Source organism: Artemia franciscana, chromosome 3, assembly GCF_032884065.1.
Source record: "Artemia franciscana chromosome 3, ASM3288406v1, whole genome shotgun sequence".
Taxonomy (NCBI): domain Eukaryota; kingdom Metazoa; phylum Arthropoda; class Branchiopoda; order Anostraca; family Artemiidae; genus Artemia; species Artemia franciscana.
Genome location: NC_088865.1, coordinates 37,108,962 through 37,253,140, shown reverse-complemented (window position 1 = coordinate 37,253,140; position 144,179 = coordinate 37,108,962). Strand labels below are relative to the sequence as shown.

At 35.5% G+C, this 144,179-nt stretch overlaps 3 protein-coding genes across 4 annotated transcripts in view; 2 read left to right on the top strand and 1 right to left on the bottom strand.

Annotated features, from left to right (window-relative positions):
* The window catches only part of LOC136024640 (uncharacterized), a 35,716-nt gene extending 32,169 nt beyond the window's left edge, over nt 1-3,547 (bottom strand). The window contains exon 1 of the mRNA XM_065700066.1: nt 3,404-3,547. Within this exon, the coding sequence (XP_065556138.1) occupies nt 3,404-3,512 (109 nt within the window). The 5' untranslated portion in view covers nt 3,513-3,547. The remainder of the gene's footprint in view (nt 1-3,403) is intronic.
* A 33,961-nt stretch (nt 3,548-37,508) lies between these two features.
* On the top strand, nt 37,509-78,223 carry LOC136025246 (short/branched chain specific acyl-CoA dehydrogenase, mitochondrial-like). Its single transcript, XM_065701081.1, has 8 exons — nt 37,509-37,641; nt 50,351-50,614; nt 51,946-52,152; nt 62,850-63,020; nt 65,547-65,672; nt 71,475-71,657; nt 75,217-75,352; nt 77,866-78,223. The coding sequence occupies exons 1-8, from the start codon at nt 37,603-37,605 to the stop codon at nt 78,039-78,041; spliced, it is 1,302 nt and encodes a 433-aa protein (XP_065557153.1). The 5' UTR covers nt 37,509-37,602; the 3' UTR covers nt 78,042-78,223.
* Nucleotides 78,224-82,346: 4,123 nt separating this feature from the next.
* Nucleotides 82,347-115,720, top strand: LOC136025245 (vesicle transport protein GOT1B-like). 2 transcript variants are annotated; one of them, XM_065701079.1, is made up of 5 exons: nt 82,347-82,432; nt 91,473-91,564; nt 98,154-98,332; nt 101,638-101,714; nt 115,636-115,720. In XM_065701079.1, exons 1-5 carry the CDS (start codon nt 82,408-82,410, stop codon nt 115,665-115,667), a joined length of 405 nt encoding a protein of 134 aa, XP_065557151.1. In that variant the 5' UTR covers nt 82,347-82,407; the 3' UTR covers nt 115,668-115,720. The 2 variants fall into 2 exon arrangements, with proteins under 2 accessions (XP_065557151.1, XP_065557150.1); XM_065701078.1 differs by having other exon boundaries at nt 101,638-101,719.
* The last annotated feature ends 28,459 nt before the right edge of the window (nt 115,721-144,179 follow it).

The following is a 144,179-nucleotide window of genomic DNA, read 5'->3' as shown; positions in this document are numbered from 1 at the left end:
CTATCCTGGTAGTGCCAAAATAGAAAGGAGCTTGTGATGTACTCGGAGTGGTGCCTAGATAAGTTTCAACGTGGCTCTTGCCTTTACTGTTAGAGGTGTCTTTAACCGGCCTAAAAAAACAATGGTTATCCAATGAACTTGGTCCGAAACAGGTGGTGAACACTCCTACCCATCAAATTGACAGTGTGATTTTGATACCAATGTTAGTGACCTTTAATATCATCCCTCTCAATGGGCTCAGTGCATACCAGTCATCATTTTGTAATCCTTTTGCAAGTAAAGAAAAAAATGGCGAAACTAAAAAAAAGGGAAACAATCCGTCAACTGATTTTAGACTCTGTATGTGTATGTAGGCAGAGGTTCGGTAATTAATCATTCGATAAGACATGTTCAGTCATTGACTTGATCCCTGAGGTTGAAGCATTCAATTTTCTGCTGCTCGAGTAGTTTCATGGATTATACCCGACCAGCCGCGGACCACAAAAGACCTGAAGCAACTAATTGAGAACTAAAATGCTTGCAACATAATTTAGGGTGTGCTTAAGGTGCAAAAAGCTACAGAACATCATAACTAGTGTCGGTATAAAAAATTAAAAATAGGTATGTTATTCAAACGTTGCATTCCTGCTTGACAGAGTTTCACGCAAGCGGCATTCGACTGTCAAAAAGAAGATCAGAAAATTTGTTAATAGTGAACTAGTGATGCCAAAACAGATTGGAAGCTCATATAAGCACAAAAAGTTAGCTGTATCTTCAAAGAAAAAGTTGTGCAGTTGATGTAAATACTCTGACTGGAAAGCTGATGAAATCAAACAAATTAGTCAGTACGACGTTTACAGGGAGATAGGTAAACTAAGAAATAACTGTGCTCCCTGTCCTGCCGATTTACCAGTAAAATTTCTTCGGGTATACGCAATATTTCTTGAAAACGTATAATTTTAGCTATTAATTAGTGTTTCAGTGATCAGTCATTCACCAGCCTTGAAGACAAGCTAATTTGCACATCATTTCAAATGAAAAGTATCTCAAAAACTGCTGTCAATTAAGACCCACTTAAACGTGGGTCAATCAAATTTTTGGATTTTTTGGTTTGATGGATTGATGATAGGAGATATCGAATGGTTTTTATTTGAATTTTGTCAGTTCTTTTATTGTTTTTGGGGTTTAATTGTCGTCACCAAAATTAAAAATCCATAAATGGATTTAAATTTAGGCCTAGTGTTGTGTTTATTTACCTAAGAAAGCTTTGCTTGAGGTTTTGTTATGTTTGTTGTTGATAAATACCTTCATTGATGTACAATTTGTTGACAACAGAAAAGCGTTTGATTTGCTTAAGCATCTTGTAGCCACTAAAAGTCTTAAAAAAAATGGGCGTACGTAGGCATCTATTGCTACTTGTTATTGATTTCCTATCTCAGGATCCAGCCAATCCATGCCATAATTTCCAGTGATCTCGACCCTGACTGGGCCAAAGGAAATTGTGGAGCTGTTCACTGCATCCTAATTAGCCACTCTAAATTTCCCAGCCATAATTACCTAAGTTATGGGCAGGATCAATAATCGAGTTAAATGCGTTAATCATCCATCTGCACTTCACAAGCTCACAGTAAACAAAACCAAAGCTTTGCTTCAATTTAACCTTGATTTTCCACTTCAAAGAAGAATTTGGTTCAAAAGGCTTGCAGATCGATGAATACAGAAATAAAACCGTCGATTTAATCGTGTAAAACAAGATGTTTGTCTATCCCCCTGATTTTTAATTGTTTCGTCCATAGTCCTAAGTCCAGTCGTAGTACTAAGTCCACATCCAGCTCTTTGGTTCCATCTCCGATTGCTCCTTTGACGTTCATGTTCAAGGGTAGTTTAGAAAGGTGATTGTGTACTTTATTCTTTGCTTTCAACGATCTGCTCGGGTTTCCCAGTAAATCAGCTGCAAACCACATATCTAGCATATATACTTACTTTATTAGAACATGCATTCCCTGTATTAGGGCTTCAGATCCATAATATTGACTATGCATGCGATGATGAGTAAGGAGTTCATTTGCTCACTATAAATCTGCTTTTGAGTCTTTAATGATCAAAATCCTTGTAGATAGCTACTTCCTGTTGATGATACGTTTTGATCAATTCTCCTTGATAGTCTCAAGCACCAACATCTTGTACCCCCCCCCCCATGTTTCTAATTCAGTAGTTTACGCCAGGAAAAAAAAATAAATGGTATCGGTAATTTGCAGGACTAATCGATTTAACAATTCATTTGTTTCGTCTTTTACTGGTGCCTTTAATAAAATACCCCAGGACTTTCAAAGACAGTAACATTTAGTTTACATTTTTTTTTTTATTAAAGACTATGAAAGGTGATCTGAAATAAGTGATTCTGATGATTCTTGTTCTGACTTATTTCAATGACTCTTTTTTACTTGTCTTAGGTGTTAGTATTACTCTTTACTTTTTTTGAAACTTTTTTTTTTACTTTTTTTTAATACTTGCACCCCCCCCCCCTTCCCCTGCTTCTAGTTCAGTAGTTGAAACCAGAAAAAAACATTTGGTATCAGTAATTTGCAGAACTAATCGGTTTTAAAATTCATTCTTTTTGTTTTTTGCTGGCACCTTTAATAAAATGTCCTAGGTCTAGGACTTTCAAAGACGGTATCATTTAGTTTACAATTTATCTTTTTAATAAAGACTATGAAAGCTAATTTGAAATAAGTTATTCTGATGATTCTTGTTCTGACTTATTAAATGACTTTATTTTTACTCGTCTTTGGTGTTAATATTACTCTTTACTTTCTTTAGAAAGTTCTTCTTAGGATTTTTTTTAATAATAACTAAAATATGTAACACAGCTTGCGAGTGTCGGTACACTAGGAAAACGAACAAAATTAGTTAGATGGTATAATAATATTTCCTCTATATAGAGTAGAAAGGCAGTATTTCATGTTTTGGTGACTAAGTTAAAAAAAAAATGTGTTAACGATTTCAGATTTTCGGTTAGTAGGGGGAAGGGAGAAATTGATACTTGTAAGCAGTTGTAGATCGAGGTATGGAGAGACCGCTCCGGTTAGCATGTGTACAGTTTGCTTTTGTGTAGTTTTGACTTACATCTTACACTATCGTTTCAAGCTAAAACACTAGTATATGTCTTTAACGAGCAAAAAAAGTCTTTAAACTCTTGATTGATTTTAGTAGGCAAGCTGTTTTTCCCTTTTTGTCCACAAAGCAGGATAGGCTCAGTTTTTTTTTCTGTTCTAGGTCTTTTGTTCAACAGTTTCTTTGGCTATTTGCCATTATAATTTCGTGTATGTGTTATACATATATATACAAAAACAGTCATGTTTTACTCATTTTGGGAGTTAAAGAGCAAAAACTAAAAAATATAAAACAGTAAAGAGCAACTTACTCTTGATTTCCTTTGATACCTCCAATCCTTCTCTGTTGTTCGATATTTTATCAGTCTTGTATCCAAGTGGATTGGGTTGGGTCGGTGCTGGAGAATGAATATCCTTCATATCATCTGCTAATATTTTAATTAAAGGAAAGCTAGTATCTCTCTAGAATAAAACAATGTTTCTCCGATTATTTCATTGGATTAAAAGATACATTGAATTTTAGACTAAAAAGTTGAACATGAAAATTAATAAAAGTTGTTCTCTCTTTCTAGACTTTTTTCCTCTGCAGCGCGATTATTGAGAGCTTGAAAGTCAATGCTGTTACCAAAATGAAAATGATTGCACGAAATTTTCAAGTCTGTTTTTACCGTAATTTTGGGCCAAAAGTCGACATTCATTATTATGTGTTACATCATCAAAAACAATTATTGTAATTAGCGATTGGTGAGATTAATTATTGAACAATTATTGATTCAATGGCAATTGTAGAACTGTTAGGGCAACTTTGTTTCATGCAAATATTTCACTGTGAATAGGTGTTTTGGTTCCATTGCAATATTTTGTTATGAGAACAGTGTAATATAAAGTTTGAAAATTATAATAAGAAGTCCCATTAAAGCACTGAAAACTCAAAACCTACTTTTTCCTGAGATTGCTTTTAGTGTTGTTTCTACGCACGATACCCAGTTGGTGCCCAGTTGATATTTGATACCCAGTTTGAAAATTAAAATAAGAAGTCCCATTAAAACACTGAAAACTCAAAACCTACTTTTTCCTGAGATTGCTTTTAGTGTTGTTTCTACGCATGATACCCAGTTGGTGCCCAGTTGATACTTGATACCCAGTTTGAAAATTAAAATAAGAAGTCCCATTAAAACACTGAAAACTCAAAACCTACTTTTTCCTGGGATTGCTTTTAGTGTTGTTTCTACGCATGATACCCAGTTGGTGCCCAGTTGATACTTGATACCCAGTTTCTGAAGCCGATATTTGGTTCCCGTGACACCAAAATATTTTGTTGGTAAAATATAATTGCAAGTATTTGTTAAAGCTTATTTTTGATTAATCGAGAAACAAATAATAGCATAACGACATTTTTCTTTGTTTTTTTTTTTTTTTCACTTAAATTGTTACACTTGCGTTTCCTATAATGATAGCACTTACATTGGCATCAAAGAATTTAACAAATTAAAAAAAAAACGAATGACCATGGATTGTCAGTTTAATGAAAATATACTGATTTATTCCTTAAAGTTTTAATAATTTTCTATTTATTAAAGTAAAAAGGTGAAAACTTCTTAAATGTATTTTGGTTACAGTAAAGTGCAAACTATGTTTTATTCTCGAGAAGACATGGAGGCTTCTGGTCCAACTCGTATTAATTTTGCTTGTTTTGAGTTTGACCGAGTTATTTATTGCAATTTCTGTTCGCTTTGAGTTTCATTTATTTATTGATGGTGATTTGTGGGTGGTAGTTTTACGCTTGGAAGATTATTTGACTTTATTTCTGCTTATTTTTAGCTTAGTGGCAGGTCAGGATTTACCAATCAATCAATCAATCAACTTTATTTATATCAAATAATCAATACACGCATCTCTTTTAACACCCCCACAAAAGGCTCCATGGCCTGGGAAGAACATTACAATCATATCTATCAAGATTCATTACCCCAAAATATCCTAAAAGAAACGCTGGAAATTCTTTACTAGGTAGAGCTGAAACAATACCTTTCCACCTTTATTTGCTTCAAGTTTTAAGCTGAAGCAGAGTTTCTTGAATCGTATTCCAGTTGCATCAAAATTCACAGCCACATTGTCAGATAAACAAGGAATTACACTATCGTTTTGAATTCGACAAAACGCATATATTGGCTCCAGTTTGCCTTGAATAGGTGCACAACAATTTGAAGAACATTCAGCATTTGAAGAACAGTAATGACAGATGTCGTGTAAGCTCGAGTTGACCTAAAAAAAAATACAAAGTAAATGTATATATATACATATATATATATATATATATATATATATATATATATATATATATATATATATATATATATATATATATATATATATATATATATATATATATATATATATATATATATATATATATATATATATATATATATATATATATATATATATATATGCTATTGCTACTACCACTACTACTACTAACAAATCACCGCAGCACCCAGCCACCTGAGGCCAACACAGCTACGCATGCTCCTCCTCAATCCCAATCTAATCAAAGCCTCCCTCTTTGCACTCTCACAGGAACTCTCACAGGAAAGCGTTTTAGTACTTTTAGAAAATCTTACTGTTCTAATAAAACCACCGTTGTGTTTCAGAAGTCATTTTTAAAGAATTGGGACAAAATGCAAACTTTAGAGTAAGGAGCGAGGTTTTGAGGAGGGGCAGCCCCCTTATATGTGTAACAATCTATGTTCGTTTTAAGTTTTATTGATGCACCTAACTTTCAGTTGAAAAAACTTGTTTTTTTTACTTAATTTCTGATTGTTTTCTTTAATGCCAGGAATGGCCCCACCTCCACAGAGAAATCACCTCCCCACAGAAATATCATCCAGACAATTCAATTAAAAAATTTATATCGTAAAATTACCCTTAACAACCCCACACATAAAATTTAGACAGAAAAAAGAAAGCTAGACATATAAAAAAAAACTTTATAGCAATTCTGGCAATTCTCCCAGTGTATAATTTCCCCTGACAAGCTCACCCCCTGCAAGCTTCCCTCCCCAATAAAAAATCCCGTGGAGAAACCCCCAGAAGACGACTCGTCACCACCCCCCACCCCGAAAATATTTGCATACTTCCCAATAATAAATACTGTGTTAAAAATTGGCAATGTTTTTAACTTAAACACCTTGCCCCTGGGGCTGTGGTGGTGGTGGGGGGGGGGGGTTTATTTTATATCCAAATGCATGGTTATTGGGCCTTTAAACTATGATGAACAAAATGGTTATCTCAAAGTTTTGACCTGACGATTTGGGGAGAGGGGCGGGGAGGTAGTCCAGTTGTCCTCCAATCTATTTGGTCACTTAAAAAGGGCACTGAAATTTTAATTTCTGTTGGAAGTAGCCGTCTCACGATGTTTGTGGCTCAAAGAGGAAGGGCCAGATTAGGAATGTCCAATTTACGTCATCAATTTGATCCAAAAATGACATAGCGTTGGTTCTGCGTCGTCTGGAATAGCCGCAACGTTGCTGCTTGGTGAAAGAACTGCAAGTTTCTGTAGACTGTAGTCTACAAAAACTCCCACGTGCAACATTTCCAAATCATCTGGGATGGGTAAAGTATTGTAGCAATGCAAACCTACTGTTTGGGATGAGTGCACAATGGCACGCAAAAAATCGCTCGAGGCTCTTGACCGATCATTGCAAGATTTGCGAGGAAATTTCAAACCCTTTTTATCTTTTTATCTAAAATATGATGAAACTTGGTGGGAAGAATAAGCACAAGTCTGTCCAAGATACGTGACTGACATAACCGGACGGGATCCACTCTCTTTAGGGGGGTTAGGGGGGGGGGTAATTCGGAAAAATTAAAAAAAAAGTGGTATTTGTAACTTACGAACGGGTGATCAGATCCTAATGAAATTTGAAATTTAGAAGGATCTTGTGCTTCAAAGCTATTATTTCAAATCCCGACCAGATCCGGTGACATTGGGGGGAGTTGGAGGGGAAGCCGGAAATTTTGGTAACCGGAAATCTTGTAGAAGATCGGGATGACACTTGATGGGAAGAATAAGCACAAGTTCTAGATACGTGAATTACGTAATTGGAACGGATCCACTCTCTTTGGGGGAGTTGGGGGGGGGGGGGCTCCAGTGCTTTGGCAAGTTCGGTGCTTCTGGACGTGCTAGGACGATGAAAATTGGTAGGTGTGTCAGGGACCTGCACAAATTGACTTGATAACAGTCTTTTCCCCAATTCGACCATCTAGGGGGTTGGAGGGAGAGGAAATATTGAAAAAATGAGGCATTTTTAACTTACAAATGGGTGATCAGATCTTTATGAAATTTTATATTAGAAGAACCTCGTGTCTCAGAGCTTTTATTTCAAATCCTGACCGTACCCGGTGATATTGGGGTAATTCAAGGGGGAAACAGAAAATCTCGGAAAACGCTTAGAGTGGAGAGATCGGGAAGAAACTTGGTGGGAAGAATAATCACAAGTCCTAGATACTTGATTCACATAACCGGAATTAATCCGCTCTCTTTGGGGGAGTTGGTGGGGGGAGGGTGGTATTAATTCTGAAAAATTAAAAAAAATTAGGTATTTTTAACTTAAGAACGGGTAACCGGATCTAAATGAAATGTGATATTTAGACTGAATTCGTGTCTCAGAGCTTTTATTCTTAAATCCAGGCCAGATTTTGTGACATTGGGGGCAGTTGGAGGGTAGAATCGAAAATCTTTGAAAACGCTTAGAGTAGAGAGATCGGGATGAAACTTGGTGGGTAGAATAAGTAAATGTCGTAGATACGTGATTGACGTAACCGGACTGGATCTGCTGTTTTTGGGTGAGGTAGGGGCGTCCAGTGCTTTGGCCAGTTCGGTACTTCTGGAGGTACTTTGACGATGAAAGTTGGTAGGTGTGTCAGGGACCTGCACAAATTGACTTGATAAAGTCGTTTTCCCTGTTTCGACTATCTGGGGCCGAAAAGAGAGGAAAAATTAGAAAAAATAATTTTTAACTTACTAGTAAGTGATCGGATTTTAGTTAATTTTGATATTTAGAAAGACCTCGTGTCATGGAGCTCTTATTTTAAATCCCGACCGGCATTAAGCTTCTAATTTTCCTTCTAAATCAATCTATTGATTCTTATAATTTTGTTAGAGTTCATACCATATGACCTCTTGGCTCTTCCAACCTTGTCACAAGGGCCATATGAGCTCTTAGCTCTTGTTTTTCTGGTAGTTTTATTCTTTTTTGATAGTTCTTTGTGCTTAATAGTTAATTTGGTTTCAACGTTTTTTTTCTTATTTTGCTTTTCAGTAACCACTTTCAGGACCTTTCTACAAAATCATTCCTTTATTTTCATTTTGCTTTGGTTGCTGCTGCTAACATAAAGTTTATGCTGGATTGGTTTTTATTATTTTGATTTTTGTTATAAGCCTGAAAGTTTTTGGACTACAAACGGTTTATTTTCCTTTTTTGTTTCTTTTTGTCCTTAAGATCATAAACTCGCCATTTCTCCATCTTACATCACAATAGCTGTTAGTTTATAACAAATTGTCAAAAAACCATGGATCTATCCAAGGACCTTGGAATATTCCCAACTTTTTACAAAAACTTGAACGATACTATAAGAAATTCCGGCCCAGATCCCTTGTAAAAACACAAATAACATTTTTTTTTCTTTTATTCTAACCTGGAATATATTGATACGCAATAGGCCCCAAGGTAATTCCGAGTTATAATACCCTTCCTCCTGTGCCCACTTGCAAATTGGGCACATTATTTTTTCTTCTTTTCCTTTTTTACACCCTGTCATGGAAAAATAGGATTTCTGTAAGAAGATTGAAAAGTTTTCAGACTTATACCCTTTTTTCGTTATGATAGAACTACAAACTCAAACCTTATAAAAAAAATTAATTTAAAAAAAACACAAGTTTTTTCAACTGAAAGTAAGGAGCAACATTAAAACTTAAAACGAAGAGAAATTATTATGTATATGTGGGGGTTTGCCCCCCTAGTCAGCACCTCATTCTTTATGCTAAAGTTCGAATTTTGTTCCAATTCTTTAAGAAGGACCCCTGAATCACAAAGGCCGTTTAATTAGAATAAATAGCTCTTTTTAAAGTACTAAAAACTTTTGCGCAAAGAGCAAGGTATTGACGAGGGGACAAACCCCCTTACATACGTAATAATTCCTGTTCGTTTTGAGTTTTAATGTTGTTCCTTATTTTCAGTTGAAAAAAAACCTGTTTTTCTATTTAATTTCTGATCATTTTTAAATATTGCTGATAAATCCGGTACCCCCTTCAAAAAAAAATTCTCTTCCCTCATGAAGAATTCCTCCATGGAAAGATCCTCCCACATAGCATTCCTCCGACCCCCCACCAGAAGGAATCCCCCGCGGAAACATCTGTACATTTCCCAATAACCAATACTATGTGTAAACAACGGGAAAAGCTCATAATTTGTAGCCAATCCCCCGGGAACTGTGGGGGATTATTTCGTCCTGAAGGCCATAGCTATTGGATTTTTCGACCATTCTGAACAAAATGACTATCTCAAAATTTTAATATGGTGACTTCGGGAAAAACATGAGCAGTGGAGGGGGCCTAGTTGCCCTCCAATTTTATTATCACTTAAAAATAGCATTAGAACTTTTAATTTTGGTTTGAATAAGCCCCCTAACAGTATTCTGAAAAATTCCACATTTTTCAGATAAGAGCTTGAAACCTCTAGAATAGGTTTCTCTGATGCGCTGAATCTGATGTTGTAATTTTCATTAAGATTCAATGACTTTTAAGGGGTATTTCCCCCTTTTTCTAAAATTGGGCAAATTTTCTTTGTCTTGTAACTTTTGATGAGCATGACTAAACATAATGAAATTTATATATTTAAAATCAACATAAAAATCCGATTTTTTTGATGTATCTATTGATATCAAAATTTCGTTTTTAGAGTTTCAGTTACTATTAAGCCGGGTCGCTCCTTACTTGCAGTTTGTTGCCACGAACTGTTTGAAAAGATGCATCATCTCTGAAATATCTCGTACTTACCTTACTAAGGGCTTGCAATAAATCCTTCTTACTCAAATTTATAAAGCTAGTAACATCTCCACCAACAATTTTGCATATAGTTCCGAAAATAAATACCACTTGTATAAGTAAAATCATTGTTTACATTTGAATATCTTGTTGAAAAGTGAAAAGAAAACTGTTCATTGAGACCTTTTCCTGTAACTCGTCAGGATGCAGGATTTCCAACTCTTTGAACAAATTGAATTTTTCGCCCTAAATGGTTTCACACCGGTTTTAGTAATTATCCTGTAAAATACATGTCTCTCTTTACATGGAAACCAATGTTTGATTCAGACAACAGGTCATGACGCAGACCATGAAACATAATGAAGGTAAAACTGTTTAGGAACCGCATGACTGCATGGCAGACTGATGTCGCTAAATATCTTAGAGACATAAATATCACGCGCAAGATGGCCTGTGGAAGCATAGGAGGAATAACTCCCCTATCCAAGTCCCCTTTATGGGACCTTCATGGAACCCAGGATAACGTTTTTAAAGCAGCCATGTGAATGGCTATTTAGATATTTGGAGAAAGCACCAAAGAAAAAGGTCTTCAAAAATATCCTTACCTCAAACCTTTTTTCAACATATTTTCTTATGTTTTCCTATTGTTTTTGTATAATTAACTGCCTTTTTATAATGTGGTCGTTATCCCAGAAAGCCCATTTGAGGTCTCTGCAACACCTCTTTATTCCTCCCTAGAGATAAGAACTGTGCCCACCTATACTCAGAACTGTGGAAAAGAACTTTGGGCCTACAGAGACACTTTCACTAAGTCCTAGAGGAAGGGGAAAGTCAACCAAATTTTCCTTGATTTCCTGAGCCATGGGGACCACAATTCACAAAAAGAAAATATTTAAAAATATCTTTGTAAGCAAATATGATCTTGGCAAAGGATCAATTAACTTTTTGCTCAAACGGCTTGAAAACTAGCTACCCAAATATGGGGCTCAAAAATAGACAAAAACCTTATTTTCCGGTCACCTTGAGACTTACATTTGTGATTCCTCGTGCTAAGGGACCCGAATTCACAAACGAAAACTAAAGACATTCGCTCACTTGAAAAAAAGGGTTTAAAAAAGGGTCAAAAAACTTTTTTCAAAACCTTGTATCTTACATATGTAAATCCTTGGGTTAAGGGGGTCTCATTACACAAAACAACTTGAAAACAAACATAGTTTGTTCTTGAACTTGAAAATGTGGTTTTGTCGAATTATGTGCTGTATTAACTTAGGACACCCGAAAACGGGTCAACAAATTTGCTTTCTCCCATTGGCCTAGAATCTCAAAGCAAGTAGCCTAGACAAAGGAAAACTTAATGAAGACAAAAGTTTTGAGAAATATATTTGGTTGCATCAAATCATAACTCTGCAATATCAGAATTTCCTCTTTCTACTTGGTTGGCTTGAAACTTTCAGAGAATGTAGATGGAGGACAATGGGACCTCCAAAGGGGTTAAAATATTGGTGAAAATTTGACTTTTTGTGTGACGCCACAAATTAGGCTGAATTGCTTGAAGCAATTTTAATTTTATTCGAGGTAATTTCTTAATTATTTGACTTAATTATTCATTTTAATGTCTGTTTGATTGTTCATTTTTTCATTTGTAGGAATCTTTGTTATTTAGACATCGTGCTCTTTCTATGAATCTATTTTTCCTCATTTGAAGCCCCAATATCGCTCTTTACTTTTCTTGATTGTAAGCTTTTTGCTTTAAGCTTTAATGATTTAAGCTTTTTATGTTACTACTAAAACCTTAAACGATCTAGAAAACAGCCTAATAAGAAGTGAAACAAAATAAACAGAAATTACCATGACTGAATCAAGAAATCCTTAGAAAGTGAATCACCGAGTTAAATTTGAAACAAGCAGAAGCTACTAGTAATAAGTACTGTTACCTCCCCCCAAGACTACTAAAGCCTAGAGATACATTTGCAACGAACCGGAAACTATATTTTGTTTTAAAAGAACTATTGAATTTGTCTCACCAAGCATGATCTTGATTACATATTTTGTACGGAGTTTTTGCTTCTTTTTGCATAGCCCGATAAGTTCTCTTTGAAGTCTAAAGCACTGTTTTGAAACTCGGGGGAATTAAAGCATTTCCCCGATCTTTAGAGGCCAGAGAAGATCAGACCCATGCTCACATTTCGTTTCCACACTCCTGAGCAGTGCTGTCACTTACTTGAAGTACTTTTACTTGAAGTACTACTTAAGTAAAATTTTCCATCACTTGTACTTGTACTTAAGTAAAAACTCTAGTGTGTACTTATTATTTGATACTTAAGTAAGATTACGAAATACTTATTACTTAAGATACTGATAATGTACTTGTTTTTCAAATACTTTACCCTTGACACAAAATTTTTTTGTGCGTGTGCTTTGGCAATGTACAAGTAAACATCGCCTTTGGATTTAGAGTAAACTCAGATATAGCTCCATGTCCTATTTTGGTTGTGAAATAAGGTATTTGTTTATGACGAAAAAATTATAGTATGATTATCACTTTGTTTAATTTTGTTTCAAATTTACTTAATAAAAAAAATTTAATTATTTCACAGTTCACTGGTTGACAGTGAGCTAAAATCCCTTTGTTTTGTGCTAAATGTTGCATACTGTAGTCCATTTGGGCTTACGTTTCTGACATTAGTGTTAAGTTCTGTCATCTTGTCAACTTGTCCAGATTTCTACCATTTCATCATCTTCAGGACCATATTATTGGTAAGACTACTGAAGCTATGAATCTTTACCCATCTAATTGTTGTCTGCAATAAACAAGTCTGTGGAATCCTAGCTGGATCCAATGCAGGGGTAATTTGTCAAATTCATTCCAGCAAATTCAGGTATTCAGACAAATCTGACTTCAGATTTGTTACTCCATTCATAAGTTGTAGGCCTTACTAAATTAAAGGAAAACTCAAATTTGTTAAAACTTGAAACCCCCTTCCCCTCGCCCTATTTGAGATAGGGTTTGTGATACCAAAACCTAATATGAGCCTTGATCCTAGGCATCATTGGCCTAACTTTCATTCGGATCCGTTGCTCCATTCGCAAGTTATACTTAATTAAACAGAAAACATAAATTTATCAGCAATTAAAACCCACTATTCAAGTCGCAAGTTACTCTGAATTAAACGAAGAACTGTTCTTTAGCAGGTAACGGCCCCTCCCTCTTGTTCTATTTGAGCTAGGGTCTTCAAGTTATGTGTCTAATGGTCCTTGGCACCTATGGTTCAATTTTCATCCAAATCCGGCCGGCGGTTCTCCCGCTATACTCGATTGCACAGACGGACGGACAGGTTTGGTAACGTCTTAGGTAGCCATGTTGGCTCATTGGATCCCAAAAAAGGAAAGAATAGTATATTATTATCCAAGAATCATCAAGATAGGTTTTGGGGATCCGTCCATCCGTCTGTGCGATCAAGTATAGCGGGAGAACCACCGGTCGGATTTCGATTAAAATTGAACTATTTGGATTAAAATTAAGCTTAATTACGGCGATTGGGAGGGGGCTTTAAGTTTGAAAAAAATGAGTTTTTTGTTTACTTCATTGTAACTTGCGAATGGAGAGACGAATTTTGATGAAAATTGAATAAAGAAGCCTAAGAGTATGATACGTGTTGAGTTCTGGGACGGAGGCCCTAGCTTAATTAGGTCGAGGGGGAGGGGGTTTTGAGTGCTGAAAAGTTGACTTTTTCGCTTTGCTCAGTTTATCTTGCGAATGAAGCAATGGATGTCAATGAAAATTACGCCAAAGATGCCAAAAACCATAAGACACATGATGTTTGGAGATGAAGACTCTAGCTTAATTAGGGTGAGGGGAGAGGGCTTTAAGTGCTAAGAAAAAGTTGAGTTTTTCATTTAATTCAGTGTAACTTGCGAGTGGAGTGATGGATCTCAATGAAAATTGAACCAAAGACGCCGAAAGAGAACCAAAATAGAACGAAAGAGACTCAAATACAACGAGGGGGAGTGGGTTTTAAGTGCTGAAAGAAGTCGAGCATTTTGTTGAATTCAGTATGACTTGCGAATGGAGCAACAGATCCGCTAGATCAAAGATGCCTAGGATCAGGGCTCATATCGAGCTCTGATATCACAAGCCTTTTCTCAATTACAGCGAGGGGGAGAGGGTCTCATGTTTTAAGAAAGTTGAGTTTTTCTTCAATTTAGTAGGGCCTATAACTAATTCCACCCATGGCTTGGAAATAACCCTTTTCCAAAATGAGCCATACTGAAGCCAACCTTCAACCAAATATTCCATCCGAAGAGAAAAATTACTTTTTTTATTCCTTTTTTTCCGGGAGATTTCCGACTTAGTCTCATGGTTTTTGCCACTTCATGGTGTGTAAACTGCTGCTAGAAATAGGTAAGTTGTAAATTCTGCAGTTTAACCAACCGTATGGAACACGTCTGAATCAGCCGACTTGCTGCAGGCCCGTGATTTTATGATTTATGTGTGTAGGGAATTTTACCGACCAACTGAATTGACTACGCAGCATGCGGCTTGCTTGAGTAAAAACCAGCCAATGAATGTAGATGCCATACATTTTCATAGCGCGTCTGAAATTTCAAACAGTTCGTGGTAACGAACTGTAGTAAGGAGCGACCCGGCTCAATATTAACCAAAACTTTAAAAAACGGAGTTTTGATACCAATAGTTACATCAAAAGCATTGCATTTTAATGCTGATTTTAAGTATATAAGTTTGATCAAGTTTAGTCTTACCCATCAAAATTTACGAGCCTGAGAAAATTTGTCTTATTTTTGAAAATAGGGGTAAAAACCCCCTAAAAGTTTTATAATCTCAACGAAAATCACACCATCAGATTCAGCGTATCAGAGAATCCCAACATAGAAGTTTCAAGCTCCTATCAACAAAAACGTGGAATTTTGTATTTTTGCCAGAAGAGCAGTTAAGGGACATCCCTTAACTGCAGATTTATAAGAACCCCTCATGCGCACTCCTCCTCTAAACCCTCTTAGTAAGTTTCATAAATCGCCTACTCATCTTAAAATTATAAGATTAATGCGAAAACAAATTAACTAAAACTAAAAACTTTTCCACTAAAATTCTACCAAAAATAAATTAAGCTTGAATGATCAACAGTTTTGAATTAAATCTTCAAATTTCACTCTGCGATGAAGCCTGTTTACTAGTTCCAACGGCGGTAATTGGGGGGGGAAGATACGTCCTTTCCCCCTTATTTTTTGCCCGTACCTAGGTTTTGAAAAACACCTTGTTTTGGTCATTTTATTGGGAAAGCCACCTCATCATTTAAAAAAATTGAGTAAACAGCTGAAAGTGCTCCCATTTTGGGAATGTCCTATCAAGTCAAATTTATAAAAAGCGATTAGGTATAAAAAATAAGCTTTTGAATAAGCCCCTAGACAGCTCTCTTTTGTTACAGTAGCCTTCTAGCTTCTGCTAGTTAGTAGGCAACTTATAAAGCCCTGTCTTTATTAGGGCTTTTTCAGGCGAAGTCGGCCGATTAAAAACAGCCTTGTGTTCATCGAAAAACAAACATTCCAGAAAAATGTGTATTGTTTGTTAAAGTATGGATAATGAGCTTTATGTTATAAACTGAAAGTTTTTTTTTAGCTGTCAAGGTTGTCTGCAGTATTTTCTAGAGGTATCTTATCTCCCGTAGATCGGTGATGATTAGAAATTATATCAAAAAATAAGTTTTCAACTAAAATTAAGGAGTGACATTAAAATTAAAAGGAACAGAAATTATTCCATAAAAATAAAAATTATGGCGGCGTGTCTTCATTAAATTTTAATCAAAAACGAACAAAGATTAATTTTAAAAAACAAAGTTTTTGGAGGAAAGTAAAGATTGAAGTTGAAACTTAAAACGGACAAAAACTGGAATGTTATAGTGGTGGATATACCAGAGTAAAGCTTCAAGAGATGATACTGCTTAAATATGATGCAAGCCTAAAACTAATACTTAATGACGAGGGCCAACTTCTTGCTCACAGTGAGGATACCACGCTAAAGGTTGATAAATGATATCATCATCTTTTTAGTATTGCCATTCAAAGGAACCTCAAAGCAAGACAGGCGTACTCCAGCACCAGTGTCATACATTATATCTTGTCTATGAGCTGGAACTGGTACCTATGTGGAAATAATATAATAATACACAGTAAAATCGAGGGTAAAATGAAAAAGGCATTGACAGATAGCATCGCCAGGGAAATTACTGACAATTCAATGAAAAGTAAAACATTACTGAACACTAATAGTATCTGTGGTAGCTTATCATCAGAAAATATCCTTGAACAGATTAATAGCAATGATGATTTGTGTGATGAGCATATAGATAAAACAATGTTAAAAATCGTTTATGACCCCAAAAATAAATAAGTGCCATGTCAAAATAAAACGTGATGAATTATTTTTTTGGAATAGACTCAAAACATTCAAATTTTTTATGATAGTATTAATAACACTAATAATATTAATTAATAATTGATATTATTATAATACATAAATTTTAATAATAAATAATATTAATAATAACATTAATTAATAGCATTAATAACCTTAATAATATTAATAACATAACATAAATTAATTTGTTAGTATTCCATTATTTCTAATGAAAGAACCATGACCATCAAGAGAACTTTACTATCATTTACTGAACAGTGCTTGAATTTTCAACATGTATAGCAAAAAAAATTTTGATGAGGATTCTAATATACCAAAAAGTTCAACTTCTGTCCTGAGTTTTGCCAAAGAAGAGTAAAAAGTCGCACTTCTGTTCTGAATTTATCCGAAGAAGAGCAATAAGTTATGCTACGATTCCATATTTTCTAAAGAATGGAAAGAAGTTCAACTTTTGATTTAATATCCTCCAAACAGTTCTCTTCTGAATTTTTAAATAGAAGAAAAATTGAACTTCAATTCGGAATCTTCTCCAGAGAAGAGAAAAAGTTAAGCTTCGGTTCTTGACTTTTCCATTAAAGAGAAAAGAGTTGCACTTCAGCTCTGAACTATCCCAAAGAAGAGAAAAAAGTTCAACTTTAAAGCTGAATCATTCTATAAAAAAAAGAGAAAAGCTTCAAATTCGGTTTTGGATTTTCCAAAAGAAGAGAAAAAAGGTGCATATTTTGATTTGTCACCCAAAACAGTGAAAAAAAAGTTCGAGTTCTTTTCTGAATTTGTCTCTAGAAGAGAACAAAATTACACTTCAGTTCTTAATTTTTGTCAAAGAAGAGAAAAAAGTTACATTTCTGTTCCAGATTTTCCCATCTGCACTGCAAAAGTCCCCATCTGATCTTGTTGCTATGCCATTGTGATCTTTGTTTTAGGGGAAATTCTTGGCACCATTCTGACAACTATTTTTCCCGAGAATTTTATGTTTTTTTTTGTGAATTTCTTGGCCTGGTGCCACTGAGATTTTTTTGTTTTGCGACATCGAGTACGTCGCTCACGTCGTTTCTGCTATAATCTATTAATTTGGAGTTATAGATGGTGTCTTTCTCCACCAAACAACCATCTTTTTCACCAAAGTTATAAATGGCACAGCAACAGATTTCTCACTTAGGTTACATTATTTTAACTGATTTCGAATTAGGTTTGTTTTGTCCCAGTCAACGTGCAAGGACGCTTACAGAGCCCAAACGAACATAATTTAAAATCAGTTAACATTAGCTGTCATCAAAGATCAAACAGTACGTGGTAACGAACTGTAGTAAGGAGCGACCCGGCTCAATAGTAACTGAAACTCAAAAAGATGGAATTTTCATACCAAGAGTTCCATCAAAAGAATCAAATTTTAATGCTGATTTTAAATATATAAGTTTCATCAAGATTAGTCTTACCCATCAAAAGTTACGAGCCTGAGAAAATTTTCCTCATTTTTTAGAATAGGGGGAAACACCCCTTAAAAGTGATACGATCTTAACAAAAGTAACACCATCAGATTCAGCGTATCAGAGCACCTTATTGTAGAAGTTTCAAGCCCCTATCTACAAAACGTGGAATTTCGCATTTTTTTTTTTGCCAGAAGACGAATCACGGATGCGTGTTTATTTGTTTTTTTTGTTGTTTTTTTTCAGGGGTGATCGTATTAACTCAGTGGTCCTAGAATGTCGCAAAAGGGCTCATTCTAACGGGGACTAAAAGTTCTAGTGCCCTTTTTAAGTGACCAAAAAAATTGGAGGGCACCTAGGCCCCCTCCCCCGCTCATTTTCCCCAAAGTCACCGGATCAAAATTCTGAGATAGTCATTTTATTCAACATAGTCGAAAAACTCCCCCGCAGTCCACATGGGAGGGGCTGCAAGTTACAAACTTTGACCTGTGTTTACATATAGTAATGGTTACTGGGAAGTGTACAGAAGTTTTCAGGGGATTTTTTTGGTTTGGGGGGAGTTGAGGGGGGTTAAGTGGGAGGATCTTTCCATAGAGGAACTTGTCATGGGGGAAGAGACTTTCAATGGAGGGGGCGCAGGATTTTTAGCATCATTTAAAAAAACAATGAAAAAACGAATATGAAAAGTTTTTTCTACTGAAAGTGAGGAGCAGCATTAAAACTTAAAACGAACAGAAATTAATATGCATATGAGGGGTTTACCTCCTCGTAATACCTCGCTCTTTACGCTAAAGTGTTTTCAGTAATTTCAACTATTTATTCTATGGCCTTTGTGATTCAGGGGTCATTCTCAAGGAATTGGGACAAAATTTAAGCTTTAGTGTAAAGAGAGAGGTATCGAGGAGGGGTGAACCCCCTCATATACGCAATGAAAACATATGAATATAGAAGTTTGCTACTTAAGTTAATTCGTAAGTTACACATCACTGTAACACCAATCTTAAATGTTCGTTAGCCATCTTAAAAATATCTATTCATTTAAGTGTTACAGGATATTGTCTATTTAAACAGTTAAAATCTACTTTAAGAGAATCTGACCCCTCCCCCCATTGACCACCAAATCATCCAAATGTGGCATACTAGCATCATCTCTAAGGAGTTTATGAGTTGCGATAAAGAACGCATACTTAAAGCACCGAAGGCCTATGTCGAAACAAATTTGCTGTACACATCTACACCACTTTAAATCTGCATTATATTTCATCAATTCATTCCTCCCACCTCTTAAAATATAACGAAAGTAAAGCAGTTCAAAATAGGGATGAAATCTTTTAATTGACAGTGAACAGATATATAATTATTTAACTGTATATTTCGAACACATATACAGTGTTCATCATCAGCAGTAAAACTGTATAATCCTTTTTAAATTTAGCCAATTCTACATATAAACTTTCGATAAATAAAACAATTAAACCACTCCCGTTATCATTAAAACGGTCTACTTAACGTAAAATACTACGCACCCACTCCAAAAGTACACTGGTGTTAAATTGGTGCCCAACTCAGCCCTAAAGAAATAAAAATTCCACAAGGCAGAATTACACATATAAAATTTAGGCAATGTAGAGGTTGAACTACTACTACTTTGCTCTACTACTACTACTACTACTACTACTACTACTACTACTCTACTACTACTACTTTGCTCTACTCCATTCCCCATTGATCTTTTAGCAGCCCTTTGACCTCGTTGGCTGGAACTTCTTCTGGCACCTGATCTAAAAATTCGATGTCAAGGCCAAGACTAGCTACAAAAGCATTTAGATGAAAATTTGTTGTAGCTCCGCTATCTGGAATTATTCCCACACTAAATCAATGTATCCCTTCCCATTCTCTTTCCTTCGGGGCCATATTGTCACAGAGACTTTTGAAAAATGTCTATTCAAACACACTATTAACCTGAGTCACCCCTAATTTACATTTTGTTAACACGAGCTATTTGATTGCCCAAAAATAAATATCCTTTACAGCAGTTTAGCTATTTTTTGGTAAATAGCTGTAAAGGATATTCATTTTTGGGCAATCAAATAGCTCGTGTTAACAAAATGTAAATTAGGGGTGACTCGGGCTAATAGTAACCAAAACTCTTAAGAAGAAATTCGATAACAAGTCGAACATCAAAAGAACTTACTTTCTATGCTGATGCAAAACATATAGCACAAATTATATGTTGAAAATTTATATTTAGCATATCATAAAACGTTACTGTAGAAGCTCTAAGCTCTTATTTACAAAAATGCTGAATTTTGCTTTTTTTTCCAAAAGAACGACCATGGATGCATGTTTATTTGTTTATTTTTTTTGCCGTTGTTTTTTTTTTCTTAGGGATGATCGTATCGAACAGATGACCCTAAAAGATCAAGATGCGGCTCATTCTAAGGGAAATTAGAAGTTCTAATCCCTTTTAACTGACCAAAATTTCATGCCAAGGGAAAGCCACTTTTTCTGCCATTTTATGGCACTAACCTCCGGTTTTGTTCCAAGGTGGACCAGTTTTCTATAGATTGAAAATTCGGAGACAGTCATTCGATTTAAAAAAAAAAACAAACAACTAAAAACTATACGATCTAAAGACTACATAAAGAGCCACCCAGTTGAACAAATAGTAATGTCACATGGTGCCACATTCGTTCCTGAAAAGTCACACAGTCAATACAGGATAAAAGATTAATGTGGAGATGTATTTTAATGTTTGATTAACTAAGTAGATTAACTACGCATCAGTTATAATGAAGGTGGGGTATTTGTTCATTTTGCGAATGGGGGGCGTGGACAGATGACTAAAAGAGCACATTTAAATGTCCAAATTGTCTAACTTTCCATGAGTCTTCAGAAAATATAGAAAGGGGTATTGGCGGGGGGAGGGGTGGAACAACTCATTATCTCCTTTCATTTATGCTAAGAACAAAGAGCGGTGCTGCAGGGTGAAACTCGTGCCTCATTCTTCTTGAATCCCGGAAATTTTTCTTTAATCTACGCCTTTGTTATTGGTGCTAAAAGGGTGATAGTGTTCCTTTCACTGCGAAAGTTTTTTTTTCGTGTAAAATAAAACATTGCATTCATATGCCTAATGGTACAGAGGTTGGGAAGATGAGGCGGGGCATGATGAGCTTCGCAAGAAAATTTATAGGAAGGAATGTGGCAAGTGCTACCAGGAGCTTTGTTCTCAGCGGTAATAGTTCTATATTCTTATTATATATACATTATTTCAATATATTTAAACGTAATTATGCAATTTATTTAAGCATCAGATAACTCTGGGATGGTTTTAGTCGTGTAGAAGATCAAAAGTCACATGGAATTTCCATTCATACGAACACTAGTACTTAGCAATTACATACGTAACAACAATTTCTCGGATTAGACTTATTGCTTTATTTTAAGTGTTGAAAGCAGTTAGGAGAAGGAAAAGTACACGTCAACACAATTGGGCAATAAGAAACATGCTGAATTACACTGGGAAAAAGGAGTCACTGAATACAAAAACGTAACAACAACATACGTAACAAAATAGAGAAAGAGAGAGGGGGGATCGAGGAGGGTAACTGAGACTGGTTTAAGTAGAAGTCAAAGAATTATAATAGTAAAACTTCATGGAAGGGGGAGGGTCAAATAATAAAAATTTGATTATTTGAATAAAAAGTGACCACCATTTTAGGAAACCCGAACCTAGAGCGCTCCTGTGCTGGAGGTATTATATTATCATTGACGTGACAACCGTGTAGGGACATTCCTCTTCCACATTGACTGCAATAGAAAGGCAAATTTGTACCTTACATTATTAACCAAACTCCTTTTGACGTTACTGCTAAATCGCTTTGAAATTTGACTTTGTTTGGTTGGTTAGAATTGATCCTATTTATTATTATTATTATTATTTAAACAAAGGAGCACTTGCACCTGGCCCAGCCATTTTTCAAATATATGATCTGACGGCTATAATCATTTTGTAATGTTTGAAATGTTATTATTATTGAAATAAAGTAGAGGCCAGTTGGCAAACTTTTTTTAATAAATGAAATATTTTTTAAGTTGGCCTAGAAATTTCTGAGAGACAGAGGAGGGGGCACTAATAAATTTTGCCTCGGGCTCAAAAGACGCCAGAACCGCCACTGGCTATCTTATGGTATAGAACCGCCATCTTATGGTGGATGCTTTTTTTGGATGCTTCACTTGCTTTTTCGCCTAAAGTTAACAGACTATTTTCGATCAACAAATCGATTGTTGTAAAACAACGTCCGCCCAAATCCTGTAGTAAAAACACTATTAAGGACTTATTCAACAAAATAATTTTTATCGAAAGTTCTGACTAAATATTCAAATTTTGTCATGAACTCTAATTACAATTCAACGTTTTAAATCTTAAGTAGAAAAACTGAAAAAGTGGGATGTTAGCAATCAATTACGATTATTAACATTTACAACTAAACGCTAAGAAATCAAGGATTTATTGGGCTGGTACCCCACATTATAGCTTGGTTAGGCCTTAAAAACGATCAGAAATTAAGTAAAAAATCTAGCTTTTTTTGAACTGAAAGTTAAGAATAACACTAGAGTATGAAGGCAATAGAAATTAATTCGTATATAAGGTTGGCTGCCCTTTTTTCAATTCCTTGTTGATTAGGGGGCACTAATAAATTTTGCCTCGGGCTCAAAAGGCGCCAGAACCGCCACTGGCTATCTTATGGTATAGAACTGCCATCTTATGGTGGATGCTTTTTTTGGATGCTTCACTTGCTTGCAAACAACGTCCGCCCAAATCCTGTAGTAAAAACACTATTAAGGACTTATTCAACAAAAACTACTGTTCATCGAAAATACTGACTAAATATTCAAATTTTCTCATAGATTATAATTCAACGTTTTAAATCTTAAGCAGAAAAACTGAAAAAGTGGGATGTTAGCAATCAATTACGATTATTAACATTTACAACTAAACGCTAAGAAATCAAGGATTTATTGGGCTGGTACCCCACATTATAGCTTGGTTAGGCCTTAAAAACGATCAGAAATTAAGTAAAAAATCTAGCTTTTTTTGAACTGAAAGTTAAGAATAACACTAGAGTATGAAGGCAATAGAAATTAATTCGTATATAAGGTTGGCTGCCCTTTTTTCAATTCCTTGTTGATTAAGCTAAGGTTGGAAATTTGACTTTGTTTGGTTGGTTAGAATTAATCCTATTTTTTATTATTATTATTATTTAAACAAAGGAGCACTTGCACCTGGCCCAGCCATTTTTCAAATAAATGATCTGACGGCTATAATCATTTTGTAATGTTTGAAATGTTATTATTATTGAAATAAAGTAGAGGCGCAGTTGGCAAACTTTTGTTAATAAATGAAATATTTTTTAAGTTGGCCTAGAAATTTCTGAGAGACAGAGGAGGGGGCACTAATAAATTTTGCCTCGGGCTCAAAAGGCGCCAGAACCGCCACTGGCTATCTTATGGTATAGAACCGCCATCTTATGGTGGATGCTTTTTTTGGATGCTTCACTTGCTTTTTCGCCTAAAGTTAACAGACTATTTTCGATCAACAAATCGCTTGTTGTAAAACAACGTCCGCCCAAATCCTGTAGTAAAAACACTATTAAGGACTTATTCAACAAAATAATTTTTATCGAAAGTTCTGACTAAAAATTCAAATTTTGTCATGAACTCTAATTACAATTCAACGTTTTAAATCTTAAGTAGAAAAACTGAAAAAGTGGGATGTTAGCAATCAATTACGATTATTAACATTTACAACTAAACGCTAAGAAATCAAGGATTTATTGGGCTGGTACCCCACATTATAGCTTGGTTAGGCCTTAAAAACGATCAGAAATTAAGTAAAAAATCTAGCTTTTTTTGAACTGAAAGTTAAGAATAACATTAGAGTATGAAGGCAATAGAAATTAATTCGTATATAAGGTTGGCTGCCCTTTTTTCAATTCCTTGTTGATTAAGCTAAGGTTGGAATTTTTGTCTTATTTCTTCAAAGCGACTGCTGAAATACAAAGGCCATTGAATTGGAACAAGAAGGTTTTTTTTAAAGAACTAAGAAACTATGTGTCGAGCGAGGAGTTGAGGAGCGAGGAGTTGAGTTCAACTCGTATACACAATGATTCTGCTCCTTTCAAAATTATTTTCCAGAATCTTGATTATATAGCAACCCTGGGATCCTTAGCTCACCAATTAAAACAGGGCGTTAAAACAGGATTAAGCAACCATAATAACGGCAGTTTGGAAGCTTGCATCCAGCACTAAGGAGCTTTTAGCCCCTAGATAAAACAGATCAGACCAAATAGATCATCCCTGATTTCAGTTATTAAAGGTAAGGTAAAGAATAAGGCATTAGACTTTACAGTCCCTACTGGCGGTGCTGATCTCCTTTTCTTGGCCATTCAGCCAGTAAGTGCAATGGGGGGTTGGGGGACAACCATTCTGTCTTTTCGCACATCCTTCCTGTTTACCCTCCCCAGACCTCTCCAGGTATCCATTTAGAGCTGGGTCGACTCTGGCTGAGCTTATGGAGTCACGCCACTGACCCCCGTCCCAAACTAAATAATTGGGTACAGTAGGATTCGAACCCTCGACCTCTCAGACAAAGGATTCTGAATCCAGCGCACCAACCCAGTCGGCCAGGACGACAGGGAAATTTCATTTATTGGGTAGGGAAATCGCTAGAGTCTCCGTTAGGAGGAAGTCTAACCCATGTGGGGGGGATCTGAAGAATAGATCTAAGAGAATCGTTTATATTTAGTCTTTAATAGGTAACAAAAAAGAATTTAGATTTAGTATACTAGATATTTACAAGGAGTTTAGAGCACATCTGATTATGCTTCTTCTAAAGGGGCTACAGTGCTCATTCCAGAAGAACTAAATACTTTTTTCCGATAACCTTTATTAAACAGCAGAACAAGAATGCTCGTACTTGGCCCAAGAACTACATAAGTGGCATAAGATAAAAGCCAAAATGAAAATTTATAAGCAGTTATATCAATGTCAGAAGGTACAACGTATATAAAAACCACTCTGTAAAAAACACAAGCTATAAACAGTGTTACTTGAACTGCTAATGCTTTATGAAATTCAGGGAAATAGTCTGGTTGCGTGTTTTTAGACATTGTCATGCTTCTGCCATAAGCCCCTATAGCAATTATTGAAAATAATAAGTATGGAACCAAAAGTCCGATTGTCATCCAGTTCATTTCATTTTGTGCTTGTTTTCTTCTATCGAAAAAGGAGGGGAGTTCACCAGTGCAAAGGGACCACAGAAACTGGCCTCGGGAAACAAAAAGACCCCCTACAAAGGGGAGAGTTGTTATAAACCCTATAAGTATAGCATTCGTCATAAATTGTCTTGTTGTCCAAGAACTACTAATTCGCGGAATGTAGATTTTGAAGAGAACAGCTAACTCAAGTCCAAATAAGAATGTCTGAACTAGAATAAGCCCAATTTGTTCCGTAACCTTATAAAACACGCATATTAAATCTGGTAGTTCCAAAAACCACATCAGCAAGAATGAAGCACATATGTAAATGCTTACGAAATTTGACACATAAACAAGCGGTACATAAATATATAAAAGATTGCTAGTTCTTTCATAATTGTCTTTTAGTGTTTTAGCTTGAATAAATAATAGAAACAAGGATAGGCTTATTATTACGCATGCTAAGGTACATATGATAACTCCAAAATTATCCATCGCTACCCGTGGACTAGCAAAGATAAGAGCACACTATGTCTGAACCTGTCCTGGAACTTGGCAGGAAAATCTAGATATCACTAGCACTTATTAGTTATTCGCCAAAATAATCGTTATTAGCGTGAACTTAATACAGCGTATTAAAAATACGTTTCTGAAACTTCTAGTGTGTATATTTTTGTTACCATCGAATGAATTTCGAAAAAATGGGAAAAATAACGGCAAATGTTTATTTGCAAGAACAATAATCCTCGTTTTAAAATTCTGAAAATAGTTCAGTTACACTTAAGCTAGTGATAAAAATCACGTTCAAACTAGAATCCAAAAATTAAAATTGTATCGATACAAATCCTTGTACTAAACAAAATAAACGTTATCTTGGACCCTTCTTTTTTTCTGACGTGTACCAAGAAAGTTAGTACGAAAACCCTCGGTGGCTATCGAAATGTGTACAAGGTTGTATTGGTAATAGTGTCGAAGTTTACAAATTTCGTTAATTAATCAATCCGACTTGAACTGCTGATTCAATTTGGCTTATATTTAAGAGTCAATTAGCAGCTAGAAAACTTTTGTTCACCTTTTTCACTGGCATTGGGCCTTTTAAACGTTAATGGTAAACTAAACAAATATTCATATAAATTGTGATTATGCTAGCGTTGCCTGGTAACAATTAACGTTAATTTTCGTAATTAAGAGCTTTACCATTTTTGTTGAAGAACTCTTTGAACATGGAACAATGACGCAAGTAGCACATCTATTGCGACTGGGGGAGGCTAAAATCGGACTCATTATAAGAGAGAATGAGGAAATATGCAAAAGGGCAAAAATATCAAGGGAAGCAAGCCTTAAGCCAAGAATTTATAAGAAATTATATGCCCATATGTACATGCCGTATATAAATGACATCAAAGCCCAATAGTACAAAACCCTTGTTTTCTAAGATACTAAGCAAAGTAGCCTAGCAAGAACATCAAAATAAAAATATCTTTTAGACCCTGAACCAATTTCATTCATACCTGAAAACCACGATTTTCTAAGATTTGTCTCTAGATGTTTTAGAATTAAGACGTTCTAGGGCAGTATCACATTTTCGTCAGTTCTGTCACATTGAACAGGGGAAAAAAACTAAAATGCAAGATTCGACACTGCCTCGTCCGCAGAAATTCAAGCTTAAGCAATTGGTTGATTTTAAAAGACAACTACACCTCCAAAGAGAAACAACACTTCATAATCTGTTTGGTGCCATATAATTTTGGCTTTTTGCTGATTTCTCACTTTTTTTTTATAAGTCGCCACGGAGGTTTTTGTAAAGCATAAGTACGAAAATAACACTGCTGCGTGGCAGCTTGGTTTCATATTATTGCAACGTGGCAACTGGTTTCAACTTAAATCAGGAATTAAGCAGGGCTGTGTTCTGTCCCCCTTTTTAGGGATGATTATGATGGACTTTGTCTTAAGGAGCATAGGAAAGTCAATGAGAAACCATGGAATCAAACGGGGAGGAAAAATTCTCCTGAACTTAGATTTTGCTGCTGATTTAAGCATCCTAGATGAAAGTGTGAGTAAAATGAATTAACTTTTAGAGGTTTTGCGAGTTTAGGGTGTTAGAATAGTTTTGAAAAGGGAAGACTGAAAGATGACGTTGGCTACCGGAAAGATTGCTCAGGTAAGCAGCTTCACTTGCCCTGGTAGTATTATTAGTAATGAGGGCATTGTGGATTTAACAACTCATATAGGGGGTATAACTGAAGCTGCTAACCACTTAGGCGTTTCCGAAGACGCGAGTGTTATTGATTATTGATCAATTGTGCACAGGTGAGTGTTACGTAATAGTTTAAGATATATCGGTTACCTCTGCAAATTTACTAAGGATGACGAGGCAAATGCCTCCTGGACCCCAGTTCCCCCCTTCCCCAATTTTCCGTCAGACCCCAGTCCCCCCTTTAGCTGAGGCAGATATTCTTCAAAAATCATGTTAATACTAAGATAAACCTGCATAATTTAAGCATTCAAAGAAACAGGTCAAGTTTGCTTTAGTTCTTTGCCTTTATGGTACTATATGGCTCATTTTCAGTTTCATTTTCACTTGGTTTAAGAAAATTCGCTCCATCTTTGCCACCCTCCCGCCTCAGGATTTTGATTAAATTATGCCACGACATTATTAACATAACAACTCAATGTTCGCTGACGACATGAAAGAAGAGCGATTGGAGCTTGGGAAAATCCAAGCTATACAGTTTTAAATTAACGCTTAAGATTTTCGGATTTTTGAAGATACGGTTTGTAACTAAACTAATGGAGATTTTAGAACGATTTCAATGTATTTTACGAAATATAAAAACTATTTAAATATATTTTGTTTTCAGTAAAGTACAAACGTCACGCTAGCCTTAAGTGGGTTTGTTAGAGTAATGATTCAACTCATGTTTGTGGTATCTTCTGTTTTTTTAAGTTTGGTGTGATTATTCATTTTGACTTTGATTCGTTAGAGGATTTATTTATTCATTTTTAGTAACTCGTAATGTTTCTAAAATTGACTTATTATACAGGTTTATTTCTTCTCGCTTTAGATTTTTGCTATCGTCTTTTTTTTGTTGAAAACTTTCTTGGAAATCTTTTAGAACTTAATTTCTGTTAGTTTTTTAATTGACATGGTTTACTGAGCATTAATTGTAGGAACATTTGCCAAGTTTTTTATTCTTTTCTACTTAAGAACTAAAACTTGGATGCTCAATCAATTTTTTCGATCAGAGGTAGTCTTGTACAATAAATTTCCATATTTCTCCGCAAAAATTTTGAGTGAATGCAAAGAGAAATTTTCAATTAAAACTTGGTATACTTATAGCGTTTGGTTTCTATATGGATAACGCTCTTCTTCCAATTTCTAATTACTAATCTTCTAATTTCTGTTCGTTTCATTTATTAGTTTTATCAGATGCAACGGGTAGTTTACATAGAAATGGATGCATTGCCTCTGGGGCCGTGGATGTAATATCAACCTCAGAAGAGTACTTATTGAACCTCTTAACGGGTTCTAAAAAAATGCAGTCTCAAAGTTTTGATTTAATGTCGAAGATGCTATGGGGGGTATCAGAAAAGGGCATGAGATTGAGAATGGCTTTTCTCTAATGCTCCCTCAACAGAGCACTAGAAGTTTCAACATCAAATCAAATGAGCCCCCTACCAAGTCTCTATGGTCACCATTTCAATTTGAAGTGGCTTGGGGAAAAAATTCCGGGGTAAATTCTGGCCCGTTATTGGGTTGGTTTTGGGTTGTTTTATGTTCTATTATTTCTTCAACATTGAGGTCCCCAGAGCCCAAGAATTCTTGTGTCTTATTTTTGTTTGGGGGGGGGTGCCTGTAACTTATTTGGGCATTAAGTTTCTATTGGCCTAAGGACTTGTACTTTTAAGTTTCCATCTGGACAATTGCAAAAGGCTTGTTCGGACAATATCAGGACCTCTCATTTCCCCTCCCCCCTTCCACAATAAAATGTTTCATACTTTTGACCAACTGAACGATCCTTGAATGCCTCGATTCAAAATAACCAAAATGAAAACCACCCTATTTTTCCATTTAAAAACTTGTGTGTAATTTAATATATATTATATGTAATCCTTGACCGTTCACGAAGGAGTTGTGATTTTTCTTGTCATTTCTAGAGGTATGTTTATTAAACCTTTCGACTTTTTTTAAGCAAAGTTTCAAAATTCCATCGAATGTCTTGGGATGTTTAGATGTTCATGTGTCCAAAAGGGCACAAAGGGATGAGAGTTTGGTGCACTCCAATCACTTTCGACTCTTAAAGAGGTACCCTGGAATAATTAATCTACTGAGATCCCTCCGAAGCTTGTGCGATCGACCTTTCCAAGTAGTTGGGTAAATTGCAGGCTATTAACTTTATACTAATGCAGTGCTAGGGTATTACCTAAAATAATACCACTAAGAGACTAATGTGAAATTAGTTTTTTTCCGGTTAGATAAGATTTTTAGCTTTTATTCTAAAAAGAGTTTTTGGCAAAAGGACCAGAAATCCAATGAACGGCATTTCTATATTAAAATTAGTTTAGTTTCAGAACTGAGCGGTACTCACTTACAATGGTGTCAGTGTGAATCACTCCGCTCGAAAAGAGAAACGTGGTTCGAGGAAACAAAAGCTCATCCCCTATATAAAAAAATAGACGAAGTTCTTCGTACTATAATGGCATATTCATCAATCTGACGTGATGTTCACAGTTTCCAAAAAGGCCATAGATGTCAAATCCTTTTTACTTTCACACAATAGAAAAAAACTGTTAACATAGGGGACAGAGTGAAAAGTAACCAGCCATAATGGTGAATAAAAAAAAGGCCTATTCAGAGCACCATAGTCATTCCACAAATACTCAGAATAGAAATCACCAAAAACACCTTTACAATTTACGTGAATCTTTAAGAAGAATCATAATTTGTTGTACTCTAAGGTTTTAAATAAAATGAGGCTACCTATAATTCAATAATGTGACTGCTATTCTTCAGACTAAAGACTGTATTTCTGTCAATAACTGTTAGTTAAAGTAAAATCAAAAGTAGAAGCCTAGAATTGAGGCTGTTGAAAACATCACTTGTCAACAATTCTTACTGCATAATTTCCAGAAAAACTTTAATCAACACATTTTGAATGCACTTTCACTTTACTATACCCCCCTCCCTCTAATGCGAGTAAATATAACCCAAATCAGTGTTGCCACATTGTAGCGTAAAAAAACGCCCCGGGATTTTCAAAATAAGCCCGAACAAGCCCCAAAAAATTTTATCGAAATAATCCACTTTTGAGACTTAACTTTATAGTGAGCGTAACTGAAAGCTTGTTCCACGGGGAATGCTACATCTGGATGCAACATTAATGCTGAATTTTCAGTCTGAAAGCTATTCTCATCGTTTTTTCTTTAAACTTCAGGAAGAGTCGTAATTTTGTTTATCTCCCCGCAACATTCGCAGGGAAGAAGGATAAACCTACCCAGCAGACGGGAATACTTGACTTTTTTGCCGCTTCTAAGTTTGAAATATAAAAGAGTTACCTTAAGCTGTATGGCAGCTTAATATTTTGAACTCAGATTTTTTTTTTTTGAAGCTAAGCCTTTGAATTGAAAAACTTATGGTGCGAAAGTAGAACTGTCTACTTGGAAACAAATTCGTCCATGGAATTCACCAACTCGAGGCTTTTGAAATCAAAGAACATGTTTTCAGACGTAGGATCAAAGTTGGACGATTTAATTGTAACTGCTACTATTTTAGATGAAAGCAAAATAAAAAAGACAAAGGGGCCATTTCCCAGCCAAGCCCTCGAGGCAAATCTTAATATGTTAGTATTCCTTTCAGTTTTAGTTTTCCCTCCAAATCTACACCTTTCAACAGAGTTGCCGCCTCTCCATACCCTTGCGAAAGCTATAGCCCTATACCAGGGATCTACAAACTTGTCAATGTAAGGGCCATATTATATATTTCCCATATTCATGCGGGCTAAAGGGATAAAAAATGAGAAAAAAAATCAATGCCAATAATTTAATTTCCTCAAATATTAGAGTATAAGCATAAAAAAATTATAACATATCTTGTTGGAAAAAATCAGGGTAAACTAAATAGACTCCTGCCTTTAGTTTTATGCAATAAAATTAGTGTGACGAATGATACTGTCGTTTTGACTTTAAAATTTCATTAAAATCAGGTCATAGATTAGATGAGCCAATTGTAAGAATAGACTTCAAATGGTCATCAGACAAATTTGCTTGATAGTTAGATTCCACATACTTCATTTTGGAAAATGTTTGTTCACACAGGTATGTTGTACCAAAAATGGACACAAAACTACAAGCAAACTTTATCAAATTTGGAAACTGATCTGGCTGCAGACATTTATAAAACTCAATCAGATTTCCTTCTCTACACTAATCTTTCAGCCTGTCATCTGCTTGAAGATCAATTATTTCTTGGAAGATTTTCAGCATTGCAGTCAAATGGATAATGAAAGAGCCTGATTACAATTTTTTTGGCATCAAGGTCAGCAAATCACTCCTGAAACTGCTTTTTCAAATCTGAATTTATTTCATTTGCAAATGAAGAAAAAAATTCAACTTTACTTTCTGTATGAAATCTTTCACAACATGGAAAATGAGCTAAAATCTGAACTTTCACCTGGCTTTCAAGTAGCGCAAGTTTTGCTCTGAATGCCTTGACATGAACAAAGTAGTCACTGATTAAATTTGTTTTGCTTTGCAATTTCAGATTCAAGTGATTAATATGACCTGTCATATCAGTAAAAATACCAGTTTCCAAATCCATTCACAAACTGATAATAATGGCTGAAGTTTATTTTTCTCTGTGAGAAATAAATCGATTTTTGATCTGAGCTCCAAGAAATGCAGCAAAACCTTTCCACAACAAAGCCATCTAGCTGCTGTATCAACAAACTCCGAATTGCAAGGCAAGTCAACAAACTCCGAATCAAATTCTTTCAAGAAATCATGGAACTGGCGATGGTTGAGTGCATGAGATCTAATGAAATTAACCAGAGAAACAACAGGTTTAATGACACAAGAAACATCAACATATTTTAGGCACAATGCTTGTTGATGGATAAGGCAATGTAGAAAAATGGGTTTTGAGAATCCTCCAACCTCGCAAGCAGTTGTAATTTGCCCAACCAAACCCCGTTTTGTCCCAGACATATTCTTTCCTCCATCAATCGTCACACACTGCACTTGTTTCCATTCCAGGTTATATTCTGTTATAGTTTTACTTACTTCAATGAAAAAGTCTTTTCCAGTTGTTGTGCTGTGCGTGCTGTGAACTGATGCTGATTCTTGGGTCACATTAAATTCACAATCAACACCACGAATGAATACTAAGAGCTGAGAGGTATCACACACATCAGTTGATTCATCCAAAGCAAGAGAATACCAGCAAATGCTTTTTGTTTTTTCCTTTATTTGCCGAATTATGTCGCGTCCCAAATCTTCAATTCTACGAGCAACAGTATTTGACCCAAGACTTATCATTTTGAAGAGGTTTACTTTTTCTGGACATACCTGTCCTGCTGCTTCCACTATACACTCTTTTATGATACTACCATCAGTGAAAGGTTTTCCTTTTTTGCCAACACAAAAGCAACTTTGTAACTGGCTCTAGTTGAAGTTTCATTTTCAGATTTTTTCTTACTGAAAACAGCTTGTTGAGAATGCAGACTGTGCTGAAATGATTCAAACTTTTTAGTGCGTTCTGCTCATGTGATGTGAGAAAAACTTGAACCACGTTTAGATTCATAGTGCCGACAAATATTGTATTCCTTCAGAACAGCAACACTGTCTCTACATATGAGGCATAAAGAGCCTTTATCATTTGCTTTCACAAAAAAGTACTTTATTTTCCATTCGTCATTGAACTGACGACACTCACTGTCTACTTTTCTTTTCTTTGTATTTTCCCTATCTGAAAACATAAGGGTAAAACAATTGAAATAAATTCTACAGGAAAAACAGCTTGTATGTGGTGTTAAAAAGCACACGAATCCTCCATAGCGAATAGCTCGTTGTGAAGACCGCCACTCTGCTTACTTGTGAATGCCCAACCGTGCCGCTGAGCTCCATTCCGCTCGGCTCTGCTCGTAGTGCGAAAGCATCGATAATCACACACCACGCAGCCGATGACAACACTGTTCGCAACACGTCATCAGCGATCAAACCCTATCAACACCTCAGTTCACTCACCCCACGCTCTATCTCACATTACCGCACAGAATACAACGATGCCCCACTCGCCCTCCACCCCTTCAATATACAGTTATTCACAGCTGATTGGTTGTAATGCACAACACATACCTACCAGTTCTAGTATCTGTGATTCACACAATCGAGAGAGGGAATCTGACTCGGGCTGAGCCACCTGAGCGCTACCAGTCAACAGCCCCAGCTTTGAATAATTGTATGATGACAGTCGTACGACAATTTTTTTTTCAAGGCCACCACACGGGGATTTGTTTGGCGGGCCAGATGAAATTATTGGGCGGGCCGGATATGGCCCGCGGGCCATAGTTTGGAGACCCCTGCCCTATACAAATAAGGCCACTTTCCCATGCCCTATCTCCCTAATAAGGGATAAATCGTTTTAATTTGTCACTAAATATTATATTGTCTTTATTTATCTCTTTAGAAAACTATTTTGAAGCAAGATTATAATCTAAAAGTTACCTTAAGCTACGTGGCAGCTAAGTATTTTGAACTTTTATGGTTATTCAAGATAATACTTTTCACTGAAAACCTTTTTTTTTTTCTTGTCACCTACTTTTAATGAAGTGGCTTTCAGCTAATTCTTAGTGCATTGACATCGTAATACAACAACAAAAAATTCACGAGTAACAGAAAACTCAATGAGATCTCTTCAATAAGCAAAATAATTTTAGTGAGCAAAACAGAATCATGACCAAAATATCAAAACTAGAAATACACAGGCTTAATTACTTCTTTGGATAGAGCGGTAAAAGGTAAAAAAAGAAAATAATTGAAGCTTGAAATTCTGTATCACAAAGGAAAAAAACTTCAAGAGAATCAACGTAATGATTGAAAAGCTCTCAATACTTTTGGTACATTTTCTTAATACCTCAAGCAAGAAAAATTAAAAATAATTTCTAAGAAATGAAATGTAATGTACAGTTTTCGACAAAAAAAAATGCTACAACAATTAAAAGCTAATTGCAATTTTGAAATTCAGTGTCATTACCTTAGGAAAAATATGCATATTAAAAGGTGATTATTTTGTAATACAGCATTTTGGTTTTTAGATGCAGCTTATCAATCGGTTTCTTTTACCAATCAGGCTCTAGTCTGGAGACTCCTAGTTTTCACAAAGTCTGAAGAATTCGACATTTTTTTTTCTTTAAAAAAAAAACCGATGGTTTCTTATTCGATTCCTATTCGTACCTTGAGGTGCAAACTGAAAAAAAATTTCTATTAAAGAATAATGTCGTATGTTATCTTCAACATTATTTGCTAGAATAATCAGGAAAACGTAGAATATTAAGCTTTTTCGTTGGATTTTCAACTTTTTTTTGGAAAGTGCTTGGGGTTTATGAAGTCTATCTCCATCTGTTTCAAACACAATATCGTATTTGGCGTCTTACCTTTTGTAGATGATTAAATAAAAAAAAACTAGTTTGTTTAACTGAAAGTAAGGAGCGACATTGAAACTTAAAACGAACAGAAGTTCGTTTTAAATAGTAGAATTAATTGTTTTAAATAGTAGAATTGTGGCAAAAAGTCAAACTTTAGCGTAAAGACCGAGGGATTGCGGAGGGGACAACTCATTTCATATACGGAGTAATTTCTGTTCGTTTTAAGTTGTAATGTCGCTCCTTACTTTCAGTTAAAAAAAAACTAGTTTTTTTGTTTAATTTCTGAACGTTTTTGAATTAATACATGTTTGATTGTGGCTCTCCGCACATAAGTTATTAAAATGAAATTTGCATATTAATTCTTTTTTTGGCTAAATGGCTTTCTCTTAGTTTTGATCAGATGATTTTGAGAAATAAGAGGTGGGGAAGGAGGCCTAGTTGCCCTCCAATTTTTCGGCTACTTAAAAAGGCAACTAGAACTTTTAATTTTTAACGAACGTTTTGTTAGTAAAAAATATACGTAACTTAAGAATTAAGTTAAGTAACAAGCTTTTATATTCTTTTATTTTTATTATGTATATGAGGGGGTTTGTCCCCTCGTCAATACCTCGCTCTTTAAACTAAATCTTAACTTGTGTCCCAATTCTTTAAGAGTGACCCCTGAATCAGAAAGGCCATAGAATAAATAGTTGCAATTACTAAAAATACTCCTCCTAAATACCCCGCTCTTTATGCTAGATTATTTTAAAACCCCTTATATTAATAATATTTGTTCGTTTTAAGTTTTAATGTTACTCATTACTTTCAATTGAAAAATTTTTTCATGTTTATTTTTTCATTGTTTTTTTTATAGTAATGCTACAAAATCCTGCGCCCTTTTCATTGAATTACTCTTCCCCCATGACATATTTCTCCAAGGAAAGATCCTTCCACATAGCCCCCTCCCCTCAACACCACCCCCAAACAAACAAAAAATGCCCCTGAAAACGTATGTACACTTCCCAATAACCATTACTGTACGTAAACAATGGTCAAAGCTTGTAACTTGTAGCCCCTCCCCCAGGGACTGTGGGGGAGTCAGTCATCCCCAAAGACATAGTTTTATGGTTTTCGACTATGTGGCACAAAATAGCAATCTCAAAATTTTGATCCGTTGACCTTGAGAAAAAATGAGCGTGGGAGGGGGCCTAAGTGCCCTCCAATTTTTCTGGTCACTTACAAGGGCACTAGAAATTTTCATTTCCGTTAGAATGAGCCCTCTTGCGACATTCTAGGACCACATGGTCGATACGAAGGCCCCTGGAAAAAAAATAAAATAAAATAAACACGCACCCATGATCTGTCTTCTGGCAAAATATACGAAATTCCATATTTTTGTAGATAGGAGCTTGAAATTTTTGCTGTAGGGTTCTCTAATACGCTGAATGTGATGGTGTGATTTTCGTTAAGATTCTTTGACTTTTAGGGGGTATTTCCCCTATTTTCCAAAATAAGGCAAATTTTCTCAGGCTCGTTACTTTTGATGACAAACACTAAATTTGATGAAACTTATATATTTAAAATCAGCATGAAAATTCGATTCTTTTGATGTATCTTTTAGCATCAAAATTCCGTTTTTTAGAGTTTCGTCTACTATTGAGCCGGGTCGCTCCTTACTACAGTTCGTTACCATGAACTGTTTGAAATTTCTCTATTCGATAGTTGTAACTAGTAATCTGCCGTAATAAATAGTTCTTTTTGACTCACTTTATTTAGCTTCTTCTTGTTTTTTAGTGTATTTTAGGGTATAGTTAAACTTTTTCTTAAATCCGTTTGCTTTCTTTCCTCGGAAGTTTTGTAAAAGAATGAACTTGAAAAAAAAATTGAAAAAAAGTCATTATTCTTTTGAGTAGAAAAAGCCCAAAACAAGCCAAATAAAAAAACAATAAGCCCAGTTTCCCGCCCCAAGCCCGCGAAAAAAAACGCCCGCCCCAGCCCAGAGAAATAAGCCACCGGGGCTTGAAACAAGCCAATCTGCAACAGTGAGCCAAATATACATCTCCTATGTGTTTTCCGGAATTTTGTTTTGTCAGTGTTGACTCAATTTGCGGCTACACGGGTTGAAACAAGAGTAACAGTTTGCAAAATGAATGGGAAATATTTAGTTTTGGCTATATATTTGCAAATCGGGGGGAAGGAACCAAGTAAAGTATTTTACTGTGGAAGCGCATTCAAAATGTGTTATTTAAGAATTTTCTGAATTACATGAAGCAAGAACTGTTTTTTTAGCATATTCCATACTCAATATCCCCAGTTCTGGGCTTTTAACGGATCAAATATCACTCGGAATTTTCAATATATTTCCAAGATCATAGAGGCATTGTTGGGGCGGGGGAAAGGGTCAGTTGTCCCACCCATCAATAATTTTGGGCTGGGGAATATTATTTACCCCACGCCCCGTGCCTATCCAGATATGAATCTTTCTTCGCTCCCAATAATTATGCTGGATATTTGCCCCTGCCAGCTCAGTTTCACAATGATTAATGATTCTTTTTTAATTTCTCGCCAAATCGAGACATGGCAGAAAGGTAGGAATCGGTCTGAAATTTGAGGTTTTCAGCGACTTTGGATTTTGCTACATACGTTCTTAGAAGAAGCACAGTCAATTGGCTTGTTGTATAATAGGCTGAATTCCCTATTTCTTGAAAATTTTAACTACCATTATGAAGCTCCAGTTACAGCTTCTGTCTCGTCTTTTAAAGGTAATTCAGAATTATAGTTGGTAAATTTGACAGAATTCCAAAAGCTGTTATACATTTTAGCAGCACAACTTGTGTTTTGACAGCTTTTCTTTGAGCCAAAAGCTCTTTAATATGCAAAAATGGTATTTTTAGACAAATCTGCCAACAAATTTGAAAATTGCCAAGAAGCATTGCTACTTTGCCTCCCCACTTTTTTCATAACAGACTGTAGCCCCACTATACTTTACCTCCCCCCTCCCTTATGAGGAAAAATATAGCCCATATCATATATTTCCATTACATTCGATCACCTGTTACACTTGTTTTTCTGGTTCTTGTTTTTTTTCACAGCAGATTCAGTTTATGGGCACACAGGTTGGAACAAGAGAGATGCATTGGTAAGGTATTACTTAACAGTCCATAGTAAGTAAACTCCTTTGCTTTTGCTTTTCCAAAATTATAATCAGTCAAGAGTTGACAAGATGGAGAGATGAACAACATGGCTTTCAACCAAACAGATTTTATGCTGTTCTAATATTTAGCCTATGGATATTAATTGAAGACTCAAATGAATAAAGCACTGAAATATGTGTTGCATTTATTAACTTTTTAAAGGCTTTTGATTCAGCACATAGGGAATAATTATGGAGATTATTACAGCACTATGGGCTTCCAGACAAGATTATTAGTAGCCTATAATTATTGCCTTATACAGGCTAATGACCAGGATTGTGCTGTACTAACTGATGATGACCTAAGCAAATGGGTCATCATCCACTCTGGTGTACAAGGCTGTTTTCTCTCTCCTGTGCTCTTCATGGTATTCATTGACTGTATACTCCAGATATGTCACTTTGTTGGAGGGATGCAGTTGAATGAGAGCCAAGCTATCTTTGATGATGATTTCTCTGATGACATTCTCTCCTTTCTCATCTATGGAAGACTTACAGCAAAACATCATTGAGCTAGCAAGCTCAAGAAGACAAATTGGATTGTCACCAAAAAAAACACAAGTCAGGTACAACAATATTAATTAACTGCCAGGCTGCCTGCTGATGGTAGATTCTGATGAGCTGGAAAGGATTACAGAATTTAAGTATCTTGGAAGCCTCATAAACTCTGATGAAAGTCTAGAGTGCAAGTTCACTGCATGTGCAAGTTCACTGCATGTGCAGGCAATGTTTTTGCAAAATTAGGGAAAGTCTAGTAAAACTCTGTGTACTTTCTAAAGCTCCAGCTTTGACTCCTAAAGAGCAATGTTTTCTCTGTACTAATGTATAGATACAAGACACAGGCATTGACAAAATAGCTTCAAAAAGACATAAGAGGTTTCAAAAAGGATTGCCTACAATGTATTGTGGGTATCCACTGGTCTGATAGGATTATGAACACCTTTATATGTAAAGAAAAGCAACCATTAATAATTAAGAGAATTTAAAGTACTAGATGGTGGTACTAGGGCCTTATTGTCCATATAGGTGATGGTAGGCTCCTTTGTGATGTTTGGTATTATGTTCCCCCTGCATTAGAAGGCATGGATGACAGAAGGCAAAACTTGAATGATGCATATTCCAGTGTTCTGAATTTTAAATTTAGGGGTGTAAGTTGGAATTTTCAGGGATACCAAACCCAACTATCCAGCAGTTAGTCTTAAATACTCAATATACAGCTTAAAGTGTTGCTATATGTAGCTAAAGTTATCTTTGCTTTTAGCTGAAGAAAAAAAAAACATAAGAATTATAACTTTGAGTTAAGAAGCAGACTTTCAGTATTATTGAAAATTTTATAGGAAGTTATTCAAGTACAATGATAATTTAGACATTAGATTTAAAGCAGTGTCTTTTTTTAGCTATAAATTTAAAGATTGAAGATAGGAAGATTTCATTCAGTCACTAATCATTTTCTTTTATATTTGAATGGCCTTAGGCAGAACATCCTTTGAGCATATGTTTTCATAATTATCTACATCATATCTAATCATATGTTTCATGAACACTATAAATTAGGGGTTTTTTTACAAAGAATTTGAATTTTATTTGGAAGACAAGTGCTATTTCCTAGAACATGATCTTTGAGAAAAAATTGTGCGTGGGAAAGTATTTGCTGATAAACATCTGTTTTTCTTCTAATTTCTTTAACCATCTGGGAATCTATTAAACTAAATATGAAAAAAAAAACTTGGTTTTCTCTGAATTGTTCAGTATTTTACCCATTCAACGATTTCTCAACTGTTGATTTTTTCCCCACTTCTGAATAATGATTGGTGACTTTATAAACTATTAAACACCAAGCTAGGTGGAAATCAAGTATTTATAATTATATGCTCATTGTGTTTTGATTGTGTTTGTGTTTTGATATGCTCATTTGTGTTTGTAATATTTGCATAATAGCTTACAAGCTCAGAAGACATTGAATATAAATGCATTGGAAATTGAAAGCCATTTGTGAAACCTTTGGTCTAAAGGCAATATTTTGCATTGTGTTGAAAAACTTTCCAAAAAATAAGGTTTTTAAAGAAAAGTAAAGAGCTCCATCAAGCCAAAAATGAGCAGAAATAAGGTCAAATAATCTTCAAATGTAAAACTACTACAAATCATCATCAATAAATAAATTAAACTCAAAATGTACAGAAAAATAAATAATAAATAACCAAGTCAAACTCAAAACAAGAAGAAATTAACATAAGTAGGGCTAAACACTCCCATGCCTTCCCAACCCCTGAACATAATTTGCACTTTACTGAAAACAAAATATATTTTAAATGTTTTCACTTTTTTAACATTAATGAATAAAAGTTAATAAGAATAAGGAATAAATATTAATATATGTATTTTAAACCATAAATCCACATTCTTTGTTGTTTTAGTAAAGTCAGAATTATGTTCTTGTCAAACATTGTATGATAACAAACTGTAAGTAAGGAGCAATGCAGCTCAACAGTAACCAAAACTGTAAAAAAGGATTTTTGATACCAGTAAATATGTCAAAAGGATTGGCTCACTATACTAATTCAATAAAAACCACACCATCAGATTTAGTGTATCAGAAAACCCTACTGTAGTGGTTTCAAGCTCTATCTGCAGAAAGTGGGAATTCATATATATATTTTTTTTTGCCAGAAGAAAGATCACAGATATATGTTTATTTGTTTTTTGTTGTGTTTTTTTAAGGGTGATAATATTAACCCATTAGTCCTAGAATATTGGGAGAAGGCTCATTTAAATAGAAATTAAAAGCTCTAGTGACCTTTTTAAGTAACCAAAATAGATAGGAGGGCAACTAGGTCCCTTCCCATGCCCCTGTTTTCCCAAAATTTTGAGATAGCCATTATGCTCAACATAGTTGAGAGGCCCAATAAAAAATTTCCCCTTTGTTTGTATTTGTTATTGGGAAGTAATCATACATTTTTTGGGTAAGGAGGGGGTCAAGTTTTTGTTAGGGGGATTTTACATGGGGAGGAAACTTTTCAGGGGGTAAACTTCTCAGGGGAAATTTTACACTGGCAATACTAGCTAGAATTCCTATACAACATTTTTTTTTGTATGCCTTGCTTTCTCTTTGCCAACTCAATTTTACACATGGATATGTTAAAGGTAATTGTCTGTTGTCAATATTCACTGGGTTCAAATGGTCTAGAAGATATTTCTGTGGGAGGAGATTTTTCCATAGAGGTGGAGCCAGATATCCTGGCATTCAAAAATGACCAGAAATTTAAGAAAAAAAATGGATACGTTAAAGGTAATTGTCTGGTGTCAATATTCACTGGGTTCAAATGGTCTAGAAGATATTTCTATGGGGAGGGGATTTTTCCATAGAGGCAGAGCCAGATTTCCTGGCATTCAAAAATGACCAGAAATTAAAAAGAAATAAAAAATTTCAACTGAATGTAAACTGAATGTGTTTGTGTGAATTAAAACTTCACACAAACAGAAATAGTTATGTATATGAGGGGGGTTGTCCCTCCTGAACACCTCACTCTCTATGCTAAAGCTTAAATTTTGTCTCAATTCTTTAAGAACAACTCCTCAAATACAAGGGTCATTTAATTAGAACAATAAGTTTTTGTAAAGTACTATTAATCTTTAGCATGAAGAGCGAAATGTTGAGGAAGGGGATACCCTCCTCATATACATAATAATTTCAGTTCGTTTTAAGTTTTAATTTTCTCCTTATTTTCAGTTGAAAAAAACTTGTTTTTTATTTAATCTTCAGAAGGCATGGAGCTTGTCAGTCCTACTCATTCTGGTTTTGACTTGGTTTTTTTATTGTATTATCTGTTCATTTGGGTTTTATTTATTTATTGATGGTGATTTGTGGTAGTCTTATGCTTGGAATATTATTTGACTTTATTTCTGCGCATTTTTGGTTTAATGGGGCTCTTTATTTTTGTTTGAAAAAGCTTCTTTGTGGAAAGTATTTTTTTTTATTAATTTTTCTTCATTTTTTATTGACATAGTCTTTTTATGGAAAAAGAAAATAATATTTTGAACCTGTTTGGTTTTTTTTATTTTTTAAATTAAGAATCAATAGTTTGGCTAGCTATTTGTATGTTTTTTTAATATTTTTTGACAACATACACCCTTTCAAAAATCTGCACACAAAGAGCATTGCTAAATTTAGTCTTATACCTCCTCAATTTGACCTAAAAAATAAAACTTACTTGGCCTATCATTCACAAAAATTATATCAATGTTCTTTGATAACCTGGATACACTTATACTCTTTTTATTTAATTAAATGGTAAGGGCAAAAGTAGTAATAGTAGTAGTCCCTGAACTTTTCAACTTAATACCCTCAGTTGTTCTTGGGATATTGCTAAAATGTCTTATTGGCAACCAACATATGCATTACTGAGTGCCTTTTGATTTAGTTTTAAAGCAACATTTAATTTTAAAGCATAATAGGCAAATTGCATAACTGTGTGGGGTTTAACATAGCCAATATCCCTATAGATGTAATTACTGGACCATTCAACTATGCTGAACAAAATGGCTATTTCAAAATTTTGTTTGGATGTGTTTGGAGAATATGGGCTTACTAGGGGAGCTGCTTGCCCTTCTGTTACTTTTGACACTTAAAAAGGGCACTAGAACTTGTAATTTCCGATCAAATGAGCCCTTGTAAAAATTTATATAATATTGGTATCTGTTATAAAGTTGTGTTGCCTATGATATTGCTTATATTCTCTTTTGAAAACCCACATGCATAGTCTTTTTTTTTTAATTGAAAATCTTGGCAAATGTTCCCTAAAAGCTTCAATTTAACATTCTTAGCATCATTAGTTACAGCAATCATAGTATTAGTCTTAGGAATATGCATATAGTGCCTAAAATATAGCTCAAAATCCACCACATCTTACCCTCAAAGGTCCAACTTAATAATGCAAGCCATTCTAGAGATATTGCTGTGACTTGACAATTTACATGCTAATAGTTTGTTTTGATTTAGTTCAACACCTGTCTAAATATTCCTTGAAAGCTTCACCTTAATGCCCCTAACTTGCATATAACAATAGTTGTAGTAGCAGTAGCAGCACCATGTGAATAGCACCTTTGGTTTTTTTCAACATCCTTCTCAGCACATGCTAAAGTTTAACTTAATACCATAAATTATTTCAGAAGCATTGCTGATATGTCCTCTTGACAACCTGTGTGTGCATAATGTGTTTTGATTTAGTTCAATACTGTTTCAAGATTCTCCAAATTTTTCGCCTTAATGCTGTTAGTTTTAGTAGCAGTAGTAGCAATAGCAATAGAATTAAGAGTAGTATAGTAGAAGCAGTAGCATTAGTATGGAAATATTGTCTTTTGGTCAGTTCAACTTCACACATTGAACCTTTCCTAAGATATTGCTGATATGCCTTTTTGACAGCCTGGATACAGATTAAACCTTAGCTTTAGTTGCTGTAGTAGTAGTAGAATGAGTAGAAGCAGTAGCATTATAATAATAATATACCTAAGATATTGCTGATATGCCTTTTTGAAAACCTGCATATGGATGTCATGTTGTGATTCAGTTCAGCTTCCCCCCTCTATATTCCCGGTAAATTTCATCTTCATACTCTTAGGCATAGTTGTAATAGTGTAGTCACAGTAGTAGTGTTAGTGCTAGGAGCAGCAGTAATACAAACATATTGCTTTTTGCACAGTTGATCACCCCCCTCATTGAGTCCTGGGAGTCAAAACTTAATACAATTAGCTGTTACCATGATATTGCTGATACATAAATTTTGATAGCCTTTGTATTCATATACTTCCTGAAATTTTCATCTTAATACTCTTAGCTTTATGAGTAGTTACAATAGAAGCAGTAATTGGAGTAGTATTAGTAGCAGTTTTACTAGTATTAGCAGTATGATGCACAAAGTGCCTTCTGGTCAATTGATCTTTGCCTTTAAGTATTCTCTGAAAGTTTCATCTTAATACCCAAATCCATTCTTAAGATTTTTGTTTTTGGCAATCTGCATTTATGGATTGTCCTTTAATTTGGTTCAAACTTTTCCTCAATATTCTCTCAAATTTTGACCTTTAAACACTTAGCCTTGATAGTGCTAGTATTATAGTAGTAGTGGTAGTAGTTGGAGAAGTAGCAGCAGTAGTAGTGTTGTAGTAGTCGTAGTAGCAGCAGTATTAATAGCAGTAGTAGCATAAAATTGTTGCCTTTTGGTCAGTTGAACAACCCCCCCATTATACCCTGGAAGTTTTGTCATGATAATGGAAGCCATTCCTAAAATATTGTTGATGTGCCCCTTTTGACCCCCATTGGCAGCCTTTTCATCTTAATTCTCATTGGCTTACAAGTAGCTGCAGTTGAAGTAGTAGTTCAAGTAGTTTAGTAGTAGTAAAAGTAGGAGTGGTAGCAGCATTAGTTGTACCATGCACATATTATTTTTTTGTCAATTGATCTTCCCCTTTAAGCATTTCTAAAAGTTACAACTTAATACCTATTCTTGAGATACACCCTTTTGTTAGTCTGGATGCACATAATGTGTCTTGGTTTAGTTCAACACTTGCCTTAACGTTCTCTGAAAGGCTCACCTGAATGCCCTTTGTCTTCTTGTAAAGTAAGATCAATCATGCCAACCTTTTTAAATAACATATACTATATGTAAATTATGGACAAATTGCCTAACTTACAGCCATTGCAGCAAGGGCTGTGGGGGGGCAGTGACATCGCTAAAGACATAATCAGTGGTCCTTTCAACTATGCTGAACAGAATGGTTGTATCAAAATTTTTGATAGGATGTGTTTGGAAAAGGATGGATAGAGTGACTGATCATCCTCCAATTGCTTTTTATGGCACTTAGTATTAACCAAGTGACATATAGCAATCACAAATTTTGTCAGTCTGTTGGTCTGTCAGTCCCGGTTTTGCTACTTTAGGCACTTCCAGGTAAGCTAGGACCATGAAATTTGGCAGGCATATCAGGGACCAGACCAGATTAAATTAGAAATAGATTCCCCATTTGACCATCTGGGGGGAGTTAATTCGGAAAAAATAGAAAAATTGAAGTATTTTTAACTTACGAACGGTTGATCAGATCTTAATGAAATTTGATATTTAGAAGGATATCGTGTCTCAGAGCTCTTATTTTAAATCCCGACCGGATATGGTGACATTGGGGGGTGGTTTGGAGGGGGGAACCTAAAACTTGGAAAACACTTAGAGTGGAGGGGTCGTGATGAAACTTGGTGAAAAAATAAGCACAAGTCCCAGATACATGATTGACATAACCGGAACGGATCTGCTCTCTTTGGGGTAGTTGGGAGGGGGGTTAATTCTGAAAAATGAGGTATTTTTTAACTTACGAACGGGTGATCGGATATAAATGAAATTTGATATTTAGAAGGATATCGTGCCTCAAAGCACTTATTTTAAATCCCGACCGGATCTGCTGACATTGGGGGGGATTTTGGGGTGAGGGAACCTAAAGTCATGGAAAACGCTTAGATTGGAGGGATCGGGATGAAACCTGGTTGGAAAATAAGCAGAAGTCTTAGATACGTGATTTACATAATTGGAACGGACCCGCTCTATTGGGGGGGGGGGTTAATTCTGAAAAATAAGAAAAAATGACGTATTTTTAACTTACGAAGGAGTGATCGGATCTTCATGAAACTTCATATTTAGAAGGACCTCGTAACCCAGATCTCTTACTTTAAATCTCAACCGGATCAAGCTTAATATGGTGGGGGGCAGTTGGGGGGACCAGAAATTGTAGAAAATACTTGAAGCGGTGAGATCATGATGAAACTGGATGGGAAGAATAGAAACCTGTTTAAGATACGTGACTGACATAACCGGACCGGATCTGCTCTCTTTGGTGGAGTTTGGGGGAGGGGGGGGGGGGTAATTTTGAAAATTGAGGTATTTGTAACTTACGAAAGGGTGAGCAGATCTTAATGAAATTTTATATTTAGAAGGATCTTGTGCTTTAAAGCTCTAATTTTAGATTCCGACCAGATCCTTTGACATTGGGGGGAGTTGGAGGAGGAAAACGGAATTCTTGGAAAACATAAAATTGGGGTATTTCTATCTTACGAATAGGTGATCGGATCTTAATGAAATTTGATATATAGAAGAAATTCATGTCTCAGAGCTCTTATTTCAAATTCCTACCAGATCTTTTGACATTAGGGGAGTTGGAGGGGGAAATCTTGGAAAACACTTGGAGTGGAGGAATCGGGATGAAGCTTTGTGGATTGAATAAGCAAATGTTCTTGATACGTGATTGACAGAATCGTATTGGATTCGCTCCTCTTAGGGGAAGTTGGGGGAGGTGTTCAGTGATTTGGTGAGTTTGGTGCTTCTGGACGTGCTAGGACGATGAAAATTGGTAGGCGTGTCAGGGAGCTGCACAATATGACTTGATAAAGTTGTTTTCCCAGATTCGACCATCTGGGGGGCTAAAGGGAGAGGAAAAATTAGAAAAAATTAGGTATTTATAACTTACGATTGGGTGATCGGATCTTAATGAATTTTGATATTTAGAAGGACATCGCGACTCAGAGCTCTTATTTTAAATCCTGACCGGCATTAGCCTCTTATTTTCCTTTTTAAATCAATCTATTGATTCATAGAATTTTGTTAGAGCTCATACCATATGATCTCTTGGCTCTTAGCTCTTCTTGCCTCGTCACTAGTGCCATATGAGCTCTTAGCTCTTGTCTCTTAAAAGGGGCGCTAAAACTTTCAATTTCAACAAAAAACCTCTAAACCCCTAGGGCCTCACCCCTGGGCTGTTGAGGGGGGGGGTTGACCCTGGAGGCATTGTTGTATGATCTTTGGACTGTTTTGGACAAAATGGTTATCTCAAAGTTTTGTTTGGATGCATTTGTGCAAAAGAGGGCATGGGATGGGAAAGTTGCCCTCCAATCACTTTTGACTCTTCAAAAGGGAACTAGAACTTTCAATTTCCAATCAAATGAAGCCTCCTCCAAATTTTATATTGACCACCCCTTCCATAAAAACCCTAAATGTCCCCAGGGCATAACTTATAATCCTTGTCCCCAGGCTTTGGGGGGTTGTATCTACCACAGAGGCATTGTTATATTATCTTTGGACTATTTTGAACGAAAGTCTATCACAAAGTTTTGATCACTCTTAAAAAGGAAACTAGAACTTTCAATTTCCAATCAAATGAGCCCCCTCCACCATCTTTTCCATAAAACCTTAGATGCCCTGGGAAATAGTTTACAACCCTTGCCCCCAGGCTCTGGAGAGATTGTGTCAACCTCTGAGGCATGGTTTCCTTCCAGATGAATAAGCCATGTTACAAATTTTAAAGATCATTGTATACATTTCTTGAAGAAGTATATTTAGATCCTCCCATTAAAATTGTCTTATCTTACAGTGTCCAAATTTATATTCAATCTTCTTCTTCCTTTTAATTTTCAGGTTAATTTTTGCTTACAATTTTCTGTTTGGTCATGGAAACAGAAGTGTTAGTTACAAATTCATATCAAGGATGGGGTACAATAAACTTAAAAACACATCAAAATTTGTTTATACATTTTTTTTACAGTCATATTACTCAAACAAAATTTTGAAGTGGTGGGGGGGGGGTTCAGACCTGGTTTGCTTATATTTGGACTATCCTTAACAAAATTGCTATCTCAAAATTTCGATCAGCTGTATTTGAGGAAAAGAGGGCATGGGAGTGGGAGGCTGGTTGCTCTGTGATCACTTTTGACTCTCAAAAAGAGACTAGAGCTTCCAATTTTCAATCAAATGAGCCTGCTCTGAAGTTTGTATGACCACCACTTCCATAAAAAACCATATATGTTAACAATGGATAACTGGTATAACTTATAGCCCTGGCCTTGGGGAATGCGGGGGGGTGACACCCACAACGACACAGTTACTGAACCTTTCAAGTATACTGAACAAAACAACTATCTCAAAATTTGTTTGGATGTGTTGGGAGAAATGATTGGTGTGGGAGGGTGGCCGGTTGCCCTCCACTCACTTTTGACTCTTAAAAAAGGCACTAGAACTTTCAATTTCCAATTGAATGAGCTCCTTTCAAGGTTTTTTTGGAAACTCTATACAAAGTGCCTAGGTTAGAAAATAAAATGAATAAATAAGACATTGTGCCCACATTTATCTTCATTTAGGCAGCGCCATTATGCTGCCTGTGATAATATAAAACCTGAAAACGTGGAATTTGATAAAAACTTGTAATTATTTGTAATTCTGATTGGTGAAGAATCACGTGGTGAGAAGCTACAATGGGGATTTTTGTGCAGAGGGGTAGCTTGTGTTTTCAGTGCCCAAGGACAATGTTGGTTTTGGTGCCCCGCCATCACCCCCTCCCTGAGATCATAGCGTTGATGAAAAAACACCTCAGTTTGATGTCCCCTCAAATAATGTGTCCAGAGGCACTCGTCTTCCCTTGCCCCCTAGCTCTCCTGCTGGTTGTGTGGTTAGGGAATGGAGGAGTACAGGGTAAGAAGTTGTTTGGCAATTGATGAAACATACTCCATGTATTGTTACAAATTTTTACATTGGTTGTTTTAGCATTCTTTATAGATGAAATTTGAAAAAAAAAGTATCTGTTTTAACATTTCTTTAACACTTCTAAATTTATTTCTTCTAGTTTTCTCATTTTCTTGTCTTAACATTTAAATAATAAAGAAAAACAAAGCAAGTTTAAAAATGGAAAGCCTCAATTTTTTATCCTAAAATTTCCAATCCCTACGTTTCTTTACCATCTTATTTAAGCGTTTCTTTGACATTTCTAAGTTTATTCTTTAGAAAAAGCTGCTTCATGTGAATTAGCTTTAGTTGCAATACTAAATATTATAATTCTTGAAATTAGGCTGCTTCTTGATACCAGTTTCTTGATATTGCTTCTTGACTGTGATAGAGAATTCCAGCAATGCCCCATTCTATTGCTGGGAAGAACTCAAGTTTAAGGCGAATGTCTTAACTTTTCCTGCCAATTTGTAACAAGTCCCTCTGGAAAAATCCTTTTATCGCTAATGCCCATAACACATAACTTTTAAGATCCGGCTAAAGCCTAAGGCATTCTCAGGTCTTTTACATTTAGCAAATTCAAAGAATTTTAAATTTAGAAACAGTATATCTGTTTCATCAAATTTTAGGATGTGTTTTATTTATCACGTGCACACATTCCAATTTTGCACAGTTCACCATTTCTAATTCCTCAAAGTGCTGAAATTGTCATGTATTTTAAATTGAAGTAAATTAAATTCACTTTCTTAGGCTATATTATTTATAAATGCATTCCATTAAATTTAACCCCTTCCCTAATACTACTACTAACAATTAATTGTAGCATCAGACGCACTGAGGTTAGCACAACTGTTCACTTTTTTCTTCCATCCCATTCTATTCAAAACTCCCCTCGTAACCCTCTTCCGAGAAGTTCCATCTAGAAGCTATTTAAATGCAAAATCGTGTCTACCCTCCCTGAGGGAGTAGTTTTTGAAGTCATGTATTTTGTTTATTCTCTTAGAGCAAGTCTGACAGTCTTGAAATGCTGAGAAACACTGGATGTTGGTTATGAAGACAAAAATAAGCATTATGAAAAGTTCAGATAGCACATAGAAAAAAAGATATACCATGGGAAAAAATTCTTAAAATATAAAGGTCTCGTTCGATTTATTTTTTCAAGGCCTAGAATAGACCTTGGTGAGAAAATTGAAGTAATAAAGCCAGATTTTTAATATGAGGTTGCCTTTGCACAGAACTAGAACGTTGCTTAAATATTTACTTTTTTACTTTGTATAAACTTTTACTTCAGAGTGCTTCTAGAAAAGCTCAAGTTTTTTTTTTATGTATCCATCACATATTGTAAAAAGTAAACTTTATTAAGGTTGATCTATAACCAAGGAACACAAATGTTCTCTTAAAGAGACACAACGTGCCTATTAGTGTTCTATGTAGCAATAAGATAATTTTTAAGTTTTTGATTAATTGTAAACTATGTAATTGTAACTATAAAAGTACACAGTTACAATTACAGTTGTTATTGTAAATTATAAAAGGCGGGTAAAAAAAAATTTGCATAATTGTATGCTCCTGTCCATGAAATAAATAAATTTTAACCAACTTCTGTCATAGTTTACAACCTTGTGTCAAAAGGTTTTTTTGTCAGGCATTACCCACGTAATATACAATCCCAATTTTAAAATGTGTCAGTCCAGTGCTTAATTTAGTACAAATTGTTTGTTATAACCTTATAAATATTAGTTTTGTTTTTAGCCCAAACCATGCTTTCAAGATGTTGCAAGGATTATCGCTAGACCTGTTTCAACAACAGATAGTAGCAGTCAAATTCATCCTGAAGTGGCTGAATATGCTCTTCAATCACACGTTTGTCCATTAACTCACTTATCAGAAGAAGAGCAAATGATGAAACAGACTGTTGCTAAACTTGCACAAGAAAAGATTGCTCCACTTGTGAAGAGAATGGATGAAGAGTCAGAAATGGATATATCAATTAGAGATGCTCTCTTTGAAAATGGGGTAATTTCAGACATTTTTTATTTTTTTACAGGTTCTGAAGCGAAACTTTTTGAGCATTTAAGGCCTTTCATGGCGATATTGCAGATCAACATTGTTGACCAACTGTCTGTTTCGCAAAACATTGTTGATCAATAAATCATGTTCTAGCAACCAACAAAGATTTTGTTGGTCAATATTGTGGAAACCATCCACAGTTGAAATCGTTGTTTGTTAAATTTGTTTGTTTTATAAAGTGGGAAATTTCCAGAAAGAAAGTCATGTTTATATTGAAAAGAGAAAAACAGATATTGTGCCTTAAAGGTTGTCATTTTTATTATTAGCTTAACTTCTTACCTAAAATAAGACATGAGAAGATTCATTTTTTAAATTATCTACTCCTTTCTACTGCAAAGGGAAATGTTGTTGAAATGTTGAAAAAGAGAAATGTTGCTGAGTAAAACTAAAACTTTCAGAATTTGATCAGATACTGAAAAGCTGTATAAACAAAAACAATTACAAGATTAAACATATATCTATGAGAAAATTGTAAAACAATGTTCAATTGATTTTGAAAATATAAATCTTTGCAACCAACAATAATAAAAATTTGTATTTTTGCGAAAATTATTGGTGACAAATAGATGTTCTCGCGATAATTGATCCGAAACGTGTTTGCCAGGAAAGGTTTTAAACTCGCTAGCTCCATTCCGTCTTATTCATAGCTTCTATCTTGATCATCTCCCAATATATCTTGGGATTTTGTTTAAAACAAAATTTTTAAATATTTAACTATTAATCAATTAAGCACATAATATGTCAAAGTTTTACTCATAAAAATAGAGAGAGAAAAGGAAATAGAAAAGAAGAAGGAAAGAGAGTTAGTTTAACTTAAGAGAAAACCTACAACTGAAATCAGGCGATGTGGGACTTTACAGACCAGGCAACAAAGGAAAAATTAATCTGTCAGTACACCTAAAAGAAAACACTTAATAATTCTCAAGGGTTGTAAACATGGGACAGGTAGACCTCTTTACATGAACATTAATATTTACAAATGTTGGTATTCAGAACAGATATTTCATCAACAGATGTCTTATCCCCCTCAAGAGCTGGTTTTATTTAAACTCTTGATCCTAGCAGTGTAATTGAAATATATAGAAAAATAATATTTATTCTCTATCTTGATCCATCTGTCTATGTGTCTTTTCTGTATCTTGCTCCACCCCTCTTCTCTCTCTCTCTCTCTCTCTCTCTCTCTCTCTCTCTCTCTCTCTCTCTCTCTCTCTTTCTCTTCCTCGCTCCCTCTTTCTCTCCCTATTTTTCCCTTTTTTTATCATGCAATTTCATTGCAGTTAATGGGTATTGAAATTGAATCAGAATATGGCGGAACCGAGAGTACATTTTTTATGGCGAATTTGGTCATTGAAGAACTTGCAAAAGTGGATGCTTCAGTCAGTGTTTTCTGTGATGTACAAAACACTTTAATAAACAATCTTGTACGAAGCTTTGCCAACAAGGAACACAAGGAAAAACTACTACCTCGCCTTGCTAAAGACACAGTGAGTTTTTTTTAGATGTCAATTGATTAAAAAATTCATCTACCATTTTTCTATTCTTCATTTTTTCTTCCAAGCTGGAAGTAAGTGAGTGGTGATAAATGTTAGCCATTACAATTTGCTCTACTGTAGTCATTACTCTATTCAGCCTTCTTCTGTTTGTCTTGGTTCAAATTAGAAGATGTGAGAAGTGACTGGTTGGTATTCTTTGAGATTAAACTATGGTGGTTAGGTTTTTTACATTTAGGTGCTCAGAAGATGTATTTTTATGTCTTAAAGTAAATCCCTAGAGCTAGCCATTTATTCAGGTTATATCTTTTTCTCCTTCTGTTTCAGCAACCGTGGGCTTTTTAGTCGTGACTATTCAGCCCTATTCCTTTTGACTCACTCTGTAAGTTGAATTGAGCTGCTGCAAGTGGTTGCTCCTTATTTGTAATATACTTATCTAAGCTATATGCTTAGTTGATAGTGCGATTTTGTGGTGTTTGGAGCACTTTTACAGTTTACATTGCAGGGTATACTGTGTAGACGTTAGCATATTACATTCAAATAGGCAATAGTCAATTATTTCATTACTTGTATTACAATGTCTGCAAAAAGGGGATGAGGAAATTGAGCCGCTTGAATTAGAAAACTGATACGAAAATTCCTGAAAATTTAGCTGATTTGATTCTGTCCGAATTCTATGATAGAGAGGTGCTTATTGGGAAAGGGTGATAAATTTGGTTTATGCTTATTTAATATTACCTCTGATAATCTCCAGCGATATATATCTCTAATGGGGATTGGTCTTCCACTTGACTGGTCAATATTTGGAGATTTTTTGAAATTTTATCAATCTGATGGTTACCAGTTATACCTGAGTGGCTTGGAACCAGTGCTGCAACAAGTACTCCAAATTTTTACTTAAGTATCAAGTATTAAGTACTTGTTATTTTTTTACTTAAATATCAAGTAATCTGATGGTTACCAGTTATACCTGAGTGGCTTGGAACCAGTGCTGCAACAAGTACTCCAAATTTTTACTTAAGTATCAAGTATTAAGTACTTGTTATTTTTTTACTTAAATATCAAGTAATAAGTACTTTCCATATTCTTACTTAAGTATCAAATATCAAGTACTTGCTGAAATTGTACTTAAGTAATACTTCAAGTACTACTTCAAGTATTTATTCTATGTATATGGCTTCTTAGCCCCTTCCCTTGCCTATAAAATGTCCCCTGTCATTCCTCTCTTGGAAACCTTAATCAAGAACCAGAATTTATGTTTTATTGTTTTTAACGTTTCCCTTGTTCGGCTGGTACATATCCAACGAAGTCCAAAAATAATTTGAACCAATTTTCAACACAACGGCTTGAAAGAAAAAGACTATCAAAACAATTAAGTGCAGACAAAAAACTTCTGACTGGATCAGACAGATTACATGACAGGATTAATACAGTGCACATAGAGTTGAATTTCTGGCGATTAGTTTTCAGTCAAACCTGGCATGTTTGAAAAAATACAGGGTGATTCTGAAACATGTCGGAATGGTGGAAAAATATTGAAAATAGAAAAATAAACTTTGGATTGGCTTTAAAACAGATAAAAGGTAATAAAGTAGTTCATTCTCTGATTCAATCAATAAAAACCTTAGCAACAAAAAAAAAACTCAAATTTAAAAGTAAGGAGCCAAGTGAGTCAGTTGCAGACTTTTTTAACAAGAGAAATTAAAGCTCAATAATCAAAAATCAATTGATGGCATGTCTCGCCCTCGGCACCTTTACAAGGAAACTGCCTCAAGTTTTCAAGTTAAATTTCAAACACGCTATGAAAATGTATGGCATCTATATCCGTTGGCTGGTTTTCACTCAAGCAAGCCGCATGGTGTGTAGTCAATTCAGATGGTCGGTAAAACTCCCTACAAACATATAAAATCACAAGCCTGCAGCAAGTCCGCTGATCCAGACGCATTCCATGCAGCTGGTCAAACTGCAGAATGAATGAATGAATAAATGAATGCACTTTTTATCCATAAAAGTATAAAAAAAAAACACAAAGTACAGAGTATTATAAATAAACAAAAACAATAAACAGCAAGAAAAAAAATTCAGACTAACAAAAGACAGCATGGACTAATTAACCAGTATTAATATGGAAAAAGGCTGCAGAGGGTTGTAAACGTGAATGAAGTAGATAGTTTTTTCCATAAATCATCACCGGAAGACCGAATCCAAGAAGGCCTATCTATTAAACCAAATCGAGCAATTATTTTTCTGTTTGGTGCCATCTAGGAAGCTGGAGGAGGATTTTGCAATATCTGAAATAAGCCGCATGTACAGTATGGGGATTTTTCTTACAAAACAGATGAGTCATGCCTGATAAAAACAAAAGCACAGGGGCGCAATAAGTGTTATAAGTCATGCACAAATCGTTGCGGTTGTTTGGGGATATTTTTCTGTGAGCGACGTGTAGGTTTTTCATGGCTTGATTCACTAGGGATGAAAAGGTAGTGGAAAGTGTTGGACCAAAACACAGACCAAGCCAACTAACTAAATAAGAACATGGCAGAATTGCAGTCCCAGCAACAAATGGAGCAACCGTCCAAGGACTATTAAAACAAATAAACTTGCATTTAGACGCATTAACTGACAGTCCAATCTTAGATAGCTTATTGGTTAATATAGTAAAATTGGAAAGCAATCCACAGCAAGTCTGGGCAACAAGAAGAACGTCGTCTGCATATGTAACAGAAGACAAACCAATATTACCATAAGAAACAGAACTTTTAACGGGATGCAGGTACGATGCAAGCACACATTTAAATATACTAGAAGACGATACGGCAGAAGTTGCAACCTATCTATTTCTAGCAGCAGTTTTCATACCATGAAGTGGTAAAAACCATGAGACTAAGTTGAAAATCTTCTGAGAAAAAAGGAATAAAACAAGAGCTAAGAGCTCATATGGCACTTGTGACGAGGTCAAAAGAGCCAAGAGCTCATATGGCATGAGCTCTAGCAAAATTATAAGAATCAGTAGATTAATTTAAAAGAAAAATCAGAGGCTTAATGTTGGTCGGCATTTAAAATAAGAGCTCTGAGACACAAGGTCCTTTTAAATATCAAAATTCATTAAGATCCAATCACCCACTCACAAGTTAAAATACCTCATTTTTCTAATTTTTCCTCTCCCTTCAGCCCCCTCCCAGATGGTTGAATTGGGGAAATCAACTTTATCAAGTCAATTTGTGCAGGTCCCTGACACGCCTACCAATTTTCATTGTCCAAGCACGTCCAGAAGTACCAAACTCCCCAACGCACTGGACCCCCCTAACTACCCCAAAGAGAGTGGATCCAGTCCCGTTTCGTCAATCACGTATCTACTACATTTGCTTATTCTACCCACCAAGTTTCATCCCAATCTCTCCGCTCTAAACGTTTTCCAAGATTTCCGGTTTCCCCCTCCAACTCTCACCCAATGTCACCAGAACATGTCGGGATTTAAAATAAGAGATCTAAAATATGAGTTCCTTCTTAATATGAAATTCAAAATACCTCACTAATGGTCATACGCTCTTAAGTTAAAAATACCTCATTTTTTGTAATTTTTCAGAATTAACCCTCCCCCCAACTCCCCAAAAGAGAGTGAATTCGTTCTGTTTATGTCAATCATGTATCTAGGACTTGTGCTTATTTTTCCCACTAAGTTTCATCTCGATCCCTTCACTTTAAGCATTTTCCAAGATTTTAGGTTTCCCCCTCCAATGTCACCTGATCCGGTCGGAATTTAATGTAAGAGCTCTGAGACATGATATCCTCCTAAATATCAAATTTAATTAAGATCCGATCTAATTTTTCAAATTAAACGTCCTCCCACTCCCCCCAGATGGTCAAATCAGGGAAACAACTATTTCAAAATTAATCTGGTCTGGTCCCTGATACGCCTGCCAAATTTCATCGTCCTAGCTTATCTTTAAGTGCCTAAACTAGCAAGACCAGGACTGACAGACCAACAGAATTTATGATCACTGTATGTCACTTGGTAAATACCAAGTGCCATACAAAGTAATTTTTCTCTGGGAATGGAATATTTGGTTGACGGTTGACTTCAGTATGACTTATTTTGTAAAAGGGTTATTTCCAGGCTTTGGGCAAGCCATGGGTGGAAGTAGTTATAGGCCCTACTAAACTTAAGGAAAACTCGACTTTCTTAAAACTTGAAACCCCCTTCCCCTTGCCCTATTTTGGATAGGGCTTGTGATATCAGAGCTCGATATGAGCCCTGATCCTAGTCATCTTCGGTCTAGCTTTCATTTGGATCTGTTGCTCCATTCGCAAGTTATACTAAATTAAACCAAAAGCTTCACTGAGATCCATCAATCTCTCGCAAGCTACACTGAATTAAATAAAAAACTCAACTTTTAATTAAGCTTGGGTCTCCATCCCAGAACTCAATGTATACCATACTCTTAGGCATCTTTATTCAATTTTCATCGAAATTCATCTCCATATGCAAGTTACAGTGAATTAAATAAAAAACTGGAATTTTTTTTAACTCTTAAAGCCCCATCGCCCTTATTAAGCTCAATTTTAAATCCAAATAGCTCAATTTCAATACAAATATGACTGGTGGTTCTCTTGCTATGACTGATTGCACAGACAGGCGGACAGACAGACAGATCTCAAAAACCTATCTTGATGGATATTTTCCACTATCCAAATAGGTGATGATACCTGGATGATGATATGCCATTGTTTTCCTTTTTTTGGATCCGATTAGCCAACATGGCTACCTAAGACGTTGCAAAATCCGTCCGTCCGTCTGTCTGTCTGTCCGTCCGTGTAATCACGTATAGAGGGAGAAACTCTGGTTGGATTTAGATGAAAATTTTGATGGCCAGATTTGATGCCAAGGATCATGAGACACATCAAGTTGAAAGATGAAGATCCTAGCTCAAATAAAACAGGGGGGAGAGGGCTTTACCTGCTAAAATCAGTTTTTCGTTTAATTTAGAGTAACTTGCAACTGGAGAGATGGATCTGAATGAAAATTGAACCAAAGAGGCCTAAGACCATGACACATATCAAGTTTTGGGTGGGTTTTAATTCCTGAAAAATTTAAGTTTTCTGTTTAATTTAGTATAACTTGCAAATTGAGTAATGGATCCGAATGAAAACTAGACCAAAGATGCCTAAGATCAGGGCTCATATCAAGTTCTGGTACCACAAAGCTTATCTCAAATAGGGCGAGGGGGAGAGGATTTCAAGTCTTAAGAAAGTTGAGTTTTCCTTTAATTTAGTAGGGCCTATAGCTTATGAATGGAGTGACAAATTTGAAGTCAGATTCTTCTGAATACCTGAATATGCTGGAAGGAATTTGACAAAATACCACTGCATTATATACAGCTAGAATTGCCTAGACTTGTTTATTGCAGACAACATTTAGATGGGCAAAGATTCATAGCTTCAGTAGTTTTACCAATAATATGGTCCTGAAGATGATGAAATGGTAGAAATCTGGTTCAGTTGATGAGATGACAAAACTTAAACACTAATGTCAGAAATATAAGCCCAAATTGACTACAGTATGCAACATTTAGCACAAAACAACGGATTTTAGCTCACTGTTGACCAGTGAACTGTGAAATAATTTCAATTTTCTTTGTTATATAACTTTGAAACAAAAATTAAACCGAGGGTCAATCACACTATAATTTCATAAAAAACAAATACATTATTTCATATCCAAAAATAGGGCTTGGAGCTATATCTGAGTTTACTCTAAATCTAAAGGGTGATGTTTTCTTGTACATTGTCAAAGCACAGACAAACAAAAGCTATATCTGAGTTTGCTCTAAATCTAAAGGTGATGTTTTCTTGTACATTGCCAAAGCACACACACACAAAATTTTCGTGTTAAAGGTAAAGTATTTGAAAAACAAGTACATTAAAAGTATCTTAAGTAATAATTATTTCGTAATCTTACTTAAGTATCAAGTAATAATTACAACCTAGAGTTTTTACTTAAGTACAAGTAATGGAAAATTTTACTTAAGTAGTACTTCAAGTAAAAGTACTTCAAGTAAGTGACAGCACTGCTTGGAACATACTGAAGGTATGTTCTCATGCCTCTTGAAGTAAGAGTGTCAATAATGCTAAGACAATATAATGTGTCTATATCCATCTTATACTGAGAAGCTGAGTACAGCAGCTCTAGGTTTGACAAAGAATCAGAATAAACTATAATATTTTGTAAATTATGAATCATAGGTTGATCTAATACCATCAGGAAACTTGTTCTCAATGCCTCTATACATGGATGGACTTCTTAAACAGTTCGGCAGGGTATGTAAGCTATTGGTTTAAATATTTGTCAGATAATTTAGCTTTAAAAAATCTTATTGTTTCATTTATTTTTGATAATCCACTCTCAGTAAGCAGAAACTTAGTATTTGTTGGTTTCCTAAGACCAAATGTGAGGCGGTCATATATCCCAGTCGTCAAACGAACGTCACTTGAACTTCTTCTCATAAGGAGCTGTTTTGCGCTCAAATTTCCTGCGTTGTCATACTTTTGAAGTTATTATCCAAATTTTGTTGTCAAAATACTTTGTCCTTCATATATTTTGGAGACATTTTTTCTGTATTTTCTTTTCTTTGAATACACTATTTTTTATATTTTTTTCTTTTGTTCTATTTTTCCGACTTATATGTGCAAGTAATTTTCTACTAATCATTTTTTTTATCTTCCCTTTATCTTTCTGATAGACATAAGTATTGTTGCTCCAACCACCATCAAATGCATAAATGCTTTCTTCATTCACAAATGTGGAACTTTTGTATTGACCTGTGCTTATTGTACAATCGTAGTTATGGTAATTATAATAAGTACTTTTATCGCTCAGAATACCCGAGGGCCATGGTAATACGAAGTAAAAAATTCAATTCTAATTAGATCACAATATGTAAACCAAAAGGTCTATTTCTGTGCTCCTTTGCTAACCTGAGAAATCGTCCTAGTCTTTCAACACTTACAAATCACTCATCCCTCGTTACTCATCAGGAATCTTTTAATAAGTACAATGCCGATTTGCCTTCAACTGTTACGCCTCCCGCTTGTGCTTGTGCTCATCCCTGTCTTATCGGTTAGGGCTCGCTATATCTATGTCAGGTGCATATTTCAGATGCAGTTTAAGCTACTTAACTTGAATATACTCGCACTTTGTTGAGATTTCCTTCGAAATTCCTACCAGCTAGGTACCTGAATTTATGTTAGTTTTACTTCATCAGTTTGTAGTGGGATTAAGGGAATTGTACCAAAGGCATTTTGAGTTTCATACTCGAGGGACTTTTTTCATTGCAAAAAGCTTTTTCATATCACTTTTTCTGTATGCTAAGAACCCTAAGGTGAGCTGGTAATTTTAAAGAATTATCAAGACGATTTACATTGAATGTCCTAATAATCTGAAATTACAAGTAAAAAAAGTCTTTTAAAACACAAGCGGAATATTTTTGTATTCGGTCCTTGCATATTTGCTTGACGAGGTGCCAGAACGTTGCTCACGTAACAATAGAATATGCTCTTGTTTTAGTAAGAGATCTAGAAAAAGTAAGTGTTATTGGTTTGTAGTACCACCCACTTTGGGGGACCAATGCTTTCAAGGTAAGAGCCAATATTACAGATCAAGATCTCAAGCCAATATGAGCCGAATTCTCATTCTGGAGTAAAAAAAAACGGAAGAAGGGACAATGATCTGACATCAAGAAGTAATTCAAAAGAAGAGTAAGCCCACATGTGGTCTTGGTTTAACGTCCGACCAGAGGGGATCGGTGTCTAATCCTTACAAAAACATATCAGGTCAAATAGTGTTTTTTTACATCCAATAATACGCTTTTTTCACGTTTTTACATTTATGTTCTAATCGTGCACAGCGGAGATTTCAGGAGTCATTTCTTCATGGGAATGGGCTTGCTAATGCAGGGATGTACTCAGCCCCCCTCCCTCCAGAAATCTTATATTTTCAGAAATCTTGGCACTTCTTTAAATTATCAAATAAATTATTTTTAATTATTGGCAACAAAATACCGGCAACTAAAGCATGAAGCTGTGAACTTGATGCTTTAATCTCACCAGTATATTTGAACACTCAAATATTGGTAATAATGCTAATTTTTCATGTTGTAATTTTCTGCTTGTTGTAACCAAAATCAGGGTCGGCCAACTTGTGAATTTTATGTAGTTTCCAGTTATTGATGCTTTAGTTTCATCAGTATATTTAAATAGTCTTATGTTCGTCAGAACCGGGACAAGGGTGCTCAAATTCTGACTTTTTTTTATGGTTGTCAATTATTGACGTTTCAGTCTCACCGGCATTCTTAAGTAATTTACTTTTCTGAACAATGCTAATTTTTCAGGTTGCAATTTTCTGCTTGTTGTAACCCAAATCAGGGTTGGCCAACTTGCGAATTTATATAGTTTCCAGTTATTGACGCTTTAGTTTCACCAGTATATTTAAATAGTCTTATGTTCGTCAGAACCGGGACAGGGGTGCTGAAATTTTGCCTTTTTTTTATAGTTGTCAATTATTGACGCTTTAGTCTCATCGGCATTCTTAAATAGTCTACTATTCTGAACAGTGCTACTTTCTCAGGTTGCAATTTTCTGAAAAATGGTAGTCTACTATTAGTCTGCTATTCAGAACAGTGCTACTTTTTGTGGTTACAATTTTCTGAACAATGCTAGTCTACTAGTCTGAACAGTGCTACTTTCTGAGGTTGCAATTTTCTAAAAAATGGTAGTCTACTATTAGTCTACTATTCTGAACAGTGCTACTTTCTCAGGTTGCAATTTTCTAAAAAATGGTAGTCTACTATTAGTCTACTATTCTGAACAGTGCTACTTTCTCAGGTCGCAATTTTCTAAAAAATGGTAGTCTACTATTAGTCTACTAGTCTGAACAGTGCTACTTTCTCAGGTTGCAATTTTCTAAAAAATGGTAGTCTACTATTCAGAACAGTGCTACTTTTTGTGGTTACAATTTTCTGAACAATGCTAGTCTACTAGTCTGAGCAGTGCTACTTTCTCAGGTTGCAATTTTCTAAAAAATGGTAGTCTACTATTAGTCTACTAGTCTGAACAGTGCTACTTTCTCAGGTTGCAATTTTTCAAAAAATGGTAGTCTACTATTAGTCTACTATTCTGAACAGTGCTACTTTCTCAGGTTGCAATTTTCTAAAAAATGGTAGTCTACTATTAGTCTACTATTCTGAACAGTGCTACTTTTTCAGGTTGCAATTTTCTAAAAAATGGTAGTCTACTATTAGTCTACTAGTCTGAACAGTGCTACTTTCTCAGGTTGCAATTTTCTAAAAAATGGTAGTCTACTATTCAGAACAGTGCTACTTTTTGTGGTTACAATTTTCTGAACAATGCTAGTCTACTAGTCTGAACAGTGCTACTTTCTCAGGTTGCAATTTTCTAAAAAATGGTAGTCTACTATTAGTCTACTAGTCTGAACAGTGCTACTTTCTCAGGTTGCAATTTTCTAAAAAATGGTAGTCTACTATTAGTCTACTATTCTGAACAGTGCTACTTTCTCAGGTTGCAATTTTCTAAAAAATGGTAGTCTACTATTAGTCTACTATTCTGAACAGTGCTACTTTCTGAGGTTGCAATTTTCTAAAAAATGGTAGTCTACTATTAGTCTACTATTCTGAACAGTGCTACTTTCTCAGGTTGCAATTTTCTAAAAAATGGTAGTCTACTATTAGTCTACTATTCTGAACAGTGCTACTTTCTCAGGTTGCAATTTTCTAAAAAATGGTAGTCTACTATTAGTCTGCTATTCAGAACAGTGCTACTTTTTGTGGTTACAATTTTCTGAACAATGCTAGTCTACTAGTCTGAACAGTGCTACTTTCTCAGGTTGCAATTTTCTAAAAAATGGTAGTCTACTATTAGTCTACTATTCTGAACAGTGCTACTTTCTCAGGTTGCAATTTTCTAAAAAAATGGTAGTCTACTATTAGTCTACTATTCTGAACAGTGCTACTTTCTCAGGTTGCAATTTTCTAAAAAATGGTAGTCTACTATTAGTCTACTATTCTGAACAGGGCTACTTTCTCAGGTTGCAATTTTCTAAAAAATGGTAGTCTACTATTAGTCTGCTATTCAGAACAGTGCTACTTTTTGTGGTTACAATTTTCTGAACAATGCTAGTCTACTAGTCTGAACAGTGCTACTTTTTCAGGTTGCAATTTTCTGAACAATGCTAGCCTACTATTAGTCTACTATTCTGAACATTGCTACTTTTTCAGGTTGCAATTTTCTAAAAAATGGTAGTCTACTATTAGTCTGCTATTCAGAACAGTGCTACTTTCTCAGGTTGCAATTTTCTAAAAAATGGTAGTCTACTATTAGTCTACTATTCTGAACAGTGCTACTTTCTCAGGTTGCAATTTTCTAAAAAATGGTAGTCTACTATTAGTCTACTATTCTGAACAGTGCTACTTTTTCAGGATGCAATTTTCTGAACAATGCTAGTCTACTATTAGTCTACTATTCTGAACAGTGCTACTTTTTCAGGATGCAATTTTCTGAACAATGCTAGTCTACTATTAGTCTACTATTCTGAACAGTGCTACTTTTTCAGGTTGCAATTTTCTGAACAATGCTAGTCTGCTATTAGTCTACTATTCTGAACGGTGCTACTTTTTCAGGTTGGATGTTTTTGTTTGTCAGAACCAGAATCGGGATCAGATGCTTTTGCTCTCAAGACTTCTGCCAAGAAAGATGGAGAATATTACTTAATCAATGGCTCAAAGTGTTGGATTACATCTGCTGAACATGCTGGATTCTTTCTTGTGATGGCTAACGCTAAGCCTGAAGCAGTGTGTATATTCTGTTAATTTGTTACAGTCTTTGATTTTGATGTGTTTTCGACTGACTTCTTACCTTTTATCTAAAAAAAAGAATTGTCATGTAACGGATTTTTCCTTTTCCACGGACTATCTGTGGTTGTATGAGAGATGACCCAGCATCGCATAATCGGCTTTCATAACAATAAGATGACTTTATGTCCAATGTCAGGCATTAAAAGATACTTAAAAATGAAAGATGAAATCAAAATATAAAATACAAAATGGTCAAAAATGTCAAAATGGCTAGAAACGGATGAATTAGGCACAAGAAATTCCAGCTAAAAGTCAAGAATTAATTATTCCATAATAGAAAACAAAAAGACTTCATCTCGCTGTTTTACAACAGATCGATGAAAACTTCAAATCTTACCGCTTTGTCTCAAATATGATGAACTCTAACGGGAATGTGGAGGCTTTGGGGAAATATCTTGTTGCAAGAACTATCCGTTACACTGTGATGAAAAACAATGAGTGTATTTGAAAAGCCCGGGGGCCATATACACAAATTTATAAGACAAGAAAACCTACTACAGAATAAATTACAAAACTCAGAAGCAAAATACAAAGTGAGAAAATACCTAATCTAGTGACAAAATAAATTAATTTTATAAACTTTTCCTTCTTTCTAAGTATATTAGCCTCTGTTAAGGAAGTTGTCTTTTTATTTATAAGTTAAATTTATAAAATTAGCCTTTGTAAAGAAATGATCTTAATATAAGTGAGGTGAAGAAGCTCTGACCTTTGAGTTTCATATACCCTAGAAATACACGTAGATTTGTTTCTATAGTTGGCTTTTTCTTTGTGCTAGAATGAAGTGGTTTCTTATCATTCTTATTTAAAAGTAGTTTTCAATGCTTTTTCCGTGTATTGTGGATACTGTCACTAAGCTCCTCTGAAAATTTGAAAATCAAAAAGAGAGAAGCATGTGATAAAATGGGGTAAAAAAAAACGAAGGAATATAATTTTGTGGTGAATTTGAATTCAACAAGAGATAGAAGATTACTTACAAAAAGTAATTATTGGAAGCAGTATCTCCTTTAACATTACAAGAGAGTAATCCAGCAAATTTGCACATTCAAGGCCTAGGTAAAGGGCAAGAGAATGGGAAAATTAATTATCAAAATTAAAATATTTCTAATATTTTTAATTATCCATTAATTTATTAATTAATTATTCATTTTTTAATTGATTACCAGTAAACATTTAATTCTTTGGGTCAAAATTTGTACTGAAATTGTTGGTAAGGTCTGGGAAGGTAGTTCCAGAATTTCTAGACATTTTATTATTTATTTTTTTACATTACTCCATTAATTTATTGTCAATATTAAAATAATTCCCATATTTTTTAAGCTGAATACTAAAGTTTAAAGTCAAGTTCAGCGATATACATTTTCAGGATCAGATCTTCGGATAGAAAGGATTTGTGAAGTTTTTTTCTATTTTGTTCTGTCTCTTTACCTTTTTATAGTATTCTTTTATTGTATTAAAGGTACTTGTATTATATATCCCATACCTAATATTCTTCTAATATGTTCATTTGACACTCAATCCTAATGGAATATACGAAAGTAAGATATAAATATAATAATTTGCGAATAAATTTGGGCTATGCGGGTAAAGTATAGCGGGTCTGCATGCCTAATGTCTTAGGTACAATTATTCTGCATATTATGTAGTAAAAATTGTTTTCTACCTTCACACAGTTGAAATGCTTTACCAGCACCCCACTCCCTTAATGCGCAAATATATAGCTCAAATTACATATTTTTCATCTATTCCGTCACTTCTACTTGATTTGTTTCACGCTAAGCTGAAAGAAACTAACAAAAAAAAACAGTTCTCTAATGCATCATTGAATGAACAACTTGAGCGCTAGGGGTTTATCATATAAGTATGGTATTAAGATATTGTATTATCGTGCTAAGAATTCTTGTTTTCTTTATTTTTTACTGGTTTCATTTTCTTTCTTTTTACCCCGTCCATGGAGCCTTGCAGGAGACTGTGCTGTTTGATTTTTTTTATGTATTTTTTAATGAAAACTTGAATTGAAATATGTTAAATTAAGTTATTTATATTCTCTGGGTCAGCTTCTTATATTGAATCAATTTGTAAGGCCCAGAATGGGAATGTTATTTCTTTGTTTTTCATTTTGTTTTCTTCTTGTATCTTGCTGGCTTTTTGGCTTATATTACATGTCTAATCTTAAAGTAAGTTAGAACAAAAGTAAATTAAAATATATAGTTTCTCTGGGTCAGAATGTGTACTGAAAGTGTTGGTAAAGCCTGGAAAGGTAGTTCCAGACTTTCTTGTGTCCCAGAATTTCCTTTTTTTTTTTCTTTTTTTTTACACGATTCACCTATATTACGGATTTTTTATTATTCAATCAATGAATTATTTATTTGATAAAACTTCAGTGTCTGTCTGCTGCTCTATGAGTTCTTTTGTTTGTTTGTTAGGATTTATCACAGACTCTATTAGAACTTTTCATAATTCCAGGGCTACAAGGGCATAACGTGTTTCATTGTTGATCGAAACGCTCCTGGTGTCACTGTGGCTAAGAAAGAGAATAAGCTGGGAATACGAGCTTCCAGTACTTGTTCAATACATTTTGACAATGTTCGGGTAAGTCTGGCACTCGCTTTTTCAGAGCGATTATACTGTAGTTGCGTCAGTTCGTGATTTATTTTGGGGGGGGGGGGACAAAATACTTTGTTGTACCAAAATACTGCAGTTGCGTCAGTTCGTGATTTATTTGGGGGGGGGGGCAAAATACTTTGTTCAATGTATAAAAGAGGGTAAATTTGTTTTGTTTTTTCTTCTTCTTTTTCTCAATAAAGTTACCAGGAAATGCATTTATCAATGAAAATACCACTGAAAAGGAATTTAAATTTTGGGGGAGGGGGATCTAGCAGAGGTGAGTTTGTCATTGGATTTTTCAAAGCGATTATACTGTAATGCTGCGGTCGTGTCAATTCGCGTTTTTTTTCGGGGGGGGGGGGTACAAACGTATTGTTCAATGTTTACTGGAAGTAAAATTTTGTCGTTTTTTTTCAATTTTTGTGTTATGAAATAAAGACAAAAGTAATTTTTCAATGAAAACACGACCGAAAGAAATTCTTCAAAATTACAGGGAGGGAGTAAAAAGAAAAATTTGGAGGTATTATATGAAGGTTTTTCTAGAGACACTGTCCTTATTTTTCAACATACTATTACTATTGTTGTAGTTCTTATGATGCTGGGCATATGAGCCTCCAGTAGTTGTTCGGTATATTTTGACGATATTCGGGAAAGTCTTTCACTTGCCTTTCGAAAGAGATTATACTACATTTTTCGTTTATTCTTTCTTCTTCTTTTTTCTTCCTTTTTTTAAGGAGAAGACAAAATGTTTCGTTCATTATTTATGGGAGGGATAAATTTGTCATTCCCAATGAAGATACTAGAAAAACCTTTCTCAATGATTATAGGCATTTTTCAACGTATATAATATATTATAATTAGTTTAATACTGGGGATTTCAGTACTTGTTCAGTATATTTCCACACTGTTCATGTAAGTCTTATCACTCACTTTTCGGAGCAGAAAAGGTTATACTGCACATTTCAGCTGCAGTATAATGTATATATCTAAGCCAGCGTTTCGTAAGGAACGAGGAGAAGATAGATGGCCATAATTCTCAAAAATTAAAATATCTCAGCCAAGCTTTAACATTTTCTGGTGCAAAGGTATATTGTATTCTGTGCTTTAAGTACTTTTCGTAAAGTCACTTGGTGGGTCCCTTCTATTGAAGCTCGAAGACTATATTTGCGAATTGTCTGTGCGACTATGTCTTCTACAATAATTTTAGAAAGTTAACTTATATTCCCTCTTTTAGACTTCTGAGGGTATGTCTTGTTGGATAGATAAATCTAACGCCCCAAATTTTATGAACTGTATCTCTCAGCGGATATAAATTTTAGGTCACTCGTATCTCCCCTTAAATAAACTCCGCCATGTTTCCTGTGCGTCATTGGGAAAAACTGTCCAAAGATTGCTAAATTATTATTTTAGGATACAAAATCTCCTATTTTTGGATTAGGAGCTAGGCACCTCGATCCCTCTAGTTGAATTTTAGGTCCTAAATTTTATAGAGCATGTCCATCCGCCATTAAAAGAACATCTCTTCAAATAATCAGTATAAAAAAAATTGCCGAAAATTAGTTGTATATTATGGCGCTTGGAGAGGAGGAGTTATTGTCTATGGATGTGAAGATGCTGTTTAAATTTAAGGAGTAAGGTGGGAACAAGGGTGTTAAAGAAAATGCTATGCAAGCTCATTTAAAAGCTAATGCCCATATTTACGTGATAAGTTCGTCTTTATAGTAGTAAAATAAAATGCAGTTTTTGACAATAAGTGTGTCTTTTCGTACAAACTATAAGGAAGAAGCTGATGGAAACTTATTAGATTAAAAACAACCATCCTGACAATGAATGTATAACAAAATAGAAGCTCGTAGGATACCTTCTTCAATTAAACTAACTTGGGTGAATTTGACTAATACCAATTTTGGCTAGCTCAACTTTTTTGGATTGATTCGATTATTTCTTAGAAGCATGGCTCGGAATTAGTCCGTAAAAGTCTATAAGTTCCTGTTTTGGCTTAAGTCCTTTCTAAGTCTCTTTCTATGTAGATAGTCCCTTAACTCCTCCAAAAGTTCCTAAAATTCCCTATTTGGATGTATTGTATATTTGAAAACTGAAGCATGATATATTTGAAAATCCTCTTTAGATAGTATAGTTTCTTCACAAATCTGGTTGTAATAGTCTCTTGGTTACGCCGTCACAGTTCAGAAAGAAGAAGCAAAACAGTGGGGACTTTGTCTGTGGCCAAAGTGTCTATTAACATTTGTAAACATAGGCAGCTAATAACAGCACACAATTGGCCTATATGGTGGGTGGGATAAATGGGTCACATTTTGATATCGTTAAAGGTTAGAAAGTAACATTGGCTTATAGGGTGGGTGGGATAGATTGGGCATATCGAGGTACCGTTGAAGAATAAATAATTTTCTGTAGCTTCATAAAATGAACCATGTCAGTATGAATAAGGTTAGATAATAAACTAATAGCAGTTTGAGTGAGAAGAGGAGAGTGTGATAGGTGGAATATTCAGATGGTAAAAATCTCGTACTCAGTGTTTTTCCTGCTTTGTTTAAACCTGCTTGTCTTTCAAGTCTCCCAAGTGTACTTAGGAAAGACAATGGGCAACTTTAAATTTAGTTGCTCCTGAATAACTGAAGAAGACATGAGTGGTAGAAAGATAAATGGATTCTGTAGGATTGTTGATGATCGGTTTTCTTTTTACTGCAAAATGTGAAGAAAAATCTTAGCTGTCCCTGAGGCTTTTACGCCTTGAATCAGCTTGTTTCGTCGGGCGATCACAAAAAACAGGTTGCGATCCATCTCAATCCGTTACTTTAACGGTTGTGTGGATCTGTTAGACAACAGTCCTAATCAGAAGAGCCATCAGCTTGCAATGGGAGTAGAACTCTGAAGATATTTTGTGACAAAGATGCTGCATACAAAGCAGAATTCATCTGGGTACTCAAGTCCTTGCAAGTTTCTATGTCTGCCAGTTTGGTTGATGGGATCATTGATCTCTTTGAAGCCATGTTCTCGGCTTGGGATATCATGCTACCCCTTGGGATATCAATTAGTGCAAAGAAATTTATGTACTTGATAAGCGAGGCATTTTACACACACTGTAAACAAAACTTTACAAAGAACATAGGTGAAGCTCAATTTGTTCTCGAATTCGGCAAAACTACAGATAGTTAACGAAAAAAAGAGCTACAGATTAAAGTGCGCTTTTGGTCCTCTTTAAGAGGTCAATTTGTGAGCCACCATCTGGTGACGTATTTCACGGGACATGCAACAGGTGGTGGGGGATAGTGTAAAAACATGATGTCGTGCATTGGGAGCGAAAATTTACCTCTTGAAGGACTAAAAAGGATAGGTAACTTTAGGCCTAATGTCAGTAAAAAGGTATGGTATCAAATGAAGGCATTGAAGAATACAAAAAAAAAATCTTGGAAAGAGCTTGCGAACATTGGAACGTATAACAATGATGTTTTGCACAACGCATTCATGAAAAGGCTCCTGGAATTTCTGACGAGTCATCCGAATTTGTTGTCATCTTAAGGCATTTTTTCCTTGGCTGACCTACACGATGTGAGGATTATCGAGAATACCAGTAAAAGAAAGGCGTCCCACACGATAGTGGCATTAAGCACATCTTAATAAGGTGGCTGACAGGAGGTCTTGCTGTTCGTCGAGCCATTAATCAGTTGCCGGAAATCTTTTCCATTACTTGCCATCGAATAAATATTTGAAAAATGTCGTGTCGTCATCAAAGTTGCTTAAGATTGTAAGCTACCTAAAATGAAAGATATGCTTGCAGAACTCGAATTCGCACTTTCATCGTCTGAGTTTTTACCAAATTCACAGCAGCGTTTCAGGAGAAAGAGTCCCTTTTGCCCGCTCTTCATGCCGAGCTTAAAAACTTACTTCGCATTGTTTTGGTGATAATTCTAAAACCGAACATTATCATTTCTACTGATGAAATTTCTACCAGTTTGGTTGAGAACTTCGACCTCTATTTTTAGGACACTATTGTAGGTGAGAAAGTTGAGCAGTCTTTGCGTGCCCAGGAACTCACCTTGGATCAAGGACAAGGGTGTTGACAAAGGTCACAAAAGCATTAAGAGTCAGCTGCCGAACACGATCAAGCATTGTAGCCTTCTCTAACTGCTTTGGTGCCTAATCTCACAGAAAGGAAAAGAGCTGGAAGTCTATGAGATATAGTTGTGTTTACTTGAGAGATCCCGGTAGGAGTAAGTGTTGACAATGTTAAAAGTAATTGGATTTGGAGCCGGAAGCTCAATAGAACCAACGCCATCACGCGTCGACCATTACTGGTATCAAATCTTCTCTATGACGGATGCTATTGGTGGGCGAAGGTGTAGGATTTTGTTGAAGCTTGTAAAAGCCGTGTTGACATTATTGCACGGTGGTGCTGACGTAGAGATGGTTTTTTGCTCTTAGCAGGACTTCTTCCGTCTGAGAGAGCCTTCATATCAGAAAGAATCCTGAATGCGAAGCTGCGTGTGATCGAAAAATTGAACACATTTGGAGACAAACCAAAAAGCTTTTCTATTCGCAAAGAATTTTTGGCTTTAGCTAGGTTGGCTTGGTCAAAACACCAAGACTATGTGGAGAGTAAGACAAAAGAACAAGCTGCTGAACGAAGTGTCTAAAAACAAGAAAAAGAAAGGAGCTGAAGCTAGATGACATTTCTTACAAAAAGGAGCTACATAGACTTGAGAAATCATCGCAAGAAAAGAGGGCCTCTGAAAAAAAAGAAAAAACGAGTGCCGTCTTGAAAGAGGCCACTAATCACTTACAGAGAGTGATGGCTTCAAAGGATTCCGTTGACATCGACTTTGCAAATTCCTTGCTAAAGAGTGCCATGAAAACGCAAGAACATGAAATAAATGAAACAAATGAAAAAGAGTGAACTTCAAAGGACATACAAAAGAGGAAATCAGACTTGATAAGCAAGTTCACCAACCTCTCAAAGAGGTGAATGAGTTAGCTTGCAACCTCAAGTCTTATGGATTGTTTGTATTTGTTTCTAGTATTGAAGTTACTTCTCTTTTTTGTTTTAAATACACATAACTGAAAGATTTAACAAAAAAAAAAGGAAATTGGAAAAACAAAGATAACTGACCCCTCTCCAGGGAAAATCAGTTCCTTCCGAGGCTCCTAATTATGATGATTCTTGGGGTGACTTGGCCACAGTTTCTGGTTCATGAGCAAAGGAATGTTTTGAATATGAATGGCAATCAAAATCTCTTCCCACTCTGGTCCCTATTGGTCCCTATTTTTACCCCTAGAAGTCCCTTGACAGGTCATCAGGTCCCTTTTCTAATGAGCAGGAATCATTCCGAGCCCTGCTTAAAAGCTATGCCGTAAATACCATTTTTTTTTTCTCCTTGGATTTAGTCAGCATTGCCAGTCAAATTTTTCAATCTAATGCAAGGTTTGATGATGACATAGGTTAGATTAGGTTATGGTTTGGTTAGACGAGGTTATATATATATATATATATATATATATATATATATATATATATATATATATATATATATATATATATATATATATATATATATATATATATATATATATATATATATATATATATAATGTTTTAAGCTGTTGTTCTGGTTTAAGATGTTTTCAGCTTTAGTTATAGTCTTTATATGTTTTAAGCTGTAGTTGTAGTTTAAGATGTTTTAAGCTTTAGTTCTAGTTTAAGATATTTAAAGCGTATGTTTAAGCTGTAGTTATAGTTCAAGATGTTTTAAGCTTTGTTTATAATTTTAGGTTCACGAGTCTGATATCCTTGGTCAATTTGGAGTTGGGTACAAATATGCCATCTCTACGTTAAACGAGGGTCGAATTGGAATTGCATCCCAAATGATTGGTCTAGCTCAAGGCTGTTTCGACCAAACGATACGATATGTCCTTGAAAGGAAGCAGTTCGGCAAAAGGATTTTTGATTTCCAGGTATGAAAAAAAAAATCTGCTTTCATTAATTCGAAATTGTAAAAAAAAAAAATTTTAGATTCAAATTTATTTAGATGTATCGAGAATGCATTCAATAACGGAATTGACTTTGAAGTGTTTTTCTTGGGATAGATGGAAAGCTTTCATAGATGGGAGCATCAAATTCCAATATTGGCTGTATCAAACAGTTCGTGATAGTAAGGAACGACTCGTCCCAATAGTAACCAAAACTAGAAAAAACAGAATAGATACATCTAAAGAATCGGCCTCTTTTGCTGATTCCAAATATATCTATATATATAAAAACAAGTTGTCTGTGGATCTGTGGATCGTGGATCAGGTGACGTCACCTGAAAAAACTGGATCAGGTGACGTCAAAACTGAAAAAACTAAAAAAAGGCAAAAACTACAAAAAAACTAAAAACTAATAAAAAAAATAAAAAAGCTAAAAAACTAAAAAAAGGCAAAAACTACAAAAAAAACTAAAAACTAATAAAAAAGCTAAAAAACTAAAAAAAAACTAAAAAAAGGCAAAAACTACAAAAAAAACTAAAAACTAATAAAAAAAATAAAAAAGCTAAAAAACTAAAAAAACTAAAAAAAGGTAAAAAACTAAAAAAAACTAACTACAAAAAAAACTAAAAACTAATAAAAAAAATAAAAAAGCTAAAAAACTAAAAAAAACAAAAAAGGCAAAAACTACAAAAAAAACTAAAAACTAATAAAAAAGCTAAAAAACTAAAAAAAAGGCAAAAACTACAAAAAAAACTAAAAACTAATAAAAAAAATAAAAAAGCTAAAAAACTAAAAAAACTAAAAAAAGGTAAAAAACTAAAAAAACTAACTACAAAAAAAACTAAAAACTAATAAAAAAAATAAAAAAGCTAAAAAACTAAAAAAACTAAAAAAGGCAAAAACTACAAAAAAAACTAAAAACTAATAAAAAAGCTAAAAAACTAAAAAAACTAAAAAAAGGCAAAAACTACAAAAAAACTAAAAACTAATAAAAAAAATAAAAAAGCTAAAAAACTAAAAAAACTAAAAAAAGGTAAAAAACTAAAAAAACTAAAAACTAAAAAAAACTAAAAAAAGGAAAAAACTGAAAAATAAGCTAAAATAAAGGTAAAAACCAATAAAAAACTAAAAAAAAAACTGAAAAAACTAAAAAAGGCAAAAACTACAAAAAAAACTAAAAACTAATAAAAAAAGTAAAAAAGCTAAAAAACTAAAAAAAACTAAAAAAAGGTAAAAAACTAAAAAAAATAAAAATAAAAAAAAACTAAAAAAAGGAAAAAACTGAAAAATAAGCTAAAATAAAGGTAAAAACCAAGAAAAAACTAAAAAGAAAAAAAGGAAAAAACTAAAAAAAAATTTTCATCTAAAAAACTAAAAAAAACTAAAAAAGGTAAAAACTAAAAGAACTAAAAAAGAAAAAAATAAATGACGACACTCAAAGAGAAAGCGACCAGGACAAAAGGAATGTTCGATTAGCAATCAACAAAGCACCGGGACACAGGGAGTATAAATGACGACCAGGACATAAGTAAAAAAAAAAACTAACAAAACTAAAAAGAAGGTAAAAACTACAAAAAAACTAAAAAGAAAAAAAAACTAAAAACTAATAAAAAAACTAAAAAATCTAAAAATCTAAATAAACTAAAAAAGAAAAAAAAAAGGAAAAAAATAAAGGAGAAAAACAAAACTAAAAAACGAATGTATATACAGACCGGGACACCGGGATACAAATGACGACCGGGACACAGGGAATATAAATGACGACCGGGACACAGGGACACAACTACAACGGGGACACCGGGGGAAACAGGGGGATATAAATGACGACCGGGACACCGGGGCAGGGAATGGTCGATTAGCAATCACCATCAACAAAGCTCAAGGGCAATCATTAGAATCATGAGGTATAGATCTGAATACAGATTGTTTTCCCATGGACCATTATATGTTGCATGTTCAAGAGTCGGTAAACCTGACAATCTATTTATATGCAAAGACAATGGGACAGCAAAGAATGTTGTATATTCGCAAGTTTTACGTAGTTAAAACCATATATATATATATATATATATATATATATATATATATATATATATATATATATATATATATATATATCTATATATCTATATTCACAGGTGGGACATAGGGACACAACTACAATGGCGCGTAACGACTTACGCACGCGGGGGGGCTTGGGGGGGCGCGAAGCGCCCCCACCAACTAGGTGTTGGGGTGGCGCGAAGCGCCACCCCAACAGCTAGTATATATATATATATATATATATATATATATATACATATATATATATATATATATATATATATATATATATATATATATATATATATATATATATATATATATATATATATATATATATATATATATATATATATTCGGAATCAGCAAAAAAGGCCAATTCTTTAGATGTATCTATTCTGTTTTTTCTGTATTAATATATTTTTATATAAAAATATATTTATTGTATTAAAAATTGGAAGGCCTAGTTGCCTTCCAATTTTTTGGTTACTTAAAAAGGCCACTAGAACTTTTAATTCTATTTACGAGCGTTTTTATTAGGAATAACTATACATAACTTACAAATCCCCTTACGTAACAAACTTCTATATTCTTATATTTTCAATACGTATATGAGGGGGCTTGCCCCCTCGTCAATACCTCAATCTTTACACTAATGTTCGAATTTTGTTCCAATTCTTTAAGAATGACCCCTGAATCACAAAGACCGTTTAATTAGAATAAATAGTTCTTTTGAGATTATTAAAAATGCTTTAGCGCAAACAGTGGGGTATTGAGGAGGGAACGAACCCCCCCCCCCCATATACGTAATCATTTCATTCATTTTATGTGTTAACGTTGCTCCTTACTTTCAGTTGAAAAAAAACTTGTTTTTTTTTATTTAATTTATCATTGTTTTTTAAATAACGCTGGAAAATCCAGTGCCCCCTTCATGGAAATTCTCTTCCCCCATGATAAATTCCTCCATGGAAAGATCCTCTCACGTAACCCCCTCCGCCGACCCCCCTACCACCAGAAAAAAATCTCCCTGAAAATGTCAGTATGCTTCCCAATAACCAATACTATATGGAAACAATGGGCAAAGTTCATCACTTTCTGCCCTTCCCCCGGCGACTGTGAGGGATTAAGTCGTCCTCAAAGACATATTTATTAGATTTTTTGACTATGCTGAACAAAATGGCTATCTCAAAATTACAGTATTAGAAAAATATGGGAAATTTTCTCAGGCTCTTAATTTTTGATGGGTAAAACTAAACTTGACGAAACTTATATATTTATAACCAGCATAAAAATCCGATTATTTTGATGTATATATTGGTATCAAAATTCCGTTTTCTAGAGTTTCTGTTACTATTGATCCGGGTCGTTCCTTATACAGTTTGTTACCATGAACTGTTTGATTAGCCACAAGAAGCACTGTTGTCGGCTATTTTCAATTTAACATTAGGACATTGAAAGTTTTACATCACCTATTTTCCCATAGTAAGTTTCTTATTTTTAGGGTATGCAACATCAAATCTCACTGATTCGAACACAAATTGAAGCAGCACGGCTACTAACTTACAACGCTGCCCGGCTCAAAGAAGCTGGTCTTCCATTCATCAAGGAAGCTGCTATGGCGAAATATTATAGCTCAGGTAGAACTTTGTTATAATTATATACTTTGTTTTCCACTGAGATATCTGTGTATGTAGTAGTAGTATTAATTTATTAACCAAAGGAAATAACACAAACAAAATCAATCGGTAGCACACCAAAAGCGTTGCTTGCGAGGGTGTGTTACAAAAAAGAACAAAAAATAGAAGAGAAAAAGAAAAAAAACAATGAGTTAATCTAAAATGAGCAGAAAGGTGAAACGTGTATTGACTTTTATCAAGATTAGATTAAAAAAAAAGTTTTTCTTAACTGAAAGTAAGGAGCGATATTAAAACTTAAAACGAACAGAAATGAAGCAATTGACATTACGATTAAACTTTTTAGTTTATTAGAAGTGAATGGTCAGTTTACTAATTATTTTTCTGATTAATTTATTAATTATTTTGTTTATAGGAGGGCGGTCGTCCCCATAGACATATTTTTTTTTAATATTTTTAATATTAATCTATAATATATAGAAGAACATATTTTGTGTAGAAGAATTTGATGAAGCAATTGACAATACGATTAAACTTTTTAGTTTATTTAAAGTGAATGGTCAGTTTACCAATTATTTTTCTGATTAATTTACTAATTATTTTGTTTATAGGGGGGCGGTCGCCCCCATAGACATATTTTTTTAATATTTTTAATATTAATCTATACTATATAGAAGAACATTTTTTGTGTAGAAGAATTTGATGAAGCAATTGACATTACGATTAAACTTTTTAGTTTATTAAAAGTGAATGGTCAGTTTACTAATTATTTTTCTGATTAATTTATTAATTATTTTGTTTATAGGGGGCGGTCGCCCCCTACCCTCTCCCCCTAGATTCTGAGCTATACCTTTTTGGGTACTTTCATGTAAAATACCTTTTTTGAAAGTGTATTTTTAAAATAACAAAAAACCCCCCCCTGCAAAATAAAATTATTTTGCCTCTCGTTTTCACTAAATTTTCGTGACTTGACGTCAAGGCTCATTTATGAGTGATCATTGCAATTGGCTGCTAGATGGAAATAGAAGGCACATAATCTTCAAATCAAAAAGAAATTGAAATATGATTAAATTAAGAGCTTAACAAAAGATTATAATCTAATTAGAATTACATATTCATATTAGAATCTAATATAAATGAACAAAATATTACTTTAACTTATTAAAATTAAAGTCCGAGGTTTTTTTTTTTTTTTTTTTTTTTTTTTTTTTTTTTTTTTTTTTTTTTTTTTTTTTTTTTTTTTTTGTCTCTGGCCTTATCATATAGAATGGATAGTGAGGGAGGTCATTCTGTTCGCTCTTCTTTATCATGGCATCATGGCCTCTTCATCAATGGCTGAGATAATCAGGGACCAATTAACCTTTTGGGCTAAAAATGTGCCTCTGGGGTGATGTAATCTGTGTAGCCCCTTAGGCAACGGCTCCAAATTATACAGATATCCATATAAAATAGCTCAAAAAGTGGGAGGGGTCAAGAAATTTTTTAATCAAATATCATTTTTCTTTGGGTTTTATTATTCTGTTTAGCTTTCCGGAACGAATATATTTATAAGTTGTGTTCTATTTGACAGTTGATGGGTGTAGACTGTAGCAGTGTAGAATGTCGACTGATAGTAGGCCAATTCACGCTTTGGGTGGAGAACAAACAAAGTCACAAATGATTTTGGAAAATATACTATCTTGCTAGACAGGGCTAATTCTAAGGATGATTTTTGTAATTGGTTTAGTCCCCCCCACAGTCCTTATCCCAGAATTTTTAGTCATCAGGAGCATTGCAATAAAATGTAGGCTTTTAAGCATTTCTATTCTTCTATTAAAGTCTCAGCAAAGCAAAGCTCATCAGCGATCGAATGTCAAAACGAATTCCTTGTTAAGAATGGACTTCAAATAATATGCGTCATATATTGTCTTATATCCTTCTACAGAGACTAATGGTGTCTAGGGGTGAATCTCCAGCATTTGTATTGGGGGGGGGGGGTAAGACGGTCTCATATTCTGATAGTCAAAGGGCTGTATAATATTTTTTTTCAAGTTATTGGGGAGGCAACTGCCCCTCCTTAAAACGACACCCAGGTGGTGTCTGTGGTATGCTAGATCCCTCCTTTTTGTAGAATTCTCGTTTATCTTCCTTCTATGTCTAAAATGTACCATTTATTATTATTTTCTATGTTGCTTTGTCATTTCAAAATTGCATTTTGTCAAAATCTATTTATTGCATATAATGCGTTTTTGTTTTGGGACCAGTGCCATGTCCAAAGCAGAACTCTCAGATGCATCAGTTTTGTAACCTAAAATTGTTGAACAAGTTATATTTTTTACTGGTGGCTGCTGTAACCACAATGAAATTGTTTGGAGGAGTTGTCTTTACCATATTTTTATGGTAAATTATTGTATTTTTTACTAATATTTTTCAGAGGTAGTAGCTGCAACCATATCAAAGTGTGTTAAATGCATAGATGGAACTGCCTTTACCATATTTTTATGGAAATGCTATTTTTTCTCATATTTATTTTTCAGAGGTGGCTGCTGCAACGACAACAAAATGTGTTGAATGGATGGGAGGAGTTGGTTTTACCAAAGACTATCCCATAGAAAAGTATTACAGAGATTGTAAGATTGGAGCCATCTACGAAGGAACTTCAAATATTCAGTTGAACACCATTGCCAAACTCATTGAGCAAGATTATAAGTGATTCAAATTTCAGTATTTTACAAGTTCAGTAATTCAGCTGCTAGGGTCCCCCTATAAGTGTACCTACGATCGTTTTGTTTATTAGTTTCTGGAATAGTTTGTTCTGTTGTTTAGGAAATCAGCGCTTTTGTTATATTATATGGGCTTTACTATACTTGTAGAAATAAACACATTGTCAATCTGTGTAGGCAGCAACGTAACCTTACCTTGACCGGGTATATGGACAAAAGGAAATTAAAATATTAAAAATTTATACCAGGAGACAGTTTCAAAGAAGATTTATAAATAATAACTGATAACTCGTGTAGTCCATGGGTGTGTGTAGACTATAATGTGTGGTAATGAACAAACATATTAAGCAGAATTTAGCTTTTTACTTTCCATCTAATCGCTCCTCAGCCGCTTATACAGAATATTCGCATATCTAGTTGCTTCATTTCACTTTTTGCTATGAAAAATGGTTGTTATTTTCAAGGATTTAACTGGCCCTATTTCTGAATTGAAAGTCATACCCCAATTAAAATTTAAAACAAAGATTATATGCTTGATTAATGATCCTCGTAGTGCAAATGTCGATCTTTTAATTCTCGGCCTTCGGACGTGATTGTTATGTATGGCTTGGCCGCTTCCTTTTTTTTCCCAGATTTGTCCAGACACTCATTTGGAGCTGATCGACCCTGGCTGACCTTACAGAGTCACACTGCTGACCCCAGTCTCAAGCGTGTGACAACAGGAGTCGAATCCTTGTCCCAAAGTACAATGGATTGCAAGGATTGTGTGCCAACCACTTACCTAGGAATTAAAATTCAATCTATTAATGAAATAAGATATGGCCTACTTTAAATTTCTAAGCTAACCGGCTCAAAATGTCCACAATCGTAGGTTCACACAGCTATTTTCGCATGAATTCAAGCAGTTATGTTTAATATCAGATTTCTGTTCTCTTGCAAACTCACATGTCATGACAGTTCAATGACTGTATCGAAAAAATTCAATCCAGGTCCAGAAAAACGCTTCTGTTGAAGAAAATAAAGTAAATACAAATATTGAACATGACCATACACCTCAAACATCAGAAGTGGTCTTCCTGTCATCATCAGTTTTATTTAATATAATCAGTAACTTTGGCCGTTTTACCGTCATGTGAATGTCGTGCTAATCTATGGGCCATTTAAGACCACATACTGTATGGGCTACAACTTGACTATATTACCTACAAATTGTAGCATTACCGTTACTATTTTCCTTCCTTACGCAAAATTTGACGAAGTTAGGGTCCCATCTATCCCTATTAAGGCTGTTATACACGGGTATATACCATTATCAGTGGCTACCACCTTGAATTTTTGGTCATTAAATCTGCAAGTAGAATTCTGTTATGCAAGTAGAATTCATATTTTGCAATCCATGGAGACAAATTTCCGAAACTCCTAACAATTCTAGCCAAAAACATATTAATTCATCAGTCAGAATGTTGATGTGATAGTTGTTTTTCAACTTCGTAACGTTTCACATCCAAATTTTTATATTACTTAAATCTTAACTCCATCTTATGTCTACAAAAGTGCTTAAGCTGGCTAACCACCGGATAGCGAGAAGTCGCCAGGACCATCAATTTTGCGGGTCTTGGCCTATATTGGTCTCTAAGTGATTTTCAGCATCTGGCAATGCACCCCCATCAGCAGTCAATGTCATTTACAAGTAATTTCAGGCATATTACCTCTGACTCACAGTACATCCATCACTGCAAATGTTTTACTACAGTGAAGACGCAACTATAATAAGCGTTATAGCTAGAAAGCCACTACTTATTGTCGAAACAAACAAAAGCCAGTAGAATCCATTAATCAAAATCCAGTGCAGTAATGTGCTGTTCACGAGGTCATAATGTCGTTGTGGGGTGTCGCTTCTAAAGGTCGCCCTATAAAATTGGTTGCAGTCACGGTTCTGACTAGGTTGGACTGGTGTAAGGTTCGCCATAACCTCACTGTAAGGCAACAGAAGCTGGGTTTCTCTTAGGGGGATAGGGACAAAGGATGGAACATATGGAGACCTCACAACATCAGAATAGTCCTGATTTTTTATCTATCCTTGTCAGGGAATTTGTCGTGGGTTCAAGTCTTTATACCCAAAGCACAAAATTTTCATTGTTTTCGAAAAATTTGTTCACGAGTGCGTGTTTACTTGTTTCTATGTTTTTAAGTAATCATAAGTAATAAAATAGATCATACCATGAAAAGTACACTTTCGCCATTTTTTTGCGAAAAACGTTAGCTCTTGATTTGACCATAGCCAAAACATGCTACCCTGGTTTTCCACTATTTCTTTCTTTGATGCAGTGGGGCTCACTTGACCCAAGGATCACTGTAGGGATAAAATATTTATCATTACATTTTTATTCATTATTCTTAATGTTTTCATAGGTATCAAGTAGTTCGTGATAACAAATTGTAAGTAAGGAGCGATGCGGCCCAATAGTAGCCGAAACTCTGAAGAAACAGGTTTTTGATACAAATGGATACATCTAGAGAATCGAATTGTGATGCCTATTCAAAACATATAAAATTCATAAAGTTTAATGTTATCCATCAAAAGTAAAGAGTTTAAGAGAATTACTTCGGCTTTTGAAAAGAGGAGAAACAGCCCCCCCCCCCCAAAAAAAAGAAGAAAGTGATCTTAATGACAATCACACCATCAGGCTCAGCATACTGCAGAGATTACTGGAGAAGCCTACAGTAGAGGTTCAAGCTCCTATATACTAGAATTTAGAATTTCGTTTTTTTGGCCAGAAGCAAGATAATGGACACATGTTTGTTTGTTTTTTTCAGGGGTGATCGTATTAAACTAGTGATCCTAGAAGATCGAGAGTGGGCTCATTTGATCTGAAATTAAAAGTTCTAGTTTCTTTTTAAGTGACCAAAAATGTTAGAAGGCAGCTAGCCCCCTTCCCATGCCCTTTTTCTCAAAGTCGTCCGATCAAAAATTTGAGATAGCCATAACATAGTCGAGACCTAATAGCCGGCAGGTCTCGGGGGAGTGGAGGAAGGGAATTTTCTATGAATCCTTTCAATTGAGGAGTTTTTCGAGGGAGAAGGGATTTTCCATGGTCGGATCTGGATTCCCCGGCATTGTTTAAAAAACGATCAGAAATAAAATAAACAAGTAAGTTTTTTCAATTGAAAGTAAGGAGAACCATTGAATCTTAAAACAAGCAGAAACTATTACGTTTATGAGGGGGATTGCTCCTTCCTCAATACTTCACTGTTTAAGCTAAAGTTTTTTTTAGAAATTTTAAAAAAGCTTAATATTCCAGTTAAACGGGTCTTATTTTTTAGAAGTCATTCTTAGATAATAGGAACAAAAAGCCTAACTGCAGCATGAAGACCGAGGTGTTGAAGAGGGGGCAGCTCATCCCATATGCATAATAGTTTCTCTTCGTTTAAGTTTTAATATTGCTCCTTACTTTCAATTAAAAAAAACTTGTTTCTTTATTTAATTGTAAGAAAAAATCCTAATTGTGAATAAAAACGATGCCAATATTTCCCTCACATTCAGTGATAGGAGGAATAAGGGATTACTGATAAGTGGAATTACATAGTAGTAGTTTTTTGTTATTATGTCAAGAATATCGAAAAAATCGACCCTATACTGAGCCCTATCTTTAGAAGGCCCCAATTATTGTCCCCAACTTAAAAACCTTTGGCAAACTAGGGTTGCCTTTGCCAAGAGACTTGGACACTTAAGGTTCGAACCGATCAAGTAATTTTTTTTTGGGGCTTAATTTTAGGCCCCTTAACACCCTCCTTATCCAGAATATGAGGTCCACTTGCCCCAGGGAACAATCCTTGAATTCTATATTTGAGCAATGAGGTTTTTGAATAATTTTGGGGCCCAGGGCCCGCCTGAATCCTGTCATCTCTGGTGGCATGTTTATCAAACCTTTTAACTGCTCTGACCAAAACAGCTATCAAAAATTTTGATCAGATTCCACGTGGGATTACGGGGATTTCTGGATCCCTTTCGCCCTTAAAAATTGCACTGAAACTTTCAATTTTTCATAGAACAATGTCTCTCCCAAATTTTTATGAGCTCCCTTCCCCCTTTAATACGAATCAACAAAGAGGTAAAAGAAAGATTATTTATGTAAGACGCATCGCTCTTTACTATGTTTATGCTTCCTATTGGTAGTCTCTAGTTGATACCAAGGTCTCCTTTAACTTTTTTAACAAGGTCTCACGTCAACTTTGCTAACTACGTTTGAAAAACGCAAATGATGATCCAGCTGAATTTTTTTTTGTCAGGTTGAAGGGACGCGCCTTTAAAAACTAATGACGTGTCGCTAGGGCGTTAAATTCAAAGAATCCGCCATGTTGCAGCTTAATGACACACAAAGTATTTTTATTTACTGATTTGTACAGTCTTTTCATTTTATCTCTTTTATTTATTTATGAATTTATGTTGATGAATAGTCTTTTCTATTGAACAGATAATGGTGTTTTCACCCTGTCTAAGATTTCTAGCAAAGTTATCATGTTAGGCTATTATCAGCAAAGTTATCATGCTGAAAATACTTGCTTTGAGCCTTGTGTGTGCTGTAGATCTAGGAAGAGTAAAATTCTAGTTAAGTGACTTCTTGCTATCTCAGAAAGAGGTTAGGTTAGGAAAATGAAACTTTTGGGGATGGGTCTACAGGATAAAGTGTATCCCAGGAAGGTGTTATAAAGTACCCCCCCCCACTCCTTCTCCTTCTAGAGGGCCGTGAAATTTGACTACATGACATGTCCATACCTATTGATATTTTGACAAAACAGCATTTTATCTTAATTTTCAGTTACTGGTTGCTTTTTCTCTGCCTTTAGTTCTGAAAATGCAATTCCTGTTACTTGAGTAGAATTCTGGCTCAATGTTGGTATTGCTGGAACAATTTTTTTGGGTCATGAAACTATTGTTAATAGATGCATTTTGACTTTTTGAACATCTTTTCTCTCTTGCAAAACTACCATTAACTCACCATTATGGAGTTATTCAAACTTAAAGTTGGTAATTTTTCTGTCAATTTGCCAATGTCTGGGAGGGTACAAGCAGCCTCTACCACAGAAGAGGATGAAATTGAGATTGTGTAAATACTTGTTTTGTATAAATAGCAGCTTATATGAAATTTTGTGAATAATTAATTCATATGATCATTCCTGAGTTACATAATTGTTATCTTAAGACCAAAGTGATTAATCAACTGACATTTACGGCCAGCCAAGAGAATACACAAGGACTGCATTATGGTAAGCAAGTTATTTTTATTCATAGTTTACCCTTTTTTTTCTTGTTCGAGCATTATTTGATGATAATATGCACAATAGAAAATATATATTAGATATAGGTTAGGTTAAGTTCATTCCAAAGGCAAATTATTTTAGGCCAATTCTTTCATAAATAACCTTCTCTAAAAACATCCAAAATTTGTGTGAATTGTCTCTAAAAGCCACAGAGCAATTTTCAGTTGAAAACATAAATGATTGCAATTCTGTATGTATAAATACAAGAATATTTGGGCTGGAATAACTCCATAACAATGAGTTTGCAGTAGTTTTGCAAGAGAGAAAAGATGTTAAAAAGGTCAAAATGCATCTATTAACAATAATTTCATGACCCAAAAAATTGTTCCAATAATACCAACATTTACCACATTCTGAGCCATATCAATGTTGTTTTTTTTTTTATTTAGGAAATGTACTTGCATATCTTTAAAACCTTATAAATTGGGATTAAGCAAAGTTGTGAAGCTGAAAACAATTTATTTGTACTTCATTCAAGCAGAAGATCTATTTTGCAGGGTTTCACTTTTATAACACACATATTTTTAAAGGTCATCAAAGGTCAGGGCCCTCAAGAGGGAGAAGAGCTAGAGGTAGGTACTTCAAAATACCTTCCTGGGACATACATTAGCCTGTAGACCCATCCCTGAAAGTTTCATTATCCTAACTTAACCCCTTTCCAAGATAGCAAGAAGTCACTTAACTAGAATTTTACCCTAGGAAGTTCTATTTTTATAACACAAAGTTTGTAAAAGTTTGCCAAAGTTCTGTACCACTTGGAGGGACGAGTGGTGGAGATAGATGCTCAAAAATCTTTCCATAGTACAGTTTATGCTGTGAAAACATTCCTGAAAGTTTCATTCACTTAACTCAACTAGCCTACTTTCTAAGATTATAAAAAAAAACCTTATCAAGAATTTCAGTATTTCCTATTTTTCCATTTTGTATCATCAAGTCTTTTTTCCATTATCTACGCTATTGTGCAGCTCCATCAAATTATTTGGTAAAATTCTAGTTTAGTGAATTGTTGGCTATCTTGGAAAGGGGCTAGGTTAGGAAAATGAAACTTTCAGGGATGGGTCTACAGGCTAAAGTATATCCCAAGAAGGTATTTTAAAGTACCTATGTCCACTCCTTCTCCCTCTTGAGGGCCCTGAAATTCGCCTACATGACAGGTCTATTACCTATTGAAATTTTGACAAAACAACATTTTACCTTAATTTTCAGTTACTAGCTGCTTTTTCTCTGCCTTTAGTTTGGAAAATGCAATTCCTGTTATTTTAGTAGAATTCTGAGCCATATCCACGTTTTTTTTCTTCAAAATTTAGGAAATGTATTTGCATATCTTTAAATCCTCATAAATTGGGATTGAGCAAAGTTTTGAAGCTGAAAACAATTTTGTAAAAAATTCTAGTTTAGTGACTTTTGGCTATTTTGGAAAGGGGCTATGTTAGGTGTCTTTTTTTTCTTACCAATTATTCATTTCTTTAACCTATTCTCTTTAGAAGAATCATCACAGAGCTATACAGATCCTATTCTTTTAAATAAGGTTTGAGTAATTCCCCCTTTCATTGCTGTGGTTATGACAGAAAATACATAGGGTTAGTGGGGTCTATTGCCTGTATGGAATTAGCTCTAGTAAGGTGGTTAGAATAACTGGTTAGATTATCTGGGCTCATATTTTAGTATTTTGTCATAAACTTTGTGGCACTGAAGTGTTTTTTAGTATTTTACCACTGTAGTAGAACATATAATGCTGCAATATTAAGTCCTTAATAAGTATCTCACTTAGTGTCTTTACTAGCCAAAATATTTTTTTTTTGGGGGGGGGGGGGCAGTTTAACTCTGTTCTCTTAACTTAAACGTAGCTGGTAACTAACTTAACTTAGAGTTTAACTCTTTCTCTTAACTCTACTTTTTAAAACACTAAAAAACTTAAGCGTAAAGAGTGGGGCATTGAGGAGGAAAAGCCCCTTTCATATATGCAGTAATTTCTGTTCGTTTAAGTTTTAATGTTGCTCCTTACTTTCAGTTAAGAAAACTTGTGTTTTTTTATTTAATTTCTGAACGTTTTTGAATTAATGCATGTTTTGATTTTGGCTCTCTGCACATAAATAATTAAAACAAAATTTGCATATTAATTTTTTTAGCTAAATGGCTTTCTCATAGTTTTAATCAGAAGATTTTGAGAAAAAAAGGATCAGGGAGGAGGCCTATTTGCCCTCCAATTTTTTGATTACTTAAAAAGGCAACTAGAACTTTTAATTCCTTATGAACATTTTCATTAGTAAAAAAATATATGTAACTTACAAATTAACTTACATAACGAACTTCTATATTCGTATGTTTTTATTATGTATTTGAGGGGGGTTCACCCCTTTGTCAATACCTTGCTCTTTACACTAAAGCTTAAATTCTGTCCCAATACTTTAAGAGTGACCCCTGAATCACAAAGACTGTAGAATAAATAGTTGAAATTACTAAAAATACTTTAGTGTAAAGAGCAAGATATTACGAGGAGGTGAACCCCTCATATGCCTAATAATTTCTGTTTGTTTTATGTTTTAATGCTGCTCCTTACTTTCAGTTGAAAAAACTTTTCATATATATATTTTCATTGTTTTTTTTTTTTAATAATGCTAGAAAGTCCTGCGCCCTCTTCATGGAAATTCTCTTCCCCCATGACCAATTCCTCCGTGGAAAGATCCTCCCACGTAACCCCCCTCATCAATTTCTCCTCCCCCCCCCAAAAAAAAAACAAAAAAATCCCCCTGAAAACGTCTGTACACTTCCCAATAGTCATTAGTATATGTAAACAATGGTCAAAGTTTGTAACTTGCAGTCCCTCCCATGAGGACTATGGGGGGGGGGTAAGTTGTCCCCAAAGACATAGTTATTAGGTTTTTCAATTATGGTGAATAAAATGGCTATCTCAGAATTTTGATCTGGTGACTTTGTGGAAAAAATGAGCGTGGGAGGGGGCCTAGGTGCCCTCCAATTTTTTGGTCACTTAAAAAGGGCACTAGAGCTTTTAATTTCCGCTAGAATGAGCCCTCTTGCGACATTCTAGGACCACTGAGTCGATACAATCACCCCTGGGAAAAAAAACAACAAATAAACACACATCCATGATCTGTCTTCTGGCAAAAAATGTGAAATTCCACATTTTGTAGATAAGAGCTGGATACTTCTACAATAGGGTTCTCCAACACGCTGAATCTAATGGTGTGATTTTCGTTAAAATTGTATTACTTTTAGGGGGTATTTCCCCCTATTTTCTAAAATAAGGCAAATTTTCTCAGGCTCCTAACTTTTTATGGGTAAGACTAAACTTGATGAAACTTATATATTTAAAATCAGCATTAAAATGCAATTTTTTTTATGTAACTATTTGTATCAAAATTCCGTTTTTAGAGTTTTGGTTACTATTGAGCCAGGTCGCTCCTTGCTATAGTTCGTTGCCACAAACTGTTTGATTGTTTCATAACCTGTTAAAATGTATCTTAACCCAACATATCACAGGGGTTACAGGGGGCCATGTAGAAAAAAATTGGCATGGGAGAGGGACCTGTTGCCTGTTCAATTGTTGTTGACCTCTTGAAAAGGGCACTAGGATTTTGTATGGATAGCTAATCACATATCCAGACTCTTGAGAGACAAGGATCAACCATAGGGTATTTCTCTGGGTAAGGATGATGAAAATATTGATAAAGAACTTTCTGTCTATGTTTTCACAGGGCAAGGCCTGTTGGCAAGTTGCAAGGATATCTACTTTTATCTCCTACCAGAGCAGTTTAAAGTAACAAACTGTAAGTAAGGAGTGATGCTGCTTAATAGTAAACAAAACTCTAAGAAACAGAGTTTTAATAATAATAGATACATCAAAAGACTTAAATTTTGATGCTTATTCAAAACATGCCATGGGGGAAGGGAATTTTCCATGGAGGGGGAGTTCTAGTATCAAAAACTATAGAGAGTTATATAGACTATCATCAAGTCCTTTCACCTCCTTGACTCCTTCATCAGGAAAACTAGCCACTGGAAGCATTATTATCCTCCAGTCAGCAAACAATGAGCGCACACTATTATATACATTGATACATTATTCTTGATTGTGGGAAGTGTGGGTACCTGAGCTGCCTGTCCCCGCAGTTTAAGGCCACTAGGCCGGCCAGTACCAATATGGCTCTTCCTATTCACTCCCACTCTCCTCTGCATAATCAGATTCTATAAGTAAATCATCTTTTTCAGTTGGCTTCTTCATGCTTTAATAATCACTAAACAATTTGTCTCTTCTTTAAGATATAGATGCCTTAAATATCTTACAATCAATGTGCCAAGGCAGTTTAGAATTCAGGATAGATGTATATGTATTTGGATTCTGAGCCAAGGAGCAGAAACGCTTTAGAGAAATAGTCTCCTCACTCTGATCCTGGCAATCAAATAATACATGTTGAATTGTTTCATCTGTTGAGAAGCAGACACGGTATAAAGGGGAATTATGTAGCTTCCAATTAAATAACAAGCTATTTAGAAGAAGGGCACCTGATTTCAGCCGGTAATATAGCACAGTATTTAGTCTAGAATGAAACGGGGATAAAATTAATTTACTGTGATTAAAATTAGATCTTTGCCGCGTAATATCTCATGAATTGAGGTCAGAGGAGGGACTAGGGATTAACATGGAAGCCTTTGCTGCTAGAGGACCAGCCGTATCATTATATTTTATACCTTTATGACTAGGAACATGTTAAAAATAAACCTGATTTCCTTTAGTCTTAAGATTAAGAAGCTGTCTTCTAATATTACATAAATCCTTGTCATTCACAATTCTGTTAATATTTTTGAGCAATAGTAATGCTGATTTGGAGTCAGAGATACAGAGTATATTTTTATAGTCCGGGGAATCTGGGGAGCCGGATTTCCCAGTATTGTTAAAAAATAATCAGAAATTAAATTAAAAAAACAAGTTTCTTTCAACTGAGAGTAACACTAAAACTTAAAACGAACAAAAATTATTACGTATACGAGGGAGTGGGGGTCGCCCTATACTCAATACCTTGCTCTTTACGCTAAAGTTTTTTAGTACTTTTAAAAGAGCTATTTATTGTAACTAAACAGCCTTGGTGATTCAGGAGTCATTCTTAAAGAAGTGAGACAAAATTCGAACTTTAGCGTAAAGAGCGAGGTATTGAAGAGGGGGCAACCTCCCTCATATACATATAATTTCTGTTCATTTTAAATTTTAATGTTGCTCCTCATTTTCAGTCGAAAGAAACTTATCTTTTCTATTTGATCAAACAGTTCGTGGTAACAAACTGTAGTAAGGAGCAACACGGCTCAATATTAACCGACACTCTAAAAATAGAATTTTGATACCAATAGTTGCATCAAAAGAATCGCGCTTTAATGCTGATTTTAAATATATAAGTTTCATCAAGTTTAGTCTTACCCATCAAAAGTTACAAGCCTGAGAAAATTTGACTTATTTTAGAAAATAGGGGGAAACATACAGTTTCTTAAAAGTCATACAGTCATACAGTCTTAAAAGTCATACCTTACCTAGTATTACTACGTAGTATTACTTAGTATACAATACCTTAAAAGTCATACAGTCTTAACGAAAATCACACCATCAGATTCAGTGTATCAGAGAATCCTATTGTAGAAGTTTCAAGATCCTATCTACAAACGGATCTACGGACAGATCATGGATGCATTTTTATTTGTTTTTTTGTTTGTTTGTTTTTTCCAGGGGTGATGGTTTTGATTCAGTGGTCTTAGAATGTCGCGAGAGGACTCATTCTAACGGAAACTAAAAGTTCTAGTGCCCTTTTTAAGTGACCCCAACAATTGGAGGGCTCCTAGGCCCCCACGCTCATTTTTTCCCCAAAGTCACCGGATCAAAATCCTGAGATAGTCATTTACTCACCATAGTCGAAAAATGTAATAACTATGTCTTTGGGGACGACTTACTCCCCCACAGTCCCTGTGGGGGGGGGGCTGCAAGTTACAAACTTTGAACAGTGTTTACTTATAATACTGGTTATTGGGAAGTGTACAGACGTTTTTAGGGGGATTTTTTTGGTTTGGGGGGGGGGGGGGGGTTGAGGAGGGAGGGGGGTTATGTGGGAGGATATTTCCATGGAGGAATTTGTCACGGGGGAAGAAAATTTCAATAAAGGGAGCGCAGAATTTTCTAGCATTATTTAAGAAAACAATGAAAAAATAAATATGAAAAGTTTTTTTCGACTGAAAGTAAGGAGCAGCGTTAAAACGAACAGAAATCATTACGCATATGAGGGGTTCGCCTCCTCGTAATACCTCGCTCTTTACACTAAAGTATTTTTAGTAATTTCAACTATTTACTCTACGGCCTTTGTGATTCAGGGGTCATTCTTAAGGAATTGGGACAAAATTTAAGCGGTAGTTTAAAGAGCTAGGTATTGACGAGGGGGTGAACCCTCTCGTATGCGTAATAAAAACATACGAATACAGAGGTTCGTTACGTAAGTTAATTCGTAAGTTACGTGTATTTTTGAATGCAAACCTCTTCATATACGTAATAAAAACATACGAATATAGAAGTTCGTTACGTAAGTTAATTTGTAAGTTACGTGTATTTTTTACTAATGAAAACGTTCGTAAAAATGAAAAGTTGTATTTGTCTTTTTAATTAATCAAAAAATTGGAGGGTAACTAGGCCTCCTCCCCCCTTTTTTCTCAAAATCTTCCGATTAAAACTATGAGAAATCTATTTAGCCAAAAAAAATTAATATGCAAATTTTGTTTTAATTATTTATGTGCGGAGAGCCAAAATCAAAACATGCATTAATTCAAAAACGTTCAGAAATTAAATAAAAGAACAAGTTTCTTTTAACTGAAAGTAAGGAGCGACATTAAAACTTAAAACGAACAGAAATTACTCTGTATATGAAATATACAATTTTTCCTCCTTTTATATACTTTTCCTCCTCAAAGCCCCGCTCTTTACGCTAAAGTACTGTTTTAAAAGGTAGAGTTAAGAAAAAGAGTCAAACTTTAGCATTAAGATCGGGGCATTGTGGAAGAAAAGACCCTTTCATATACGGTGTAATTTCTGTCCGTTTTAAGTTTTAATGTCGCTCTTTACTTTCAATAAAAAAAACTTGTTTTTTTTATTTAATTTAAGCAAAGAAAGTCAAGTCAAAGTGAAAATTTTGATCAAAGCTGGAACCCCTCCAGCTTTGATCAGCGCCCCAGCCAAGACGCCTGGGGCAGCTTGTCCTGGCTGTTCTCCCTTCTTTGAATGACTCAGTCCCCTATTTGAGGAGGTATGAGTACTTAAATGCATGAGAAATCCCACTTCTTTAGAAAATTTGGGCCATAAACTGCAAATTTCTGAGGTAACAGGCTGTGCTCACTGGGAAAGCTCACTTACGTACCCTGAACAAGGTGTCCCATTTTTGTGTATGTTTTTTATTTTTTTTTATGTTTGGATTTATTATGACTGATGTTTAAATATTGTATTCTTATTTGATTCAAAGTCTTGTTTTGATATGATTTTGTCACTGCTTTAAAATTTATGTTGTCTTAATATTACTGTTTATTGTGTCCATGCTTAGGTTTTTATTGTTAATTAATGTGTAAAGCGAATTTGGCTCTCTCAGAGCTTGTGATATTTTTTTTAAGTATTATCTATCTGTCATCTTACATTAACTATTGTTGTTTTCCTTTACAGAAATTCGGGTGTTGCTTAAACTAAATTACTTGAACTAAAACTTTTTTCACATGCTGACCAATCGTCTGCATTGTGCAGGTACCTGTGTCCTGATTTAATGCCTTCGGCCGGGAGTGCAATGCATGGTTGGGTGTAAATAATCCGATGCTTCCTGTGTTTCCTTCCCCTAGATTTCTCCAGGTACCGATTTAGACCGATTAGTACCGATTTAGAGCTCGGTTGACTCTGGCTAAGCTTTCAGAGTCACGCCATTGACCCCCATACCAAACCAGATAGCCAGTAACACCAGGACTTGAACCCTTGACCTCAGGATTCCAATTCTGGACCACTAACCACTCGGCTTTTTTTTAAATCTTACCTATCTCTATCTTACAATAACTGATAATATTCTCATTTACAGAAATTGGGCTGTTACTTACTGTGTTTGGATCAGTCTTCCTTTTTCTTGGTGTAGTCTTGCTTTTTGACAAAGGTTTATTAGCCATTGGCAATGTAAGTATACCTATTCTATTTAAATTTATTTGTCTTTTTCTCAAATTATGAAAGTTCTAGCAGTAGAAAAATAGTTTTCCATGAAATTTGGTTCTTCCTAGTTTAATAATAGTCGAATTTATGCCCTTTTCTCCCAAACCCATCCGATAAATATTTAAGATAGTCACTCTGTTAAAATATAATTTAAAAAGCAGATAATAAAAACTCCGGAATTGATACAAACCTCCGGAGCCCCAGGGGCAAGTGTTTTAAGTTATGCCCCGAGGGCATGTAAGGTTTTTATTAAGGGGAGGTCGTATAAACTTCAGGTATGGGTCATTTGATTGGAAATTGAAAGTTATGGTCACTTTTTTTATTAATAAAAAGGGATTGGAGAGATATCCCCCCACACACACCCTGTTTTCCGCAAATGCATCGATCAGAATTATGAGATTGCCAGTTTGTTTGAAATAGTCAACGATCAGATACCAAAAACTTCGGGGTTTACATACCCCGCTTCCTAGAGCCCGGGAGAAGGTTGTAACTTATACCCTGGGGATATATACGGTTTTTATGGAAGAAGTGGTCGTATAAACCTCGGAAGGGACTTAAATGAGTTGAAATTGAAAGTTCTAAGAGTGATCCGATTGTAACTACCGTCACCCCACCCCGCCAATCTCTCTTTCCCCAAATGCGCCCAATGGAATTTTTGTAAATGGTAGCCATTTCGTTCAAAATAGACCAAAGTTCATATAAAAAGACTCCTGGGATAACACAATCCACCAAAACCTGGGGGCAAGTGTTGTAAATTATGGCCCGGGGGCATATAATGTTTTTATGGAAGGGATGGTAGTATAAACTTCGGAGGGGGCTCATTCGATTATAAATCGGAATTTCTAGTGCCCTTTTTAAGGGTCAGAAGTGATCAGGGGGCCACTAGCCCTCCCGCTCCCAAGGCCCCGTTCTCACCAAATGCATCTGATCAAAACTTTGAGATAGACTGTTCGTTGAAAATAGTTTGAAGATCAACTAACAAAAACTCAGGAGTCAACACATCCTCCCAGAGCCCAGGGGAAGTGTTGTAAGTCTTGCCCTGGGGGCTGGTAAGATTTTTTGTGAGGGGTGGTCGTACAGACATAATAGGTGGACTATTTGATTGGAAATTTAAATTTATATTTACTTTTTTAAGAGTCATCAAAAGTAATCGGCGGGAACATACCCCCCTCCCCCCTCACCCTCTTTTCCCCAAAGGCATCCAATCAAAATTTTGAGGTAGCCATTTTGTTTGAAATATTCCAACGATCAGATGGCAAAACTTTGGGGTCCACATATCCCCCCCTCTCCCCTTGAAACCCGAGGGAATAGTTGTAAATTATGCCCGGGGGCATATAAAGTTTTACGGAAAAGTTGGTCTTATTAACTTCTGAGGGGACTCAAATGGTTAGATATTGAAAGCTCTAGCTCCCTTCCTAAGAGTCAAAAGTGATCCGATGACAACTAGTCGATCTGCTAACCTCCCCACACACACGCCAAGGCCATAGAGCTCCTTTTTTTTCTCCAGATGCACTTCGTATGAAAGGGGTGGTGTTGTAAACTTCGGGGGGGGGCTCATCCAATTGGAATTAATAGTTTATAGTGCCCTTTTTAAGAGTCAAACATGATTATTGGGCATCAAGTCTCCTCCCCCTTTTTACGCTCTCTTTTCCCCAAACGCGTCCAATGAAAATTTTGAGATGGTCATTATGTCTGAAATAGTCAAGAAGTGAAGTAATTAAAATAAATTGTTCCTCGGGGGTTGACAAAACCTCCAACTGTCCCCAGGGCAAGGGCTGTAAGTTATGTAATCTGTTCATTGTTCATGTGCAAGGTTTTTATCAAAGGGGAATCGTATAGATTTCAGAAAAGCCTCATTCGATTTACATTGAAAGTTCTAGCTCTATTTTTAAAAGTCAAGAGTAATCAGACGGTAGGCACCCCCACGCCTATTTCTAAATGCTTTCGATCAAAACTTTTGTTAGGTGTTTTGTTCAAAATCATCCGAATGTCAAATAGCTATGGTTTTGGGTTTGAAACACCTGCCCCCATCCCTGGGGGAAAGGGTTGTAAGTTGCACTAGCAGCCCATCGTTGACATATAAAGCTTCTATGAAAGGCGTGGTCGTATAAACTTTGGAGGAAGTTTATTCAATCGGAAATCGAAATTTATTGTACCCTTTTTAAGAATAAAAATGATCAAAAATAACAAGCCCCCCCCCCCTACCTTGTGACTTTTCCCTCAAATGCACCTTATAAAATTTTGAAATAGCTATTTTGTTAAAAATAGTCCTAAATTGAAATTGCTATAACTTAGGGGTTAAAAGATCCTCCATAGCCCCCAGAGAAAGGATTGTAACTTATGTAAGTTTCCCATTATTAGAACATAAGTTTGTTATTGAAGGGGTGGTCGTGTTGACTTTGGAGGGGGCTCATTTCGTCGGAACTTGAAAGTTTTAGTTCTTTTTTTAAGAGTCAAAAGTGATCAATGGGCAATTAGCCCACGCCCCACTTTCCCAAAGAGCTCAGGTCAAAATTTTGAGGTAGCCACTTTATTCAAAAGTAGTGACGCCCCTCTGCTTCCGATGGGGCCCTATCCCTTTGAATCCCAGGCCCGACACTTTCTTAAACTTCTTCAAGACGCAGGTGCCTGTTGCATAATAGAGATGTTTTCTAAAAGATGCAGGTGTTAATTATGTAATAGGGAATGTTTTCCAAGAGATACAGGTGCATGTTATGTAATGGGGAGGGTTTTCTAAACGATGCATGTGTTAATCACTTAAAAACCCGTGAGGGCCAGGGGCTGTTTACTTCAGGATTTTTTTTACTTTTTACTTTGGATTTCTTTTTTTCTTTTACTTTTTTCTTACTTCAGACATTTATTTTTAGCCAAAAATACTGTCCCATAGCACTCACGTATCTGTGATCTTTCTTCTAGAAAAAAGTGCAGAATTATTTATTTCTGCCTATAGGAGCTTTGTAAAACATGAACTAAAGCGTAAATAAAACTTTACCTCAAATAACACCCCCCTCTGGAATTGCTTGCTAGGGTGGGCTAGCCACATAATGTCACGCTAGCGTGAAATATGCATATTCTTGGCTCAAAGAAACGTAGTATTTTCATTAAAACCTCTCAGAAATAATCGAATCCAAAAATGCCTCTTTTTTTCTTGCAGGCGCGTCTAATAGAGCGATAGAAAGATGCATTTTCATTAAGATCTCTATGAAACAACTCTTAATATTGATTAAATTTATCTCTAATAACGAGCCTCCCTCTGGAATTGGTTGCCATGGCTCCCACCTTTCTCTTATTCATGGTTCTTTTTGCTTATATTTTATCCTTTATAATCTTTTTTTCACGTATTGTTTTTTCCATTTGCTGAGTTTTAATTGCCGTTTTTCTGTGTTTTATTAACGTTTGTAAATTTGCTTTCATTTATGAAAATTTAAAAATTGGAATAAACTTTTTTCCATTACGAATCTTTAATACATAATCAGTCACGTAATGAAATATCTAAAGCCAGTGCTATGTAACTTCATCTGTATAGGTCACGTAATAAAATTAATAACTCTATCTGGTGCAGGGACATCGAATAGAGCAAAAATCAATAGTATTGGGATGGTTGTATGTCCGCATGTGGAAAGTGTTGGAAACATTTGAATCATTTAATAGTCCTAGAAGGCAAGCAGATATTTCCCTCGTGCATGCAATAGGCTGTTATGTAGAAAGTATCCCTCGAATCAAAATATCATGAATAGTTTGCTGGTCTAGCTGTTTAAGGTTTTTTCTTGTCAATGGGGAAATTTCAGGTCTTGTATTCGAATCTTAAAGCGGACAAAATCTTTAGGTTATAAGGGCTGCCGGAAAAAAATGTCATAAAAGAAAATGAAATTTTGAAAAACCACCCCTTGAAAGAAATAAACGCCTTGAAAGATCATGAAATCCTGAAGAAAAAAAGCCTTGAAAGAGAAAAAACATCTTGAAACAAAAATGAAATCCTGAAGAAAAAAATCTCTTAAAGTATTATGTATCATCTCACGTCTGCATCGTCATTACATGACACCCCACGTGTATGTCGTCCTCAGTTACAACTGAGGATTCCCCACGGGCCCCGAAGAAAGAAGTCACGCATGACTGCATCATCCTTAATACTGGTAAACATTCCCTATTATGAAAGAACTAAAGATTTTGTGAAGAAAAACGTCTTGAAGAAAAAAGTCTCAAAACGTCTTGAAATGTCTTGAAACGTCTTGACGGTGGAATTAGATGCTAGGACCCCCCCCCCCATGGAATTGACTGCTAGGGCCCTGATCGGAATAGGATGTTAAGTGCCCCCGGTCGTTAGGTTAGGGGCCTGGTGAAATTGGATGTAAGGGTCCTGGTGGTTAGGTTAGGGGGTCGGTGAAATTTGATGCTAAGGCGCCCCCCCCCCAATGGAATTGGATGCTTGGTTCATATCAGAATTGGGTGTTAGGGCACCATTGGAATTGGGTGCTAGGGCCCCAGTGGTTTGGTTCGGGCCCTGTTTGAATTAGTTGCTATGGTCCCCTGTTTGAATTGACTGCTAGGGCCACCCGTTGGAGTGCTCGGTAGATGCCCCGGCGTCTTGAATGTTCCCCACTAGAGGGCCGCTGATGTTTTTTCCCTGGCCCTCTTGGGTTAGAAAAACACTATTTTATTCGAAGGGATAGGGCCCCGTCGGAAGCAGAGGGGCGTCACTACTTTCAAAATAGTTCAAAGGCCAAGTAAATAGTCTTTCAGGTTTTAATACACACCCCCCCCCCCCCCCCGCAGCCCCGAGGAAATGGATTTGAGTTACGGAACTTGCTTATTGTTACTTTGATACTCTGTTTGCTTTGATACCTTGTTTACTTAGGTGCTTTATTTTCGTACTTTGGTACTTTTGATGCTTTGATGAAAGTTTGATGCTGAAAAAAATGGTTTTGAAATAAGGCATTTTCTAAAAACTGGAAAGTTTTTGCAATTAACAACTGCCAAAACTTATTTTATAAAAACTTTCAGAAAAATAAGTTTTTCAAAGAAAAGTAAAGGCCATATTAAACTTAAGATCCACAGTTTCAAATACATGTTAAAATTCAAACTAGAAACGACAAGAAATTACTATTAAAGAATAAGCGAAACCTGAAACAAACCGAAATTAAATAAATTTCTGTCGTTTTGAAATTTATTTTTTCGTTTATAAGTAACTATTATATGTTTGTTTGCTATAATTGTTTATTTAATTTCTGTTGGTCATGGGTTTCATTTACTCTTCAATAGTAATTTCTTGTTATTTATTCATATATTAGTACGTGTTGTAGGTTTTTTGGCTATGATTGTTTATTAATTTTCTGTTCGTTTTAGGTTTCGTTTATTCTTTAATAGTAATTTCTTATCATTTCTAGTTTGAATTTTGCCAGGTGTTTGTATCTGCTGATCTTAAATTTAACATGACCTTTACTTTTCTTTGAAAAACTGTCTTTTTCAATTATAATACCAAGGTGGGGCTTTTTCCTGAAAAAAATCCCCCTAAAAGAGGTGTTGTCAAAATCTAGGTGGGGGAAGGCCGTAAAATGTAGACCGCACAGCCCCCACCCCAATTGGCGCCATCATTTAAAAGGGATGTATGTCGTATTTTAATAGACAATTCCCATTGAAGCTGGATAAATAAAGTCAATGCCAACAGAATATAAAACAATAAATAATAAAATAATAATAAACAACAATAAATAAATGTCAACTGAATATGCTTAAATTGAAGCTGCATAAGCTTAGATTAGCCAATACATTGGCATACTCTTACATGTAACAGTCTAGACAATGTAAAACAGTGCAGTAATAATTGAATATCTGTATTTTCATGGGGATGAATGGGATTGTAACTCCTGTTTTTCTCTATAGGTAAACTAAATTTCTCAAAAAAATATTAGCTTAGCCCTGTATTTCTAGAGCTTTTCACATTCTCGGAACACATCATTTGGGTCCAACAATGAGCGTCTCTTTATAACTATGTGCGTATATGTAATTTATCAAAATCCTCCTGTCTATTGGTTATAATAGAACATGACTTGGTTTTTTTTTTATAACTCTGTGAAATGTTTAGGGTGTCCAAATATTGAGCAGTTTGAAAAATATTAATGATTTCCATCCTTGTATACTCTACTAAAAAGTCCACTGTCTTGCACTCTTAGGTAAATTCCGGACAAAACCTGCCACATAAAATTTATGTTTGAAATTTTTCTATTAAAATAATGTAGAGGGCACTGATGGCAGTAAGTATATACAAATTGAATCCGAAATTTTCACTTTTCCCATATAAACCGAGAAAAGCCATATTTCAATAAATGGAAATTGTGTTAATAAATGAGCTCCAGGTGCAAGGGAGGCCAGAACCGCCAATGGTGCTGGGTTTTTTTTCTCTTCGGTATTGTTTTGAATGAATAAAAACACTTGTCAGCGTACAGTTTCCATTTAATTTGTCAACTTTTGACTAATGCCCCAATTCCCTTAAACATAACAATTTTCTGTTTCTATGTTTGCTTTTCAATATTTGTAATAATTTTTTTTTTCTTTTCAGATATTATTTGTATGTGGTATAGGATGTTTGATAGGCCCTCAAAGAACATTTAGGTTCTTTTTTCAACAACATCGAGTTAAAGCATCTCTTGCATTTTTTGGGGGGATGACAGTAGTTCTGCTTGGATGGCCAATCGTTGGGATGGTCATCGAATTCTTTGGCTTTTATTTACTTTTTAAGTAAGTATGGTTTACTTTTGGAGTTCTAAAGGGATCGTGGGGTAGGTTTCAGACTTGATTGTTATCGTTAATAGCCATTAATTAATTATCATTACCTTCAGCTTAAAATGGCAGCCGCTAAAATGTTTGTGAGGCATACAGTGTTGTCTTTTCTGTTCTTCTAGTTAAGTGTTTCTTGCTATCTTGTCAAGTAGGTGAATGAAATTTTGGGAAATGAATACAGGGCTAAAAATATACCCTGAAAGGTATTGCTAAGCTATTTTTGTCTACCCTTTTGTTATTTCTTGGGCTTAGGAGACGGAATACATGACAGGTACATACACTATATTTTATCTTAATTTTCAGCTACCAAACTCTTTTTTATTGGCTTTAGTTTTTGAAAATGTAATTTCAAACGAATTTTAAGGGATATCTATGTTTTTTCCTAAATTGAAGAAATACTTTTACAAATCTTTAAAACCTTACAGATTGGGAATGAACAAAAGTATTGCCCGAATCACTTTTCTTGAGTTTTGTTTGAGCAAGACATCTATTGTGTTAGGTTTTACTTTTATAACACCAAGACTGTTGTAGGACGTCAAAGGTCATTTGACCTCTGGAGAGAGAAGGATTGGAGACAGGTTCGTTAAAATATCTTCCCAGGAGATCATTAAGGTTCTCAATGCGTTCCTGAAAGTTTTATGGGCAAATCTCAACTACTTTACAAGATAGCAAGAAGCCCATAAACTTTTACCCCTTAGTAGAAAAAATTTCCGGTTAACTTTCATTTTTCGTCGTCAAAAATAGGGTTTTTAAAGGCCAAGTGAAAATACTGAAGAAAGCAGAGAAAACGAATATTTTGAGAGAACAACCGCCTCTCTTCTTCAGCGTGAACAAAATAATATGATCAAGGAAAAATCAAAAACCAGAAAACAAACGCGGAAAGTACAACAAAACCAATAAACAAAACGCCAAAATATGAACAAAATTCAATAAAAGACCAAAAGTAAAAAAGACAAAAATTAGAACCTATTTTTGATTGTTTTTTCTTTATGCTATGGCAGGTCAATGTGATTTAAGAAATTATCTTATTTGTCGTCTGTGAAGAAAAAAAAATCGAATGAATCGCAAAGGATAAAAGGATTATCTTTAACAAAAAATTAAACAAAAACAAAGTTTTTCTGAGGGAAGTAAAGAGCGAAGTTGAAACTTTAAACGGACAAAAATTATTACGTCACAGCCTATCTAATATATATCAATAAAACTTGTACAAATAAAACAACCTTTAGACCTTTACTGAAACAAAACATAAAAAATATAAAACAACCTAGACCTTTACTGAAAACACAAAAGCCAAGCATAAAAAACAGGAATTTACAATTGAAATTTACAATTTTATTTAACTCACCAAGGTTACATCCATCCGGATTAATGTCTGCCGTGGTCTCTTTTCCCTTACCACCCATGATCTCATTTTAAATATTCGTAGTTTCTTTCCTATTACCTTTACTATCCTCCAACTTATTTGACAGTTCATGGCTGAACTGAAATAGCTTTTTTCAAGTTAAAAATGGTCATATTTGTGGCCATGTGTTTCCATTTGTGGCCATATTTTATGCCAGTTTTTGAAGATGGATTTGCTTTTGTTTATTTGTTGTTCCATGAAAAAAGAACAGAAAATTTTTTATGCAAAACTAAGGGTGTTGGAAAATTTTTTTATTACATTTTCAGGTTTATCATACAAAATTTACTTATAAAACCCTTTTTAACTGTAAAAAAAAATTGGAAAAAATGGAAAAGCATAAATTTGCGAGAAAAAAAAATTCTAGAAAAGATATGGATTATTGGAATGCGATTGCTAATTAAAATTATTTCTTAGAAAAAAAATCCACACCTATTTCTAGAGTTTTATTTCTGCTCAAAAAATAAAATAGAGGTTTCTGTTTAAGCTTTTTACGCCGTATTCAAAACCGCAATCAGATTGCAAATTTCCGTAGTTTTTCTGAAATATTTTAAAATTGAATTTCTTAGAGGGTACTGATCGAAATTGATCCTAGAAGCTCCCATTTTTTCATTATAGCGAATTGATCATTTAGAATATAATGGTCCATGAATGGATTTCCTGTAGAAAATCAAGAGTATCTACTGTATGATACTGTTGAAACTGGCCTGTAATGGAGAGTCATATCGTATAAAGTAAAATTCCAGAATCAGTTGGAATATACTCCTTGTTTGGCTTATTTGAAAAAAAGTTAATTTTTTTTAATTCTATAATTTTTTCTCTCTCTTTCTTGTGCAAGAAATGTTGGATTGTATTTAATCTATTTAGTTTATTTATGCTATTTAATTTTTTCTCTATTTTTGTTCTTTGTTACTGATGTTATAATCTTTATAATTCTTCTTTTTTGTTTTGATTTTGTGATTCAATGACTCATATGTCTTCCCAGCCAATATAACTTATAAGATTCTTCGGTGTGAATGCTTACGGCCTGAGTTGGGGATATTCTAGTCAAGGGTGTTTCTATGATTTTTATTCAGAAGAGCAAAAAAAACTTTAAAATTTTCATTAAAAATTTGTTTCCCTGCACTTCTTTTACTTTTTCACCAGTCAGAAAATCTTTTGGAGGGGGGCGTCAAACCCAGTACAGTTTGCACTGGATTTCAGGCAATAAGATAAGATGAAATTAATAAGATCTTATATCTTTCGTCTAAAATCTAAAATTATCTTTGGTCAAGGACAGAATTTGTAAATTTGAAGCTTAATCGTTAGACCGATTGATGTGCAACTTTGTACATATAGTCTTCACAATCCTTTTTTCCTCCTAATCCCAATGCAGTTTTTTCATGACTTCCTCTGCACTGGAAGGCTCAGAAGCATGAAAAAACGCATAATATGTTTTACGATTCAGTTTCCTTCTTGATTTTTTCAACAGTTTTCGGAATCATTCTAGTTTAATTCATAAAAACTATTAACTCAACTAAAAACGTTAATTCTAAGAATGTGTGTTAATAGAAACCTTGACATGTTAAGTTTCAGAGGAACAGTAAATTTCTTCGTTTTTATTTTACCGTTTTTTTTTGGGCCCACAGATATTGCTGGTGGGTTGAATTTTTTTTAAATAGCGTAAAAAAGGCAAAAAAACTCAACTTGAAGTCGATGTATTATACCATAAAATTTAGTATGAGCATCGAGTAAAAATTCGTGAAACACAATGAAAAATGTATATAACAAATCTTTTGTAGCCTTGATCCTTATATTTCTTAATGCTATTTTTCGGGTACTTGTCACCAAGGAACTGAATTTGTATCGTCTAATTTCTTTTCAGGGGCTTTTTGCCATTTATCATTTCATCTTTACGACAACTACCTATAATTGGCTCTATTCTGAGAACACCACCACTTGGTAGGGTAAGCTCTATTGTTTAGTCTTTATTTTTATCTTCCTCCTCTGAATATTCTACAAAAAATATTGAAGTAATTCTCGCTCTTCTAGAATAGGTTAAAATTGAAATTTTTGATAATTGTTCTCTGCTGTCCCGCGAACAGGTACGCTTGTGAAACTGTATCCCATCCTGTTGAAATGACTAATGCGGATCCCCAGCTTTAGGGAGGAGGGCTAGTCTTTTATATGACCTGTTGTTTTTCTTGGCACATTCGTATTAATGTGAAGGGACACTTCGCGGCAGGGGACGGGTCCTTCCTGCTGGTTTTGCTATTGTGAAACAATAAAAACCGCTAAGTGGTCATGCTCTATTAATTGTAGTAAATTTTTATTCTTCGGACAACTTAAAAACAAAGCCATGTGGATTCTGATGATGAAGATGATGGAGAGTATTAAGATGATGATAGATCAGAAGAAGAGAGAAATTGATGAAATACATAAACAATGAACATAATTTGGAGGAAAATCGTAAAATTCGCAAATGGTGGAGGAAGGAAGGGGTAAGTAGCTTTACACAGGCAGTGCAATAGCGCAGATTAAGTATTATTGTTCCTTTTTTCTGTGGTAATCGCATCGATCATCGCATGTCCTCCGTATGCCAGATCATAGACTTCCTATAATTCTCCTCAACTGGATAATTGGAAGGTACCGTCACCGAGAAAGACCAAAGAACACGCTCCGTAGAACGTACAAACTTGATAGAAGATCACTCCAGACGAGTCTCATCCCAGAGTGGGAGCACATCTACACAGAGGGTCGTGTGAGGAAAGATTGGAGGCTACCCACTAACCTCTTGCCTCTGGAGGAACTAAGATAAGGTAACGATTGGATCGAATCAATGGTCGTAGGGAATTTGGAGGGGGCTTATTTGATTGGGAATCGAAAGTTGTAGTGCCCTTTTTAAGAGTCAAAAGGTACTGGAGGACAGCCAGCCTCTCCCCCCCAGATAGTCCTTTTTGCTGCCTTTCCCCAAAGACATTTCACCAAAAATTTGAAATAGCAATTTTGTCCAGCCTAGTTGAAAGGTTCAATAACTGTGCTTTTGAAGATGACATGACCCACATAGCATTTGGGGCAAGGCTTGAAAGTTGCATGTTGCCCATTGTTTGCGTATAGGATTCATTATTGGGAAAGTAGGACAGGTTTGCTCCTGGGTCTCCAAAACTAAGGGTATTCGCGTGAAGCTTTCAGAGAATGTTGAACTAAACCGAAACAAACTTTATTAATGCAGGTTATCAAAAAGACGTATCAGCAATATCTCAGGAACAGCTTATATACATTTGAGACTTCCAGGGTATTTAGAGGTGGATGTTAAAATAACCAAAAGATAATATATGCCTACAACTACTAGTACTACTACTGCTGTTATGACTAAGGTTAAGGGTATTAAGGTGAAACTTTCAGGGAACGTCGAAAGGGGTGCTGAACTAAACCAAAACACACTATGTGCATGCAGGTTGTCAAAAGGGCGCAATATATCAGCAACAATCAACAATGTATCAGGAACGGGCTAGTGTAATAAGTTTAATCTTTCAGGACATGTTGAGGGGGATTTTGAGCTGATCAAAAGGCACTTTGTGCATATTACCTGTGGTGTCATTAAGGGGGGGGGCAGTCCCCCCTAAATGATTTGGAAAAAAAATATTAAGTAGCTTTAAAACTGTTGCTCGTTTTAAGTGTCAAAGCGGGTTATTTTTTTTTTAAGTAATCCCTGCTCGTTTTTATGGTACTTGGTATTAACCAAGTGACATATAGCAATCGCAAATTCTGTCGGTCTGTCTGTCTGTCTGTCGGTCCCGGTTTTGCTACTTTAGGCACTTCCAGGTAAGCTAGGACGATGAAATTTGGCAGGCATATCAGGGACCGGACCAGATTAAATTAGAAATAGTCGTTTTCCCGATTTGACCATATGGGGGGAGTGGGGGGCTGGTTAATTCGGAAAAAATAGAAAAAATGAATTATTTTTAACTTACGAGCGGGTGATGGGATCTTAATGAAATTTGATTTTTGGAATGATATTGTGTCTCAGAGCTCTTATTTTAAATCCCGACCGGATCTGATGACATTGGGGGAGTTGGAGGGGGGAAACCTAAAATCTTGGAAAACACTTAGAGTGGAGGGATCGGGATGAAACTTGATGGGAAAAATAAGCACAAGTCCCAGATATATGATTGATATAATCGGAACGGATCCTCTCTCTTTGGGGTAGTTGAGGGGGGGGGGTAATTCTGGAAAATTAGAAAAAATGAGCTATTTTTAACATACGAACGGGTGATCGGATCTCAATGAAATTTGATGTTTAGAAGGATATCGTGTCTTAGAGCTCTTATTTTAGATCCCGACCGGATCTGGTGACAGTGGGGGGGATTTGGGAGGGGGAAACCTAAAACTTGGAAAACACAGAGTGGAGGGATCGGGATGAAACTTGGTGGAAAAATAAACAAAAGTCCTAGATACATGATTGAAATAAACGGAACGGATCCGCTCTCTTTGGGGTAGTTGGGGGGGGGGGGGTATTTCTGAAAAATTAGAAAAAATGAGGTATTTTAACTTACGAACGGGTGATCAGATCTCAATGAAATTTGATATTTAGAAGGATATCGTGTCTCAAAGCTCTAATTTTAAATCCTGACCGGATCTGGTGACATTGGGGGAAGGTTGGGGTGGGGGAACCTAAAATCATGGAAAACGCTTAGATTGGAGGGATCGGGATGAAACTTGGTGGGAAAAATAAGCAGAAGTCTTACATACGTGATTTACATAATTGGAACGGAACCGCTGTATTGGGGGGGGGGGGTGTTAATTCTGAAAAATAAGAAAAAATTACGTATTTTTAACTTACGAAGGAGTGATCGGATCTTCATGAAACTTCATATTTAGATGGACCTCGTAACTCAGATCTCTTATTTTAAATCTCAACCGGATCAAGTGTAATTGGGGGGGGGGCAGTTGGGGGGACCGGAAATCTTAGAAAATACTTAAAGCAGTGAGATTAGGATGAAACTGGATGGGAAGAATAGAAACCTGTGTAAGATACGTGACTGACATAAACGGACCGGATCTGTTCTCTTTGGTGGAATTGGGGGGGGGGGTAATTTTGAAAATTGAGGTATTTGTAACTTACGAAAGGGTGACCAGATCTTAATGAAATTTGATATTTAGAAGGATCTTGTGCTTTAAAGTTCTTTTTTTGAATTCCGACCAGATCCTGTGACATTGGGGGGAGTTGGAGGGGGAAACCGGAATTCTTGGAAAACGTGAAAATTGGGGTATTTTTATCTTACGAATAGATGATCGGATCTTCATGAAATTTGATTTTTAGAAGGAATTCCTGTCTCAGAGCTCTTATTTCAAATCTTGACCAGATCCTTTGACATTAGGGGGAGTTGGAGGGGGAAATCTTGGAAAAACACTTGGAGTGGAGGAATCGGGATGAAGCTTGGTGAATAGAATAAACAAATGCTGTCGATACGTGATTGACAGAATCGTACAGGATTCGCTCTCTTTGGAGGAGTTGGGGGGAGGGGTTCATTGATTTGGCGAGTTTGGTGCTTCTGGACGTGCTAGGACGATGAAAATTGGTAGGCGTGTCAGGGAGCTGCACAATTTGACTTGATAAAGTCGTTTTCCCAGATTTGACCATCTGGGGGCTAAAGGGAGAGGAAAAGTTAGAAAAAATTTGATATTTATAACTTACGAGTGGGTAATTGGATCTTGATGAATTTTGATATTTAGAACGACATCGTGACTCATAGCTCTTATTTTAAATCCTGACCGGCATTAAGCCTCTTATTTTCTTTTTTAAATCAATCTATTGATTCATAGAATTTTGTTAGAGCTCATACCATATGATCTCTTGGCTCTTAACTCTTCTCGCCTCGTCACAAGTGCCATATGAGCTCTTAGCTCTTGTTAAAATAAGGAAAATGAGAAAAATAGGGGTCCATTATACTTCATAATATGTTCCACTTTAATATTTTTCCAAATATACTACCTTTGAAACCTTATTATCAAGTAAAATGTGCAAAATTGTAAAATCTTCTAAGCTTCCTGTTTCGCCACATTTGCTCAGGTCAATGTTTTTCCCCTGATATTTAAGATACTTTTACCTCCTAAAATTGATCAGTTGAAGATTAGATTCTCTTCTTTTAAAACTTTCAGAAATGGAAATGGATACGCCATCTACATCTGCAAATATTACAGAATTGGAATCATTAAAGTATAAGAAGATAGATACACAGTGAATATAATTTCCTGAGTGAAAAAGAAATCGTTGAAAAAGAAAATAAGACTTGGTGACTTTTATAACGATATTCGTACAATAACTAGATAGGTCAAAGCGGTTGTCGTTTGATCATGAAATTTGGTAGTGGGGGATCTGCTCCAGGAATCATTTAATAGTTTATTTCTAGTATTTATTTGAAACTCTGAATATCTCATTTGTCGTTGAAATGTCTAATAAGCGCTGATAGCTCCTATTCCTTGTGTTCCGGATTCAAATACTAACCCATAGATTTAGAACTGCCTCTATGCATAATACCATGCTGACTTCTTGCTCTTATCGCTTTTCTAAATATTTCTTTTAACCAGCTCCAAAAAAAGAATTGATATAAATATGCTCCCTCTGGATATCTATACCCCTACCCTGATTCACACAGTAAAAACGTTTATGTAGTTTTATTGAATTTGTTTTTTTCAAATAAAGATACAAATGGGAAGATAATTTTCAAACTCTTAGGAGTCTATTTCCGTTCCAATTGGCATCCCTGGTAATTCTTAATTAATTTAAGGTTTCTGCCGCAATGATGCCAAGTATTGTTCAGATTTTCTGGATATTCTTTGTCAGACAATGCCCAACGAATAAGTAAATAATTCTAATTTTATTTGTCAAATATTTTCAAATTTGATGTGCAGTTGCTATTTAAATGTGGGAATATGTCACAATATAATTTTGCACAATCTTTGGTAATATTTTGACTTATCTTCTATCTTTACTTAGACAGCGCTATTGCGCTGCCTATGATGTTTCTTTTGGCTTATGTGGCTAATACCAAGGCTTTTTATTAATATAAATTGACGAACCCACAAATAAATCAATTTTCATAAAAAGTTATAAATAACCTTTCAACATATCCCGTATATTAAAGTTAAGTACAGCAAATTAAATCTTACAGAGTTGGAATCCATTCAAAATTACAAGCAAATAAATAATGCGATATCTGGGGCTATTAGAATAGAGCTTAGTTCAATTGTGAGATTGAGCATCTTGTGCTCTGCGCGGTGGTTCGGGGAAGTGGAGGGTGGATATGTGCTGCAGCATGTTTTTTGGGGTCATCGAATTATTTTTCTACTTAGAATTTTTGGGGACTTCAAAAAAGCCCTCCCCCCCCAAAAAAAAACATAAAATTTAATAAAATCAATGGAGAACTGCTTAGAAGCTAAAAATGTTGTTGACTTAGTTGTTATCTCGAAAGACCAGATGTGAGGGCTGTCACAGGATGTTTGTATTATTTTACTGACAACATGAATGATTACGCAATATCAGATAACGCATTACTCTTGAAATTCTCATTAAAATGCCAAGAACTCGTCGGAAACTAGGATGTATGTTCTTGAAATGATGTCAAAAAAGGTGTTAGCAACTCCAATAGTACATAGGAGCATGGGCTGCCATAGTATCTGTGTCTCAAAAGACCAGATGTGGGGACTGTCACAGGATGTATAGTATTGTTTCACTGACAACTTGAATGATCACGCACTACCAGAAATTGCATCATTCTTGCAATTCTCGGAAACATGCCAAGAAATTCTCGGTGTCCCAAAATAATTCTAAGTAAAAAAAAAACAATATAAATCTCATAAAATCAATGGAAAACTGCTGAAAAGCCAAAAAAGTTGTTGACTCAGTTGTTATCTCAAAAGACCAGATGTGAGGGATGTCTCAGGATGTATTGTATTGTTTCAATGACAACATGAATGATTATGCAATATCAGACACCCCATCATTCTTGAAATTATCGGAAACATGCCAAGACATTCTTGGTGTCTCAAAACAATTCTAATTAAAAAAATTTAAATAATTCTAAGTCCCAAATAAACTATAAATTTCATAAAATCAATGGAAAACTGCTTAGAAGCTAAACACTGTTGTGGACTCAGTTGCCATCTCAAAAGACCAGCTGTGAAGGCTGTCACAGGATGTATTGTATTGTTTCACTGACAGCATGAATAATTACTGAAAATTCTCGGCGTCCCAAAATAATTCAAAAAAATTGTAAGTCCCCAAAAAACAATATAAATTTCATAAAATCAATAGAAAACTGCTTAGAAACTAAAAATTTTGTTGGCTCAGTTGTTATCTCAAAAGATCAAATGTGAGGCTGTCATAGGGTATATTGCATTGTTTCACTCAAAGCGTTTCACTCAAGCAGGGAGGGGTTTTATCACCTAGTATATTCAAAATGTGCATTTCTGGTATTTTAGATGATATTAGATCAAATTATTTTATTGGACTCTCAGATGTTTCTTATCTTGCTTATGCAGATGACCATTTACTTTTGTGTAAAAATAAGCAAGGTCTCTCGTTTATGGTCTCAAAAGTTTCACGTCTATTTTCTAATATTGGTCTTTCTCTTAGTGTTGAGAAATGTGAATTTCTAGTTTTTAATGGTCCGACTTCCTCTAATGCTCCCTTAGCTTGTCGCGGTATTTCTGTACCCTTTGTTTCCGCCTTTCGGTGGTTGGGTATTACTGTTACGAATTCAATTTCTTGCCTACGGCAGTGCACTGTTCGTGATGTTCAAAAGAAAATTCAAATGGGCTATTCTAAGATAGTTGCTAATCGAGGGAAGTATAATAGAAGTGCACTCGGTAGACTATATGCTACATTCTGTCCTTTATCTTTCTGGTCTTTATCCCCTTCTAAAGAAAAAAGATGTTAATCAGATTCGGACTTTTTATTTCAGATATTGTAAATTTTTACTTTATCTCCCTCCTTGGTATAGCAATGGGAAGATAATTCGTAAGTTTGATGTCCCTGATATAAGTTTGATGTCCTGATATAAGTGCAAAGTTGGCCCTCCTGCATGGAAGGTTGTCGGAATCAGCTTTTTATCGTTTATCGCCTCATCATCCTTTGGTCCGTCTGTTCGGTTAATCTCATTGTAGCGTAGTGTTTTTTTTTCTATTTGTAGTGTATTTTACTTGCAGTGTATTTAATTTTTTTCTTTTTGTTACTCCACAAGTGCCATAACTTGTTATGATGTGGGTTATAAATAAATTATTATTATTATTATAGGGTATATTGCATTGTTTCACTCACAGCATGAATGATTACGCAATACCAGATAACGCATCATTTTTGAGATTATCGGAAACATGCCAAGAAATTCTCAGAAACTAGGATGCGTATTTTTGGAATGATGTCAAAAAAGGTGTTAGCAACTCCAATAGTACATCGGAGTATGGGCTGCTACAGTATCCAAAAAAAAAAACTACATAAATTTCATAAAATCACTGGAAACCTGCAGAAAAACTGCACAAATTTCATACATCAATGGACACATATTCTAGGATGCATATTCTTCGAAGGATGCTAAAAAAGGTGTTAGCAACTCCAATAGTACCTGGGAGTATTGGCTGCCAAAGTATATGTGTCTCAATAGACCAGACGTGAGGCTGTCACAGGATGTATTGTATTGTTTCACTGACAACATGAATGACTACGCAACACCAGATAACGCATCATTCTTGAAATTCTCGGAAACATACCAAGAAATTCCCCAAAAAATCTTAAGTCCAAAAATTATTGGTTTAAAGAAAAGTTTAAAGAAAATAAAAAGGTGACGGGAGCAAAAAGTACTATAAAGACCTTTTGAAAGTACTTTTGTTACTTTTGGAGGTTCAACTGCCTACTTATTTTTGCACAAATAGGGCTTCAAATACAAGCACTTGAAGTACTTACACGGACGTCCATTCACGGAATGATCACGGTGTACTTTTTGAATCCATATGGCAAATTATGCTTTTTTTAGTGAAAACTAAATATAGGCTATTTTTCAAGATCTAGCGGAGGACACGGAAAAACTTTTGTGGACAACTGCCCCCCCCCCCCTAATTGATGTGCCTGAGTGCTTTACAATACTGATTGAAAACTATGGTCTTACAAGGATTGCACTCATTCGTGTGTATTTCGGAATCCTAGTACGCTTTTAAAAAATATATGAGGGTCATAGTCGTATCACAACGAAGTCTTTTTTCCGCCAATTTTTTTTTACCAGAAAAAGGCCATCTTGGCCGAAAAAAGGCTTGGAATTGTCTAAGGATAGCTTCGGCACGCCATTGAACGACTGTTTATAAAAAAAATAAGGCTCTACGAAAACTGGGGTCAGATTCCAGATTCGAGGCTGTGATGAAAGAAAGGTTAAGATGATTGAGGCGAGACAAGGTCTATTTTTTCTTCCTCGCAGACTCTAATTATAATTTTAGGGACTTGCGGTTAATATTGGTCAGAATAATTAGATCCCGATATAATAGAGAAATCATACTGCTAACAATCGAATATACCATTCGATTCTCCATTCAATGCCCCTTCCAAATATATTAATTGCTACCATCTCAATTGCGGTGTGAATTCAAGAAAATGTAGGGGTGGGGGGCAGTTTTGTTGTTTTTCCGATTTGTTAATGAAAATACCTTTTGTACTGAAAATTGTTAATTCTAAAAAAAAATATAAAAAAAACATGAAAATAGGGATAGGATGTTGTTTTTTGCAAAGAATATAGGTAACTTATTAGAGTTGAAAATTGCGCTAGTGTCGACAAAAACTATCAACGCTATCTAGCATCTGGCAACACCTATCATTTCTTCAAGCTTTGCTATTCTTTTTCTGTCAGGAACTGAGATCAGACACTGATTACTATCCTAATTCTACCGTTTACGCTAATTAAATTAATTATTCTTACTATTACACTGGAAAAAATACTAAGTTTCTCCAATTGCTAGATGGCGTTGATAGTTTTTTTTTTTTTTTTGTCACTTGTGCCAGTTCCCACTCTTATAAGTTACTCTACCCTTCGGGTTTCTGCCCATTGATCTGAAAGCAAAAGTGCACGATTTATTTTACCGAAAGACTCCTTTAGGTGTCATCATGTATATCAGAAATTCTTATATTTTTAGCGCAATCGTATTTAATTGCTTACGCTCAGTCTCTCATGACAAATTGAAAAGGCAAAGAAATGTAATTATACACACTTTTGCTTAGTAATCACGTAAAAACTGTAATTATTTCTGGACTTTTAACAAACATAATCTCAAAATTTATAATTAATATTACAGTAATGCAAAAAAAGGCTTGTTTTTATTCTAGAAGAAATCCCTATTCGAAGAAAATGCAGATGGTGTTAATCAAAAATTGCTCTATTTTCATATGTTTTGTGCAACTTGTAAAATTGGTAGCTCTAGTAATTTTGTATTCTATTGCTTTGTTTAACAGGTTTTTGGAGGACTTAAAATCAAGTATGACATTTATACTTCCCCGATGTTTAATCTGGTTTATAATCTTGTTGGCTTTTAACTTCTAGAATCCCCTTTATTAATTCTAATGGTTCGCTTTATACTTCAATTATTATAGGCTATAGTTTGTTGTTTGATATAATTTTTCTAGTATCTTCTGCTGAAACTATGATTTGGTTACTATTCATCTTTTACTAGGTTGCATTTTTCGCTAATTTTACTGTGGTCCAGAGTTTGTTCTTTATTATAATTCTTTGGAATACTTCAAGGCGAACCTAAAAGAACCAGGCAGCAAACTAAGTCCAATATATGCAATGATATGTTCTTTCAATGATCGTCTTTTAATATAATCTCTATTATCTTCATCATTGTCATACTTCTCCTTTATCTTTTGATTGGATTCCTCAATTATTGCTTCTCTATAATCCTCGTCATTATGATACCGCTCCTTGCTCTTTTGTTTGGCTCTCTCAATTGCTGCTTCTCTATAATCTTCGTCATTGTTATAACGCTCCTTGATCTTTTCAATTTTTAATTCTCGATACGCCAGGTCTGTTAACACCTTTGTTTTTCTCTTTTCAGGATGCTATCTCTATTTTTATGGCACTTGGTATCTACCAAGTGACATATAGCGATCGCAAATTCTGTCGGTCTGTCTGTCGGTCCCGGTTTTGCTAGTTTAGGCACTTCCAGATAAGCTAGGACGATGAAATTTGGCAGGCGTATTAGGGAACAGACCAGATGAAATTTGAAATTGCCATTTCCCCGATTCGACCATCTGGGGTGTGGGGGAGGGGGGAACGATTAATTCGGAAAAATTAGAAAAAATGAGGTATTTTTAACTTACGAATGGGTGATCGGATCTGAATGAAATTTGATATTCGGAAGGATATTGTGTCTCAGAGCTCTTATTTTAAATCCCGATCGGATCCGGTGATATTGGGGAGAGATGGAGGGGCAAACCTAAAATCATAAAATAAAGGATGAAACTTGGCGGAAAAAATAAGTACAAGTCTTGGATACGTGATTAGCCAAAACGGATCCACTCTCTTTGGGGGAGTTGGGGGGAGGGTTAATTCTGAAAAATTTGAAAAATGAGGTATTTTTAAGTCACGAAGGAGTGATCGAATCTTAATGAAATTTCATATTTAGAAGGATCTTGTAACTCAGATCTCTTGTTTTAAATCCCGACCGGATCCAGTGTCGTTGGGGGGAGTTGGGGGGTCAAAAATCTAGGAAATGGCTAAGAGTGGAGAGATCATGATGGAACTTGGTGGGAAGAATAAGCACAAGTCTAAGGTGATTGACATAACCGGACTGAATCCGCTCTCTTTGGGGGAGTTGGGGGGGGGGGATAATTCGGAAAGATTAGAAAAAATGACGTATTTGTAACTTACGAACAGGTGAAAGTTTGACTCTTTGTCTCAATCCTACTTTATAAAACAGTATACAACTTTAGCGTAAAGAGCAGGGCGTTGAGGAGGGAACAGCCCCTTTCATACACGGAGTAATTTCTGTTCGTTTTAAGTTTTAATGTCGTTCCTTACTTTCATTTAAAAAAACCTTTTTTTATTTAATTTCTGAACGTTTTTGAATTAATGTATGTTATGATTTTGGCTTTCCGCACATGAATAATTAAAACAAAATTTGCATAATAATTTTTATTTTTGCTAAATGGCTTTCTCTTAGTTTTGATCGGACGATTTTTGAGAAAAGGGTTAGGGGAGGAGGCCTAGTTGCCCTCCAGGTTTTCGGTTACTTAAAAAGGCAACTAGAACTTTTAATTTTTAACGAACGGTTTTATTAATAAAAAATATACGTAACTTACGAATTAACTTACGTAACGAACTTCTATACTCGTATATTTTTATCATGTATATGAGGGGGTTTATTCCCTCATTAATACCTCACTCTTTACTCTAAAGTTTTAATTTTATCCCAATTCTTTAAGTGTGACCCTTGAATCACAAAGGCCGTAGAAAATCTTAGTCGGTTGATTACATATTGTCGTGTTCAAAAGCAAAGGTCTTGCGTGTTCAAAAGTAAAGGTCTTTTTAATCTTTCCTGGGTCGTCATTTGGAGAAGTATATATCAAGCATATAGGCAGTGCGGAGATATGCACCCAAAAACCCCAAAACTGTTATCCATTAGGGCACAATGCCATGTAAGGCTCCCCACTTTGTTGTTTGTTTTTCTTGTTGGGTGGTATACCCAGTCCCCCCTCCCCCAAAGAAAAGCCTATATGTATTGTCGTGTTCAAGAGCAAAGGTCTTATCGTACTTTTTTATGTATTAGAAATTGATTAAGTATTCCTTTAGTGCGTCCTCATCACACAGTCGAGAAACGTATTTGCTCCGTAAGGGGTAGGAGTGACTGGCAATGATTGGAATTGCAAAAATTATTTGAGCACCCCTCGCTCAAATATACTTGATATATTTTTGTGCAATTGTAGATTAATATTGTAATTACAAAGTCTAATAAAATCAATAATTAGAGCTATTTGAGATTGTAAATTTTTTGATTTTTTATTATTGAAACCCCCGGAAAAGATAATCCTCGAAATAATAATATCTTGTGGTAAATACCTTAATTCAGAGCGAGTGCTCGATGTTTTTCTTCGATTTTAGGGAGTACACGTTTGTTCAGCTTGTCGCTTCTTTTTTTTCTTTCCTTATTTATCAGTACGTATAATTCAACAGAGGTGGTTCTAGGGGAGAGATAGAGGGGGCCCTTACCCCGAACCGAGAAATATTAGGGGTGCAAAATTTTAATTGAATAATCTAACGGTTACCATCACTTTGTAGTTTTTGAAAATGTATTATTATTAAAATAGAGTAGATTCTTATCATTTTCTTATTATTAATAGAGTAAATTTTATTATTATCTAAATAGTTTTTAGATTTTGAATTGTTGTATTTGAGGGATATTTTATTTTGTAATAGTTACCCGATTAAATTCATTGATAAAATAATAAAAAATAGACGTATTAAATTTAACAATAGGGTTATTGTAGTTTCGCAGTGTTCAGAATTAAATGTTTCCAAAAGTTTCATTGCTTTGCCTTATGTACCTATTTTGGGGGAGCTGCTTAAACGAATTTTGCGCGATTATAACATTGATACATGTTTCCAATCGGTCAGACCAAATAGGTAGGTAGTTTCCTTAATTTCGGGAAGGATTTAACCCGGGGAGATTCAGTTAGTGGGGTATAAAATGCCTTGTACTTGTGGAAAGTTTTATATTGGTAGATCTCACCAACAATTTCTTGAAAGATTTATTGAGCATCGTAACTCAATAGAAAAAAAAAAAAAACACAATTAAACAAGCCTCTTGAAACTTTTGTTTCGGCTCTGGCTGAACATACGTTCTTTCATCCTAAACATTTTGTACTATTTGATGAGACCACGGCTATTTCTAACGATATGGTTTTTTCTCAGTAGGCGAGGGAGGCAGTAGAAATTAAAAAAACATATGTTTGCTAATCTTTCAATAAATAGGCACACGGAAATTTAAGGATTGACCCAATTTATGATTGTCTTTTGAAAAATGAACCAATAGTCAATAAGGGTATTAAGATTTTACATCTTTACATTTTACACCAGGGGACAAGATCACCAAATGGACCAAAAAGAGTTGCTTCAATAATAGCTAACAAGAGGATTATTTTGCAACAGAATAGTTAAATTGTTTCAGTTTTTATAATTTTTTCATCGGTTCCTTTGATGTTCTCATTGAAGTAGCTCTAATAGCATCTTTTCCTTACGTGGATCAGCTGTGGCAATTGTATTTATTAATATTGGTGGTGGTTTGATTTGTTTTAGTTTAGTGTCTTTTTATCTTTGTTTCTCTTGTGCTGAGGACGCCTAGTTTGCATACTGGGGAAATATCCGCGTTGTTTTGGTCTTTTCTCTCTACTGGTCGCAGTCTCGTTTGTTGTCTTTTCATTAAGTTTTACCTCTCTTTGTTGTTTTTTTAGAGATGAGGGATTAGTTAATAAATGAAAATAATTAATAAATTACTAGTTAATTGATAAATTAAATAATAATACGTCATAGTATTTAAATAATATATTAAAAAAAGAAATAAATTATTAATTAATCAAAAGAAATTTGTTAGTGAAATAAAAAAATTTGTTCAAACTTTCCCTGGAAATTTTGTGGGAGGTGGGGGGGGGGCTGATGAAGTTTTTGCCCCAGGCGCAATAGAGGCTAGAACCGCCACTGTACTCCAATACTCCAATGTTTTTATTAGATAATTAGCGTTAAAATCCAGGCCTGAGAGAGATAGGGCCCTAATCGCCCTCCTCTTTTTACTTGTGCATAGCCAATAATTCAATGAATTAATTTTGATGTGATATTTTCCTTTTCAGATGCTGGACAAACTGGAGGGAAGTCGATCTAATGTTTAACTGTGTTTTTATAAGTTTTTTTAAGATAAAACTAACTTTGCTTTAATGTTAGCAAAAGATTATTATTTGTCATATTAACACGATTTGCTACTAAGTCCTTCTACTTGACGGTACGATAGTCAGATTCACAATCGGATTGGATTGGTTTGACTCGATTCGATTGAGAAAATGGATTTTGCATAGTGCTCCGACAGTTAAATTCTTGTTTGGTGTAGAATCGACACACTTCCTTGTGAATATGACTCTCTATCTTGAATCGTCAGATTTGCGAAAAAATTCAAATATTGAACATATGGACCAATATACATATATTGGGTTGCAAGAAAACCGGTATCAAAACGTAACCTAAATCATCAACAACAACAATATACATTTGTTATTATGGGGTAGCCTATTGTGTGTTTTTCAATTAACTTTGGCTTTGATATATGTATAGGTCATTGCCTATAATAATAATGTTCATATTATCATTCTCATTTTTTATAAATGTAATTTATTTTATCGCCCTTCTTATGCACTACTCAAGTTTTGCCAAAATACATTTACTTTTGATAATGCTGAAACGCTTCTAAGCAGCAATCCAGATTATGATAATAACCTTTTTTGATAATATAATAAACCAGATTGGGGATTCAGATCATTAAAGGAACCTGTCTATTAATAGACAATCCTGTATACCTTGATCGTGTGTACCTTGTGGCTCTTACTACCTGCAGTTGAATTGGACCATACGTGACACGCTGAGGTACAGCGTGGTTGAAGCATGTCTAGAAGTACTGCAGAGTTTGCCATTTCCGGCGGAACAAGTAGTGCTCTGAGAGGTACGTTTGGTGGTGGAGATTGTCCTTATTTACTTAATTGCATTGCTTTCTTGTTTCAAGCTCTTGATTCATTGTGGCACATTAGAGGACAACCCTCCAGTATTGTCATTCGTATTTTTTCTACAAACTAAATTGTTGACGTTTTTTCATCTTTGTCTTCATTTACTTAATTTTTTAAAAACTCTTATTCAGGCCTTAGGTATACCTCAAGTTGTACTTGAAGCAGCTAAGAATCAGGATCTTGTTTGCTGCTCAATCCACATGTAACACAATAACTACTTAAATCACAACCAGAAGCTACGGTCCGCTCTATTTTTAGCCTGTTTGTTAATCAAAAACATCTTGACTTTTTGGTTTCGCACATGCGCCATAGCTGTAAAAAAAATTATCCATTTGACTTACATCACATAAATGATACGGTTCCATTGTAACAGAATCCTCGTGGAATTGAACCCCCTTGTAACTTAACCTCCGTGCAACTCAACTCCGTTTAACTGAACCTTTGTGCAAATCAACTCCAATTCAACAGAAGGCTATAAAACTCAACCTTCACTCAGGTCTCTGATTTTGAAAGTGTTTTTTTTTTTAATTAATATTTAATAGAATAAAAATTACTTCGTAATAGACAAAGCCATGGACTGATACAAATAAAAGACACAACCACACATCGGTCCTGGCAAAATCGCTATGTTCCAAAAAGGGAAGTGAGAGGGGCATAGCGTCTCCCTTACCTTCCATGTCTGAACATCTTTGAAACTTGTTTACCTCGGTGTTTTTCCACTCGGTAATGCGCCCTGAAAGTTTGAGCTATGACACAAACAACGAACTTTACTTCAAAGGGGTCCTCCTCTCTACCCCATCCTCTTCAATTGAAAAGGGTTATTCACATGCATCATATCCCTTGCTTGTGCTCCTAAAAGGGCTCAAAACTTGAAAGCAAACGACAATGTAGTGAACACATTCAAGTAGATATTAAGGGGAACGAATTATAATTCAAAGGAAAAGTTATAATCTACTTGATTTAATATATAATACGGTTAGAAATTGTTAAGGACTTTTACCATTTGACAACCATCTATTCAACTTTTTAAATACATTATTACAAATGAGCAAATTCTAAGGAAATTAAAGGAACATAGTAGTCTAAAATTAAAAGAAGCAGAAGAAGAAGATTTTAAATCAATCTTGGGCAACACTAGCCCACCTACCGCTAATACTAGTAGCAGAAACAATGATTTGATGACACCAGTCGTGGTGGCGAGACAAAAGCGAACACGTATTGATACCAACTCATCACCGTCAACCCCACCCGCCAGTATCCAAAAGGACAGCGGACATTTCACTACCTGTTTGCGTTCAAAATGGTTGGAGCTTTAAAACATGTTTATGAGCACCACGTTTTCTAAACTTGCCGAAGTTAAAAAAAAGTTAGCGAGAGCATCTGCAAAATGAACCAAGCTACATTCTACATCGAAATCATCGGGTTCGTGGTAAACAATATCGAAAAGGCAAGGCCTTTTTCCCACTGCATATAATTCAAGCAGATCTTTTAACTCTAGATGAGATTCAAAGGCGTCAAAATACACCCCACAAATATATTCTACTTGCAATTAATGTCTTTAGTTGCTATGCACATGCCATTCCATTGCGAACAAAGAGAGGTTTTGAAGTTGCTTAAGCTATAAAAAGTATTCTCGATCAAGATTTCTACAGAACAAGAACCAAGAGCTCATATGACACTTGTGACGAGGTCGGAAGAGCCAGAGCCAACAGATTCTTTCCACTAAGTTTTATTACAATATCTCCACTCTAAGCGTTTTCAAGATTTCTGGTTTCCCCTTCCAACTCCCTCCAGTGTTACCGGATCCGATCGAAATCTAAAGCAAGAGCTTTCAGACACGAGATCCTTCTAAATAGCAAATTTCATTAAGATCTGATAACCTGTTAGTAAGTTAAAAATATCTCGTTTTTCTAATTTTCCCGAATTAACCGTCCTTCAACTCCCCCGGATGGTTAAATCAGGGAAGTGACTATTTCTAATTTAATCTGGTCGGATCCCTTATTCGCCTGCCAACTTTCAGCGATCACAACTTTCAGGTCCTAGATTCGAACCTGAGACGTTTCGTACCCTAAGCGAGAATCATACCCCAAGACCACAAGCCATACTTAAGAAGAATAATCATTTGTTTTTTTGACAAATAAAATTCTTCTCAACTATCTTGTTGGCTCGTCCCCCCTAGATGGTCGAATCGAAGAAGAGACTATTTGTAATTTAATATAGTCTGGTCCCTGATACGCCACCCGTCCTAGGCAGGGACCAGGCAGGCCTGCCTGCCTGGTCCCTGAACATTCACCGTCCTAGCTTATCTGGAAGTGCCCAAACTAGTAGCCCCCCCTCAACTCCCCGAAAGAGAGCGGATACGGTCCGGTTATGTTATAAACGTATCTAGGACATATGCTTATTTTTCCCATCAAGTGTCATCCCGATCTCTACGCTCTAAATGCTTTCCGGGATTTCCATTTCCCCCTTCTAACTCCCCTAATGTCACCGAATCTGGTCGGGATTTGAAATAAGAGCTCTGAGAAACGAGGTCCTTCTAACTTTGACATTTCATTAAGATCTGATCACCCGTTGGTAAGTTAAAAATACCTCATTTCTTTAGTTTTTTCGAATTAACCGTCTCCCCTCCCCCCAGATGGTCGAATCGGCGAAAGGACTATTTCTAATTTAATCTGGTTTGATCTCTGATGCGCCGGACAAATTTCATTGTCCTAGCTTATCTAAAAGTTCCCTAACTAGCAAAACCGGGACAGACCGACAGAACTTTCCATCGCTATATTTAACTTGGTAAATAACAAGTGTCATACTATCTTCTCATTTATCTTCTTCGCTCGCTCCCCTCTTCCTTCCAGATTGTCGAACCGAGAAAGAGAATATTTCTAATTTAATCTAGTCTGGTCCCCTGCCAACTTTCATCATCCTTGCTCATCTGGAAGCACCCAAACTTGTAAATCCCCCGAAGAGAGCGAATCCGGTCTTATGTCAATAGCGTATCTAGAACATGTGCTTTTTCTGACCAAGTTCCATTCCGATCTCTACGCTCTAAACGTTTTCTAAGATTTCCAGTTTCCCCCTCCAACTCCCCCAATGTCACCGGTTCTGGTTGGGATTTAAAATAAGAGCTCCGAGACACGAAATCCTTCTAAATATTAAATTTTGTTAAGATCCAATCACCCGTTCGTAATTTAAAAATACCTAATTTTTTCTAATTTTTCCGAACTACTGATTTAGGTGCCCCCCATTTCTCCCAAAGAGAGTGGATCCGGTTCGGTTATGTCAATAACGTATCTAAGATTGTGCTTGTTTTTTCAATAAATTTCATCCCGTCTCTCCAATCTAAGTGTATTCCAAGATTCCCCCCCCCCAACTCCTCCCAATGACAGTGAATTCGGTCGGTATTTAAAATAAGAGGTTTGAATTACAAGGTCCTTCGAAATATCAAACACCCCCCCCCCATTCTCCCAAAGAGAAAGGATCCGTTCCGGTCGTGTAAATTAAGTATCTAGGCCTTGTGCTAATTTTTGCCACCGAGTTTCGTCGCGATCCCTCCACTCAAAGCGTTTTCCAAGATTTCAGTTTCCCCCTCCAACTGCCCCCAATGTCACCGGATCCGTTCGGGACTTATAATAAGAGCTTTGAGATACGATATCCTTCTAACTATGAAATTTGGTAAGTTAAAAATACCTAATTTTTTCTAGTTTTTCCGAATTACCCCCCCCCCTCCCCCCAGATGGTCGAATCGGGTCAAGGACTATTTCGAATTTAATGTGGTGTGGTCTCTGATGCACCTACCAAATTTCATCGTCCTAGCTTATATGCAAGTACCCAAACTAGCGAAACCGGGACAGACCGATGATTTGAGCACAATATTTTTGGTTGGTTACAACTTCGCATCGACTCTTATTGCGTACACTCAGGCACATTTTTTCGAAGACTGAATGTAAAATGAGTTTATATATTTCTTTTTCAATCTTCTTTTTCATTTCTGAACGTTAACTGACAGAAGTGTCAAAGAACGTCTTCGTGTATGGGTTTTGATAGGATTGGAGGGCTCTCTGAATCTTTTTGACCCTGAAATCGAGGGCTACCATCCATTGCAAAAGAACATGATGAACAACAAAATTCTGTTTCGGATCAAAGGTCGGCTAGATGTTTTTGTTTTGAAGGTGTCCAGTGCATTCCCGCATCCTCGGCCAAAGATAAATTACGTGGACTCAAAGAGTTCTTTGTCAACTGTCTGTTTATCCACGGAAAAACAAAATCCTTTAACGAATCATGAAGTTCCAAAGGTATTTCACCATTTATTAAAAAAATAAATACTTGCGGTCCATTCTCCTCAACGGTAGCAATGTCGGGGAAATTTGTAGTACAAGGATTGTCAAGTCATTTATAATTACCACTCGGCAAAGAGTAGTGATATATTGCCGACTAATAAAGGGAATTCATATACAGAAAAACTATATTCGACTTTCCGCCGGTGAATGTCCAGTGGGATCAGTTTCTGAGATACGACCCCGTGGAAAACACACCCTCCTCTCATTAGTCTCTCTACAAAAAGATTCTGACCCAAGTTGGTTATTAGACCAATTCTTTTGTTACTGATAAAAACGAATCCGTCACCAGATAAGGAGCTGAAAAATAATAACCAAAATCTAAACCAAATTCCTGATAGATTTTATCTGTGTTTTTACAGATAATATCCAATAACGTCAATGCATCACTTGCAAAGTACATTTTAATTTTTGCACCCTCCCTTTGCCCAAAACTTTTTAGCAAACTCATAGTCGGCAGTGTTGCATTGATGATATTGAAGTGAATCATAAAATGCTTGGATGGGCAGCAATTTTTACTTACGTAACCTAGAGGTACAGTTGTAGTATTCATACGGGTATATGCCCTTACACATTAATACATAATACATTTCTTCATCTGGAAAGCGCTGTTTGAGGAGGAAGAAACTAAAGAAATCGTCACTTTTCTTTACTTGAATCAATTGGTTTAGGGATTTGGCGGAAAAAGAACTATATGATACTAAAAACGGATTTCATTCAAGCACATATGACCATTATCTTTTGTTTTCCACAGGAGATCTCAGACTAGCAGCCTCTCAGATGGTTTGGGTATGATATTATAAAAAGAAGAACCACCTACCCATGCGCATCTACAACTTCACCTTTCTGCAAACGTGCCAAAGCTGGTAGAATGAATTTCAAATCATATTTGGAATTGTGTATATAAACAGTTAGAAAGTACTTTTGTCTAATATTTAAATTACATGATTTATATGCCACCCCCCGAAATTTGATACCCCCGTTAAAATTTAATTGGTTAAATGGTCTTGGTCGTGAACTGACATTTCTCTGCTACCCTCAACAAATTTCTTTTTACATACCCAACATTTATCTTTATCTTTAATTGCCAACTTGTTGTCTGGTGGTAGATTCATTGGATAGTTTTTTGCTGTGCATCTGTGAATTTGCCTTATTTGATGTTTTACTAAGTGCAACCATAGCTGCGCGCATACAATTTTCCCCGCCTAATGTCTCATAAACCTCTACCAATTGCATGGTATTACACTAGTCTCTATGGGCATGAGCGTAAGAGACCGCAATGGCTTCATGCTCTTTGACACAGTTTTAATTTGATGGATCGTACACATCAATGAATTTGGCTTCGCAGTCTAAGGCGGTCTTGTCACTCTGTATTAGTGAATTTTTGAAGGTCTTGAAACACAAGATTGCCTTGTCACCATTAACTGTTTCCACAGACGGGTACGCATGACACTTAAAGTATTTCATGTGATTCTTTGGCTTTAATTCGGTATAACTCTAGAAAGACACATTGGACAATAGTAATATACACCCCGAAATTTTTTAGCCCCACATAAAACCCACTAATATTTGTAATTGGACTAAAATGTCCAATTGAATCAGGTTCTGTACCAGGTGTGTACAGAAGCCAGACTAAGTTCTTAACTGATCCAATGGACGGAGCCCTCACTTGATATATTATCTCCTTTATATCTAAGCGCTCAACCTTCTTAAATTCTGTTTCATACTTTAAAACAGTAATATCAATCTTTAAGAATTCATTAACAGGTTCATAAATATCTATTCCCTTAAATGCTACTGGATATTGACCACTTAGACAATTGGAATCTGCTTTAGGAAACTCTGCCCCATCCTCATTAGCTGCCAATTTGTCCAACTTTTCTTAGTAGCATCTTCTCCCAGGGGTCGGCGGGCTGCTATAATGATTGTATATTTGAAAAACTTTTTCTAAGGCTCGGAACCTTTGATGGAAAAGATTTAAACTTAATGAAACTTTTATATTCGAAATCAGCATAAAACTTCAATTCTTTTGAAATATCTACTGTTATCAAAATTCCTTTTTTAGAGTTTTGGTAACTATTGAGCCGAGTCGCTCCTTACTTAGTTCGTAACCACGAACTACTTGTTACCAGACAAATACATCTAAGTGATTAGCGATATGTGCGAGAATAACACTGCTGAGGTTAATGTAGGAAATGAGGTTAGTAGCTGGTTTGGTATTAAATCAGGAGTTAAGCAGGGCTGTGTTCTATTCCCCTTTATATGTGTTCTATTCCCCTTATGTTTTGCCGGACTTTGTCTTGAGGTGCACATGAAAGGCTTTGGGAAAGCACGAAATCAAATGGGGATGTTAAACTTTTCAAAAAAGGAGGAAACACCCCCTAAAAGTCATGGAATCTTAATGAGAACCACACCATCAGATCCAGCGTATTAGAGAACCCTTCTTTAGAGGGTTCAAGCTCATATCTGCAAAAAAGTTTGAATGTTGTATTTTTGTTTTGCCATAAGAAAGATCACAGATGCGTGTTTTTTTCAGGGGTGATTGTATTGACCCAATGGTCCTAAAACATCGGGAGAGGGCTTATTCAAACGGAAATTAAAATTTCTAGTGCCGTTTTAAAGTGAGTAAAAGAACTGGAGGGCAACTAGTCCCCCTCCCACGACTCTTTTCCCAAAATCGTGCGATTAAAATTTTGTCATACCCGTTTTATTCAGCATAGTTGAAAGACCAAATAAATATACCTTTGGAGATTTCATGACACCCCACAGCCCCTAGGGAAATGTCTTTAAGTTACAAAATTTGCCCATTGTTTACGTGTAGTTATTGCTAATGGGAAGTATACACACATTTTTGGGTCAGGGGGTGAATTTTCTGCAGGTGGTATTTTCCACAGGGACAATTTGTCATGGGGAGGGGAGGTTTCAGGGAAAGAATTTTCAGGAGAAATCTTACATTGATGAAATTCGCCAGAATTCCTATACGAGATTCTTCTTATGTCTTGCTTTCTCTTTGTCGATTCAATTTTACGCGTGGAGATGCCAAGAGTAAGTGTTCGGGTTAAATTTTCACAAGGATTGAATTGCATAGAGCAGTGGTTCTTAAACTTATTTAGACACTTTATTCCTCTTTACCCTCAAAACATTTTAGGTACCCCTTCTTAGTTACCTCTACTATGTAAACTATAGCTAAAATATATATAAAATTGCCAGTCCTAGAGTTAAAGGGTTGTTTTATTTTTTGTTGGCTGGTCGTATGCCCCTTAAGTATTTCTCCGTCCCCCCAAGCGGGAAAACGTACCACAACCTGAGAACCACTGATTTAGCGAATAAATTGGTTAGGAGGAGGGATTTCTCCGTTGATGTGTAGCCAGATTTCCTGGCATTAATCATTAACGATCAGAAATGAAATAAAGAAGTTTTTTCAACTGAAAGTAAGGAGCAACATTAACATTTAAAATGAACAGAAATTATTATGAAAATGAGAGGGGGGGTTGCTCTTGCTGAACACCTTGTTCTTTACGCTAAAGTTTGAATTCGGTCTCAGTTCTTTAAGAGTGACTCCTGAAACACTATGTTCTTTTAATTAGAACGATGAGAAGCTTTTTTTTGAAATGACTAAAAAACATTAGCGTAAAGAGTGAGGTGTTGATGAGGAGCGACCCCCCCCCCACTCATGTACGCAATAATTTCTGTTTGTTTTAATGTTGCTCCTTACTTTCAGTTGAAAAAAATGTTTTTTTTTATCTAATTAGTTCAAGGTGATAGAATATGTTTGAAAATTAATGTTAAGAAGACTGAGTTGCGAAGGCTAAGAATTAGTGAAGATGTAAAGGTGATGTTGGGTAATGAAAAGATTGATAAGTTGGACAGGTTCATTTAACTTGGCTGTATCAAACAGTTCGTAGTAACGAACTGTAAGCAAGAAGCGACCCGGCTCAATAGTAACCGAAACTCTAAAAAACGGAATTTTGATACCAATAAATACATCAAAAGAATTTTATTTATTTTATGCTGATTTTAAATATATAAATTTCATTAAATGTTGTCCTACCCATCAAAAGTTCCGAACCTGAGAAAATCTTCCTTATTTTCGAAAAAAGCGGGAGACACCCCTTAAAAGTCATAGAATCTTAATGAAAATCACACCGTCAGATTCAGTGTATCAAAGAATTCTACTGTAGAGGTTTCAAGATCCTATCTGCACAAATGTTGAATTTTGTATTTCTTGCCAGAAGAAAGACCCATCTCATATACGTAGTATTTTTCGTTCGTTTTAAGTTTTAATGTTGCTTCTTACTTTTAGTTGAAAAAGCTTGTTTTTATAGCTAATAGTTTTCTAAATAATTTCGGGAAATCCAGCTCCCCCTCCATGGAAAATTCCCTTCCTCCACGAGAAATTTCTCCAAAAGATTCGCCCACGTAATTTAAATTAGCGATGTTTGCGGAACTAATTTTGTAAGTTATAGTAACAAAACGGCCAAAGAGGTCGAACATATTTTATGAAAATGAGAGTTACAAGTTGAGCAATTCTCAAATGACTGAAATGAATGAAAGAAAAGATCTTTAAAAGATATACGTAATAATTTGTCTTCGTTTTATGTCTTAATGTTATTCCTTTCTTTCAGTTGAAAAAAAGCTTGAAAAAATGAAAAACAGTTGTTTTTTTTTTTCATTTCAAACAGTTCGTGGTAACGAACTGGAGCGACCCGGCTCAATAGTAAACGAAACTCTAAAAAACGGAATTTTGATGCTAAAATATACATCAAAAGAATCGGATTTTCATGCTGATTTTAAATATATAGATTTCATCAACTTTAGTCTTTGTCATCAAAAGTTACGAGCCTGAGAAAATTTGCTTTATTTTGGAAAATAGGGGAAAACACCCCGTAAAAGTCATAGAATCTTAACAATAATCACATCATCGCATTTGGCGTATCAGAGAACCCTATAGAAAAAATTTAAAGCTCCTATCTACAAAAATGTGGAATTTCGTATTTTTTGCCAGAAGACAAATCACGGGTAAGTGTTTATTTGTTTGTTTTTTTTTCTTTTCCCCAGGGGTCATCGTATCGACCAAGTGGTCCTAGAATGTCGCAAGAGGGCTCATTCTAACGGAAATGAAAAGTTCTAGTGTCCTTTTTAAGTGACCAAAAAAATTGGAGGGCACCTAGGCCCCCTCCCCCGCTCATTTTTCTCCAAAGTCAACGGATCAAAATTTTGAGATAGCCATTTTGTTTCGCATAGTCTAAAACCATAATAACTATGTCTTTGGGAATGATTTACTCCCCCACAGTCCCTGGGGGAGGGGCTGCAAGTCACCAACTTTTACCAGTGTTTACATATAATAATCGTTATTGGGAAGGGTAGAGACGTTTTCAGGGGGATGTTTTTGGTTTTTGGGGTGGGTCTGAGGGGAGGGGGCTATGTGGGTAAATCTTTCCTTGGAGAAATATGTCATGGGGGAAGAGAAATTCAATGAAAAGGGCGCAGGGTTTTCTAAAACTACTAAAGTTGCTTGCTGTTTTAAAAATATAGTTAAGAGAAAGATTCAAACTTTAGCGTAAAGAGCGGGGCGTTGAGGAGGAAAAGCCCCTTTCATATACTTAGTAATTTCTGTTCGTTTTAAGTTTTAATGTTGCTCCTTACCTTCATTAAAAAAAAACTTGTTTTTATTTATTTAATAATAACAACCACGAGCCGAAGACCTATAATATCTTTGGTTTATTATCACATAAAAAACATAGTTATGAAGCTGCTTAATGTAAAATTAAATGCCAAGATTGACCGTAAATCAACAACAAACAAATTATTGCGTGTATCGATCATTATTTTACAAAATTCGAACTTTAGCGTAAAGAGCGAAGTATTGACAAGGGGGAGAACTTTTTCATCAACGTAATATGATAGGATTCACCTCCTCGTCAATACCTCGCTCTTTGCGCTAAAGTTCGAACTTTGTTCCAATTCTCCAAGAATGACCCCTGAATCACAAAGGCCGTTTAATTAGAAAAAATAGCTCTTTTAAAATTACTAGAAACATTTTAGCGCAAACAGCGAACTATTGACGAGGGTACAAACCTCCTCATATATGTACTAATTTCTGTTCGTTTTAAGTTTGAATGTTACTCCTTACTTTCAGTTGAAAAAACTTGTTTTTTTTTATTTAATTTCTGATCGTTTTTTAAGTAATGCTGGGATATCCAGCACCCCTTTCAAAGAAATTATCTTCCCCATAAAAATTCCTCCACGGAAAGATCCTCCCAAGTAACCCAATCCCCCCAACCTCCCCGCCCCCACCAGAAAAACCTCCTGAAAACGTCTGTATACTTACCAATAACCTTATTTTTCTAGTTTATATGTAATGATAATACTATATGTAAACAATGGACAAAGTTCACAACTTGTAGCCCTTCCTGTGGGGACTTTAAGGAAATAAGTCATCCTCGAAGAACATAGTTATTAAACATTTTGATTATGCTGAACAAAATGGCTATTTCAAAATTTTGATCCCGTTACTTTGGGAAAAAAGACCGTGAGAGGGGGTCTAGTTGTATAAATTTTAATTTTCGTTCGAATTAGCCCTCTCGTGAAAATCTAGGACCACTGGGTCGGTACGATCACCCCTGGAAAAAAAGGACAAATAAACACGCATCCGTGATCTTTCTTTTGGGAAAAAATACAAAATTCCACATTTGTACATATAAGAGCTTGAAACCTCCACAACAGGGTTCTCTTATACGCTGAATCTGATTGTGTGATTTTCATTCAGATTCTATGACTTTTAAGGTGTTTTCCCCTTTTCCGAAAATTAACCAAATTTTCTCAGTCTTGTAAACTTTGATGGGTAGGGTTAAACCTGATGAAACTTATATATTTAAAATCAGCTAAAAATCCAATTCTTTTGATGCATCTATTGGTATCAAAATCTCGTTTTTAAAGTTTCGGTTACTATCGAGCCGGGTCACTCCTTACTTACAGTTTGTCACCACGAACTGTTTGATAGAATAGTTAATTAATATGCTTTAATCTTGAAAAAAAAATCAAACTCAAACCAAAATTATAGAAAGATTTATTACTTCCGTAGATTATAACAGATGTAGACTTATTTTTATGTAATTTTCTAAGCCTTAGAATAGGTTACTGAAGGAGTAAAGAGACTAGACTTAATGAAACTTATATATTTGGAATTAGCATAAAAATCCAATTCTTTTGATATATCTATTGGTATCAAAGTTCCTTTTTTTATAGTTTCGCTCCTTACTTACAGTTCGTTACTACAAACTGTTTGAAATTCCAAAGTTCATGAACTCTAAAAGCTCATTCATTTTGCTCACACTTTCATCTAGGATGTTTAAATCATCAAGCGTTTTATTGTTTTATAAAGTAGAGTTGTGAAAAGGAATCAAACTTTATCGTAAAGAGCGGGGCGCTGAAGAGGGGACAGCCACTTTCATATAGGAACAATTTCTATTCGTTTTAAGTTGTAATGTCGCTCCTTAATTTCAGTTAATTTTTTTTTATTTAGTTTATATTAGACATTGGTAGTAGTGAAGAAGTAAAATTTAGAATACCCAAGGCTCGGTTTTTCATAGTTGAAACAAGTTTGGAAGAATAGGAAGATAAGTTTGCAAACCATGGTTAGAATATTTAAAGCTACAGTTATGACAGTGGTCAAATATGGTTCTGAAGCATGGGCGCTTCGAAAAGCGGATGAAGGTTTGCTAGATGTTTGCCATAAAAAATACCTACGGAATGTTTTAGATAACCGACTGACTGACCGTATTTCAAGCAGTAGGCTGTGCAAAAAGTGAGGTTCAATCCCGCTATAATGAAAGAACGGTTGAAATGGCTAGGGCACGTTCTGCGGATGAAGGATGACAAATTGTCGAAGATTGTCCTTTTCGACCAACCGTTTAGGGCTGAACGGAAAGCGGGTCGTCCGCGGTTGAGGCTGAAGGAAGTCATAAGGAAAGATTTTAGGGAATGGGGAACTTCCTGGGAGGGTGTAAGGAGGGAGGCTTTGTATATATTGAGATGGAGGAGGAGTGTGCGCAGTTGTGTTAGCCTCAGGTGGTGTGGTGCTACGGTGAGTTGTTAGTAGCAGCAGTAGTAGTAGTAATAGTGATAATTAGTAGTGCTGAAAATAATGAAGTGTGAACTGTGTTTCTTGTAGCTAGTTTAGCGGGGGGATATTCCAACAGGACTAGCAGACTTATAAATAACTCAGATAAAAAAATGAATTATATTACGCGAGGTTAAAAATGAGTCATAAACAGTGGATAAATACAATATGGGTACCATAAAAGGGTTTATGGCCATGGCCTAAAATAAGAGGTAACACATGCATGATATTTGAAACATTAATAACGATGTAAAAAAGTGAACAAAAAACAAAACTTTTAAAAAGTTGGCCCATCTTGTTTTGAATGCCAAAGAAATGTAAGACAATTTTTTCAAATGAAAAAAGGTTAGCAAACAAATATAATTAGAGTTGGCGAAACTCCATTAGATATGAATTAGTTTTTGATATCATGCGACAAGGTTTTTTTTAAAATTAGCGACAGACGTGGTTGACTGGTACCTAATTAGTAATCTTGCTTCGTTGCTTCAATCGTTCACATCAGGCTATAAGTTTGTATCATTCAAATTTGATGTATTATATTCGTAACAAAGTTAGAAAAAACTACCACTGTCTAATACAAATGCTAAGAATACAAATTGCTATAGTTCTGGCTGTAGCTGAATTTGGGCACAAAAATTGGCATGGTTTATCTTCACAATTAGAATCCTTTGTCGCAATAACTGTGGAAAAAAAACCAAATTGCGAATAAAAAGCAGAGATAAAAACCGGTAAAATTTATTTCAGGTTTTTTCTAAGTAGCTTATTAATTAGTATGTCCAAATAAATTGATTACTTGATTTCAAAGCAGAAGTTTAATCGCAGTTTTTCATCTGCATGGATTTATATTTTACAGACTTGGGTTTAGGAATATGGGGGGAGACCGAGATACAGTCTTTCTGTAGTAAAAAGCGAGTGAGAATTCAGAAAATGTCTATTTTTATTCCAGCATAAGAAATGCCTATTTTTACACAGAATTGCGAGAAGCAAGGATTTGTATATTATGGCGTTTATTCTTGGTATTTTCCATAAAATCACGGAAATTACTAGAAGAAATAGCCGTCCCTCCTCAGACTCAGAATTCATAGAATTAGTTGAAAAGGGGGTAATTTTACAAAAATTTAGTAGACAACGCTACAGCGTTGCCTATAATAAATTATATGATAAATAAGGCCTCAATGTATCTTTTTTTTACCAAAGACACGTCATGTAGAGGGGGCGGTCGTGTAAACTTCGAAGGGTGCTCATTCGATTGAAAATAAGAAGTTCTAGTGCTCTTTTAAGAGTCAAGCGTGATCGGAAGGTAACCAGCACCCTCGTGCTCTTTTTTCCCAAAATGTATCTGACCAAAATTTTTTGATAGCCATTCTGTTCAAAATATTCAAAAGGATACATCATTATGGGCTGGGGTTGACAAAATTCCCCAGACCCTCCGGGGAAAAGGCTGTAAGCTATGGAAACTACCCATTGTTAACATATAAGACTTTTTATTGGAAAAAGGATATTTTTAATCCTGTGTCTGTAAAACAAGGCTTCAAAATAGTCCGAAGGACAAATAACTATGCCTACGTGGCTGACAAAACCCCCGAAGCCCTGTGACAAGGGCTGTAAACTATGAAAATTTCCAGTGTTAACATATTGGGTTTTTATGGCACTTGGTATTAACCAAGTGACATATAGCGATCGCAAATTCTGTCGGTCTGTCTGTCCCGGTTTTGCTACTTTAGGCACTTCTAGGTAAGCTAGGACGATGAAAATTGGCAGGCTTATCAGGGACCGGACCAGATAAAATTAGAAATAGTCGTTTTTGCGATTTGATCGTCTGGGGGGAGAGGGGGGTAGGTTAATTCGGAAAAAAGTAGAAAAAATGAAGTATTTTTAACTTACGAACGGGTGATGGGACCTTAATGAAATTTGATGTTTGGAAGGATATCTCAGAGCTCTTACTTTAAATTCCGACCAGATCTGATGACATTGGGGGAGTTGGGGGGGGGAACCTAAAATCTTGGAAAACGCTTAGAATGGAGGGATCAAGATGAAACTTGGTGGGAAAAATAAGCCGAAGTCCTAGATACGTAATTGACTTAACCAGATCGGATCTGTTCCAGACCAGGTCCAGATCGGATTTGGGGGAGTTGGGAGGGGGGTAATTCTGAAAATTATAGAAATGAGGTATTTATAACTTATGAAGGAGTGATCGGATCTTAATGAAATTTGAAGTTTGGAAGAATATCGTGTCTCAGAGGTCTTATTTCAAATCCCGACTGGATCTGGTGACATTGGGGGGAATTGAGGGGGGAACCTAAAATCTCGGGAAACGCTTAGAGTTGAGGGATCGGGATGAAACTTGGTGGTAGAAATAAACATAAGTCCTAGATACGTGATTGAAATAACCGGAACGGATTCGCTCTCTTTGGGGGAGTTGGGGAAGGAGGGTTAATTCTGAAAAATTAAATAAAATGAGGTATTTTTAACTTACGAAGGAGTGATCGGATCTTAATGAAATTTGATGTTTAGAAGGATATCGTGTCTCAGAGCTCTTATTTTAAATCCCGACCGGATCCGAGAAAGGGGAAGTTGGGGGGGGTGGAACCTAAAATCTTGGAAAACGCTTAGAGTGAAGGGATTGGGATGAAACTTTGTGCGAAAAATAAGGACAAGTCCTAGATACGGGATTGACATAACCGGAAAGGACCAGCTCTCTTTGTGGGAGTTGGGGGGGGAGGGTTAATTCTAAAAAATTAAAAAAAAATTGGGTATTTTTGACTTACGAAAGAGTGATCGTATCTTAATGAAATTTCATATTTAGAAGGACCTCGAAACTCGGATCTCTTATTTTAAATCCCGACCGGATCCAGTGTCTTTGGGAGGGGGGGGGACCGGAAATCATGGAAAAAGCTTAAAGCGGAGAGATCAGGATGAAACTTGGTGGAAAGAATAAGAACACGTCCAAGATAGGTGACTGACATAACCGGACCGTATCTGCTCTTTTTGTGAAGTTGGGGGGAGGGGAGTAATTCGGAAAAATTAGAAAAAATGAAGTATTTGTAACCTACGAACGGATGGTCAGATCTTAATAAAATTTGATATCTAGAAGGATCCTGTGCTTTTGAACTCTCATTTTACATCTCAAGCACATCCGGTGACACTGAAGGGAGTTGGAGGGGGAAACCGGAATTCTTCGAAAACGTGAAAGTCGAGGTATCTTACAAATGGGTGATCGGATCTTAGTGAAACTTGATATATAGAAGAATCTTATGTCTCAGATGTTCCATTTTCAAATCGAATCGGAACCGGGGACATAGAGGGCCGGAGGGGGAAAAAAGAAATCTTGGAAAACCTTTATAGTGGAGAGATCGGGATGAAACTTGATGGAAAGAATAAGCACAAGTTATAGATACGAGATCGACATAATTGTTAGGGATCCGTTCTCTTTGAGGGAGCTGGGAGTTGTTAATTTGGAAGAATCAGAAAAATTGAGGTATTTTTAGCTAAAGTACGGGTGACCGGATCTTAATGAAATTTGATATTTAGAAGGAACTCATGTCTCAGAGCTCTTATTTCAAATCCCGACCAGAGCTTTTGACATTGGGGGGAGTTGGAGGGGAAAACCGGAAATCTTGCAAAATGCTTATAAATGACGTAGATGCGTGATTGACGTAACCGGACTGGATCCGCTCTTTTTGGTGGAGTTAGGTGATGGGGTTCAGTGCTTTGGCGAGTTTGGTGCTTCTAGACGTGCTAGGACGATGAAAATTGGTAGGCGTGTCAGGGAGTTGCACAAATCGACTTGGTAAAGTCGTTTTCTCCGATTCGACCATCTGGGGGGCTGAAGGGAGAGGAAAAATTAGAAAAATTGAGGTATTTTTAACTTACGAGTGGGTGATCGGATCTTAATGAATTTTGATATTTAGAAGAACTCGTGACTCAGAGCTCTTATTTTAAATCCTGACCGGCATTAAGCCTCTGATTTTCCTTTTAAAGCAATCTATTGATTTTTAGAATTTTGCTAGAGCTTATACCATATGAGCTCTTGGCTCTTCTGACCTCGTCACAAGTGCCATATGAGCTCTTAGCTTTTGATATGGAAGGGATGGTCGTATAAACTTAGAAAAGGGCTGGTTCGATTTGAAATTGAATGTTCTAGTGCTCTTTTTAAGAGTCAAAAGGGATCGGAAGGGAACCATTCCCCCAAGCTCTTTTTCCCAAAATACATCCGATCAAAGCCTTAGGATAGCCATCTTATTCAAAACGGTCCAAAGGTCAAATAACTAAGTCTCCAGACGATAAAACCACCACAACCCCCGGGACAACGGCTTTAAGTTATGCAAGTGTCCATTGTTACCATATAAGTTCTTTATGGAAGAGGTGGTCGTATAGCCTTTGGAGGGGATGATTCGATTTGAAATTGAAAGTTCTAGGGCTTTTTTTAACAGTTGAAAGTGATCGGAAGGCAATCAGCTCCTCTCACGCCCTTTTTTCCAAGTGTATCTGATCAAATTTTGAGATAGTCGTTTTGTTCAATCAAAACACACTATGTGCTTTCTGGTTGTGAAAAGGGAAATTAGCAATATCTAAGGAATTGAGAGAGCATTAAGTTGAAAATTTCAAGGTATATGGGGGGAATTTGAGGAGGGATTGAAGGGCAACCAACCCACCTCCCTCCTCATTGCACTTTTACATGACCTCTATGCTCAACACTGGTCGAAATTTTCAAATTGTCATTTTGTCCAAACAAGTCAAAAGGTTAGTAGCTATTTGAACTTCCAGGACTTGTTGAGGAGGACGTGTAAAAAGGCTTGGAGGGTTGCTAGGCCCTTCCCATGCTCTTTTTCGCTGCCCTACCTCCAAAAACATTCGATCAAAATTTTGAAACGGTGTTTTGTTCAAAATAGTCTAAAGGTCAAATAACTACGCCTATGGGAATGGCATAAGCGCCCATTGCTTTTGAAAGGACTGCCGAACACAATCAAAATACACTGTATGCCTGCTGGTTGTCAAAAGAGCATATCAGCAATATCTAACGAACAACTGAGAGCATTAAATTGAAACTTTAAGGGCTTGCTAAGAGGTATAATGAAGAGCTGTCGGAGGGCAATCAGTCCCCCTTTTCCAGTTTGAAGCCCTCTTCCCTCGGCAGTGATGAAAATTTTTTCAATGTAATTTTCTTTAAAATAATCATAAGGTCTAGTAACTATGCCTCCGGGGATGCAATGCTCTGGGTCAAAAATCTAAGCCAAATTGACCTAACCGGTCAACATCAAACCTTGAATAAACGGAAAATGTTGATTGGCAACGCTGACTAAATCCAATGAGCAAAAAAGATATTTCATACATTCACCGGTGGATGTCCAAAATTCTGTTTTCTCTGCTTGGATTCAATTAACTTTGCGAATCAGCTTTTTCAGTCTTATGCAAGTTTTGATAGTAAAAGTTAAAGTTAGGCTAGGTTAAATTAGGTTGTAAATCTCAGAAATGGGTCAAAAACCTAATCCAAATTAACCTAACCTGTCAGCATCAAACCTTGCATAAAACTGAAAAAGCTGACTGGCAACGCTGACTAAATCCAATGAGAAAAAAAAAGATATTTCGGACATTCACGTTAACATAATCATCATATTCGGAACTTCTAGCAATGTTTGAACCCTTTTCATCCTCTTGGTACGATCAGATTTTAGCATTTAGACCGCGTATTATGGTGTTTGGGATAACAGGCCTGAACCAACTCGGAGATTTCACTTATTTCCCACTTTAACGAATGGTAAAAAAGAAATTTTGGTTCTCTTAAGCCCATTAGGGGAAGTGTATGGTAATTTATCATTCTGTACTATTTTGTGGTTTTTATAATAAATTTATCCTTATCAAAATCTTTTAGATGGACTCTCCGATCACAAGGATTCAGAAATATGAGATAAAAAATAAGAATTTTGGATTTTTAAATTAACCTTTCCAGCACAACTTCTTACAAATATGAAATTCAGAATTTTTGGTTCAAGATCTCAAAGATATAATTATACATGAGGCTGAAATCCCAAAATCTCTAGAAGTTTCCTTTCAGTTTAGAGCTTGAGCAGTTTCGTTTTGATTCTTGCTAACACTATTTATTAGGTTTGCAAATAAGTTCTAGTTTAATTAAAAATTGCTGTAATTTTGCAAATTTAAAGGAACTTTCATTTCGCTTTATATTATTCATTCCGTTAGATTTTCTATTCCTTACCACGACCAGACAAAAGCTATGAATGTCATGTTACTCTGTAATATAAATAGGTCTAGGCCTAGAAATACCTCTATCATTTATCACAGAAATCGATCATTTATCATTGAATTTTATATTAAAAATGTCGATTGACCTCAATAAGGTTGAATGATGTGCAAGTGGCCCCGTGGCCCCTCGTCAGTGCGGCCTGATTTCAATTGAATCTACAATAGATGATCTCGGCAGAATGATGCATAGTTGGATTCTTCGAGAAATAAAATTAAAAAAAACAAGTTTTTTTAAATGAAAGTAAGGAGCGACATTAAAACTTAAAATGAACAGAAATTACTCCGTATATGACAGGGGATTTTCCTCCTCAACGCCCCGCTCTTTACGCTAAAATTTGACTCTTTTTCTGAACTCTACATTTTAAAACAATAAAAAAAAATTTAGCGTAAAGAGCGGGGCGTTGAGGAGGAAAATCCCCTTTCATATACGGAGTAATTTCTGTTCGTTTTAAGTTTTAATGTCGCTCCTTACTTTCATTTAAAAAAACTTGTTTTTTTTTATTTTATTTCTGAACGTTTTTTAATTAATGCATGTTTTGATCTCGGCTCTCAGCACATAAATAATTAAAACGAAATTTGCATATTAATGTTTTTTGGCTAAATGGCTTTCTCATAGTTTTAATCGGAAGATTTTGAGAAAAAAGGAGAGAGGGAGGAAGCCTAGCTGCCCTTCAATTTTTCGATTGCTTAAAAAGGCAACTAGAACTTTAAATTTGTTTACGAACATTTATTAGTAAAAAATATACGTAATTTACGAATTAACTTACGTAACGAACTTCTATATTCGTATATTTTTATTGCGTATATGAGGGAGTTCACCCCACGTCGATACCTCACTCTTTACACTAAAGCTTAAATTCTGTCCCAATTCCTTAAGAATGATCCTTGAATCACAAAGGCCGTAGAATAAATAGTTGAAATTACTAAAAATACTTTAGCGTAAAGAGCGAGGTATTACGAGGAGGTAAACCCCTCATATGCGCAATAATTTCTGCTCGTTTTAAGTTTTAATACTGGTCCTCACTTTCAGTTGAAAAAAAAACTTTTCATATTTATTTTTTCATTTTTTTTTAAATAATGCTAAAAAATCCTGCGCCCCCTTCATTGAAAGTATCTTCCCCCATGAGCAGTTTTTCCATGGAAAGATCCTCCCACTTAACCCCCCCCTTCACCTCAACTCTCCCTCCCAAACCAAAAAAATCCCCCTGAAAACACCCGTACACTTCTCTGTGACCATTACTATATGTAAACACAGGTCAAACTTTGTAACTTGCAACCCCTCCCAGGGGGACTGCGGGGGAGTAAGTCGTCCCCAAAGACATAGTTATAAGGTTTTTCGTTATAAGTTATAACTTTCTAGGACCACTTGGTCGATACGATGACCCCTGGGAAAAAAAAAACAAAAAAAAACAAATAAACACGCACCCGTGATTTGTCTTCTGGCAAAAAATACGAAATTCCACTTTTTTGTAGCTAGGAGCTTGAAATTTTTGCTATAGGGTTCTCTGATACGCCGAATGCGATGGTGTGATTTTCGTTAATTCTATGACTTTTAGGGGATATTTCCCCCTTTTTTCCAAAATAAGGAAAAATTTTCTCAGGCTCGTAACTTTTGATGACAAAGACTAAATGTAATGAAACTTATATATTTAGAATCAGAATGAAAATTTGATTCTTTTTATGTATCTTTTAGCATCAAAATCCCGTTTTTTAGAGTTTCGTTTACTATTGAGCCGGGGCGCTCCTTACTACAGTTCGTTACCACGAACTGTTTGAAATAAAATATATTTTTTTTGAAAAAGAATTTTTCAAAACCACCATTACATAAAAACCTACACTTCACTGAAAAAGAACGCTTATAACCCCACTTTTTCTGTGAGGCGTAAATACTTACAACTTCCAACAGGAGTACTTTCCAGGAAAAAAAAATTAAGAAAAACTGTGCCTCGTTTTCATCGAAAAATTCAATTAAATAAATATTTACAAAATTATTATCTAAAATTTAGATTTGTTAGGTCGTCCCTGTGAAAGGGACACGCAGGGCTCTCTAGAATTTTAGTCGGCAGCCCCTAGCGCCAATATTTGCAAAAAGAAATTCTGGATTAAGCTCTGCAAATATGTATATATTTAAATATCTACCTCAGAGCTGTATCCAAGGGGAGCTGTTGGGTTTGAGCCCTTTCCCCCGAATTTTTTTCCGATTCGAAAAAAAACAACAAAAATACATATAATCAAACTTTTAATCATTTTGTTGATTTTTGTTTGTAAATTTCCCCCAAACAAAAACAAATACCCCCCACCCTCGAATAAATATCCTGGATATGATCTTGATCAACCTTTATATTTAACAATATTCACCGCCATCCAAGGTCAAAACACTATCCCAGCAAAAAAAAAGTTTTGACCAATCATATCATTAGATATATAGATAAACACAAGTTTGCCAGTTGGGGGGATTAGTGGGAGCAATTGCCCCCTCTGGATCTTGAAAATATGCTACCTTTTTTTGTTTGTTCATTAGAAAAATAAAAAGACAACAAACTTTCCTCCTAGATTTTAAAATTAAATAAAAAAAAATAGTTTTTTTTAACTGAAAGTAAGGTGCAACATTAAAACTTAAAACGAACAGAAATTACTCTGTATATGAAATGGGTTGTCCACTCCGCAATCCCTCGCTCTTTACGCTAAAGCTTTTAATTATTTTAAAAAGTAGAATTGTGGCAAAGGGTCAAACTTTAGCGTAAAGAGCGAGGAATTGCGGAGGGGCAACCCATTTCATATACAGAGTAATTTCTGTTCGTTTTAAGTTTTAATGTTGCACCTTACTTTCAGTTAAAAAAGCTAGTTTTTTTTATTTAATTTCTGAACGTTTTTGGATTAATGCATGTTTGATTTTGGCTCTCCACACATAAATTATTAAAATGAAATTTGTATATATTCTTTTTTTGGCAAAATGGCTTTCTCTTAGTTTTGATCAGAAAATTTTGAGAAATAAGGGGTGGTGAAGGAGGCCTAGTTTCCCTCCAATTTTTCGGTTACTTAAAAAGGCAACTAGAACTTTTAATTTTTAACGAACGTTTTTGTTAGTAAAAAATATACGTAACTTAAGAATTAACTTACGTAACAAAGTTTTATATTCTTATATTTTTATTATGTATATTAGGGGTTTGTACCCTCGTTAATACCTCGCTCTTTACATTAAATCGTAAGTTTTGTCCCAATTCTTTAAGAATGACCCCTGAATCAGAAAGGCCGTAGAATAAATAGTTGAAATTACTAAAAATACTTTAGCATAAAGAGCGAAGTATTTATCTCCTCCTAAATACCTCGCTCTTTATGCTAAAGTATTTTTAGAACCCCTCATATACGTAATAATCTCTGTTCGTTTTAAGTTTCAATGCTACTCCTTACTTTCAATTGAAAAAAGTTCTCATGTTTATTTTTTCATTGTTTTTTTTTATAGTAATGCTAGAAAATCCTGCGCCCTTTTCATTGAATTTTTCTTCCCCAATGACATATTCCTCCAAGGAAAGATCCTCCCACATAGCCCCCTCCCCTCAACCCCACCCCCAAAATCAAAAAATCCCCCTGAAAACGTCTGCACACTTCCCAATAACCATTACTGTATGTAAACACTGGTCAAAGTTTGTAACTTACAGCCCCTCCCCCAGGGATTGTGGGGGAGTAAGTCATTCCCAAAGACATAGTTCTTATGGTTTTTGACTATGCGGAACAAAATGGCTATCTCAAAATTTTGATCCGTTGACTTTGGGGGAAAAATGAGTGTGTGAGGGGGCCTAGGTGCCCTCCAATTTTTTTGGTCACTTAAAAAGGGAACTAGAACTTTTCATTTCCGTTAGAATGAGCCCTCTTGCGAAGTTCTAGGACCACTTGGTCGATACGATGACCTCTGGGTAAAAAAAAACAAAAAAAAAAAAAAACAAACGAACAAATAGACACGCAACCGTGATTTGTCTTCTGGCAAAAAATACGAAATTCCACATTTTTGTAGATAGAAGCTTGAAATTTTTGCTATTGGGTTCTCTGATACGCCGAATGCGATGGTGTGATTTTCGTTAATTCTATGACTTTTAGGGGGTGTTTCCCCCTATTTTCCAAAATAAGGCAAATTTTCTCAGGCTCGTAACATTTGATGACAAAGACTAAATTTGATGGAACTTATATATTTAGAATCAGCATGGAAATTCGATTCATTTGATGTATCTTTTAGCATCAAAAATCCGTTTTTTAGAGTTTCGTTTACTATTGAGCCGGGTCGCTCCTTACCACAGTTCGTTACCACGAACTGTTTGATCAGTATAATTGCCCCCGAGGCCGTATCCAGGGGGCTTTATGGGGTTTGAACCACCCTCTCCAAAACTGTTTGTCCGACTCGTAAAAACGTAACAAAAATAATTTTTTATGCGTTTTTCAATTTTTGCACCCCCCCCCCCCAACGAAAATCCTTTTGTAACCCCCTCCCCCAAAAAACACAAAAAAATCTTGAATACGACCCTGATTGCGCCCTCATATTTTCGTGAATTGGTGCCCCTGGAAAAATACGACAAAATTAATTCTCCAACAAAAAGAAAATCATACAACAATTACAAGGCCCCTACAAACGGTCCATGGCCTGTTAATTTGGGGAAGACACACAGTAACACGAACTAATGAACAATAAATCATATTCAAAAACCCATAAACAATGAACAAACCAGTAAATAAATAATAGAGAGACAGAGAGAAGGGAGAGACAGAGAGAAAAGAAGGAAGAGAGAGAGGGGGAGCGGAAAAGATTGAAGCGATCTAAAAGAATTGGTATTTTAGTGATTGTAAATGGTGTTGAAAGGGGCAATAAAATCCATTCCACACTGAGTTCTTACTCTTGGAAGGAATTGAGAATTTCTAAGAAAAATTCCAATATCTTCTTAGGGCAATATATTTGGACCAGTCTTAAGTAGGAAGTGTCCTCCTTTTTATGCAGGTAACATTCAGGCAGCTAATTTTCTCAGATTTTTAAAGTTTATTAAATGTAACGGCTGGACAACTACATATAAGCGGAAACTAGCTTGGATAACCGTAATTTTGCGATGTACAAACCATTTCGACTAAATAAAGAGGTTAGAGATAATCATTTCTGATATGTACTATTTGGTAAAAATACAAGGCTTAGTGTTTCGCTAAATCTAACTATCCTTTACATCCGGTCTACAACCTTTAGGCAACCGACCACCCTTTGTGATTCTAGACTTCTGTCATTACCTCCTATATTTATTATCTCAAAGACAAGTTTTAACTGTTTGCATGCATAAAAATCGTTATCTGAATTTTTTTTTTTCTGTACAGTTACAGCGTGCTCTGTTCTACCATTATCGGGTTGGAAAAACTTGGTATCGTGTCTTGGGCCAATTTTAGTTGTCACTGTATATGAATGGCAAAAACTAGTAGTTTTTTAGCTTCTCTAATTACGTAAAATAAGTATTCCGAAAGATGTTTGCATGCGAAATTGTATGCCATCTCTACAAGAAAATAAAATGCGGCTTCAGGGACTGACAACTCTATTTCTGATTCTGAGAATGAAACCACTTGCCTGACTGTAGTTACTTTTTTCTTTTTTAACAGCCACTACAGACAGGTCACCATTTCTAAAGGGGTGAAAAGGTGTATTAACGATTTTGAAGGATGTAAGAACCGTTTTCCTAACCATTCTTACTAAGGACATTATTTGGTTGAAAGAACTAAGAAAAAAGACGCCATTTAAGTTTTTCTCTGATGGGGTTCAAGAGCCAAAAATTTCTTAGGGTTGTCAAGATGATTGAAAAATTTTACTTTTTGTGCCGATTCTCTGAAATCTTTATTTTCTTTTTGGCTCATATCTTATGGGTTCTGGCGATTGAATGGCAGCTTAGGCCTCTAGCTCTTCCAATGTTTGTGTTCGTTCTTAATTGGCGTTTCTGTCTCTGAAATATTCTATTTGTCCCATTATCTCTCCAACTTTTTTTGTAGTCTAGGATAAAGAGAGAAAAACGAAAAAGTATGACAAGATGGAATTGATTGTCGATTTGGCTGTCACAAGGACAAATACTCAATTAGTACTTTAGAGACAAAAGAAAAAGTGACTCAATAGATAAATAGAAAAAAAACTGAAGAATGGTTTATAAAATATTTACTTGAAATGAAAACAAGAATTTAATCAGTCTAGAATTCAAGGAATACAGATAAAAATAATAGCTAGAAAGAGGTAGCGAACTGTAAGTAAGGAGCGACGCGGCTCAATAGTAACTGAAACTCTAAGAAACGAAATTTTGATGTCAATAGATATATCAAAAGAATTGGCCAATTGTTATGATTCCAAGTACGTAATATTCAAAATTCGTGTTCCAATCCGTAACTTTCACTGTTATCGATCAAAGGTTATGAGCCTGAGAAAATTTGCCAGATTTTCAGAAAAGGTGGAAAACACCCCCTAAATTCAAAGAATCTCGATTAGCATAACACTATCAGATTCAGCGCATCAGAGAACCATACTGTAGAGGTTCCAAGCTCCTATCTGCAAAAATGTGGAATTTTGTGTTTTTTTGCCAGAAGAAAGATCATGGTGGCGTATTTTTTTCCACGGGTGATCGTATCGAATCAATGGTCCTAGAATATCACGAGAGGGCTCATTCAAACAAGAGTTAAAATTTCTAGTGCCTTTAAGTGATCAAAAAATTGGAGGGCAACTAGCCCCCCTCCCACGCTTTTTTTCGAAATTCGTCAGGTCAAAATTTTAATATGGCGATAATTGAACGGTACAATGACAATGTCTTTGGAGATGACAAGACCCCCCAGAACCACCGGAGGAAGGGCCGCAAGTTATGAAATTCGCCCATTGTTTACACATAGTATTTGCTGCATGGAAGTATGCCGATATTTTTCTGGGGATGGATTTTCTACGGGGAGAATTTCCCATTGGAGTGGAAATTTTTGGTGGTGAACTTTGCAGGGGAAATTGTACACGAGGGCGGGGGTGGGATTTAGAATGCATATACAAAATTCGTTTTACTCTTTCGTTGGCGACGCCATTTTACGTTTGGAGATGCTTTGGGGGGAATGTCTGGGGGAAATTTTCAGTGGAGCTGGGATTCTCTGGTGGGGAGCACTTTTTATTTGGGGGGGGGATTTTTCTTCAAATGAAAGTATGTTAACGAGTATTTTTCAGATGGAATTGTAATCAAGAAAATTTCTGAGGGGAGAATTCGCAGCGAAGATGGAATTGTCCGGGGTAATATCTTGGCGGAAGAATTTTATGGTGGAGGAACTTTCTGGATTTTTAGCCAAAAATCGAGAAAATTATATGACAAATAATGTTGGGCTGTCCCGTTTTTTGCCTTGATCTCGAAACCCACTGATTGACCCATTCCAGTTTTTTTTTTCTGTATTTAGCTAATATTTCGTTCGTTCATTCTTCTTTTTCTTCTAGTGGATACGAGGTGTGTTTTTTTGGCATTTGCTTTGTGATGGTGTCACCATTTTTCTGGAGTCATTTTTCTGTTAGTAATAGAGTCGAACATGAGCATTGCTGGTGGTGTCTCGTACCGGGACTCTGGATGTTGTTTTAAGGAGGATTGATTGGACACATATAGACTGTGAGCCTCAGGGACGACTAGCATGTAGCTTTCAGGGACAATTTGGCTCACCGTACATGAGTAATTAAAACGAAATTTGCATATTAATTTTGCTTTTTTTTAACTAACAATAAAACCTTGTAATAACCTCATTTTAATTTTTGTTTCAGTTGTTTAAGAATGACTCATGAATCACAAAGGCTATTTAATTAGAATAATAGCCTCTTTTAAAAGTTAAAAAAAGAAACTTTAGCGTAAGAGCGAGCTACTGAGGAACTCTACTTTTTAAAACAGTAAAAACTTTAGCGTAAAAAGCGGGGCGTTGAGGAGGGAACAGTCCCTTTCATATAGGAAGTAATTTATGTTCGTTTTAAGTGTTAATATTGCTCTTTAATTTCAGTTTAAAAAATTTGTTTTTTATATAATTTCAGAACGTTTTTGAATTAATACATGTTTGGCTCTCCGCACATGAATAATTAAAACGAAATTTGCATATTAATTTATCTTGTGGCTAAATGGCCTTCTCATAGTTCTGATCGGGCAATTTGAGAAAAAAGAGCGGAGGAGGAGGCCTAGTTACCCTCAAATTTTTTGGTTACTAAAAAGGCAACTATAACTTTTAATTTTTTACGAATGTTTTTATTAGTAAAAATATACGCAACTTACGAATTAACTTGCGTAACAAACTTCTATATTCGTATGTTTTTACTACGTATATGAGGAGGTTCGCCCCCTCTTCAATACCTCTCTCTTTACTGTAAAGCTTAAATTTTGTCCCAATGCCTTAAGAATGACCCCTGAATCACAAATGCCGTAGAATAAATAATTGAAATTACTAAAAATACTTTAGCGTAAGAATCGAGGTATTAGGAGGAGGTAAACCCCTCATATGCGTAATAATTTCTGTTTGTTTTAAGTTTTAATGCTGCTCCTTACTTTCAGTTGAAAAAACTTTTTCATATTTATTTTTTCGTTTTTTTAAACGCTAGAAAATCCTGCGCCCCCTTCATGGAATTTTTCTTCCCCCATTACAAAGTCTTCCATGGAAAGTTCCCTCCCACATAACCCCCTCCCCACAGATCCTCCCCCAAACCAAAAAAAATCCCCCTGAAAACGTCTTTACACTTTCCAATAACCATTACTATATGGAAACACTGGTCAAAGTTTGTAAATTGCAGCGCCTCCCACGGGAACTTGTGGGGAGTAAGTGGTTCCCAAAGAAATAGTTACTAGATTTTTCGTCTATGCTTAATAAAATGGCTAGCTCAGTATTTTGATCTTTTGACTTTGAGAAAAAAATTA

Excerpts from the sequence above, each read along its gene's own strand:
- LOC136025245 (XM_065701078.1), top strand. The coding sequence starts at position 82,408 with ATGTTGCAGCTTAATGACACACAAA. Across the intron at positions 98,333-101,637 it reads GGCTTTTATTTACTTTTTAA|GGGCTTTTTGCCATTTATCA; the intron begins GTAAGTATGGTT and ends ATTTCTTTTCAG. Across the intron at positions 101,720-115,635 it reads GAACACCACCACTTGGTAGG|ATGCTGGACAAACTGGAGGG; the intron begins GTAAGCTCTATT and ends TTTCCTTTTCAG.
- LOC136025246 (XM_065701081.1), top strand. The coding sequence starts at position 37,603 with ATGAAGCTCCAGTTACAGCTTCTGTCTCGTCTTTTAAAG. Across the intron at positions 52,153-62,849 it reads CTCGCCTTGCTAAAGACACA|GTTGGATGTTTTTGTTTGTC; the intron begins GTGAGTTTTTTT and ends CTACTTTTTCAG. Across the intron at positions 71,658-75,216 it reads AAAGGATTTTTGATTTCCAG|GGTATGCAACATCAAATCTC; the intron begins GTATGAAAAAAA and ends TCTTATTTTTAG.